The sequence below is a fragment of the Peromyscus maniculatus genome, chromosome 3 (genome assembly GCF_049852395.1).
Source record: "Peromyscus maniculatus bairdii isolate BWxNUB_F1_BW_parent chromosome 3, HU_Pman_BW_mat_3.1, whole genome shotgun sequence".
In the NCBI taxonomy this organism is placed as follows: Eukaryota; Metazoa; Chordata; class Mammalia; order Rodentia; family Cricetidae; genus Peromyscus; species Peromyscus maniculatus.
In genome coordinates, this window is record NC_134854.1 from 113,527,811 (window position 1) to 113,671,989 (window position 144,179).

The 144,179-nt window shown below is 47.7% G+C and overlaps 3 protein-coding genes across 3 annotated transcripts; all 3 read right to left on the bottom strand.

The window, feature by feature from the left end:
• Window positions 1-22,005: 22,005 nt before the first annotated feature.
• On the bottom strand, window positions 22,006-70,324 carry Wnt7a (Wnt family member 7A). Its single transcript, XM_006972539.3, has 4 exons — window positions 69,776-70,324; window positions 67,378-67,604; window positions 52,366-52,637; window positions 22,006-24,342 (listed from the first exon to the last, which is right to left on the bottom strand). The coding sequence occupies exons 1-4, from the start codon at window positions 70,312-70,314 to the stop codon at window positions 23,863-23,865; spliced, it is 1,518 nt and encodes a 505-aa protein (XP_006972601.2). The 5' UTR covers window positions 70,315-70,324; the 3' UTR covers window positions 22,006-23,862.
• A 30,499-nt stretch (window positions 70,325-100,823) lies between these two features.
• LOC107399885 (vomeronasal type-1 receptor 54-like) lies at window positions 100,824-101,765 on the bottom strand. The gene has a single exon (XM_015989477.1). It carries the CDS (start codon window positions 101,763-101,765, stop codon window positions 100,824-100,826), a length of 942 nt encoding a protein of 313 aa, XP_015844963.1.
• Window positions 101,766-118,650: 16,885 nt separating this feature from the next.
• Window positions 118,651-119,620, bottom strand: LOC102913873 (vomeronasal type-1 receptor A11-like). Its single transcript, XM_006972540.1, has one exon. The coding sequence runs from the start codon at window positions 119,581-119,583 to the stop codon at window positions 118,651-118,653; it is 933 nt and encodes a 310-aa protein (XP_006972602.1). The 5' UTR covers window positions 119,584-119,620.
• Window positions 119,621-144,179: the final 24,559 nt, after the last annotated feature.

Sequence of the window (144,179 nt, forward strand, 5' to 3'; positions counted from 1 at the left end):
AGGGAGGAGGCTGGGCTTCAGCCAGGGTGCCCCATCTCTACCGCTCCCCAGCTGCAGCATCCTGGGAAACCCAAGTTTTCTTTCGTCCTACCCTGGGCCCTGCACTCTCTACTTGGCTCTGTTTTGCCCAGGAAGATGTATCCCAAGTGTTTAGAAGGTGCCAGACCGTGAAGGACACTGTAGAATCCCGTGATAGAATGGCTTGATTTGAGCCAGGCTCTTGCCTCTGTGAAACGGAAGCAGCAGCTCTTGCCAGAGTTGCTGAGGATGGGAAAGGACCGGCAGAAGCAGCCACGATCTGGCTCTGCCGTGGGGTCTCTCATGACCCTGTGCAAGGCCCTGGAGCAAGGTGGTGAGAGGCTATGGGTCTATCCCTTACAAGGAGCCTAGATGGCTGACTGCTTACTCCTTTGGTCCACAGACTGGCGGCATCTGTTCGGCAGGCATGACCCAAGCTGTCTGTACTCTCGAGGAGGCGTTAAGTTAATACAGGAGATTAAAACATGCTGTCAGGGGTGGGGGCCGAGCTACCACGTGCTGAGCACTTGCTGCATTTCAGACACTCGACAGTTAACGCAGATCGTGCTCTCAACCACCCGAGGCAATCTTTTATGACCAAGTTCAGTTGTAGGATGGGCCTGAGCATACATGTACAGCTGGCGTGATTCGGAGCTGGGTCTCTACTGGACTGACGGGCTCTGGAGCCCTCTCTCACAGCTAGTGAAGCATGCTACCCTTTAGAGAAGGTTGAGGATACCCAGGCAGTTTAGACACATCTTCTCTTCAGAAAGGAGAATGAGAGGACTCTGAAGATACCTCAGTGTCGTTCCTAGACCACACCCCACTGCTCTTACCATCAGTGGTGCCCCAGTGACTGAGGACCAGCTGAGGCCCTGGGCTCCCGGCCTTGGCCCTCTGCAGACTGCTCCTGTCTCCCCCAGTGACTGAGGACCAGCTGAGGCCCTGGGCTCCTGGCCTTGCCCTCTGCAGACTGCTCCTGTCTCCCCCAGTGACTGAGGACCAGCTGAGGCCCTGGGCTCCCGGCCTTGCCCCTTGGCAGACTGCTCCTATCTCATGTGGCTCTCTCTGCCCACAAACCCAATTCCCACCTCTGGCCACTATGCCAGCTTTAGGGCAGCCTCCACTTGCTAGGGAGTTCTGAGGGGTGCCAGATTTAAAAATGGGGGCTGCGGAATCCCTTTTTTGATTTTTCTATTTTAAAGCCTGTGTGTATGGTCTGGACAGCAAAAGGACATTATATGGTTCTCCCCTTCCCAAGACGTAGGACTCTTCATCAATGTTACATCAATCTCCCCCATCCTCTTTCCTCTCTTCCTTTTCTTAGTAACATGGAGTTTTCAAAGTACTTGTTTATATTTCTTCTGTCAACGAGAACTCTATCTTTTCTTTTTCAGTTTTAGGGTTTATCCCTCTACAAGAAATCAGAAAGTTCTCCCTGCATCTAGCATAAACCCCTCTTCTGTAATGGGCTTCATCATAGACCATGTACTCCAAAGCGGCAGACCTCCTGAGCACCTGCCATCCTGGGGCAGAGAACAGGTTCTCTTCTGGCATCTTCTCAGAAGACAGGGCTCTGGATATTCCAGAAAATGAGGGTTCTGGGTACCCCACAACATAAGGGCTCGGGGTACCCCATCGCCAAATTGGAAGGGCCTGCTGCCAAGGGAAGGTGACTTTTTCTGGTCCTTTGCTCTCTCTCCATACCGGTCATGCTGGTGCAAACAGGAGTACTGTACATGTTTGCTGAATGACTGAGTGACTGTATTAGGTGGAAGAAGAGCCGTGGACAGGGGGCGAGAAGCTCTTGTCCATGGTCCCATCCGAGAGGCTAGGCTGTGGGTAGGGTGAAGGCAGGGAGCAGGGATGAGATGGGGGCAGGGTGTCTGGGAGAGAGCTTTCTAGCAGGATCAGAAGGCCCCTCCCAGCAGCCCTGGCAGCATGGTCAAAGGAAGAGGAAGCTGCCAAGTGAGGTGCCTGAGGGCAGCCTTTCTATGGCGCTATCCATCACCTGTAGCTATCCAAGGAATGTGGAGAGCGAGACCCAAGCCAGAGGGAACATGGGTGGCAGAGGGTAGCAAGCCCTTTCCCCCAGCATAGAAACCAGGACCTGGCACTGGGCTGTGGCCTGCGAGTCCCCTCCTCCTTCCCTCTTTCCCTTCTCTGGCTGACCTGGAACTCGCTATGCAGCCTAGGCTGGCCTTGAAGCACCATAATCCTTCTGTCTTGGCTTCTTGGGTGCCACCATGCCCAATTTCCATTGGTTAAACTTTCCCTTTGAGGTGACCACCACGTGTCCTGTATGGCTGTGTGGACCACTGTTGTCCCTAAAGTCACAATCCAGGTGAATGGCAAAAATGAGGCTGCACACCCCACAGCCTAGAATAAAGGTCTACACAGTGACAACGTGCGTGCTCCTTAGAACCCAAGCCAGGCTGGAACGCTGTTGCCTGTCAGCACCCTCTCAGAGAAAGAGCCAAGTTTCTCCAAAGGCTGCAGGGCTGACTGACTGGCTGGTGCTTCTGGCCTCTTCTCAACTGCTGCTCAGGCTGGCCTCTCTATCTGGATTATTCTTCCCCCAGTTAGCTGTTTGATTCTCTTCCTTGACTTTAGGATCCTGCTCAGAAGTCACCTGCTCTGGGGGCCTTCCCTGACCCCTCTCATATAAGAAACACCTAAGCCCCATTGCTCCCAAGCCTTCCTGGTCCTATGGTGGCCACCAGTCACGTGTGCCTCCTGAACACTTGACGGTGGCCGAACAGGATCCAAACCTACTGTAAGTGGGAAACAGGCACCGCTTCAAGGATCAGGACGCCAGCCCGAGCACAACAGCTCAGGGGTAGTTTTCTCTGTGGAGTGAGGTCAACACAGAGGCATTTGGACCCGGCGAGACGCCTCATGGTTCAGCTGCTTTCACGTGTCCCATTCTGCTGGTCTCACTGAACCATCACCCTAGATGTCCTGACTGAGTCACTGTCACCTCCAGATGGCTGTGTGTATCTACTTGGTGTCTGTCCTCCCAGAGATGCCGGCTCCCCAGAGTGGGCTTGTGAGTCATCATCCCTCTGCTGCAGCCCCAGAAAACCTATTCCAGAGGGGCTTTATGAGGGCACAAAAGTGCTACCCGGTCTGCAGAAACGGTATTTGGAATTCTGAATTTGGATTATTTCCAGGCTGTCCACAGACAGCTCCGATGCTGGTCAGGGCAGTGCGTGCAGCTTGCAGGCAGAGGCTGGAGACTGGTCCTGTGGCATGCTCAGCTGCCCAACCAAGCTTGTATGTAACACTCTGCACTTAGGACAGAGTCCATCGGAGATCCCAGAGAGCCACAGCTGTAACTGAAGAGCCAACTCCATATTCAGCAGCATTCAGCAGTGTTGGGATTTTGATCTGGACTCTGGATTCTAGAGTATCTGAATGTGGGGTGGGGGTAGGGATGGGAGGGGGTTGTTGGGTTTCATCAGAGCATAGGTATGGAAGGTTCAGGTTTGGGAATCTGGGTGCAAACTTTGCCTCCTGCCACAGGAGCCTCAGTTTCTCTATCTGTCCTATGATGGTCTTACTCTCTGACAGATATTCAGATAGGTGTCCTTGTTCAGGTGTCCCAGGAACTTCAGGTAGGAGAGGCTGGGGGACCTTGTCAGACCCCCACCTGAGTTGGAAAACAAAGGAGGACTGTCCTGAAGCAGGCAGCGCCTTACACAGCCCCGGAGAAGCTGTGGGTACTTAGGTCCAAAGTGGCTTGGCCAGGAGTCCCTGTTCCTTTGGGGTGGTAGCCCTGAGGGGCTTAAGCACACCCAGGTAGACATCCAGGTCCATGTCCTTGATGGGGTTTTGGACTCCAGGGAAATGAAGGGGATGGCAAGGGAAAGGATGGGGGAGGGGAGGGCTGCTGTGGGATCCGGAGAAAGGCTGGCTGTGCACGCTCTCAAAGACTGATTTCCAGAGAAAGGGCCCAGAAGTGGCCAGTTGCCTTTAGGGCAGGGCATGTCTGTGGGAAAGAGAGTTGGCACAGGCATAGAGGAGTCCAGAGTGGTTGAGAAGGCACTAGGCTATAGCACTGATGTCCTGGGTAGTAGTGGCAGCTGGCATAAGTCTTGTTGGGGACCTGGCTGTGTCCAGAGGACTTGGTATGCTATGTCTGGGGTAGAGAAGGGGATCATTGCTCAAGATCTGTTCAGAAGGGACCAAGTATCTAGTGGATTTCGAGGGATGGAGGATCTGAGTGTCTCTGCTGACCAGGTGCAGGACAGCTAGCCACAGCTCACCTGGGTGCCCTGAGAATGGCTGGCCTGCTGCAGTTGACAAGGGGCTCAGTGTGAGGACAGCCATGCCTCCCAGCCTTCCTCCAGGGAGCCTGGGTTTGTGTGGATGCTCAAGGTGGCTTGCTCTGTCCTCGGGGACTCAGTTACAGAATCCCCCTTGCCTTGGACAAGACCCTATGAATTAAGCTGCCAGGTTGCTCCTCACAGCCCCACCACGGCCTGGTTGCCTCCTCTGCCAGTCCCTGTCTATCAGGAAATGAAGAGGATTGGGAGGACCAGAAGGAGGAGTGTCCTTGAACCATCTCTAGGCATGTGACACCCTTGTACTCAGCCTCAGTGTCCTGCTGCAGGAAGTGAGTTTGAGTCACAGTTTCCCTCTAAGGGCCATGAGGACTGCCCTGCAGATGATGCCTGAGTGCCCAGCTGGCCTTGGCTAGTTGGATGTGTGTCCTTCTGTCTGGGGAGCAAAGATTGAGTATAGGCCATCAGGGAGCAGCTACTCTGGAATGATATGCCTCCCCCACCAGCACCACCACCACCAAGAGGCGGGATTGGGGCAGCCAGTGAGCCAGGGGCCATTAGCACCTGCATGTAATTAGTGATCACTTCCTGGGAGTTATTTTTATCTTAGTCTTTTATTGGGTTCCAAATAAATTGAGCCAGACCAGGAAGTCCTGGGAAGTGGGTAGTCGGGGCTCTGGCTCTCACTGCCACCCTGTCAGGGCACCTGGCACTGGAGTTTTTCCAATCCAGCTGTTCACTGGGTCTCACCGCTCCCCTGGAAGGTTGGGAACCCTGTCTAAGGCAATGGCCACCTGGCTGACCCCAGAAGGGAAGGAGAGAGAGTGTTGCAGAGTACCTGAGGCCTTGGCCAGGCAGCCAGGTGATCTGTGAGCAGCCCATGTGTCTGTGAGTGAGAGAGTTCAGGGGGGCAGAATATATACATTGAGGGGGTCTCGGAGGGGGTTTGTTCCGCCTCTGGGCAGTCTGTTCTGGTGGGGAGTGGGTGGGTGGCTGGTCTACTGATGCAGCCTGTGAGGTGCCAAATTGTGAAGTCTGTCTACACTGGGCAGATATTGGGGAGGTGAGGAGGTTGCTACTGGAGCAAAGAGGTTGGATAAGGAGTGTATGTCCAATGGGGATTAGGGGTGCAGTAAGGTGCTGAGTCATCAGGGAGAGGAGAGGGGGCAGCTGTGTGCCTGCAGGGCCATAGGGTGTGGGCTGTCCATGCATGACTGAGTGTGAGAGCATGTGTATTTGGTGTGAGCTTGGAGTACGTGTGCATGCCTAATACATGAGTGATACGTCGATAGCTGTATAATTCTCTGGATTTTACAAGGGACTGCTCAGGTGGCCAAGCTGAGTGCCTGACAAAAGCAGGTCAGGAGCCTGATAAGCCAGAACATGAGCTCAGAACCCCTCGAATGGAGAGGACAACACCCCCTGAGAAAGGGCCGTTCTGCACACCACACACGCTTTACACACCACGCACACTATCATCCCTGACTTCTGATGTCCTGACTTCAGGATGGTGTGAAAGGCACTCAAGTTCAGTAGAAGCCTTACTGGATGTGACTCCATTCTGTGTGACCACTCACTCGTCACTTTCAGTAGCTCATGCATTTTACAAGACACTTGACCCCTGACAACATGCATCCTTTGTGTTAGGCACATCTGAGCTGGCTTGGACCATAAACCTCAAGGCCCACTCCTCCCAGAGACCCAATTTTTCAGCATGTCCCTACCTCCCTATGGCCATACAATCTCCCAGGCAGCTCCAGCAGCCTGCGAGGCATCTCCGATCTAAACCATAATATTCTTCCCTGGCCCCCCCTAGGCTCGGGTTCATCCCAATGCAAGATTCATTCCATCTAACTTCAAAAGTCCCTGTAATTTTGTACTGTTCCAGCACTACTGAAAAGCCCAAGGGCTCTTCTGAGACCCAGGGCACTCCGTTCTCTTAACTGTGAGCCCATGTAGACTTCGGTTATAAGTCAGACACTTCTGATGCACAGTGCACTGGGTAGACACTTCCATTTCAGTAGGAGGAGCGAGGACACAAACAAGATAGAGAGATCAGCCGCAGCAGGACTGAAACCCAGCAGGGAAGACATCAAATGCTGCAGTTCTGTGTCCGAAGTCTGGGGCTTGTGCTGAGATGGAGTCATCTGTGCTCTGGTGGGCTTGGATAGCTTCCCCTACAGCCATTTTGCCTGTGGCACGCATGTTTTCTCCTTCTTGGCAAATGTTCCCAGCATAGCCAGTACCCTGAGGTCCTGATTGGAGGAGCTTAGGCCTTACCTTCACAACTGCAGTCATTGCCCATGCCCAGACTCCATGTAAAGAACCCAGCCCTTCTGGGCGGCAGTGACACACGCCTTTAATCCCAGCATTTGGGAGGCAGAGGCAGGCGGATCTCTGTGAGTTCAAGGCCAGCCTGAGCTACAGAGTGAGTTCCAGGACAGGCTCCAAAGCCACACAGAGAAACCCTATCTCGAAAAACCAAAACAAATAAACAACAAACAAAAAAAAGGCTGTGGCTTGGTTACTGCTCATCTCTCTTAGCCAGTTTGAGAGTGAGAAAGAGCATCATCATCAGGTTCTGAAAAACCTGCAACCCCAGCTGGACATACAAGCCCATGGGCCATCACATATCCAAATAGCATCACATGGCTGACTGCGAAAAGGGACCGCAGGAGAGATGCTTTATTCTCTCACAGGGGAATCCTTGTGTGTAGACAGGCTCCAGCCTGATGATTAAAAATTACCATTTTCCAACTTTCCAACTGTGCAAAAATCACTATATATTCCGTAGACATTTCCCCTCTAATTTTGAGCTTTTGCTTTTCTTTCCCAGACTGGCAACGTTTGGTATGGCATTCTTCTGAACAGTGGGCAGAGCAGCAGGTGTCGATCAAGTGGTCACTTCAGGGGACTGCTGCGGAGCTGTGAGGCAGGGTGGGTTGTACGCGTTTCATTTGCCTCCACCTTAGGATATTTTCAAGTTGTGAGCAGGGAAGGGTGTTGGCTCAAAAGCTCATTCTGATTAGAGAAGCAGGTATACATTAATCTGTTACTTTTTATCCCCTCCCCTTCTGTTTCCAGCCTACCAAGTCTGGCAGCAGAGATGTAAACCTGGCTATTCATGCTGTGATACAGAGGAGAGGAGCTGACGTGGAACACATCTCATTCCCAGAGGGGGTGTGCTTGGTGCACCCTTGGTGGAGAGGAGATATCACAGTAGGTTGGGTACAACGTGGTGCCCTGCCTATTGGAAGTCAAACGTGGCTAGAGCAGATGGGTATTTTGAGACTGGGCAAAGTGTGGCTGTGCCAGGTTGTCTGCTCAGCCAGCCGTGGTACCGAGGTGGCAGCTAAGTTTTTCAGGATCTTCTTTCTCCTGTTGATCTGTTGATGGGTTTTCCAGGGAGCAGTGTTCTTGAGAGAAAGAAAGGCAAGGTGTGCATGAGAGATTGTGTGGCAGGGCCAGGTACAACAGCCTGTGCAGGCAGAGAAACCTCCACTGAGCTGCAGGATTTCTCATCTTGTGGTCTTTGTTCCTGTAGTGGGTTGGCTTGGGCAACCCCTCTGTTTCACGTTGCCAGCCGTTTCCCTGATGATCACAGCTGGAGCATGTTCCAAGATCCACATGGGTCATGACTTACTTAGCAGCATACCTTCCCACATTCCAATTTGTAGATACTTGGGCTCGTTCTGAGGCTTGCTACTGGGTGTCACAACCCTCTGTGGCAGTGACTGCCATCTAGAGCATGACCGACCCTCAATCTGGAGCCAGCCAAAGTGCTCAGAAGTGACCCTCGAGCCTCTCTGCCTGAGCGTGGCTGAGAAAGGGCACCAGAGTCGGGGGAGGAGCAGATCTGATAGCTTTGCCATTAATACCTTGGAACCCAATTCATAAAAGCATCTAATTACAGGGAGCCTGCATTTCATTGTCGTTTTGGTAATGACCTGCAACTGCATACAAATTACAGGGTAATCCCCTCAGTGGTGCTCAGTTTCCTCCAGTGAGGAACTTTCCGGCAGGCGTCTGAGGCTCAGGTGATGCCAGCGGCAGAGTATGCCCCTCTCTAAGGCACTCATGATACTACAGAAAGATAAATGTCATGAAAGCTGGGCACATGCACTGCCCACCCGCCATGAAGCAGTGTTCTCAAGTCCGCAGGCTGGAACGCAGCAAGGACTTGGGTCACACAAGCTGAGCCTGTTCAGCTGGGGTCAGGGGATCCCAGGGGCATGGATAATCTGACTGCTTCTGTCCCTGCGAGGGTGTCTTACCAGTGGTTAGAAGCCTGTCCCTTCACCAAGCTCTCGAAGGAGCCTAGAATGCCTGAGGCTCAGCCCCCACCCTCAGCTCTGCGCACAGAGATACATTCTACGTACAGCTTTGTTTTGTTTTCTTCCCAGAATGCGTGTGACTTTGCCTGATTGTAAAGACAAAAATCAAAGTGAGCCATCACAAGTTGGGGACCATCTGTACATCCAGTGGTAAAGACGCACATAGGGCACAAAGCTAAGATTTCCTCCTTGGCCCCTTGAGTGTTCCAGGAGCAGCCACCTCAGTTCCTTCTTCTTCACTGAGGCCTCTTCTGTGGGTTCACACGCAGCATTAACGACCCCCTGACACTCCCATCCACAGCTGTCCTGCTTCATTTGCTGGTAGTCTCGGACATACTGCCACTTCTGATGTCACACTAGGCCTTCATTTTGAGTTGTATGGGCTCAGAGGTGTGGATGATGTATTTAGCCCGCCTCCCCCAATCTGTGGACACGTGGGGGTGGTTCCACATTCTTGTATGTGAGCTGCCGTGTGCTTCCATGCATGCGTGCATCTCTAGGGTGGCGTGTTTGGATGCTGAGCCCCTAACAGCATGCATTCACGTCAGCACACACCCTCACCTGGCTCTCAGCTGCTTTCAGACAGCACCCCACTGCACCCCCGCTCCCCTGTGGCTTCTCCCCATAGACCAGGAGCTCCGGACACTCATCAGATGCTGCTGAACTGTGGGTGCTGACTGTCCTCCAGAGGCCCCAATGTTCATGGCTAGGTTCCCAGGGGACACCATAGTGAGATGTTTCCAGGTCCCTGGGCATGTCCTTGAAGGGCATGTGGCACCCCAGACCCTTCTTGCGGTTTTTTTTCTGCTCTCCACTGTGAGTAGAACAGCTATGTTTTGACATCTGTCACCACCATGGTACAGTGCTCAACCAGAGGCCTAAAAGCAGTGGCCACCAGTCATGGCCCCTGATCTCTGAAATGCTGACCCCAGAGAAAACATTTCCCATTTATAAGCGGCTCCTCTCAGGTATTTTGTTATTTGAAAGCTCACAAAAAGAGGTGCCCCTCCTCCCCACCCCCATCCCACCCACCTAACAGCAGCCGTGTCCTGTCCTGCTCTACAGCATTGTCCCTATAACTGTGACATGTCTTCACTTCAGAATGAAACCCAGGGCTCTCATGTCCCTAACCCCACAGTGTAGCTGGAGACACTAAAATGCAGGCAGGGGCCCTTCTCTCTCACCCAGGGCTATAGAGAACTGATGCATGGCCCAGGCCAGAGGGCAGCAGCCAACACTGGCCTTCTGGGGCCGCCCCCACCAGGGGCCTTCAGGCCGCGTCCTTGGCCTAATCCCGTTTTCTGCCCAGCTGAGCAGTGGGAAGGCTTAGTTCTCACCCATTTTAATGCAAAGGAGGCTGCCTAGCCAGCTTGTTCTGAGCATGGTGACAGTGGCCATGAATGGGGACCCCAGTAACGGCGACAAAAATGTGACAGGGCCCTCCATCATGGTATTGTGCGACAATTGGGACATTATAGTTAGTCCTGGAACCCACTCAGGAAGGGGCGGGGGCCTCCGGCTCGTATGCTAAGCAGGGCCAGGCCCGCCTCAGCCACCTTCTCTGGCCTGTCCAGTGACCCCATTGTGTGAGGTGCCTACATGGGGCTCCTTAACTGCCTTCCTCCTTCTCTCCCTCCGTCCCACTGAGGCTTGGACTCAGCCTGGGCAAAGGGGCTGGTCCTGGTGCCCTGCTGAGTGTCCCTGGAGGGTGCTGCCTTCTCAGGGCCTTAACTGGCAGTAATAAGAGGGAAGTAAGTGACCATATGAGAGCGGGGTCCTGAGTGTTTGCCTTGAACTGTACATACTCTGCCAGCCCTTTTTGCAGCCCCCGGAGAAGGGGCTTTGCTTGATCCGGATTGCAGATGAGGCCGTTAGCTCTGGAAGCTGAGAACCTATGTGGTGTGTGGGTGTGCATGCGTGCGTGCATGCGCGCAGCCACGCCAGGCAAATCTCTCGCCTCTGTCCACAGCCTGGCCATGGTCCTCAAAGCAAGGCAGGAGTTTGCACTCATGAGCTATGGAGGGTAGCTCGGGACTGGGGTGAAGAGCCAAGGCAGGGACTGGCTGAGGCTCCTTCCTCCCTTCTAGGCTGTCCTGCCCGAACCAGACCAGACTCCATTGATCAAAGCAGTCTCCTCGCCCCTGAACCATAGGCCAGCCTGCTCTGCCGGCCCCCAGTTCCTTTCCATTTGCAGCTGGACAGCTTCCAGGGCCGGAGTTGGGACAGGCAGTAATGGACCACAGACTGAGTTATGGAGTCCCGGAGGCAACCACAGCAGTGGAGCCTGGACCCCAGCACAGCTGAGCTGTGGGACACTGGTCTCCCTGGCCCCTGGACTCCCCATCCTCTCTCCTTAGCAGAACAGCTCTTTGGCCTTCCTTCTAAACTTTCCAGAGTTGGCGACTGAAGCTCGGAGGACGAAGACGGTTCACCTAAGGTCACACGATAAATGAGCTCCGGAGGCCTCTCCAGTGAGGCATGGCTTCATGGGAGTAGGGAACCATGGGCTTCCCTACCATGCCCTCCCTCTGCTGTGTAAGGAGGCTAATGTGGTTATGTGCCTGTGTGGCTTTGAACACATGACTTTTTGAATCAGAAATTCCTTCACAGCCTCTTCCTGCTGGGAGAGCCCCTGAGATGTTCAGTGGGCAGGACAGTAGAGAGGGGGTTGGAAAGCTATGAGTGGTCAACTAAGACTCAGGTCTCATTCATTAAGGTCTGTGCCTAGAGTGAGGGTGGTGGTTTTTATGCTTCCACTGCCCAGATGATTCCTGAATCTTGCCCCTGGGTCTGGAGGAGCCCGCCAGAACTGGGAGGAGTTTGCCGCTGCTCCCCGGTAGAGGGTCCTCCCCATCTGGAGAGCATGGCTCATGGCAGTTTCTGAAGGCTTCCCTGGGACAGGAGGAGGAACTGGGGTTGTGGCCAGAAGATAGGACTGCGTCCCAGGGTGCAGTGTGCAGACAGACAGGCTACAAGCTGGTGAGGGGACACTGCCTCCCAGCAGGCACCTCAGAACTGGGCAGGCTGAGAGGGGAGGCAGAGCTCATCTAGCTATAGAGGCTAGGGGCGGGACCCTAGGAAAGGGGGTGCAAAGGGCCTCAGGCTTGAGTGGGAGCTCAGTTCTGGGACCCACAGGGCCCTTCCTTCCCAGAGTGCTCTAGCAGGAGCCCCCCCCCACCCCGCCTCCTGCTGATTACAAATTGCTCTGTGATTTTCTCCCATTACCATGGTGACGGCAGGCCTAGCATCTCAGGCAGCAGTGGGATGCAGCTGGATCGTTTAAGTCTGGGGCTCTCCAGGCCCCCTCCCCTCCTTTGTCCTCTCTGCCTTCTTTCCTCTGTGTATTCTTTACCCATTCATTCCCTCCTCCATCCCTTTCATTCATTCATTTCCTCCTCACGCCTCCCCTCATTCATTCATTCATTCATTTGTTCGTTCACTAGTTCCCCCCGTTTCTCCCTCCCTCCATCGTCCCCTCACTTCACAGCTCCTGGCAGCCCTCAGGTTGGCAATGATTGCCAGTGACTAGCCAAACGTCCGGAATATCAGATACGTCCTTTGGTGTCACAGCCACATGAGCTCAAAGCTCCAGCTTCATTTCATCCTCTGGTGGCTCTAAGAAGCAGGAACCCCCCTGCTAGTCTACTGCGGTTGCATTGTGGCGACTAGGTCCCACAGCGGCCCACCTTCCTGGTAGCTCTGTGTTACACCCTGGCCTTTGATCATCCGACATCTCAGAAGCCACAGGTACCTGGAAAGGAGCAGCAAGGCCACAGCCCGCTCTAGTGTGGAGCTGCCCTCACCCAGACCTGGCATAAATGGCTTCTCAGGGCTCTTTAGTGGTGCCCTGGACCAGCTGATTTTCACAGCCCCTCCCACTCCCCAACCCCCCCACCCACCCACTCTCTCTCTACCTTGCTCTGTACCCAGGAGGCTGCCACTCATCCACACTGGGGCTTCTCTCTGGGCAGAGCAAGCAGGGAAGGAAGCCTGCTTCCTGCCTCCACCTCCCTCTTCTTTCTGTAGTCACTGATTTTACCCCGGCCCCTTCTCATGGCTCCAGATCTGAGCTCTATGACCCCCTTGCTCCGCTGTCCCTGTGGCCCAGGGTGACAATGGCTGTGTGCCACTGTGGGCCGCTGCTTCTCAGTCCTGCGGGCTCCCTGCTGTCACATCTCTGGATGTTTCCTGCTTCTGTCTGCATCTTCTGCCCACCCCAGGCCAGAGCCTGGCCTCGTTCTGGCTCGGTTAACTTTGGTCTCTGCCAGTTTTCGGTGGCTCCCAAAGGTAAGAATTCCGGAGCTAGAGAGCTGGGTTCTAATCTCAGGGCTAACAGATCCTGATCTGCCCTATCAGAGCTGTGTGACCTTGGGAAATGGTCTTGTCTCTCCGGCCCGCTTCTGGTGATTATAAGGCCCATCGCAAGAGACTACTGTAAGGACTAAGTCCCTTGACACCACCGAACACATGACCAGCATGTACTACTAGGTAATAAATGCCAAGTAAGTAGTCGGTGCTTCGAAAGCGTTCACCCTGCTGCCCTTACCAAGTTCTTGTAAGCTGTGGGGCTGGGTAGAAGCTACAGGCAACCACTGGCATTCTCACCATGGAGACTGGCAAACCTTTCCACCCAGAGCACTGGTTCCCAAGACAGAGCTGAAGGTCTCTCCATCCTCTGCTCTCACAGCCTCGTCCCCCCATATTCTTCTCATCACCCTCTTTTTGACAGTGAGACAGGGCGACCCTGGATAGCGTGCGACTTCATGCACAGGACCCTGTGACTTGCCCCCACTCTTGTGGCCTCACACCGCTCGCCTCTCCACTCCCTTTTGCCTGCCATGGTTATACTAGAGGGCTGCAGGCCTCCTCGCCTGTCCGGCCTGTAACTGGAGCTGTGGCGGTGTGGCCGAGTCCTGGTGGCCAGATCGCACAGGTATCAGTGACTACCAGTGTCCCGTTTTCCTTCACACAGGGACACAGTTAAACAATGACTGACAGTCCTCACAAGGGCCTGGCTTCCCCAGGGAGAGGCCCGGGCATGCTATCAGGCCTCACGATCTTACCCCTTAAAAGGCCTGCCCTCCCTGCTGACATATCGCACAAATGGGGCCTTCAACCATTGCCAGGGACCGTCTGCTGTCCTGGGAATGTGGGCCGGAACCTGGGGCCCCGTGCCAGCCAGTCCTGCGCAGCTCGCCCTTTCCCTCTCTGTGAACCTGCCTCTCCGAGCACCTGACCATTTTTCCTCTCTCAGCCTGGATTACACCCCGTGAAAGCCCTTTGTTCCCTGGCTGCCCAGCTTCTGCCAAAGTAGCCATCTGCCCATGCACAATCACTCAGACCCTGGGCCACTCTTAGGTACCAGCGTTGGCCTAGGAGTTAGGTGGCTTGGTGGCTGAGGGGATGGGCATGCCACTGCCATGCCAGATAATCCTGAGAGTTGCCTCTTGTCTCCAAATGCTAAGCTGTGTATTCTAGAAATTTCTCTGCAGCAGCACTGAAGAGGCTTTATTATTAGCTCATGGCTGGAGAAGTTCTCCCTCGACAATGCTCTTCCTCATCCGTAAGGAAGATGCCTTACCGCCTCCCCACATAATGGCCCCACAAGTGCTGAACTTGGTGGTGGCAGGCCTGGCAGAACTGACCCCGCGTTTGAGCCAGCCTGGGCTACATGAAGCCCTGTCTAAAAAAGTGTCCTGACTACTTTTATGTCGACTTGACACAAACTAGAGTCATCTGAAAGGAGGGAACCTCAGCTGAGAAAATGCCCCCAGAAGATCTGGCTGTAGGGCATCTTCTTAATTAGTGATTGACGACAGAGGGCCCAGCCCATTGTGGGTGTTACCGTAACTCTGGGCTGATGGATCTGAGTCTATTAAGAAAACAGGCTGAGCAAGTCATGAAGAGTAGGCCGGCTGCTCCATGGCCTCTGCATCAGTTCCTGCCTCCAGGTTCCTGCCCTGTTTGAGTTCCAGTCCTGACTTCCTTCAGTGATGAACAGTGATGTGGAAATGTAAGCCAAATAAATCCTTTTCTCCCAAGTTGATTTTGGTCATAGTATTTCATCACAGCAATGGTAATCCTGACTAGTGCAGAAAGGAAGGAAGGGAAGGAGGGAGGGAGGGAGGGAGGGAGGGAGGGAGGGAGGGAGGGAGAAAAGAAGGAAGGGAGGAAGGAAAGAAGGAAGGAAGGAAAGAAAAAAGGAAGGAAGAAAGGAAGAAAGGAAGAGGAAAGAAGAGGCTAATTGCCTTATGATTTTAGAGGCTAGACAGTCAAGATTAGGTGACTGTCAGCTTGGCCTCTGCCGGGGGGCCTCAGGTGGATGGCATCATAACAATAGGAGATCATACATCAACAAAGAAGACCAAAGGGATTAGGGCCAGCCTTGCCTTTTTGTAATACTTCCCTGGGGAACTAACTAAAGTCCCAAGAAAACTACTGTAAGTCCTTCCAAGGGCAATGCCCAAGTGATCTACCTGACTTAACCACCTCCCCCCCCCCGCCCCCCATGACCTGACCTCTTCCCTCAACATTCCATCCCTCTACCCACTACAAGAAGGACCAAGCCTCCAACATATGAATCTTGGGGATCTCACTCAACCTTCTTCCAAACCATAAAGTAGCATGGCTATGGCTGTGAGGTGTCACCTCAGAAAGTTTTGGGAGCCTGGTGGGGATTAGCTGTGAAGCATCTGCAATGTGCTCTGGCTGCAGTGTTCATGGGGGGGGGCAGTCACCCTCTGCTTCTGCCACCTGCGCTTTGCAAGCACCTGTATGAGGTGTGACTGTGAGTCAGTGCTGGAGGGAGGTGAGGCTTTTCCCTCTGCTGGAGACGGTAATGAGGCATGGTACACAGCATGTCAGTCCTGGGTCTCTGAGTGAGGCCACATGTGGGCCCAGGAAGGAGTACAAACCCCCACGGGGTCAGGGAGGCTCCTATCTCTCCACCCGGAAGTGTGCAAAGTAGGCCAAGAACCAACCCAGGTCTTCAAGGTAGGAGCTCAGAATGGTGAACACCATGTTCAGCAGGGTGTTGGGTGGCTGGACACGCGCTCACACACTGGGTTAATAGCTGGTATGTCGGTGTCCTGACCACTGCCGCCTGCGATTGTGCTTTCTAAGTGGCCAAGGGTCTTTGGCTATGTGAAGAGAGAACATACAACAGCGTCAATCAGTAAGAAAACATCAAATGCTGGTGAAGACGTGGGCAAAGGGAAGCCTATTCACTGCTGGTTGGAACGTCACCAGTTCAGTCAGTATAGCAGTCAGCATGGTCTACCCTGTGTCACAGGTACGCCCTCGTGAGTCCTCACCCAAAGGCCTCCAAGCCCTCAGAGACACTGTGCGGTCATCCTCACTGCAGCCTTGGCCATGCAGCCAACAGCAAGGGAACAGAGAAAACGTGAGCATAGACACACAGTGCAGTTCTGTAGAGGAGAACAGAATTATGTCATTTGCAGGGACATGGATGCAAATAGGGTTAATCACAGCATGCAAACTAAGCTGGTCTCAGAAAAACAGAGCATGCTTTCTCTCATTTGCAGTTCCTAGGATGTATAGACACATAAAAGCACGTATGTATACACGGAAGGAAACAAGTCGGCTGTCCTGGATTGGTCATGTGAACGAGCTCATCACAAGGGTCCTTGCTGAGGGACCCAAGAGGCCAGAGTCAGAGGTTGGAGGGATGTGCTCTGTAGCTGGAGAGAAGGACCACACGCCAAGAGGTACAGGTGGCCTCTGGGAGCCAGACAAGGCAGGAAAGGGTTGGTCCTCTCAGAGCCTCTGGAAAGAGCCAGCCCTGACCTCACCCAGCCTCTGGCATGGGGAGTCTGGTTACAGACTTCTGACCTCCAGGCAAGCAGGGTGTGCTGGGCCAAGTCACTGAGTTAGCTTGTTTCAGCAGCAAGAGGAAACTTATACATTAGCAGAGAGGCTAGAATCGCTGGTTGGGGCACTGGATGGAAACTTCCCTTGCTAACCGGATAACCTTGGGCAAGTGGCCTCAATTCTCTTTGCTTCTTTTTACTTATCTGAAAATTGGGGCTTATGGAGCTGGGGTGCAGTTTCGTGGCAGAAGGCTAACATAAGCCTAATATGTTCGTGGCCCCGGGTTTCATCTCCGGCACTAAAAGAAAAGATTCAGCCTCCCAGGGTCACCAAGAGACCCCGGGGAAACTTCTTAGGTAGTTAGATAGTCTGCAAATGGCACAGAGAATGGTGAGGGGCCTCCTGGAAACACTTTGCCAACACTGGTTATGAGTGATTTTTGTTTCTGTGGCCCTTTCCTAACACCACACACAGATCTGCCCCATGACAGCAAGGCCTATGGCCCAGTGAGGGGCATAGGCCAGGGGTGAGGGTGGGGGAGTGGTTCCCAGCAGTGCCCTGAGGAGCAGCTGGGAGGCTCGGGCACAAGACGGGGTCTCAGCAGGCATGGGCCTGGATCTGCCTCTCCCCTTTCTCCACCCACACTCTCCAACAAGCTGTCCAAACACAGGCCAGCCGCCTGAGGAGGTCTCCCAAGGATGGGCCCTGGGAAAGGTTGGCGACAGCAGCATGCAGCAGGAGGAAGCAGCCTGTTTGCTTTCCTGCAGCCCGGGAGCTTCCTGCCCTCGGTGTGTTTGCTTTGCTTTCTAGGGGCTGCCTGCCGCGGAGGGTTGGCCACCTGGTGGCCCTGAGCCCTGGAGCCCTGGGTGGCGCTGCATCCAGACCTGAAGAAGCATCTGGGACGCTTCAATCCCAAAATCTGCTCTTGGACTCACCAGTGCTGAAGCAAAGGGCAGAGCCAGCAAAACCAGCATGGGTGGTGGCTTATGGCATGTCGGGCCCCCTTTTGAGAGTCCATGCAATGCTCTTCCTTGAGTGACATACACTCAAGACCACTGTGCTAGCCCCATGTACCACTGTGGAAATGGAGGCACAGAACATGCTGACCCCAGTCCATTTTCCCCAGAGGTACAGCCTGACCCTGAAGCTGCCTCACCTGATAGCACCCCTGCTGAGCATCTCAGAGCAGAGGTGTGAGGCCAGCACCAGACGATTGAGTCTTACCTGTGTTACAGGTGCTTGCAGCAGATCCCACCTCTCGTGCTCTTATTCTCAAGCCCGTATCAGAAGAGACCCGTGTCCAGTGCCCTCCACCTGTGTGCTCATTTTCCTGTGGCTTTCAGCTCCAGGCTTACCCCAGTGTGGTGATGCAGCTGGGTCCTGGCTGGAACTATCCCCTGCAGCTGGTTCCAGTTGCCCTTCACCTTCTGATCTCTCCATGCTTCTCCGCCTTCCTGCTTGCTTGCACACATTAGCACCTCTGCCTCTGATTTCTGGTGACAAACAGTGGTGCCGCTTCTCAAAAGTGGGTTTCTGGTGTGCATTGTATGGAGGTCCCTGGGCAGGGTGGGGCCATCCATCTGCTTGCTGATTAATCGGGCACTTCAGTTAATATCTGTGAAGGCAACTCATGAAGGTTGGAGCTCAGAAGCCTTGTATGAAAACAAGATCTGCTAGTGGGGACAGGCAAAAAGGTCACATGATCAATCCAGAACTGGAAAGAGGAACCTATCTGTGGAACCTTGGTGGATGGTATCTACAACCTCCAACAGAGGCAAGCTCACTCTCCAAGGGCCCTGCAGGGTTATGTCCCCTGCTCTGGCTGGCTTCCCCAGAGTGTTGGTAGGGAATAAGCACAAAGTTCTAGCATCATTTGACTTGGAAGCCCCACTTCTAAGATCTGGTCATAGCACTGTGCCAAACTGCGTGCTTGCACAGAAAGACAATATGTGGGGCATTGCCTCTGATGGCGGATAGGCAGATAACTCTCCCCAGAGGTCACATAGAGCCTACTAAAACCAATGAGTTATCTTCACAGCATAAGCCATTGTAGACAGTTTCTCTGTGTCCTGGCAGCTGCTCCCAAATAACCACACAGAGACTTATTATTAATTATAAATGCTTGGCCAATAGCTTAGTCATGTTACTGTCTAGCTCTTACAACTTAAATTAACCCACATGGTGGTACCTTCTTTAAGCATGGCACGTTAATCTTCCTTCTCTCTATCTCTCCTTCTTCTTCCCAGCATTCTCTTAGTCTGGTTCTCCTGCCTAACCTTATCCTGCCTAGCTATAGGCCAGTTAGCTTCTTTACCAATCATGGTGACACATGTTCACAAAGTGTAAAGGAATATTCCACAAGTCACTGTATGACAGGAGAATAAGGTGCTGTGACTTGTGCTTGCCAAGGTGAGTAGAGAGCAGCCTGAGTTCATTCATGTCATCTGCAGCATGGATAGGTTTCTAGTCCCACTGTCAAGTCGCCATCTCTGGGCATCAGAGCCTCTGAGGAATTGTGTGATTGTGTGTATCGTCATCTCTTACTTTAGACACTTCTGTGCATTTTTAAACCAGGGAGCACCTGGCATTAACAAGTACAAAGAATTTCTGCTCCCCTGCACCCCTGAGAGCATAGGAAGGGGAGGCTGGTGTAGCCTCCCCTGTTGTCCCTTCCTTGCTTGAGAAGGCTCAGTACCAGCCACCTCTGCTCCTTCCTTCCTCTTGGCTAATGAAGTGGTTGTGTCTCTGTTATAGTCGGACATCAAAGTTGCTTGGGTAGCTAAAGCTTGGCCCTTTGTGGCTTGGTACCATTGGCTCCTTACATTTCAGCACTCAGTGAGGGGCAGAGTGAGGGACCCCCCAGGACCCTGCAGACCCAGGCTTCTGCCACTTGGCAGTCCTCTCCCCAAGGTGGCTGATGGGAAGAGGTAAATGCTCACTTCTTCTCATTCAGGCGTGGGTATGACAGGTGTCTGCTCCTACCCAGCATTCCTTGTGGGAGATGCTCCTGCTGAACCATCTCCCAGCTGCACAGGGAAAGGGTACTAGGGCCCGTAGGAAGTGGATCTGGTGTGGAAAAGCCCAAGCACAGTGTTCTTTGACCCTCTGCCTGTACAACTTGTATCTTTTCTCTTGCTTGTGAGCAGCCAGCAGGGCTCTGGAAAGCAGTGAGGTGAATCTCAGAAATGCCAGGAGGGACCAGAGTTAACCACCTTGGACTTTCTTCTAGGAAGGGCTGGGAAGGCAGCACATGGTCTCTGCTCTCTTCTGGGGTCCCATCTGGGTGTTTGGCATTGAGAGACTTCCTCGTCTCTAAAAGCTAGTCAACAAGCACATCTAATCTGCCTGTCAGCGTGGTAAGGGCCAGGAAGACAGATGGAACTGGGCAGAAATTGAGGTATTATGTGGGAGCGGGCAGTGAGCTGGCATGGAAGGGTACCTGTCTAGAAGAATGGAGGATGAGATGAGCATTGAGTCAAGTTGAGCCCAGCAGCTCAGGTAACCTAAGCAAGGTTCTAGAGATGCTAAGCGGGGCCACACCCTCTGAGAGCCTCTGGCCACCATTAAATCCCTTCATGTAAATAGAAGCCAGTGCAGTGGGCGCTTTACCCTCCATGTGTTCCCACCACCACACACTTCATGACACATTCCACTGTGTGTTCCCATCATGTGCTCCATCCCATGTTCCTGCCATGTGCTCCCATCCCATGTTCCCGCCATGTGCTCCATCCCATGTTCCCGCCATGTGCTCCATCCCATGTTCCCGCCATGTGTTCCCATCCCATGTTCCCACCATGTGCTCCCATCCCATGTTCCCACCATGTGCTCCCATCCCATGTTCCCACCATGTGCTCCCATCCCATGCTCCCCATGTGCTCCCATCCCATGTTCCCGCCATGTGCTCCATCCCATGTTCCCGCCATGTGCTCCATCCCATGTTCCCGCCATGTGTTCCCATCCCATGTTCCCGCCATGTGCTCCCATCCCATGTTCCCGCCATGTGCTCCATCCCATGTTCCCGCCATGTGCTCCCATCCCATGCTCCCCCATGTGCTCCACCACATACTTCACCATGTACTCCATCACCTGCTCCCATCACATGCTCCCACAGTGACACGTGGCCTCACCATAGGCCTAAAGCAGAGAGGCCAACCCCATAAGCCCAAGCGGCGCCTTCCTCCTTTCGAGTCACTCTCTTAGCTCTTCTGTCACAGCAGAGGAGGGATGGATGACTCAAACGCCAACCTTCCCAGACCAAGAAAAGGAAGGCCTGTGATTGGAGCCCAGACTCTTAGGCTGTGAGCCGGGGCTCTGCAGAGCACACTGCTCTGTGAAACAAACACCAAGCTTCAGAAGCTCTTGGCCCTTCAGCCAAGAGTCTCCTGTCTGGGTGTGGCCTCCTGAGGCAGGTAGCACTGGCTCTCTCTAACCTCACATGAGAACACTCACTCAGCCATGCACACATGCATGGGCACTGAGGGCCTGCTTCTGAGCAAGTGCCAGAGACCACAGGGGGAGAGGAAAGGCCAAGGCATGGCTCCTAAGGACAGGTTTGCAGCTTTCCCCTCCAAGCCCTGTCTGTGGTCTGTGCCTGGGGGTGTGTGCCTCTTGTACCCTTAAGAATATGACACTACCCATGCTGCTTTCAGAGAGAGGAACTCATCTTCCTGCCTTAGCCCTCAGAATGCTGGGGTTCTGGGCCTCTGCTGCCTTGGCTGACACCCAGATATGGCTGAGGTGGTCAGTGTGTGTGCGTGTGCGTGTGCGTGTGCGTGTGTGTGTGTGTGTGTTGTGGTTGCTTGTGAAGGTCTGCCTGAAGTCACATGGCTCTTGAGTGTCTGTCCTCTCCCTTGCAGTGTCTTTGTGTGACTGTATGTGCGCATGCGTTGCCGGGTCTTTCTTTGCTGTCTCGCTCAGCTGGGGTGGCTACTGAGCTCGCCTGCTGTCTTCAGTTCATTCTTCTGTGTCCAGGAGCGTTGCTGTGGTAACCAGCACTGCCTGTCAGTGGAGAAGCGGTGTCTGTGGCTGTATCCATAGGCACCAGCCAGCTTCAGTATGCTGCAACCCTCAAAACAAGCCAACCTCCTGTCTTCCAGGTCCTCACCTCTGGTGCCCTCACAAGCCCTCTAGGTCCCACCAGGCATTCATTCCTAGTTACCAAATGCTTATTATCCTAAGCAGGCACTCGGCACTGGGGACCCAGCAGCAGCCTCACAGATCCCTGCTCCATAAGCCTCCCCTTTCCAGCCTGCGCCATGTGTTAGTTAGTTCACTGGGTCACTGCCATCCTGTTGCCGCTTCTGCTTGACCAATAGAGATGGGCACAGAGAGGTTAAGTGGGCTGCTCTAGAACACACAGCCAGTTTTGAACCCAGGAAATTCTTGCTGTCTATCTGTCCATCAATCTGCCTATCCATATTCCCATCCATCTATCTATCCACCCACTCATCTCTTTATCCATTCATCAACTCCATCTTTCCAGTTATATGCCCATCCATCCAAACACCCAAATAAAAAAAAATTAAAAATACATTCAAGGAAAGAAATCAGCCATCCAGCCATGTTTATTTTCATGCTGTAACTCAGGTGGGGAACTGGACATGACCTAGGCACTGAGGGGCTCCCAGCACACGGGACACAGGGCTGTGGTCTCACAGGTGTCTGAGTTTCACCAGCAGCTTTGGAGATAGAGTTCAGAGTTGCAGTCTCTTTGTGGCTCAACACAATCAAAATAGTTCCCTGCTGTCTACCTTGCACCCCACCCACAGATATAGACACCCAGTAATACCCCCTGGGACCACAGATGCTCAGGCATACAGCTCCATACACATGATCTGATCTCCCAGGCACATGGAGATACATGCAAGCACATCCACATGTGAGCACTCTGGAGGTACTTCAAAGTGCTGGCATAGGAGTGTGTAAATGTGCATGCATGCACACAGGTGGAAATGCATGTGACACACATGAAAATACCCCCAGATTTCTTGAGGGTTTCCTGGTTGAGAGACTCAGGTGCAGCTGGGTCTGCTGCAGAGGGGCCGCACCCACCACTTTCACTGGGGCCGAGGATTCTTGGCTTCCCCCTCCTTCCTGACCCTTTCTCTGAGGATTGCACCTCACCTGTAGGCACATCGGCAGTGGCTGGGCTGTGCTGGTGAGGTATGAACACCCCTGAGCTGGCCTTTGCCTGATGATGAGTGCCAGGTCCCCACTGATGACCACAAAAATGTTCAAGACACTGACTCATTCACCACTGTAGCTCATCCTGAGGTTGCCTCCTAAGATTATCGCCCAGTGACCCCACTCCAAGAACTGAGTTTAGCAAGCTAAGGCTGGGGAATGAGTCCCTCATTTAACACAGACCATACCCCAGCCCAGGCATCTGGGAACTGCTATGGCCCCCTTGGCAAATGGAACTCCAGAACCCAGCTGTGTGAGGGTCTCCAGGGGACCTGCCCACACACCTGGCCTTGTCCTCCTGCCCCTGAGTGAGTACCAGTGTTAAGAAGAAGCACGGGCCGTGGGGCATCACAGGTAGACTCCATATAAATAAAATATCCATAGAAAAATAGTCTCTTAGAAATCCTCTTATCCAGTGGTTCACTTTCCAGAGATGGAAACTGCTGGGAGTTTATGATTCCTGTCCCCTGACATATACTGTTCCCAACGGGACTTTTCTAACCGTGAGGTTTGAACTGTGGAAGGCAATGGGATGGGGGCATGTCCTGGAGAAGAACTACTCCAGATCTGGACCAGATTAGAGTCTGGATAGGTAGCAGCAAACAGCAAAAACATAACAAAAAATACAAACGTGTGTGCATATATATCTATATGTGTATAAAGACCATCTTCTCTTTGTACTTAACATCTAGTGCTGCAGAAGGGTACTTGCAAAATCAACTAGTAGAAACATCTGCATAAAGAATAATTATGTACAGTTGTTCACAGCTCCCAGTCCTAGCGACAAAGTCATCCCACCAGGACCTCAAGCAGTCCACTTTGATTGCAGAAAACGGATCCCGACGAAGTGGAAGAATTCTCTTTAATTAAATAAATTAATATTATTTCTTATCAGAATAAATTGTTAAATATTGCTATGACGAGGCCCGAGGCTCCAGAGTGCCTGCCGCAGAAAACTTTGTTCCAGCTGTGGAGGGGCCTGGGCGGTGTCTGGGGGAGGGCGGCCGAGCGGCATCCGTGTGGAACAGAATGGGCGAGGCCTCTGAGAGATTCTTCCCACAGGAGTCTGCAGGAAACCCAGAATACCCCTCCCCCCCTCAGCAGAAAAGACAAGGTCAGTGCTTCCGTGGTTCCCTGTGAGCATCCAGGCGGCTGCCGGCCTACAGGGAGATGGCGTCCCACCTGCCTGCGATCCGACCTGTGACCTCCGTTCACTTGCACGTGTACATCTCGGTACGCTCACTGCACGTGTTGCACTTGACGTAGCAGCACCAGTGGAATTTGCAGTTGCACTGCCACACTCGGGCGTATTGGTGTGTGTTGTAGCCGCGGCCGCAGCACATGAGGTCACAGCCGCTAGCCTGAGGGGCTGTCTTATTGCAGGCGCGGCCCTGCGTACCCACGCTGCCCGTCACCGGGTCCTCTTCACAGTAATTGGGTGACTTCTCAATGTACACCAGGTCAGTGTCCATGGGCTTACGGTAGGACAGGGGCTTCTTGATCTTCAGGAAGGTGGGCCGCTTGTTCCGGCTGGCACGCACCGGTTCCACGTGGACGGCCTCGTTGTATTTGTCTTTGAGCACATAGCCCAGCTCCCGGAACTGTGGCAGCGTGGTCCAGCACGTCTTAGTGGTACAGGAGCCCGACACGCCGTGGCACTTACACTCCAGCTTCATGTTCTCCTCCAGGATCTGCAGGGCCAACAGAGAAAAGCACAGAACTTTTTGTCACTGTGGCTCATGGCCAAGGGCAGGCCCAGCCCACCCTCCAGGCCCTCTCTGCCTTTGGAACAGGCAACTTGGGTCCGGAACCCGGTCCCTCTGTCTCCACAGCCTTGATGCAGCGGTCTCCCCGGGCGGCGGGTGCCCTGTTTACTCTCAATTTCTTTATGCTCTGCTCTCCCAGTCTGGTGACACCAGCCCAGCTCAGTCCAAACGCACATTGGTTCTCCTTGGTCTGAGATCAGTTTTGAAGCGTGTTTACAACACAGGAGGATTCAGTTTAGAAGATGGGCTTTTCAGATTCCTTGCCAAACCTGCAGCATGTGTCAACACAGAGTGAGGACCAAGTTCTGCTTCAGCTGGGCTGGTCTAGGTGCTGGCCCAAAGTTGGCACAGCTGTCTATGGTGTCCTGGAGCAGCCATGGCTTAGACACTGCCTGGGACCCAGGACAGTGGGTCCATGAGCTAAAGACTGGACTCCAAAGCTCTAGGGGTATAGTGGCCACCCCTGTATCCTGCAACCTGCCTCTCCCAATAGGCCTCTCCTCCTCCTCTGCAGTCACTGCTGGCCTGGGGCTGTGGTGACCTTGAATGGGCCCTTAATCAGGTGACATCCAGCCCAGCTCTGCTAACTCTGCACTCTGCAAGTCTCAGAGATCTCACTGTATTCAGCATAGTCACAACTGCCCTGGCCAGGACTGGTTACCCATCGGGCAGCCAGCTGCCTCCCTAAGGCACCCACAGCAGCAAAGAAAACATGTGCAGGTCACTCCCTTTCATCCGAGCTCCCACCTCTGGAGGCCAGGCTGGATCCTGGCTTCTGAGCGTCCAGGATTCCTAGCTCCCTCCCGTGCTTCAGGTCAAACCACTTGAGGCTTCAAAATCCCTATAGTGACCCCTCTCCAGCACCTTCCCAGGGCTAGCCCCCAGCAGGTACTCAGAAAATGCCCAAAGGGAGTTCACCAGAAGGACATCTGAACTACTTCTTATCAGGTCATATCTGAGGGACCCAGGTTAAAGGAGGGTGGATAGGCATGCTAGAATCTGCCTTTCATATTAACATTTCACACAGCCAAAGGGAAACACAGAAGGGCATCAATACACATCTGGGTCTAGCCTCAGCTGGTTGGCCCTTGGAAGATGCTGAGGAGGTACTGCTCCTGCCAGATCCCAATGGACCCCATGGGAGCTTGTGCCCCTAGTATCAAAAGTAGGGACATCTTGTCTGGATTCCATCAGGCCTCCAGTCCCAGGCAGTGGGCACCCTTTTAGACTGATTTCATTCTATGGATTATTAAGAAACCTGTTTGAGTAGTTCCATTCTGATACAGCTCATATGCCAGAAAGAATCTACCTCCTCCAGGAAGCGTCCCCTGATTATCAAGGTAGGCTCTTCCCACCTGTCAGTCCCCGACTCTGTCTCCTGAGCAGCGTTGAGCCATCTATATATTGTGTTCTCCATTAAAGCCGAGCTCTTTGGGACACAGAGGAGCTCTGCCCTGGTGGCCCATCTCAGGGCACTTAGAGCCAGAGGGACAAGTACCTGGCCATTCCAACTTTGGCAGTGACACAGGTGGGCAGTACCCACTCCCAAAAGCTCCTCAAGGCTTAGTGTCTACCTGTCTCCTACAGAGTTCAGGTCTGAATCCTCCTCTCAGCCCCCTCTCCCAGAGAACCCCAAATGGGACAGTCAACAATCCACGACAACCGGCCTGGGATAGCCAAAGTGCTGACTTCTGCTTGCAAGGAGAATGGAGGGCCGTTTGGGCTCAGGTGCATTCTATCATTCACTTGTTCGTATTGCAAAGGGCACATGTGCCACTGGTATTGACTCTGCCACAAGCAGGGGCGGGACACACTCTGGGAGGCCTGGTGACATCGGACACTGGCCCTGCCTGCTTTGAGGTGCAGCCTCTTCTGTCTTGGAGCTTATGGTTCCAGACCCAAGGTGGCCATGGAACTCACAGAAATGTGTAGCAATGTGGACTGAAGGAGTAGCAAGGAACACTTGGAGAAGGGTTGGGGGTGGGCTTCAGGAAGGGGAGAGCGGCGCAGAACCCAGGGAATCAGAAGGACTGACAAGAACAGCTTTGCCTGTGCCTGTGTGGGTGGGATGCAGCCCCTGGGAGGAATGGGAAGGAGGCCCTGTGGTAGGAGGGTAGAGGCTCAGAGTGACAGAGCTGAGGAGCTGGCACAGTTGACTCTTCAGGGCAGCAGAGCATTTGGATCACCGTGTAGACAGCCCCGAGATCACTAGGTGGGAAGGGACAGTGGCAGGGGAGCATCTTGGAGAAACAGTGTTCTCTGTGCCCAGGCCAGAGATGATGGAGCTCTCATGGGGGCAGCAGCCACGGGAGGAGAGAAGAGGCAAAATGCACAGTGATTGTGAGCGAACCAGCCACAGGGGCTGGTGAGTGGGGAATCTGTGCACCGAGTCAGGAAGCTGGGCTTGAGGAAGAGTATGCGTACAGAATACGGGGAGCACATTCAGGCTGGGCCAGTGGTCAGGATGAAGGGCCTCTGCGGAGCAGCGGGGGTTGGTCTTTTGGTGCAACTGGACCCTGGCTCCCATCACCTGGCATGCCTAATGGGGGTCCTGTGGAGTCCCAGGAAGAATTCTGTTCCTTCTGCAGACAAACACATGATGAGTAAATGCAGCCAGAAGAGAGGCAAACACTCAAAGATCTTTATATTAAAATTGGCCGCAAAAGCACAGAATGGGAGAGACTGAGAAAGACTGAATGCTTCAATGACCGCAAGACTGCTAAAAAGGCAGCCGTCTGAGGCCATGTTGATGGATGCCTAATGCACACACAGAGAGAATGGTCATCCTTTGTGATTTCTAGCAAGGAAGAAGAGCAGCCACGCCTGGTAGTGAGTGCACACCTGGAACACCAGCACTTGGGAAGCTGGGTTAGGAGAATTGCTACAGAATGGGGTACCTCTGTCAAAAGAATGGAGAATCAGGTATAATACAGAGGGGTTCAGCGCAGCTCAGCCTAGAGAAAGCAATGTTCAGGGTCCTTGAGTGTGGCCCACAGGCTCTGCATCCCTGTCTGGGATAGGGTGAGCAGGAAGGATATGTGACTGGAGGGCAGGACTTGGACCCTGGGAGGAAGGGTCTTCCTGGGCAGCAGAGCACTGCTTCATGGGAGGCTAGCCTTCTCTCCCAAGCTCCCCACTGCTGGAAAGGGGCTCCTGTGAAGGGTAAGTTACCTGTCTTGGAGTGTGTGTAACTAGCAGTTAGCTCTACAGAGGGGCTTCCTGCACCCAGTGGGTGGAGCTGGAGCTGAGATCCTTCTCTGTCTCCCAGCAGCGCCCCAAACCTGTCTAAAGCAGCAGGAAGGTTTTTCCGCACCGCCGGAGGGAAAGACATCCATCTCTTTCTGACAAGTCCTCCAGGAAGTGCCAACAATGTACCAGGTGCTGCCCAGAGCCCAGAACTCCTCGGGGTGGGGTGCTCAGGTTTGGGAAGGCCTGGGGAGAAACTTGGCTCCAGAAAATTCCTTGACTCATACATAACGCCAAGTAGATACTATCAGAGTCTGCTTGCTGGGCCTGCCCCAGACCCTCACAGTGGCACGGAGGGCCTGGAGAACAGTAATGGTTTTGAGAGGAGAGAAGTTAGACATGACCTCTGGTTCCCGCTCAGTCCATGCTATAGGACATCCGTCACAAAAGTGTGGGACATGCTCCACAGCACCTCTATGTTGAACATCGCCGTTTCTGTCCATGACCCCCAGCTGGGAGCCACACTGAAGCTATCTGAGCTTCCCAACATGATCAGGACTTCCTGCTTGCTGGGGTGGATCACCTCTGCCGAGCCCTCCTCAGGAATGTGGCTCTGTCTAGGAATGCACCACCCTCCAGGATCTCAGGGCTATTCATCTCCTGCACAGGTCTGGCCTACCCCAGCAGGACACTCTTTTTTGGTACTTTGTTTTCTAGGGAGGCTGGTGTGACTGACCCTGGCTCCTCAGTGAGGCTTTTGCTGGCCACCAAAATGCAAGTCACCCCACTGGTCACTGTTTCCAGCTGCCAACATCCACCTCTCTAGTTCCCATCATCACCTCCCTTTTCCAGTTCCCACCTGTCAATGCTGCTAGTTCCCACAGTCACCTCTCCAATATCCACTAGTTATCTCCCCAGTTCCTACCAGTCTCTCTCCCCCCACCCCCAGTTCCCACCAGTTATCTCTCTCAGTTCCCATCAGTCACTGCTTAGTTCCCACAACCACCCCCCCTCTGGCTCTCACCAGTCTCACTTCCCCTAGTTCACACCAGTCGTTGGTAAGGATCAGCTGGTGACTTGACCCAGTCACAGCCAATCAGAGTCAGTCTTGGGAATTAGGTGTGAACTGAAAATATGTTGGCTGTTTCTCACCAGAGATGAACAAGTGGAAAAGTGAAGCCCACAACTGTGGACAGACATCTGGCCAACTTGGGAAGTTGAGTCTGGTACCGACTAAGTAAGTGGGCTGGGAAGAAGTGATGTGTGCAGCTGGTTCCTGGGAATAGTATTTGTGCCCAGGATCAAGCTGGCCCTGGATTCATTGCCACAGGACCCTTAGTTCCAGGAATTCTCCATCCTTAACCAGCTTGAGTTGTGTTAATACACTGTAAAGTGTCCTGACTGCTACAGAAATCCTTCCATCTCTGTGAGAGATAGCATCTGATTAAACTGTGGCCAATGCTCCTGCCTCAGTCTTTTCAGTGCTGGAATCATAGGTTTATTTATTTCTTTTAGATTGTGTGTGTGTGTGTGTGTGTGTGTGTGTGTGTGTGTGTGTGTGTGTGTGTGTGTAAAATAGTCTCAGGTTGATAGGTCGGGGGCCACAGACAATATGGTCTGGGCTACTAAGGACTGGTTTGCATATTAAAAAGGACTTGGGGACAGGCAGGGAGGTGCCAGTGGGTAAAGCCTTGCTGTAGGAGTGGAGGACAAGTTTGAATTCCCAGAACCCACATAGAACTGGGCACAGACACATGTACATCTGAATCTGAATGCTCCTTTAGGAAGACAGGTGGTGGAGACCGGAGATTCCCAGGAGCTAGCAGGCCAGCTGGCTTGGTGTATGTCACAATGAAGAGCAAAGAGACCCTGTCTCAAAGAAGGTGGAATGTGAGGAGTTACATCTGAGGTTGCCCTCTGACCTCCACACACACATGCCCCACAGCACATGTGGACCTGCACACTCATATACCAAGCACACCTATGCCCACACATATACATACCACCACCACCACCACCACCACCACCCTAAACTATAAATTCAAAGGACATGGGGAGGTCAGGATCTTGGGGTCTGAAGACTGAGAATCTGAGTTAGCTGACATTGTGGCTTCTTTCCCTGGTCCCCTCTGAGGCATCAGTTCTGAGCCATTTGTGCCTCAGGTGGTGAGCAGGGATCCAGGTGATCAGATCCTCTGTGATAGCATGCTGTAACAAAACATCCTGAGGCAGGGAGCACTTGCTCTTCCCCACTGCTCCCCCTCCTCCCCCTGCTCCTCCTCCCCCCACTGCCCCTCCTCCTGTTGCTGCTCCTCCCCCTGCTCCTCCTTCTCCCCCTGCGCCTCCTTTTCCCCCTGTTCCTCCCCCTACTGCTCCTCCTCCTCCCCCTGCTCCTCCTCCCCCCACTGTCCCTCCTCCTGTTGCTGCTCCTCCCCCTGCTCCTCCTCCTCCCCATACTCCTCCTCCTCCCCCTGCGCCTCCTTTTCCCCCTGTTCCTCCTCCCCTGCTCCTCCTCCCCCTACTGCTCCTCCTCCTCCCCCTGCTCCTCCTCTCCCTCTCCAGTCGTCACTGCTCCTCTTCACCTCACTCCTTCCCTTTGCTCCCCTCCCCTCTTCCTCTGGCCCATCCATCATGAGCCAAACCCTGCCTTGCACTTCACTGCAGCTGTGTTCCTCTGGGCGACTCAGATGAAAGAGAGAAGCAGCTTTTTCTGTAAATACTTGAGGTATTTTCTCTTCGGTCGCATTGCATTCTTCAAGCCACACTGAGTGCACTCACCTCCAGCCGCTGCCCCTACCTGGCTCAGGCGGATGCAAGCAAAGCTGCATTCCACAGACTGGGGCCACCACAGTCCTTATGCTGCAGCCCTGAGCATGGAGGACATGGCCAGGAAAAGGGGCTTGGGGCCTCCGCCAGAGAGGTTTTCTGGTGGAAAGCGGGGGGCCTCTGAAAATCTTGTCCATTGGGTCCCAGAGGCTCAGAGGCTGTGACTCCGTGCTGTCTTTGAGTTCCTGGACTTGTCTGGAACCTGTCCTCTAACCCTGGGGTCTTATGGAAACTTGTACTTGATAAATAGCTCAGTCTTGTCTCTTCTTGGGTTCACACTTCCTGGGTACACCTGTATGCCTGGCGCAGGTCTGCTGTGGTCAAACAGCCAGATGCAACAAGTGTTTACACACCCACACACATTCCCTTCTGTGGCTGAACCACACAGCTCCACAGGCTACACACTTTTGCACTCATTACCACAGGAGCAATGCCAGGTTTCATCTGCATATATATTCTCGTCCTCCCTAAAATAACGTGTTCACACACTATATACGAGACACATTTGTGTATTTTTACACTCCCACAATGACACACCCTCATTACACACACACACACACACACACACACACACACACACACCTTCATCTTCCCTGCACACGCATGTTCTCACAAAGCCCGTGCCTATGCACACTCTCAGACATGGCGTGAGGCCAAGCGGGAGGCCAGCAGGGAGGCTCCGGCATGGCAGTGGACCTGGGCCAGGCCTCAGTTTCTCTCACCATAAGCTGAGGTTGCTGTAATCCCTCCACAGGGCTCCCATGGACACTTAGAGCCATTTCAGAAGGGCAGTGGCTGAGCCCTGGGGACGGTAGCTGCTCACAGTACAGACCCCTGCCTGGTGTCTCTCCTGAGCTGATGAACGGGCAGGCGTGGCCTCAGGACTGTCCCATGGTCCAGGGTGAGTGGAGACTATGGGCTGTGGCTTCGGGTGAGACAGTTGGGCGGCCCTGCCTGTGAGAAGAGGGATGGAGAGTTGGCAAACCTACATGCTTCCAGCAATCTCTGAGACATGGGGAGTGGACTTTTGCCTGTCTGCTCTTTTGTTCATTCTTGTTCATCTTTGCGCCACGTGACGATTCAATTCCTGGGCCAGCCTAGAGGTGGGCAGCCGGGTGGGCAGTGAGAGACTTACGCCCTAGGGTGGAAAGTAGTCACACATCAACTGCCAACAATGGATTTCTCTTCAAATCTTCGACTGAGGGGTGAGGGCCAATGCAAAAAGGCACCCACCGGCCTGCTGCTCTGACCAGCCCCTGGAGGTCTAGGATACGGATGGCCTAGGCAGCCCACTCTAAGACCGGGCATCTGTCAGTCCCAACTCCTCCTCTTTTGGCTCTAGACTTGTGCCCTTTTGGAGACAGCTCCAAGGTGGCAGGGCCTGGGCACAAGGACAGAACAAAAGGCAGACCGGAAGCCCAAGTCCACATGTGTTCTTTGCAGCAACAACCACAGTAGTTGGGATGGAGCGGCTCCCAGGGCCCTCAGTGGACAAATTCGTTTGGATAACTTCTTGCAAATGGAGGCTGCTTGACATATTCCGCTAAAACACAGTCAAGGGGCCACGAAAAAGTGGGGGTGGGGTGGGCCCTCCACCAGAACCCATCAGTCCTTAGGATGTTTTCACTCCGGAGCTAACCACAGAATAGCCACTGTGACCTGAAGACCAGCTTTACGTACCACATGGCAGGCAGAGCTCCTGCTGGCACCCAGAGCTCCAGCAGACCTTACCTCAAAACAAGCTGTGTAGATTTCTCCCTCCTAAAGCTCCCAGCTCTCCCAAACCAGAGGCCTCTACAGTATGCACATATATGTTTCAGATTGCATTCCTATGCTTAGTTTATTTCCTTTATAAAAAGAAATCCAGAGATCTGCATTTTTGTTTGGCTTTGACACTACAGACTGTGCTCTCTCCATATAATGGAGTAGTCTTCTGCAGTGAAAAGGGAAGAAGTGCTTCTGTCACCATGGCAAAATTCCTGAGGTCACCAATTCACTGGGATAAAGGCTTATTTTACACCTGTGGTTTCCAAGGTCTCTTTGCATGCTTGCTCTGGCCCTGTTGCTTTGGGGCTGTGGTTCACAATACATCATGGTGGTAGCACTCAGTGGAAAGCTGCTCACCTCATGGCAACCAGGAAGCAGAGAGAGAGAGACAGAGAGACAGAGAGACAGAGAGACAGAGAGACAGAGAGACTGGAGACTGGATAGGTAAGGGTCTCACTCTCCACTTCAAAGACATGCTTCCAGACACCTGAGGTCCCTTCGCTAAGCTGACAACTAAGCCTTTAGCAGGTGGGCTTTGGGGGGATGTTCCAAGTCTAAGCAGCATGCTACAACATGGATGTGCCCTACACACATGTTAACAACGAACGAAGCCTGTCACAGACCTGCACATAAAATGATCCCACTTACACGAAAACATCTAGAATAGGCAAATCCACAGAAGCAGGAAAAATAGGTCAGTAGTGACCAGGAAACTGGGGGAGAGGGGAACAAGGGTAAGATGATGGCTGATTGGTTGACTTCTTGTTTTTCTGAGATGGGGTCTCACATAGCCCAAGCTAGCCTTGAACTCCCAACCCTCCTGCCTACACCTCCCCTCTACTGGGACACAGGGCTTGTTGGTTTGCTTTTTGACCTATGACTGTCAGTAGTTAACAAAAACAACTTCTTTTGGGTGTTGGAGGTTTTAAGTTCATTTGGGTGGTGGGTGTGTATCTCTATGAACCTGTTAGGAACCACTGAACCATATCCTGTGATTGTGTGACACACAGATGGCTCAATAAAGCTACTGAAAAAAAAAACCTGTAGGGCCAGCAGCCCTAAGCATAGTTGCTCCTGTGTGTGTGAAGTACAGCCTTGACCTGGTGTATGGCTGGCACCTGCTTCTCCTCCAAAACTGGGCTTCCCAGTCCTGCAGAGTCAAGGGGGATTGAATTTCCAGAAGTCTGGCTCAGGCTCTTCTAAGTTCTGACTTGGTATCAGCTGTGGACAGGTACATGAGAGCATTCAAAGCTTGTGGTGATAGACTGTGTACCCTAATAAAATTTACCTAAAGATCAGAGGACAGAACAAGCCACTAGATTAAACATAGATGCCAGGCAGTGGAGTCACACACCTTTAACCCAGCACTTGGGAGGCAGAGATCCATCTGGATCTCTGTGAGTTCAAAGCCACCCTGGACTACATGAGATTGACCCAGTCTAGGAGAGAAATAGAGCCAGGCAGTGGTGGCACACCCCTTTAATCCCAATACTTGGGAGTCACATGCCTTTAATCCCAGCACTTGAGATCTCATGCCTTTGCTTGGGAAGCACACATGCTTTTAATCCCAGGAAGTGATGGCTGGGCAGAGAAAGGTGTATAAGGCATGAAGAGACAGGAACTAGAGGCTTTTTCAGGCTGAGGAGTGGGTGAGGTGAGAAGTGGTGGCAGTGACTTGTTCCTTTATCTCTCTGATCTTTCAGCATTTACCCCAATATCTGGTACTGGGTTTTTTATTAAAAGACCACTTAACAGTTGAGCTACAAAAGCTCTTCTGGTACTTTTAATAATGAGCGGGGAGAGAATCCTGCTGTCATTCCAGGGCCATCTTGAGGGACCTGCCCTCTGCTAAGGCCTACATCAGATGCTAGTGATGTGGGGCAAGGTCTCTCTCCTCAGGAGACTCTGCATAGTTAGGAGAGACAGACCAGTGAATCTTCCTCAGATCTGGTCCAAAGAGAAGCCTCTGCATTCTCTACAGGCCAAGCAAGTGATGTGCCTGTGAGGCTTCCTAGAGGAAGGGACTTGTGAGTTTTGAGGCAAGCAGAGAAGCAAATCCAGGGCATTTCCAGTAGCAGAAGATCCTGGACAGAAGTCCAAATGATGCAAAGGCCAAAGAGTTAGTGAGATACAGGAGAGAAGTTAGATGTGTCTCAGCAATGACCAGGATAGGAAAGGAAGGAGTGTGGAGACCCCACAGAACTCAAGATGGACTTGATGAGAGACTGTGTACTGTGTACACAGTCTGGGCATAGCTGGGCTTCAATGGGATGGGGATGTGGGCAGTTATCAGAAGCCAGTGGCAACCTCTTAAGAAAACAACTTCACCCTACCCTCTGGTGCCCAGGACACCTGCTGCCTCTCAGCCCTGCCAAACACCCTCAGTGAACAATTGGTACCAGGTGTTCCTGGGAAGCCATATTTATTCTCACTCATGACCCCTAGGGCTGCTGCTGTCTTGCTTGTGGTACCCTTCCCCTGGGTCCTCAGCTTTGGCACCCTCCTCTGTCAGACTCTCATGCATGACCCTAGTATGGATCCTCCCAGCCATGAGCTTTTAGAGGACTTGCTGCTGGACTCACTGTGCAGAGCCCTCTGCTGTGTGGTCCATGAGGCATCTGGAAGAAGCCTCCTCTTAGGAGATGCTCAGCAGGCATCTGTGAGTTAGGAATGGCTGGTCTCAAGTAGCTGGGACATACACGTTGGGGCATCTCCTCTGAGATACCCTTTCCTAGCTGGGACTTATATTTGATTTCTATTGGGTGGAATTGGGGTTCTTCTGGTTGAGTGTCTGGTCTTGACCCCATGGCCATTTCCAGTTGAGTGCAACAGATCTCTCCCCCAGACACAGATGGCGGGCATGGCTGAGGGGACATGGACTCCCTGGTGCTGTTCTAAACCTTAGGATTTGCTGCAGGACCCAGGACCCAGGGCACCCAGGGACTTGGGCTGTCTCAGCCCTGCCAATCAAAGGTTCTATGCCTTCTTTGCCATTCCAGAGGCTCTCTGGCTTCAGGGTCCACTTCAGCAGATCTGCAGAAATGAATGAGTCTGGAAGTTCCCCTGAAGTCATGGCATGCTAAAAGGATTTGGAGTCTTACTGCAGAGGAAAAGGAGTTTTCACTATTTTGATTCAAGCCCCAGGTCTGTCACCTCCTGGCTGGGTCACTCTGAGGATGTTGCTTAGCATCTCTGAACCTGGTTCTTTGACCACAAAACTGCGGACTGGTAAGAGAAGCCACTTCCGGGCTATGTGAGCTAAATGAGCTGGAGAGCAGACCGGCTGGCCCACCCGGGAGGGGAAGGGGCTGCAGGGACCTAGTCCAACCTCCTCGTTTCCCATGATTGTCTTCAGCAGACATTTATAGCTGCCTTAGGGACCCAGGAAGCGAAGCTGCCTCTCCCCAGCCAGTCCTAAGTCAGAATTGGAGCTTATAGGGGTAGAGTGGGCATCCTGGAAGCAATACGATGTCCTGAACTGAAATGTGCTATCAGTACACACGCTAGATCGCACACAATTGTTATGGAAAAGAAGCACACAAGACCTCAGTATTCTTATACCGGTTACATATTGAATGGTGATAATAGATTAAATAAATTACACTATTCCCTTTAACAGCATCTTTTTTTTTTTCTCTTCAGTGCTGGGCATCAAACCCAGGACCTTGTGCATGCTAGACAAATGCTCTACCCTTGAGCCACCTCCCCAGGCCTCTTTTTGTCTTTTTGATGTAATCATTAGAACATGTTACCCATGTGGCTTAGCTTAGATTTCTATTGTATGATACAGGTCAAGATCCTCACTGCCCAGTTATGGTCCCATAGCCAATGTCCCAGGCTGTTCTCTGTGGCTATAGCTGACTATTAGAGAGTGGGTAATTTCTAAAGAATATAGAATTATTCAGCTTAATTCTAGAGGCTAAAAGCCTAAACGCATGGTGCCCACATCTAGGAGGACCTTGTGCCATGTCACAACATGGCAGAGGGTGTCACATCGGAGACAGAACAGTATGGAAGCTCAGGTCTCTCCTCCTCTGCTTATAAAGCCACTGATGTCACTCCGAGGGCTAGCCTCTAGACTTCGTCTACCCTTAATCGCCTCCCAAAGGTCTCATCTCCAGATCTCCACTTGGTTTGGGGGATTAAGTTTTCAGTACCCGAACTTTTGGGATATACATTCCAGCCACAGCACCCAGCAGCGGGAGGGGGGGGGGGGACACACGCTGCTGGAGATACAGGGCCTCAGGCCCTGCCCAGACCTGCTATCAGTCAGAGGGTGGTTCCACTCTCCAGGTGGTTTATGGGCATGTGAAGTCTGAAGAGTCCCGTAGGACCCTGGGCCTTGGGTTGGGGTGGGGTGGAGAGGGAAGCCTCAGACAGAGAGTGGGAGCCCGTGCCTGTCTTATGGTAGCCTCCCAAGCCACCACTCGGCAGAAAGCATGCATGCCATCAGAGAGAAGAGAAGCAGGGCACTGGGCAGCTGTGCCCCACATCAGTGGACACCAGTAACTTAGGGCACGCTGAGAAGGCTGATCTCAGAGGATAACCGAAAAACGGATCGATGCACTTAAAATCCCAGACTTAACCCTGCCCTCCTCACATTCCGTTTCTCTTTCTCTCTGAAACCTTGGCCAACAGCACCCAGGGGCACTGAATATAGAACGGTGAGGGAGTAAATCACCGAGGTGCCACATGTTGCCCAGGGCCTGTTTCATGGTTGGGCTGCAAACCATTGAGAACTGGGAGCTGTAATTAAAATGCTGATGGCCTCCCAACTGGGAACCCTTCCAGGAGAGCAGGGAGGGGGGCTCTCTACAGCAAACCAGCCAGATTCCGTGGTCTCCACTGGCTTCCAGGCTAGCCAGACTCCACGGCCCTTGAAAGCCTTCACACCCAAGCGGCAAGATGTCCATCTCCCAGATGTGCCTACTCCACGCAGACCCCTCCCGTGTCCTCCGGGGCACACACACACCCCACAGCACTCCTGCCTGTGACCTTGTCACCCCTGTGCTCATTGCTCACTTGGTGGGGCCACGCTGGCCTCTGGGCTACTGAATGCTCTGACTCAAGTGGTATTCCCCAGATAGCTCGGTCTCTGTTCACAGTTCACCTTCTCAGAGAGGTCTCGTCCACCTCCCCCAGTAGCGTCCATTCCTGTCGTCTCTACCCTCGCCCTCTGCCTTATTTTTCTGTCATGGCATTTATTGCTCTTTGACAATGGTTCTCTCTCCACCGGACTATTTGTTGTCTGACTTCCCCCTGGAATGTCAGCTCTATAAAGGCAAGTGCCACACCTAATCCCAGAGCCTAACACAGTACCGGACACACAAATAGGTGCTTGCTGGTATTTGTTGAGTGAATGAATGTGTGGATTTGCAGCCCTTTCTTTTAGCTGGTCTGGTGATCTCACTGGGAAAGTGTCCAACTTCCCGGCAATGAGCTCAGCTTTTTACTCGTTCATTCAATCAACTAACTATCTTTCCAAATAACTCTCCATCCATCCATCCACCCATCCATGCATCCTGCATCTTTTGACTCTTACTTGTCCATATTTCAAATATTTATATATACACGCATCCATATACCTATAATCTATTTATCCATTCGCACTCGTACCCATCCATCCACCCTCCAACTTTCCCACCCAGTCATTCACATGTTTATCCATTCATCCATCCATCCACCCACCCACCCATCCATTCACACATCCATCCTTTCCAAATCCTTTTCTATCTATATAGTAAAACATCTCTGCATCCATCCTTTCACCCTCCCTTCTATCCACCCATCCCCCACCACCCACATATCTATCCATCTTCCCATCCTTCCATGCACCTACACAACCATCTACCCACACACCTAGGCAGCCACGCTGCTACACTCAGCCATCTGTTCAGTTCAACCAGTCCCCACGCAGAAACCTCCTCTTCTGGGTTCCCACAATGTCCTATGCTTCTCTGTGTCAGATTCGATTTCTGCTGTCAGATCTCCCTAGACCGTCACAATGGACGCCGCTCAAAACCAGCAGCAATGCTTCATCTCTAATGTCCAGAATTGACACATTACAGGTGTCAGCACGTTTACTGAATGGGGACATTTTCCTCTCCCGATCTTGACTCATTCAATATTTCTTATTGGATTATGAACTCCCTGATGGAGGGCATCATTTTCTTAGTCATCCTCTATGTATATGTTCATCTCCAAAATTTGTAGTTAACATGAAGTAGACACGTATTTGACAAATAAAGGAGTGAGCAGGTACAGAGAGGAGTATAGTGAACGAAGGTTCTGACCCTGCCCTTCCCGGATACATGTCCTGGCTCTTTATTTATTGGCCATGTGATCTTGGGCAAGTGACTGAACCTGTGCCTCCATTTCCACATTTATAATGGAAGATTGTAAGAGTGGCCATCTCATGGGTTCTTGTGAGCACTGTGTGAGATAATATGTACAAAGTACTTAGAATAATGCCTGCCATATGACGAGAGCTGTGTTGAAATAAACCCTTTCCACTGGCCCAGTGGGGCAAGGCATGAGGGACAGACTCTTGATCATGGTGGGGAGGAATCTTTGGGCCTGAGCCCCCCCACAGGATGCCTTCTACAGCAATCGCTCTGACTTTTCCCAGTCACGTTGGGATCTCTGGCAAACTCCCAATATTATGTCAGGTGGTCGAAAGCGCTATGTGGGAAAACAAAACACGGGCGGGAACAGGAAGTGGTGAGACAGATGGGGGCAGTTTCCAGGGGGGTGGTCAGGAAAACCCTTCTTAGGTGATATTTGAGCAAGGACTTGAGGATGTGTGGTGGGGTGAGTGCTGGGGGGTGCAGCAGTCTAGAGACGTTGGCAAGTGCAAAGGGCCTGAGGCAGGGGAATACCCAGCATGCCTGAGACCAGTGAGGGGAGCAGAAGAGGAGGAAGAGAATAGGCTAAGAGGAGGCAGGAGGTGGCGTTGGAACAGAGGAGGACAGAGATCAGGGAGGGTCTTGACGGATATTTTGAAGATTTCAGGATCTATGCTGAGATGGAAGGGAATTAGTGTGAGGTTGTAACAGAGGATGAAGGATACAAGTCAATTTTGGAAAGACTGCAGCCCCATGCCAGGGGGCTGACATACTGCTGCCAGGAAGAGGTTGATGAACTGGAACACCAGGCAGGGGCAGATTCTGTTTGCAGGAGATCTGAACTCAGGGTCTGGTGCACAGGTGAATCCTGGGTAGCGGTAGTAGAGCAGAAATGGGGCAGTAGGTGAAGTCCCTCCCACCTGTGGGGTGTGAAAGGAAGCACACAGCCAGAGGCAAGGCCAAGGCTCTGTCCTTGGGTGGCACCGATGCTTCCGGGAACAGGGCAAGGATATGCCAGGCCACCGGACAGTCTGCAGCCAGGAGGAGGGCAGCTGCTGGGTGCGGCGGCCAGGAGTGTGGACAGAAGTTCTGGGTGTAGACAAGGCTCTGTGGAGAAGTTTGCAGGTCCTGGACTTGACAAGGGCAGCTTCTCTACTGAGGAGCAGCTCAGGTATGACTGACTGATCTAGAGACCCATCTCGGGGAATTCATAATGTCACACAGTGGCTTGGTCTCCTGTGGCCCTCCCTGTTCAGAAGTGACAAATCTCAATGGCTTCCAGACAGCTCCTTCTCCCCAGATCTTTCCAACATGCTCTTTGGGCAGGGCTTCAAAGAAGGTGGAGCACAGAGCTAGTGAGAGCCTTAGGAATAGAACAGAGGTTCTAGCCAGGTGTGGTAGTGCAGGTCTTTAATCTCACCACGCGGGAGATAGAAGCAGATGGATCTGTGTGAGTTCCAGGCCAGCCGGGGCTACATAATGAGATCCTGCCTCACCACCACCCCTGTAAACAAACAAACAAACAAACAAACCATAGCGTCTAGAACACAACTGTGGCTTTCATGTTATTTCTGCAACCCCTGCCTCTTGGGCTCGTGCCGTCTCAGTGCAGCTGTTCAGGGCTCCAAGCGTTCCACAGTCAAACACTGGCCATCCAGAACTTTGCAGGCATTGAGCTTGCACAGTGGGTCCAAGAAGTCTATTATTAGAATCCCCCGCGCACATGGAGGAGGGAAACTAAGCCTCAGAGACAGGCAACTGTTCAAGATCATACAGCAAATAAGCAGTACAGTTAAGACTGGGAGGAAGCTCTTCCCACACCCAGGCCATTTCTATTGCCAGCACAGAACAAAGGCCCAACTGGAATTCTTGAGAGTTAGAGCAGGGTGTGGCCAGCAACCCCACCTGGCCAGAGGAGAACAGCTCCCTGGTGCACAAAGGCCCCCCTGAGCCTCAGCGGCCAGGCCCGCTTACAACAGGGACCCACTGACACTGCTCACCTGCACAGAGCTGCAGGGCTTGACCAGGAAAAGGTGTAAATAGTGACGGTCTTGCAAGAATAAGGTGTGTGTAACTTGCTAGTCATTGCGACTGCAGCATACCAGCCCTGCCATCTAAACACTGCACGGGGACACACACAGTAGAGGGCTAGGAAACAGGGGGATGGACAGAGTGTGGCCTGTCAAGGTGGGCGACAGGGCTCCTTCAGGCATACCACTCATTCAGTGCCTCAGTTTCCTCCTGTGGCCGGAGTAACAGCAGGCCCTCTCTTGTGGGGTGAGAGAGGCTATGAGGCGAGGCACATGTGGAAGGGGAGGAGCACACACAAAGTGTGTCTAGCCTCGACATGGCACAGCACAGTGAGCAGCTGAGGCTGGCATTGCCCACGGCCAGGGCCCAGGTCTTGCTGGAGACCCCACCCCTCCTGCTAGTGGCCTGCTGCATTCCTCCAGCTGCTGCCTGGACCTCCCCGACCATCCATGCAGTGGGCAGGTGACGTATCATCCCGTGGGGAACAGGGAAAGCCTTCCTATGGCATGTCAGGCACCCCCGGCCTGAGCCATCTCCCTGGGATCAGACGCACACTGCCGGTGAGTCTCCTTGGCTAGGCAGAAGGCCCTCTTCAGTATATTATCACACCTGAATTTTTCTGGAAAGGATACAAGCGTCCAGGATTGGGAGAGGTGACAGCTGCCAGTCTTACCGTCCCTGCGGGACCATGCCATGCCTCTTAGCCCGCTCAAATCCCCCTCTGCTGTCCCCCCGTCACTCATTTGACAACACCCTGAGTTCTAGTCCCCCTCCTGGGGACAAAGAAAGCAATTGTGTGCCCAGTGGGCACACTTTGTCTTGGTCTCGCTGTGGCGTAACGGAGCCCCACCTTTGCCCCACCCCACTGGCCCTCCCCTCCTCTGGTTACTTTCCAGTAAGCTCTTGCCAGGTCAGCCACATGGGGGATTCTTTCTAGGGGAAATCACATGGCTGGTCCTGGAGGCCAGGATGGTGGCCGGCTATGGAGGCCTTCCTAAGTTTCTCTATTAATGCTAAGTTCTGAACACCCCCGTGCTCACCAGCGTCTAGGGGACTTCCTGTACCAGGGAAGTCATAAGCTAACCATGAGCCACACATGGACACCAAGCCCTAGAAACCTGGGCCAAAGAACTGAGTTTTCATCGTACTCATCTGCAGTTTGTTCAAAAAGTCACATGTGACTTAAGGAGACTGTTTACCAATGTGACCATAAACACCTTCAGTCCATTTGATCGTTTTGTTAGCATCACTTTATGAGATGAGCCCATGTCACAGATGGAAAGAGTAGGCACAGAGAAGCAAAGTGACAGCCTTAAGGACACCCAGGCCAGAAGCAGCAAGCCCGGGTCCAGCCAAATGCACAGCAGTATACACTGTGAACAGGAATGAAAGCAGCCTTCCCAACCACACTGTCCGCACTAGCCCTTGGATTGTGCCACCCCAAGACATCACGTGTCCGCCAGGCTGGGCTCTGGGGGACACTGAGCCAAAGCTCATGTTTGCCTAGTAGGACAGGAAGGACCCTTCAGGTGAAGGCTCAGGGCTCCAAGCTTGCCCTCTGCCGAGCACAAGCCCAGAGCTGTGAAGGCCCAGAACTCTGCTTTATCAGACATAAATGCAGCCTGGCGGCGGTGGCACACGCCCTTAATCCCAGCACTCTGGAGGCAGAGACAGGAGGATCTCTGTGAGTTCAAGGCCAGCCTGGTCTACAGAGTGAGATCCAGGACAGGCACAAAGCTACACAGAGAAACCCTGTCTTGAACCCCTCCCCCCCAAAGACATAAATGCATAAACCTCTAAATCAGCTGTTTCTCTGGCCCCCAGGTGTCCTCTTCTAGGTGGAAGACATTGTCTAGGGCCCCACAAGCAGAGCAAGACAGGACACAGTGCCTGAATGACCCTCAGTCCCCAGGGGTTAGAGAGTGGGACCTTGGGGGCTGAGGACCAAAGCTTCTGAGTTGCTTCAGAAGGTTCCAGACTTTTGGGATAATATTGAGGAATCACTCATGGGATGTCAGGATTGAGAAAGGTCAGGCCCAGACATTGTTGAGTCTGGAGCCAGCTTGAGTTCAGATGTCTAGCGTAACTTGAGTGCCATGTAGCCTTGGACCATTTTACCTCTTTTCACCTCCATTTCCCCAAGTGTGAATCGGGGAAGTCAGACTTGTGACCAGGCGGGAGGTTAGCGGTTGTGGGGGTTAAATGGGATTGTACTGTTAGCGCTGATATTAGACTTCCTGTGTCCCCCTAGCAGAGAACCTGTGTCTGCCTGTGTCAATCCCCCTGACAAGAGCCTTGGGTCTCCTTCACCTGAGCTTGAACCTGCCTTTTCCCATGCTCTCCCTGCTGGGCATCCTGGCCTGCTGAGGGTCCGAGGGACAGTGACTGCTCACTAAAAATCACCCTCTTCCTGGATGAGTGACCCACGTTCCTTTGGGGCCAGGGTGTCCAGCCATTCTCTGAGCTAAGCCTAGGTTGTCATGTCTTCACGGGATTGAGTAGAGGAGGTCTTGGCAGCCCAGAGCAAAGTGACAGCTGGGGACCCACAGGCCTTGCCAGCTTCTCTGGGAAGAGCTGCCCTGTCTGGCCACTGATTTCCACTCCTCCCTTATCTCCTCCCTCTTTCCCTGGATACTGGTCATGGTTATCACTGTGGCATCAATCACAGGAGCTGGCTGGACCCAGCCCTGGCTATGTTGGATGAAGAGGAAAAACCCTAGCCCTCATGAACACCCTCCACCCTGACCAGGGTCAGTTCCCTTCTGACCTGTTCTCCATGGCTTCTCTAGACCAGTACTCGCTCCATCAGTATCAATAGCCTAGTCCTGGACTCTCATCTCCATCATGGTCCCAGCCTCTGCCACGGCTTCTCATCCAGCCTGTTCTACCACAAGGCAGGAGAGCCTAAGCTGGGCTGGGTACCAATCCTGGCCTGCTTCTCCACCTGTGGGCCCTCAGAAGAAGTCTCTAGATCCAGAGTAGGCCTACAATTCCTTCTCCTGGTCCAATTCCTTCTTAGAGGCTATACTCCTTGTCTGGGCACCAAGACTGGGCAGAGGAACCAGATTCAACCATCATGAAAATCAAGCTAAAATAGGAATATTGTCACACAAGTCACACCTGCAACATGAGAACCTGTAGGACATGAGGCCAGTTCAGGCCAGACACAGAAGGAAAACACCCCAATCTAGCTTAATTCTGGATTCTTAACTGGTTTCTGGAATGGTCAAATTTGTGGAAGCAGAGAGGAAAAGTGTGTCATTAGGCCAGGACAGGAAGTGGGGAGTCTATGCTGTGGTTTGTAGCTCCAGTGACTGGAGGCTTTGGGTTGGGGTGTTGGGGCTGAGGCTGCAGCTTTCAAGTTGTTGAAATCCAAGAATTTGATGAAGGTTCTGGCACAGGTGTGGAGATGGAGGACAAGGTACAGGTGTGGGGATGGAGGACAAGGTACAGGTGTGGGGATGGAGGCCCTGGTACAGGTGTGGGGATGGAGGACAAGGTACAGGTGTGGGGATAGAGGACAAGGTACAGGTGTGGGGATGGAGGACAAGGTACAGGTGTGGGGATGGAGGACAAGGCACAGGTGTGGGGATGGAGGACAAGGTACAGGTGTGGGGATGGAGGACAAGGTACAGGTGTGGGGATGGAGGACAAGGCACAGGTGTGGGGATGGAGGACAAGGTACAGGTGTGAGGATGGAGGCCCTGGCACAGGTGTGGGGGATGGAGGACAAGGCACAGGTGTGGGGATGGAGGACAAGGTACAGGTGTGGGGATGGAGGACAAGGTACAGGTGTGGGGATGGAGGACAAGGTACAGGTGTGGGATGGAGGCCCTGGTACAGGTGTGGGGATGGAGGACAAGGTACAGGTGTGGGGATAGAGGACAAGGTACAGGTGTGGGGATAGAGGACAAGGTACAGGTGTGGGGATGGAGGTTCTGGCATGGGTATGGTGGTGTCTCTGGCACAAGTGTGATGTTATCTCCTACACAGGTGTGATGGGGGCTCTGGACAAGTGTGATGGAGGCTGTGCACAGATGTGGTAGTGTTTCATGATACTAATGAACCTTGAGCTGCATAATCATATACATATACATATACATATACATATACATATACATATATATATATATATATATATATATATATATATATATATATAGTTGAAGCTTTGTATCAGGCTTAAAACATCTAGTTAATCTAGTTACAAAATGAGTGGGCTTAAATGCTTAATTTTTTTTTTTTTGAGCCAGGGCTTTACTGTATAGATCAGGCTGACCTCAAACTCACAATCTACCTGCCTCAGCCCTCTGAGTCCTGGGCTTATGGACACATGCCACCACACCAGGAATTTAAATGCAAAACTTTTAGAGATAAAGCACCCTATGGACCCAGGGTAGCAAAGGTTTCTTAGCCAACTTCGAAAGCACTTTCCTCCCACAAGTTCAAGGCCAGCTGAGCCACAGTGAGACAGTGTATAAAAACAAACAACAGTAACATCAAGCCCACTTTCGCTCTGGGAAAGGCCCTGTCATGGGGATAAAAAGACAAGCTGTAGACTGGGAAAAGGCTTGCAAACCACAGACCTGACAAAAGCGCCTGAAGAGATGAATTAAGAATGTCCAAAACCAACAGCCAAAAAAGCCAGCAGTCTAAAAGTGAGCCAGAGGATGGACAGACACATTCCCACCATACCCTCTGAGGTACACAGACGGCAGAAACACACAAGGAGAGATGCTCATCTTATCAGCCACTGGAGGTGTGGCTAGAGCCCTGCTGAGATACGGCACACGCCCATCCCAGCGACAGAAATAAAAACCTGTGTTATCAGCAAGTGTGGGCACGGATGTGGAGAAGCTGGGTCACTCACAGATGGCTTCTGGGAGTGGAAAATGGCAATGCCAGTGCTGTAGTTCAACCTGGGATGTCCCCAGAAGGCCCATGTAGTAAAGGGCTGCTTCCCAATAGACAGAGGGATCTTCAAGAGGCAAGGGAGTTTTCAAGTCACTGAAGATGCCCTCAAAGGGGAAAGTGGGACATGGCCCACCCTATCCCTGTCTGTCACCTTCCAGATACGAAGTATGCAGCTTTGCTCCATCATACATCCTAATGTGACGAGCTGCTACAGACCCAAATCAACAGGATCAACCCATTTACCCCCAAAACCAGGAGCCAAGGCAGCCCTTCCCATTCACAGTTCAGTGGTCTCAGCAGTTGTCATGTAGGGATGCGAAGCTGACACCCCTCTGTAGCGATGCTTAGCTGCTTTATCATAAAGCCAAACTCTCAGCAACAGTATTCGGCTCTCTTGGCATGCAGCATAGAGAACTAGACATTCACATTCGTAGAAAAATCTGTACACACACATTCACCACAGCTTTATTTACAACGGTCCAAGCTTGCCAACAAACCAGACGTCCTTCAGCGGGGGGAATGGCTAAACCAAGTGTGCCGCCTCTGAGCCGTGGACTGTCACGTGACTGCTGAGAGGCAAGAACTATTGTTGCACACAGCAGCTTGAGTGAGTTTAGGAGATAACATCGAGCAAGAAGGGATTCTATCGGCTGCATGCTTCCACACTCCTACCCAACCTTCTAGCACAGCAAAATTATAAACATTAGTGATGTGTGGTGACTGGGAGTCCTGAGGGGGCGAAATGGCACACGGTCCTCAGGCTCTGTACTTCCGTGGTATCAATGCCAGGGTCCCGGGGTGACAGCGTCCTACAATTCTACAGGCTGTCACTGTGGGGGAGCTGAACAACAGGTCCTCAGAGTCTCTGTGTTCTTTCAATTTCATGTGAGCCCATAGTTACCACAGCATGAGCTTTACTCAGAATACACAAAACAGTTAAATTTGAATTTGACATAAACAAAGAAGACATCTAATTGTGTGTCTCATAAAACATTTGGGACACACGTAAATAAAATTTATTTCTTACTTATCTTGAATCCAAATTTAACTGGGAATCTCAAATTCCATCTGGCATCCTCCTCCCAAGACACTTCCGGGAAAGAGCAGACACTTGCCATTCATGCACGGACTCTGGAAACCTTTCTTGAACCCTACTGTGTGCCAGGCACCAGTCCAGGCACGGACGACTCAGCTGTCCTGACCCTCATGATGCTGACCTTGTAGTGGGAGGCAGTGGACAATAAAGACATGAAGGGCTGTGCAAACAGAAGAAGTTCAAATGGCAAGGGTTGCCTTTAAAAATAAAAGCAGAGGGCTGTACACGGAGAAACTCTGTTTTAAACCCCCACAAACACCAAAAAAGAAAGAGAGAAAGGGGGGGGGTTCAAGGCCAGCTTGGGTTATATAGCAAGACTATGGCTCTAAATAAATAAACGAACAAACAAACAAATAAATAAGCAGAGTGGTATTATTGAGACTAGGTGGACACTGGGAAGAGAAGACTTCTGAGAAGGGGCTGAACTTCACCCTGATGGACAGCGTGTGTAAAAACCCTGAGTGGGAGCAAGATGGTTGGCCCAGGAGGTCAGGGCTAGAGGCTAGTGAGCATGGGAGGGCAAGGGCAAGGTCCTCCAGAGCTTTGTGTTTTCTTCTGCCCCAATGTCAGACCTGGAAAAGCCTCTGAGACCTAAGGCCACCCTCATCCAGATCCACTGAGGCCAGGATGCAGGCCTTTCCTGCATTTTGAAGGTGAGACTCCCCTATCTGCCCCAAATGTGAGGCAGGACTTGTAAGCACAGTAGCCTGAGGGCTGCTAGCTGGCTTCCGGGGAGGTGGGGCCTGGCCTCTTGGGCCCTTGACATGCCACACTGTCCACTCTCTCTGGGTAAGTATGCAAGTGGCTTCTAGCGGCAGCAAAGTGGAGCAAGTCTTATCTGGGCCTCGCCCTCGCTGCCAGGGGCTGGGTCCCTGCTGTCCCCGATACACTGGCCTCCCTACAGCCATGCCCAGAGTAGAGAGCCAGCCCCCAGGAGCACCCAGACCAGACAGGGCAGGGCAGGAAGGGACAAGACCAACACCCCTTGTGAGCAAGAGGTGACTCCACACTCAGGTGGAATTCCATCCCCCTTAGCTCACCTCCCTGAAGCAAGGCACATTCCAGCAGGCCTGTCCTGTCCCAGTGGGGGGCCCTGTCCTCAGGCTGCCTGTCCTGGCCTCAACCTCCACTGCTTCAGGGGCTGCGGACAGCCCATCCTTCCCCAGGACCCTCCAGAGCTCCACAGCACACTTCACCCTGAGGGTAGGTACACCAAGGCCTCCACAGCCAGTAGGAGGATACCATGTCATTGTGGGGACTTGGAGATAACGTTGCCAGGTGAAGAAACAGCAGAAGCCACCGTAACATGCAGACTGGGGGGAGTGTTTCCTGTGCAGGCCAGGTGGTCCTTGTTCTGGTCACCTCCCTGCCAGCACCTCCCTTCCCAGAACCCTCCTGGCCTCTGTTTTTTCCTTCCCAGCACCCCTCAGAGCCTTTGGCGTTCTTAGCTGTTCCCGCCCTCCAGTGGGTCATGGGCCTGCTCCACACAGGCATTCTCCAAAGCTATAGTCAGGTGCCAGCACCCTAGGAGTCACCACCTCTATGTCTCGGGGGCACCCTTATGCTCTCTACCTGCCTCTTCTGCCTAACCCGGTGAGGGGCACGCTGCCAAACGTTGCCCAAAGGCTGCTTGTTACGCTTCCCTAACTCCTAGGTGTTGACACCTGCTACCTCTAGGGCCTTTCGCCCTCTCCATTCCATGTCAGGGAAGGACAGGAAGCCACCCAAAGCTCACCGCCATTTACATTGTTTCTGACTACTTCTGACATGTAAGGCCTGGTATTTGATTCCAGCCTCCTGGGCAACCTCACTGCCTCTTACCCAGCCTCAGACCATGGAACCCCTACTGCTCTCTGAAGATTTAACACACACACACCCCTTTTTTTAATGCTGGGGATTGAGTGCAGGGCATTATGAATGCAGACACTCCACCACCGAGTCCCATGCCTGCTTATGCTAGGTGTCCTCTTCCTGGAATCCTTCTGTTTATCCTTCAAGGCCTGGCTGGAGAGCGCTTTCTTCCCTTAGTGTTTTCTGAACCATCTTTCTCCTACAATGTTCAGCCATGAGTCAAAAGTTTGGCCCCTTTTTCTGACTCACACTAACTTGAGAACCTTGAGGACACGACCATGGAGTAATTAGCTCTTCTCCCTGCCACCCAAGGGACGGGAAAGAGATAATCCAAGGATACAGAGATCACTGTGAGGATTTCAGGCCCATTCTCCAGACGTCTGTCTCCCTCAAGTATCCTGTGATTTGAACCACTAACTGGAATGAGTGAGCCTCGTACTCCACCAGCCTATAAAGCAGAGTGGCCTGTGACATCAATCTAGAAATAATGTGGCCCTAAAAGGCTAACCGGAGAGACTTCAGCTCCCAGCCACCTTCCCCAGAGGCATCTACGATCCCTGGCCTGCCTTTTTGTGACTACCCCTGTGACTACCCCTGCCATCAGAGGCTGAGGCACAGTGGCCCGCCGTGCCCTGACCACTGGTTCCGGAGTCCACTGAGGGCAGAAGCCTCACACTGGCCCTCCTCCTTGGCAGGGCACACAGTCAGTGCTTCTGCAGCAGTGGCCCCTCAGCAGCCTGCAGACGGCATGGGCGGCCTTTCTCCTGGCTCTCCTGCCCTCCCTTTTCTCTCACACCAGCTGCTGACAAGCCCCAGAGCCTGTGGTCAGGTTGAGTCTTGTCTCCGTGAGGCAGCGGGTGATCAACAAGACCACGATCCTTCCCAAGCCCAACTGCTGTGGGCCTTTCCTCATTAGCCCTGTGGAGTCCAGCGCAGCCCGGAATATGCTGGGAAGTCCTGGGGAGGGGCGTGCTTTACAATTAGTAATATCCTCTGGGACCCAGGCCTAGGCCAGTGGCCCCCGCTAACCCTCCCACTCGGGATAGTACATGGTCTCTAGATGAGCTGCTTTTGTGGGAAAACACCCAAGGGTCCTGTGGCAGTTTGAATCAGAGTGGCCCCCAGAGGCTCACATATTTGAAGGCTTAGTCACCAGGGAGTGGCACTGTTTGAAAGGATTAGAAGTTAGGAGGAGTGGCCTTGTTGGAGGAAATATGTCACTGGGGATGGGCTTTGAGGTTTCAAAAACCTATGCCAGGCCCAGTCTCTCCATCTCTGTCTCTGTCTCTGTCTCTGTCTCTCTCTCACACTCTCTCTCTCTGCCTACACATAATGATGTAGCTTCCACCTAAGCTTCCATGGTGCTCCCTGCCGTGATGACGAGGAACTAATTTTGAAGCTGTAAGCCAGCCCCCAACTAAATGCGTTCTTTCCTGAGAGTTGCCTTAGTCATGATGTCTCTTCACAGCAATAGAATATTGACTAAGACAGGTCCTCGCCCTCCTTCTCTGCTCCTCACCCCTCAGGCAGGCCCAGCCCGTGCTCCATCCATACCCAATGTCTATCTGGGCCTTGTCGTCTCCACAGCCTGTTCCCATGACTTCTACCCCCCTCTGCTCTGGAGCCAAAGCACCTCTACCTAGTTACCACGCATGGGTCCTGATCAATGTGTCCATGTGCAGCATGTCTGTCTCCGGGGCCTGGGGTGCAGCTGTAAGGGACACCCCAAGGCTGTCCTGAGAAAGCTATGGAACAAAGCTGCATCCCAAAAGAGGTGGGGAAGGAAAGAGAAGGAAGCTCCCCTAGAGGGGATATCATGGCTGAGACGTGGACAAGGAGAAGCCACATCAGGACATCCTATCAGATTTGGGGATCCCCCAGGAGCCCACACACCAGCCAGACTCCACTCTGCCATAGGTCCCACCCTTCCGGGCCTTTACCTCTTTCCTCTGATCAGCCAAACTCAGCTATCTTTGGGGCCCGCCTCTTCCAGGAAGCCCACTGAGCTTTTCCTATGACCATGTAGTGCCACAGGCCCAGGGAAGCATAAATGAGCAGCAGCCACAGCCTTGTGCCTAGAACCAACTGTGCAGCTTACGAGGCTCTCTTACCAAAGTGGCTAGCCTGGTTTACTGTGATCCATGGGTTAGCCTCATGCTTTGCCTCAACATAGGCCATGCAGGCACCTGGGGTAAGGACATTAGAGATAAAGGAGAAGGAAGCTGTTGCCTTCTGCCTGCCCCCAAAGAGTGGGAGCTTCAGGAAGGGAGCAGCACCCGTGACCTTCAGTCTCCCCTGGGAGTTTGACTACAGCAGTGGAAAGGGAAGGGACAGCTGAGACCCCCACAGAATGACCCCTCTGGACGGATGGTCCCTGGGGCGACCCGATTTACCTGGATATCATCCTAGGGAAGACCAGGTCTCTCCCAGTTATCAAAGCTGCTCAGAGGCTGTGGCACAGAGCATGTGGTCAGGGGGACACAAGAAAGGGGGTAGGGTAGCCCCTTATCCTGTCTACGTCCTCACAGTATGCAGGCCGCCAGCCACACTCCTCACTGGGGCCCTCTGGGTGCTGCATATGTGGGCAACATGGACTCACGCCTGCCCTGGCTGAGCGCCGAGGATGGTGGGTCAGATCTTAGTGGGATGCCTGCCCTCCTCACCTCAGCCCTGGCAGCACAGCAGTGAAGGACCGAGCAAAGGTGACCCTGCCTCCGGCTCAGCCGCTGCAGCCATGGACACATCCATGCAGAGAATGTGAACACTGTGGCCAGACGTGCCTGGTGCCAGTGCTAGGGGACCTTTAGCGCATCGCTTCCTGCCTGTGCCTCAGTTTCTTCACCAGTAAAAGTATGGTACAAATGACATGACCTCCTGGGGACACTGTGAGCTGAAACATCCGGGGACCTGCTCCACCAGGACAAGACACTGCTTTGCCACGGCCACCTAGACCAAAGAGCAGACTCTCATGTCTGAGCCCTTCTGGGAACTGTCTTCAGTCTTGGCTTTTCCCATTCCAAGACCAGTTGTAAAGACGAAGGGGTGGCACAGAAAACCCAGAGACTTACACTCAGGGACTGGCTGTCCTGCTCCCAGAGCCCACCCAGCTGTGACGAGCTCGTCAGGCCTGAGGACACCCCACTCCCACCCCCACCCCACCCCCACTCCCCACCCCCGCTTCACCACAGCTCTGTCTCTGTCAGTCCTTCCACCCTGCCTCGCGGATACCTCATGGAGCAAAGCACAAACCCCCTCCCGCTTCTAATCCTTCGCAGGCCTTCGGAAACCCACCCCAGCCTCAGGCCTCCACCAGGGACACTGGCCTCTCAGGAAACGCTGACCTAGGTGTCCCTCAGTGCCTGGTCAGGTTGATGATGGGTGAATACTTCTGGGATAGGGCTCCCAGCCAGTATTGGTGCCTTCATGCTGGTTCTTACATTGGCAGGACCTGCCTCCCTCTACTACCCCCAGCTCATGGCTCCTCGCTGCTTTCTCCTCTGGTCCTTCAGTCCCATCTGCTTCTCCTCATGGACTGGGCATCCAGCTCCCTCCCCTTCCCAGCCAGTCTGCAGGAAACAGGAGAAATCTTGCCCTACTCCTCCAGGATTGGCTTAGATCTTGGTTTAGGCGACAGGAAATGGGTAGCTGCTCTGAAAGCTGGTCCATGTGGATGCCTCTGGCACCTGCCTCAGTCTTTCCCCAGAGTCGGTTTCTACAGCTGACAGTGGAGCCCTGGAGAACTCACCAGCCTCCCTCTTCCCTCCTGGCTGAGAGGCACCCATTTTTGTTTTTTTTCTACTCAGCCCATAAGCTTCACACCACACACTCATGACACCTGAGTGGAACAGAAGGAAGCGAGGTGCAGAGCTGGGCTTTCCCAGACGCCACCCCTGTCACCAAGGACCTCACTGCAGCGTCCTCCCTGCTGCCTACCTTCCGGCCTGCCTCGTTATTGTGTAAGTTCATGAGGGTACGGGCATTCTGCTTGATCTCCCGGGCATCCACGAAGACCTTGGCGAAGCCGATGCCGTAGCGGATGTCGGCAGAGCAGCCACCCCACTTCCAGCCCTCGTCCCGGTGGTACTGGCCTTGCTTCTCCTTGTCGCAGCCACAGTCGCTCAGGTTGCCCTGGGTGCAGGCGGCTGTGATGGCGTGGGCCACACCCGCAGCGATGATCGCATAGGTGAAGGCAGCCTCCCGGCTCCCTGGGGGCAGAAGAGCGGAGAGAGCTTTGTAAGAGCTGATTCAGGAGGCGCCCCGAAAAGGACACCTAGGGAGAAGGTAGGATCTGGCCCAGGAGAGAGAGAGAGCTTTGTAAGAGCTGATTCGGGAGGCGCCCCGAAAAGGACACCTAGGGAGAAGGTAGGATCTGGCCCCGGGAGAGGCTGAGCACGGTGCAGTGGCTCTCCAAAAACCAACCAGGTGCCTGATGCTGACTATGCAGAGAGCTCCTTAGGGTGGCGATAATGCCTGGGACCCCCAGTCAAGTACACACTCGCTCTGCTGCAATCCCCGACCCTCTGGAAAGCCGGATTGGGGTGCGCACAGGGTGGGGGGGTTCTTCTGTCCCATTTCTACCTACGGCCTCTCCCAGCACACTTGACGGGATCACGTCACCTGTGCATGTGTTCACATCACGGAAAAGCGACACTTATGGGACACCTGTGGCGTGCACAGGCTGAAGGTTGAAGCTGGAGCCATTAATCCCTGCCTCTGTGACTTGACCAGTGATCACCCCCGCCCCGTGCCTTGGTCTCCTCAGCTGTGACAGCGGCTAGAAGCACTAAGGGTTCGTCTTCAAAGCTCTAGCCAGTATTCAGCATGTGGCACCTATAGAAACAGTATTGCCGGCTCTCGGTCACTGATACTGCTGTGTGACACACTGTTTCACATCGCTGTCCTCTGCCCTCTCCGTGGTCCCCTTGTCCCACCGTAAGGGGCAGAGAGGTCTGAGCATCAAGATGAAGCCAACGGAAATGCTGAGTGGAGGCAGGTGTCAGGTTGCCACGCAGCCACTTAGCTTCTCTGGGCCTCAGAGAAGCTTTTGCCAAAGAGCCGTGTGTGCTCTGCAGGGTGGAGGAGAACAGGACTTGCCCATGATGACCCCTGAATGAGCCCTGGGCCCACAGTTCTTACAGCCTGGGGGACTGAGGAAGGAGCCGAAGCTGGAGCAGGGGCATGGGTGGGAGAACACAGCTCAGAAGAACGCGTCTGGGAGCTGGGTCAGAGATGGCAAAGGGCGGCCGGCCGGGGAGACTGCGGAAGCCGGTGAGAAACCTGCAGGTAACACAGACCCTTCGCTCCAGCATCTGGGCTCCCACCTGGGCTTCCCTGGAACCTGCTTCACACACCGCTTGCCCTGCCCGCTCCACACTGCTGCTTCGGCGCCCTGCTTGGCTGGACAGGGCCAGTATTGCTTTTGCGTTCATGAAACCCACCCACAGCATCCCTATCAAGATAGACTTATGTCTGATTCTTATCTGCTACTTGCTGGCTGTTGTAGGATAGTCCCTCTTCTCCAAGACCCGGGTCTCTTCATCTGTGAGCCTGGGATAATGCCAATGTCTACCCAGGAGGGGACTACGAGGGCCATGCAAAATGCTTAGCCCAAAGCCTGGCTTAACAAATGTCCAAAACTGGGGTCCTCAGAGTAGAGCCCCTGTCCTTCTTCAAAGTGGCAGCTTGACAAGACACTTGAAGCACGGGCTGAGTTCCCCAAGACCACAGAGAGATAAAGAGGAAGCCCCTCACTCAATCCGGATGCCAGCTCACTCCAGAAAACAGACACACAAGAAACTAAACTCTGGGAGAGGCAGTGACATCGATGTCAACCCCTCAAGGGCTTTGGAGAAAGGGACAGTCAGAGGCAACTGTGCTCCACTACTTCCTAGCTGTGGGACCTCAGGTGAGGGGGCTGTCTCTGTGTCCAATCCCTCCACTGTTAAAGGGGTGACAACAGCTTTCCTATGGAGGCTGTGGGGAAGAGGAAAAATGACCACTGTTAAAGCAGGGAAACGCACCCCAAACACCAGTCACTACAGCATTTGTGGAGGACAGCACTAGCTGGTCCTCACAGAACTGAAGGTGAACCGGGTGGCTCTTCATTCTCTTTTGCTTACATTTGAAGAAACCGGAGCCTGTAGAGCGGTCCGGCTCCGCGGGGCACCCGGAGTGTAGCTGCACACCCACCCTGGCTACCTCAGATGAGCTGTCCCGGGATTAAATGGCTTCAGAACACAGGGGTGGTCATTGCTGTCACACTCCAGCAGGAACTAGGTTCACCTAACCAGACCAAAAGTGCAGAACTGAGGAGAGACCAAGAGCCTCAGCCCCTCAGCCTCACCCTTCTCAGGCTTCTCCCTGCACAGGGCGGCCTGACAGACGTACGCTTCTTGAGGTAACTTTGGGTGTCTGCCTGCCACCCACTCTATTTCTCGAGTCTCCCAAGTCGCAGAGCAATGTACGTGGTGGGAGACAGTCAGCTACTGAAGACAATAGCTACCGAGATGGCCACGGCCTCTGCTCACACATTCCCTGAGGGGAGGGAAGGGCATGCTTCTTGTTCAAGGTGCGCCATCACAGAGTCTGGTCCAGACTATGCATGGCCTCGACCTCCCCGACAAGTCGGCCCTCAGCACCCACTGCTCTGAGAAGCAAGGAGGAACAACTACCCTCGAATTAACACCAGTGCTCCCAGGACCAGGTGCCATCTGTACCCATGCCCAGCTCAGTTCCCAGAACCCACAACCATCTGTAACTCCAGAGTCAAGGGATCTGATGACCTCTGCGGGCACCGAGCACACACATGGTGCACATACATACATGCAGGCAAAACACTCTTACACATAAGATAAAAAAAAAAAGTAAAATAAATAAATAAATGGCCCATCCAGTGAGCTAGTGACAGTACCCCACTTTGCAAATGAAGAGACTGAGGCTCAGGAATGTCTGACCCAGCAGGGGTGGAGCCCATGGTGAACAGGCTGCATGCCTCTCAACCCATGCTGTCTACCGCAACCAGGGAGCCAGGACAGTCATCCCCGGGCTCTGTAGACTTGCAGGAACAAGAGTCGACAATGAGTAACATTTGTTGTGCACCTACTGGATGCCAGACCCACACTTGGCTCTCTAGGGTATGTTTTGGAATAGCCCCCAATCACAAGATACCATCCAATTTTATTGATAAAGAAACGGAGGCTTTGAGGAAGAAAAGCAATTGGTTAAAGTTTCCTGTCTAGACTAGGGCCAGAACTGGGAGTCAAGGCCTTTGTTGGGTGGCATTGTTCTTCAGCCCTGCCTTGCCACCTTACCTTGTCACTGTGTCTGAAAGCCATGGTTAGAGAGGGAGGCATCAGTTCTTCCCAGAATGCATTATTTCTGTCAAGAGATGACATCTGGCCATCAGTTAATACTTGTCCATAAGTAATTGGTCAGGCCCTGGTACCCTGAGAAGGAAATGGGGTGATGGCAGATGCAAAAGGGAAGGGTTCTGGATCCATTGGTCATCCAACTGCTCTACCCACTCAAGCCTCCTTCCTTAGAGTGAGGCTGAAGGGATGAGGCTCAGAAAGGTACTGATGTCACAGGCACAGGTACAGCCAGAGGCAAATTGAGAGGTCACATAGTGTTCCCATTCATGACCTGAGCCATTCCTGGATCCTGACGGTCCACACTCTCCCCAGCACAGCCTGGAGAAGCCTTCACTGGGACGCACACTGAGTCCATCTCACGGCACTTGCAAGACACCTGCACAGAAGTTCTGAGGGGCTCCTTCAGCTCCCACAGTGAGGGCGGATGAGGCTGGATGGCACTGCATTCATACAGAGTGTGCCAACTCTTCAGAAACAGGCTTCTGGGTAGGCTGTGTCCTGAACATCTTGCTGAGATCGACAAATCGAGGCAACCAACCTGTGAGGGGCAGGCTGACCTAAGCCACCTCTTCACAGAGGCCCAGACACATGACCTGACCTGAGCTGACAGTGGGCTCCGGAATATGACCCACTCTCCTGCAGCTCATGGCTCTTATTCCAGCCCACCTCTCCACCAGAGCTGCCATGGGTTTTGTGAGTAGAAGCCCGCTCAGCTGAAGCTGGCAGCGCCCCTCTGGTGATGAGGAACTACCAGGGCAAAAGAAGGGTCTTCATCTAAATCATGGCCTCTGTCGCGTAGGCTAAGCGTGTGCCCAGTCCCTGCCCTCAGCAAACATGTCCTGAGCGCCCACTGGGTGCTAGGCATGGTGCTGCTGGCTGGATGAACTAAGATGTGGGGTTCAGGTGTAGCTCTGCTTTTGTAGGGAGACAGATGGCAAGATTGCGTCACTCTGTTAGCTGAGGACTCTGAAGAAAGAGAACAGCACAGTGATAGTTGGTGGGAGCTGGGGTGTCAAGGTTTGAAGAGTCCGTGGGGAGGGGAGTCTCCAGGACAGGGGCACCCAGATCAATGTCCCTGGCTGGTGTGGACCAGGTAAGCCAGGGATACTGATGAGGAGAAGGGGATAGGGATCTGGAGTTCAAATCTGAGTCCCAGGACCCTGTCTTGGGCAAAGCTGTCTCCTGTCCCTAGAGTCAAAGGACAGACTCCCAGAGCCACAGACAGAAGGAAGGCCTGTCTGAGGTCACCAGTGACTCCAGAGACTGGACTAGAAACAGTCCCCAGGCCCCCAGTGAGGAATCCCTTCCCTCCCCTCCACCTTACTCTCAACTCTCATCAGTCACATATCAGGGGTTTCTACACAGAAGCCCAGGGAACCAAACCCAGGTGTCTTCAGCTCAGTCTGTGTGACAGGGCACTTGCCATCCACTCCCCACTATGCCTCACTCAGCAGGGTGACTCGGAGCCCACACCCTGAGTCCCTGAGCCTCCCTAATCCCACCTATGAACTGAGAACCCAGGAGGCCACTGCCAGGCTGCCCTGAAGACAGGCGAGGCTTCTCGGGTGCTTCTAGGGGAATCTTGTAGCTCAAATGTTAAAATGTCTTATTAATAAAAACCCTGAAACCAGATATTGGGGTAAATGCTAAAAGATCAGAGAGACAAAGGAACAAGCCATGTCTTACCTCTAGGACTCCTCAGGCTGAAAAAATCCCTAGTTCCTGTCTCCTCACGCCTTATACACCTTTCTCCGCCTGGCCATCACTTCCTGGGATTAAAGGCGTGTGTGCTTCCCAAGCAAAGGCATGAGATCTCAAGTGCTGGGATTAAAGGTGTATGCCACCACTGCCTGGCTCTGTTTCTCTCCTAGACTGAGTCAATCTCTTGTAGTCCAAAGTGGCTTTGAACCCAAAGAGACTCAGAGTGCTAAGATTAAAGGTGTGTGCCACCACTGCCTGGCATCCATGTTTAATCTAGTGGCTTGTTCCGTCCTGTGATCTTGGGGCTAATTTTATTAGGGTAGACAATATATCACCACAGAATATCAACAAGGGGGAGGAGGGTAAGTGTTAGTGCTGAGGTGAAGCCAGAGCCTGGTTGACGCCCTCTGTGTTCAGCTCCATAGCAGTCCCATGGGGACAGAGGAAATGAGCCCTTGTCCAAGCTGGCCCCAAAGATTCCATCCTCCGCCCTTTGCGAACGCTGCCCGCGGTTTGCACCGGAATATTATCTGGGTGTATTTACGGTATCTGACTGGAAACCACAGAGTGCATTGTCGTTTTTTTTCTCTTTTGCTATTTAAAGCCAACGGGTCAGAGAGTGAGCAGTCAGTGACACCAGCAGAAATGTGCGACGAGTGGGAAAACAGACAGACAGACAGACGGAAAAAGGTAGCTCTCACCAGGCTAGTGTGGTAGCTGCTCACAGCCCAGCCCTCCGCCACACAGGAGTTAGGAGGCGCGTGGTGCACAACCAGGAGATTTAAGGGTTAGGAATGGGGGGGGGGTGTTGAGTCAGATGGAGAGACAGGACACAGACATGGGGACAGGCATGTGTCCATTCACCCCACTCTAACTGCTGTCCTGCCTCAGCTCTCTGTCTGTGGGTCCCTCTTCCCACAGAGCCAAACCACAGCACACTGCTAACTGTCCCCCAGTGGCCACCATCTGTTTATTCTGACTGCTCTAAGCTTAGAAACGCCTTTTCTGCTGCTCTGTGAGGCATCATGGATGTATCCAGGTGGTTTCAAAGCAGGGTCTGGAGGCCAGGGAACCTGCGTTCACAGCCTGGCTCTGTTTCCCTGCTTCCCAGCATGGCAAGATGCTGGGCAAGTTACATGCCTCTTGGGCCCCAGGGTCTTCATTTCTAAACTAGGAATCCTGAACAATCTTTCTGGAAAGGAGGCCTGAGCCACACCTGGCAGGGATCAGTAGAAGGCAGCTCCAAGCTATCAACCTGCTATTAGCCTCCTTTCAACCATGATGTGGCTACAAATGTCCCCACTTTCGAGGCCCTTCCTGATGTCCTCTCCCTCCGTTTATGGCCAGCACCTTATCCATCTGCATATTGTCCTGACTTGAGTTTTCTTCCTCTCCCCATGAGGTTGTGGGGACCTAGATTATTGACCCCTGAAGTCTCTGGGTTGAATGAATGGCTATGTGAAAGTGACTACGTGTGCACGAGTGTGTGTGTGTGTGTGTGTGTGTGTGTGTGTGTGTGTGTGTGTGTGTGTGCATTGGACTGTCTACCATGGGGAAGCTGGAAAAACCATGTAACAAAAAGCTCATCTCAAAGAATAGTGTCAGGAGAGCGAAAATCCAGGATGAACTGAGGCTTGCAAAAAAAAAAAAAATGCAAACGAGACAAAAAGCCCTTTGTTGGCTGTGTTCTAAGCGAGAATGGGGAAAGAAAAGAGCTTTTGCTTGGGCAAGATGGTGCATTGTTAAGAAAGGCAGAGGGAAAGTGGAGCTGGCCGCCCCTCGCTCTATCTCTCTCCCTGGAAAGGACTTCCCATCCATCCTGCCAAGCAGCCAAACACTGCTCCACTTTTACAGGCTGTGGGTATGAAGACAGAGCATTTGGGGGACCTGTAGGGGTTCTCAAGCAAGGGATGTAGACCCAGATAGTCCCCTAGAATAAAGGAGGGCAAGCTCAAACAACTGCCCAGGAGAGAAAGGTTACACACTGGTATCAATGCATCAGAGTTTCCCTGGCGCTAGACAGAGGCGGGTGGACCTGAGGCTGAATCCTAGGTCATGTGTGCCCATCCCTGGAAAAATTCTGCAGGAGGGTACCAAACCGGAGGCCATGAACATTTGGAAAGGAATGTGGCATCCCCTGAGCACATGATGGGAAACCACCATTTCTTTGTTGATAATGCTGGCGACAGAGCAAACTTCTGTGTGCACAAAGAATGTGGTTATCACTCAACCTCCTGGGCGAATCTCTTGGACAACTCCCTGCCTGAGCAAAACCTCTAGATGTGATGTGCAAAACCTTTCCATGGGAAGTCTGGGAATGACGGAACATGCCTGTAACCCTAGCACTTGGGAGCGGGGAGAAGTTTAACGCCATCCTCAGCTACATAGTTGTGTTTAAAGCAAGCCTGGGCTAAATGAGGCCTTGTCTCCAAAACAAACAAACAAACAAACAAATAAAAACAACCATCTGGGATTCCTCATTCTCCACTTCTTTCTGAAGCCTCTCTGCCAACCCTGTCCATCATCCCAGAGTTCTGCTAGCCCATCCTCTCTAGAATCCAGTATCCTGTACAAGTCACACTACACTGCTGAGCCATCCCTGCCACCTCTTGACATCCTGTCCTGTGGACCAGCTCCTACTTCAGGTGGCCCTGCAGGTGACTCTGAATTGTAGTCCACACAGCCCTTCCCTTAGAACACATTTCAACCCCAGCTTTATCTGTCCCCATCAGATGTTGAAAGTGCCAGGGCAGAGCCTGTGGCCGACTAGGGTGTTGCTCGCCAGCTTGTATTGCACAGTGATCCTGTCTGTGGGACTGGTGAGAGTGAGTATGGGGTGGGCAAATAGGTACGAGAGGATCTTAGCCCACAAGCATTTAACAGCCATGAATTTAACCCAACACACTCCTCAGAAGCTGTAAAATCTCATGGATGTAGGCTTTGGGTCTGAGTTCTTTGTCCTGTACCACACATTCCTGGATATATGTCAGACATGTCTGTGAGTTTCTACTGACATGTCTGTGAGTTTCTACTGCGTTTGTGTGGAGAGTCTGGCACCTGAGTTTCCTGGGTGCCTTCTGGGAATTGCTGAAGAATGCTGATTGAAACAGATCTCATCAGCCCCAATCACATCAGATGCTAACAGCCCCCTGTTCTGGACCCATAGAAAAGATGTTGGACCTGAGAATGGGTGACCTGAGAGTTGGCTCCAAATCACCCATAAAACCAACCCCCTGCAGTCTCTACAGGGCACCTGGTCAGGTTCAGGCAGGGTGAGGCAGCAAGTCTGCTAACAGAACTTGGACACAGCTGCTCCTGAATGAGCCTCTGATGATCTTTCTTGGCTAGTCAACACTCATCCCACTGGAAAATCACAAAAGAGAGAGCACACTGGGTGGCTATTCAGAAAGGCGTGCCTAATGTACACAGGCCCTGGGCCCTACACTTGACACCATAAAAACAAAACCGATGCCATGAGCAGTGCCATGGCATCAAGAGGCCCAAATGGATATGTGTGGCAACCAGTGTTCAGTCTTATTTGGGTTGGAAATGAAATGCTTTATCTTCTCAGCAAAGAAAATAAGGCACTTATAAACTATGTGAGGGACTCCTGGACATGGTGTTCAGTAAATGAAAGGGGCTAGTCTGCCTTCCAGGGCTCTAAGGGTGGAAAGAAGGGGTCTTCACGTACTCTATGAAAACCTACTATGTGCCAGGTTCTGGTCTGTACCAGGCCTGGGGGTCCTGGGAGAAGAGGACAGTTTGGCAGACCCGAGTTCCATGGAGCCTCTGGCTGGAAGAGAAGACTAACTGGAGATGCATTCTTCCACACGTAGGGATGCTCACACATGGTAAGTGCCAGAACTACAACAGCACACAGTAGGGCAGGGTCAGCTGTCTCAAAGGAGAGCTTCCTGGGGGAGGTGCCTCTTGAGGAGAACCATGTATAATACTAGGATGGCAGGCTCTTGCAGCAGCTCAGCCGTCTCCTGTGTATGCTCTAGACCCATTCCCTGCTCCAGTATTCTGGGGTATCCCTACATCTACTGAGCTCATAGTGGTCACCAGCCTTCCATGTGCTGGCCTGAGGCCTCTGCTCCCCACAGAGCTCTGGTTGGAGATATAGAGATGATCCCAGCAACAAAGGGAGATTCACAGGTCTCATCCATCCTTTAGACACCTGGGAGACAGGCATCCTTATCATTGTGGTCAAGGACCATGGCTAGGAGACAGCAGGTAGCCTCAGGGCTAAGGCCTTGAGCTGTCTTGGTCAGCAATGGCTTCAGGATGATATAGAAAAGTAAAGAGTGGATAGGGATACACTGCAGTGGTGTGATGAGACATCTCTAAGGGAGTGGGGAGCAGAAAGGTGGAGGGAAAAATAAGCAGACATCTGGGGACAGTAGACTGTGCCAAAACAGGACTTGGCCAAAGGAGTAGGGACCATGTCTGTGTTTCTCCAGAGAGAAATAGGAACATGGGGACATCCTACAGAATGGCACTGAGGGATGCATGGACTGGAGATCCAACCAGGGTGGAGGGTACAAGGAAAGTGACATTGTCCAGGTGGTGACTGTGTGAAGATTGTCATCACCAAGAGAGGCAGGCAGACTTGGGGACTCAATTTAAGTCAACGTAAAGACTTCAGATGAGTAGCCTGACTGATAGTTTCTGCCACACAAAGAATAGATCCTGGGGCATGAGGCCCCGGTTCCTGAGCTGTGTCTCTGTCAGATCAGCACACAGGTTCCATAAGAGGGAAAGGAGACCCTCTGAGAGCCAGCCCACCAGGTGCCAGGGTCTTACATCCTGCATCATATAGTTCTGCTACCACCTGGCATGGTGGACCACCACCGACGGGCAGAGTGAGAGGAGAAAGGTCACATGCCCTCCCCAAGTCTTCCGAGTGTAAGGGTGGGGCAGAATGGAAACCTGGGTGTGTGACTCCAATTCTAGAGCACATCTAGCTGCCCCACACAGCTTCCCTGAGGTTCTCAAGTCTGGCTCATGCACACAGGCAAATCCTCCAGCAATGGAGAACTCACTGCCAAGTCTCAGCACTGCCACAAAGCAGCCACGGGACACAGCTGACTCTTGCCTCTCTTCGAGACTGGAAGGGCAGGGCCATGAGAAAGGGCTGTCCTAGTTCCTGCTCTTATTTGAGCCTCAGTGAAGAGGAGCAGAGAGTGAGGCTCCCCACCTGGATACTGCTAAGGCAGCCCTGGCTCCCTGGCTCATGATATCAGTACTACCACATCATCCCAGCCCAATGGGAGAACCTGCAAGACAACAGGGTAATGGGCGAAAGGCATGAACAGGCAGCTCAGGGGTGAGTAAATACAACACCCTCCCTTCACTGGGAAATATAAATCACGATGGCAGGTGGCAGGGAGCTCCACGTGTGGCACCCACTCAACCTGGCAGGAATGTGGAGGTCTGAGAAGTCCTGTTGGGGAGGCCATGAGTGGCACTATGGAGTGACAGAGGTAGAATTTGCCACAGTCATAATTAGACTCAACTGTTATGATGAGTAAAACATAAGCCAGCAGGGACGTGGAAACATCTCCATCCCCTCCACATTCACAACGGAGAAAGATTGTCATGGGAGGGGACAGGTACAGAAGGAAGCTCCCACCACGAAGGACCATCACTCCTCCACTGGATTTGAAGAAGGAGTTCTGAAGGTCTAAGAAAGTGTTTTCAGGTGTGTAAACACACGTTGTAAAGATCTAAGAAAAAGATTTAAGTTATATAAAAAATGAAAAATGTAAAAGGAAAGAAAGGAAGGAAGGAAGAAAAGAAGAGAGAGAAGGATAATTAGGGTTGGAGACATAGTTCCACAGCAGAGCATTTGCCTAGCATGATTAAGGCTCTGGCTTCAGTCCCCAGCCCATAAGAGAGAGATGAGGATGGGTGGGGCTAAAGTCCTTCTTGGGCCCCCCAGAGCGTCTCCCTGGGCCAGGTCTCAGCTGATTAAACGTATCAAGTCATACACCACACAGAAATACCTGCACTCTCAGGAAAGACTCACTCACTAGAACCCCCCTTACCTGAGCCCTCTCCGTGTCTCCTAGGACCTTATTCACAGTTCCCTTGGCTTTTCCCACTGTCTGTGATCCCAGTGACTAGACAGCAAAGTTCCTTACCTTGCTCTTAGAGCCAAACCCCTCTTTTCATCTTGGGGGTCCCACCTCTGGGCCCCTTCCACCTCCAGCACCTCTCTTACATCATGGACCATGTCACTGCTTGTTGCTATAGGCTCAGCTCTGTCCCCTATAACTCACACTGATGCTCTGATCCCTAGCAACCCAGAATGTGAGTGCAATTGGAGAGAAGGCCTTCAAAGAGGTGATTAGGTTAAAAAACGGTCATTGGTGGGCCAAATCCCACGAGACTGTTTTTTTTTTTTTTTTTTTTTTTTAAAGAACCGTGAGAGCTTCTGTGAGGGAAAGGAATAAGCAGGTGAGGATAGAGCAACAAAACTCCTTTACAGTCAGGGGTAGAGTGATTTCCTAGTAAGTACAAGGCCCTGGGGTGGATCCCCAGCACCGGGTGGGGAAAAGCCTTGTGAAAGTTCAAGAGAGAAGCCTTAGGAGAAAGCAACCCTGCTGGGCCTTGATCTTGAACCCCCACCCTCGGGAACTGTTAGGAATAAATGCCAGCTGCTTAACCCCCAGCTTTGGCATTTTGCTTCTTTTCCTTGAGAGATGGCCAGAGTGGAGCTCTCATGCTGGCCAGCAAAGCACCTTGCCCCTGGGATGGACACACTACCCAAAGTTCAGCTGCATTAAGCTGTGGAGTCTGAGGAAGCATTGGGACTTTTACAATATGGCTGGAGACAGGCCAAGGCTCTTTCCTGAGGTCTTGAACCCGTGTGGTCCTGGGTCTACAATGGCCATCTGGCTGTCCTCATTGCATTATTGGAAAGCAATACAACCTCTGGTCCAGCTGTTCTGAAGTTAGCACCATCCCTAGTTTTCCAGTTCCTTAGGCATTTCAACAGTCCCCTTTTCACCTGGGTGTGTTGGACTTGGTTTCAATTTCTACTTCCAAGAGGCCTTGTCTAGACATGCTCACAGCCTTCTCAGATCTCTGCATGAAAATCCAGACACTCAGAAGGGAAGGCAAAGCCAGGAATCTCAGACAGAACAGAGGACCACAGTAGGGATGGGTGGGAGCAGGTGGGAGAAGGAAGTCTTCAGACCTCAGCTTGGGGAGGTAGAAGCTAGCTACACTTACTTCATAATCTACTTGCATATTCCTAACATCCTGAGCTGATAACATGGCTGTTCTGTGTGCAAGACTGCCTCTCACAGCTTCACTTGCAGCTAGGTGAAGTCATGTGACTAAATTCTAGCCAATGGGCTCTACCAAGATGCGCAGGATGGAGCTTCTGAGAAGTCCCTGCAAAGGACATGTGCCCTATAGTTTAGAGTACCAGGGGGGATCCATATGTCAGAGACCTCACCCCTACAAGGCAAGATGAGGCAATCCTAGGGGTAGGTGTGAAGTTGAGGAACCCAGAAATCCTAAATTTGAGAGATAACATAATACTTGTTAACATAAGAGAAAGGCTTGACTCATGAAGTTGCCATTTTTTGTGGATCAATAATCATTGAACAGTGACAATGTTTAAGGTGAAGCCCATACTTTGGTAGTAATGGTCATGGTCAGAATCTTCCAACAGATCTCAAGTCCTAGAAATTCAGGCTCCTTAGAGTGGGCTCCCACAGCTTCTGGGCTCCCACAGCTTCCGGCTCTAGGTCCCACTTTCACCCAGGGTACCCCAGCATCACTATGTCATGTGTTTCCTCATAGTTACCCTTACCTGTCCCAGCTAGCATGCCTCTACTGGTGGTATCCCTCCTCCTTAGACTGTGTGGGGCTAATCCCATAGAATATAGCCAGGTGTGTGGGGTGTTATGATCCAGCGGTGGCTCCATCCTGGCCCCCTCTGCCACAGCCCAATGGTTATCACAGTGTATCTATAAGTTGGCTATGCCCATTCTAAAACAGCAAGCTGTAAGAGATGAACTCTGTCCTGGGAGACCCTGTCACTCACTTTGGCCAAGGCTCTTCTGAGCCTCAGTTGACCCATCTGTAGCAAGTTTACTCATTATGGTCCAGCAAGGCTAGTAGGTTCAAAATAATGTCAGAGCCCCAGCCTGGGTATCAGGAATTGGAAGATGGATGGGACACTTGAGAAGGACAAAGCTGATAGATGTCAAGCAGAAGGCTGGGGAGACTGGGATTTCAGAGGCTCCAACCGCAGTTTTGGTGTTGACAACATCCTGTTGCCTGAGCTGAGGTGATCCATTCCACCACAAGAAAACTGATTCTGAGGTTGAGATGAGGGAGGGGACCGGTGGGCGTGGGGAGGAGGGACTCCATGTAGCCAAGATCTAGACAGGGAGTGCTGGGAAAGGGGCTCTGCCAGAGGGGACCTGCCCGACCATGTCATATAGACCACAGGGCCCAGCTCTGTAGTCAGTACAGAATCTGGTAACCAAAGCAGACTTGCAGCAAGACTGCCTGGAGGCAGGGAATGGTGCACTCATTGTGAGCCGGCTGGGAGCCTCTGTCCTCCTGAAGTGGGCAGAATGCACTGAAATCATTGTGAGGTGTTGGCTGATGCAGAGCCAAGGAGCAGGTGGTGGGAGGCTCCAAGGTACTTGAATGCATGCAGAGGATACGGACTATGGCACTGGTCTCTAGAGAGGCACTGTGGCCCTTAAGAGGAACCAGTAAGGTGGGTTTAGAGAAGAGGATAAGACTGAGTGGTCTTGAAGGGACCAAGGTCTCAACAGCAGGTGGACAATAGTTTCCTGCTGGCTGGAATGAGTGGTCCTTTAAAGGGTCTTTCACAGAGTAACACCATGCTCTGGTTTCTACCTAGCTGTTCCTTCTTTCTGGGAGCAGTGGGGAGGTGGGACAGCCTGGGAGCCCAGATGACAGCAGGGAAGCTGGGAAAGCAGCCAGGATGTGAAGGATGCTGGACTGGACCGGGGATTTCGAGCATCCCACGGGGGTTGCTGGTGCTGGGGCCGAAGAGAGCATTCAAGGAGGTCTTTGCAGCAGAGCTGTGCATGCGGGGAAGCCCAGCCCTTAGAGACTGGTATTGCTCTGTGCCTCGAGGAAGGTCACAGTGCAGAAGCGAGTCTGTGGTCATCTTGGGCCCCCAAGTCTGGACACAAAAAGTGAGAAGACATCTCCACATCCTTCCCCACCGTCCAGGGCCCCCTGAAGATTAGTGACGTTCTCTGCTCCCTTCCCGTCACAAGCTTATCGTGATTGTTCTGCAAGTTGAGTACATGTGTGCATGTGCTCAGGCACACATACACATCTGCACATGCCAACCCACCCCCCAAGCACTGCTGCAGGAATCAGGTGGATTGTGTCACAGGACTATGCATGCTGGATCACAGTAGAGCGTGGTGGAGAACTGTGGCAGAGAATGGTCACCCAGACTACCCTCAGGAGGCTGTATTGTCAGCTCTGACTAACACAACGGTGCCAGTGCACGCAGGTGACCAGTAGATCTGTCCATTTCCCAAAAGAAGCCGCAACTCCCTATGATGGGTAGAACACCCCACGTTTAAATTTGGACCTCATTTGAAAATATGTTAGCTCTGCCAGTGAGCCTTTGGGCCATCAGTTGGTCTGTAGCTTTGCCTGTAACCAACGAAGTGGCCAGGCTTCCATCTACAACCCTGGCCTTCAGTGGGAGACCCTAACCCAAACCATACACCCACAAGGTGCAATCAGCAAGGGTATTGGAGCACAGTGCTAGGAAAGGACCCCAGAGGGCTCCCAAGGGGACTGACTCTCTTCATAGACCAGCGGGCCCTGCGCAGGGTGTCTGATGATCACATACCCACTTTAAGCTCCTTCCCGAAGACGGTGCGCTCTCCCAGAGCTGAGCAGTTCCAGCGGCCATTGCGGAACTGAAATTGACACTCGTCCAGGCCCATTTGGGAGCCTTCTCCTATGACGATGATGGCGTCCGGCCGGCTCTGGCAGATTGCCCGCTGTCTGGGAGCCAGGCCTGGGATCTTGTTACAGATGATGCTCGCACCCAGAGCGACCACCGAAGAGAAGCCACTGGAGGGGACACAGAGACAGGGGTGAGACCTGGAGGAAGGCTCTGGCTGGCAGGTGCTAGAGGTGGAAATCTCATCTTGGCTACTACAGTGGACCTCCCACAGAGCCACCGTGGGTGAGAGGTCTAAGGGAGGGCAGGGCAGAAGGATGGCATCTAAAGATTTTGGCTACAAGTCCTCTGAACACCTAGCTGAAATGTCTGTCCCTGCGGAGCACAAGGACACCATGGGACCCAAATTTCAGAGAAGCAATTTACTAGTGCCCAAGGGGGCGGGCCTCTTTTCCATCAAAGCCCTTTTTTTTTTTTTAGTTTTCTAACCTGGAGCAAATTCACACCCCCTGTGTATCTCAGAGCCCACACTGTTTAAGCAGGAGCTTCTGGTAGGCAGTCTGCACCCCAGAGGGTCCCTGGGAAGCACATATTGAGGTACCATTTCCAATATTTGGGGAACTAACGGTTCCCGGGGGCTAGTGCTGGAGTCACCTGAACAACCCAGGTAAACTTAGAATATCACAGATGTGCCGCGCAGAATGGGAGGCCCAGGAGCCAGTCTTATCTATCAGACTGGGCAACCTCCGGGGATTTGGGGACCTTCACCCTCGGACCCAGGGGGCAGCGGAGCAGTTCAAAGTCACTGCAACTCTTTACTGGGACCTCCCTCCGACTGCCCCAGAGAGGAGAAGGCCACGCCCTCCTGACCTCCGCCTCCTCCCCTAGGGTAGCTGGGTCCCTAGTGAGCCAATGAGGTGTCGGATCCCGGGGAGATGAGGGAGGTTTATTCTGTTTTTCCCTTCTTCAGTCTTCGGTGTCTGTCTCCGCCCCCGTTTCTAATTAAAAAGAAGATAATACCTAAGGCGGCCAGAGCCAATAGGCCCGGCCCGCTTCCTGGATGTTGGATGAGTGGATGAGCGCAGGGCGGCAGTGTACCGGCCAAGATGAAGATTAAAGCAAGTGGGAAAAAAAGAAAAGCCATCCAGACGCGGGCGAATCAATAACACTTAAAACACGCCCGCAGGCAGGCAGCGCGCGAGCCCAGAAGCCGCCTCTCGATCCGCGGTCGGGCTGGAGGCCGCCTAGTCCACTCAGCGCGCACACTTGGTTGCGAAATCCCGTTCCAGAGAGGTGGGGTTGGGGAAGTGGGAGGCCTGAGGGTGGCGGTGGAGAAACACAAAGGGTCTGCCACACACGCCCCCTGGCCTTGGGTCCCGTCCTCCCCAAAGCGGCGGCAGGAGGTTCACACAAGAGAGTGGGGCTGTGTGGAGAGGCAGGTGTGAAACCTACCAAGGTGGCCCTTTGGCGCCAGCACCCCTGTCCGTACCTAAAGCCCCTCACGTCCCCCGAATCGTGCCGCACACAAGTCACTTCCCAAGTACAAAGGGAGACACCGTGTAATGCAGCGCAAGCCGCATCTGGAGCCACCTACTTCCACTTTCTAGAAGAGTGTCGCCTGCCCCACCTCCAGACACGCCTGGGCTCCTTGGCTCCCACCCCAGCGACCCCAGGGTCGAGCTGTCTCGCTTCCCTTTGCTGGTCTAGAGAGCATCTCTCCCTGGTGTCTCTGACCATCCATTGACCACCTCAGGACGTTAACTATCTGGTTCTGATTGCGGAGGATGCTGTCCTCCTGGCTTGGGAATGGGGTCTGAGGGTCGCTGGAAATGGGGCGGTGCCAGGGCTCTGAGAGGTGGTTTATGCTTTTGCCAAAGAACATTCCCCCGCCCCCTAGGTCCCTGTTTGCTGCCCGAAGAGCCCCTGTCTGCAAAAGGGCTGCGCCCGCACCACATGCGCGGAGTTTCTGCTGGGAACCGAGCTCTGTATGGGGTGGTTGTGGTCCTGCCAGACCTGCTGTGCTTGTGGTTTGCGGGGTCCCTGGGGAAGCTGACCTTATGGAGCCAGCTACTCTCCTCTAGAGTCCCAGAGCTATCTGTTTCTGATGATTCCCAGACTTGGATGTCCTTGGCATGGCCGATCCCCTGCCCAGGTCTACGGAACAGTATGCACCGGGGAGGTGTCCGCTCGCTGGGAGCCTTTGTGCGCTCAGGGTTCCCGCACCGCCCGCTGCCTCTTTCCTGAGTTAAGTTGGGCAGCACGCCTCCCTCCCGGGCCCAGCCAACTTTGCTTGGACCGCACGCTGGACCGCACGCGCGGAGAGGACGCGCGCGGCGCTTACCCGATCCGGAGGTAGACCATGCCCAGGCTGAGAAAGAGGTGGCCCAGGCAGCGCCGCGCTTTCCGGGTCATAGTCCCCGCTGGTGGCGGGTGCCACGGGCCGGGCTGTGCTGATCCCGCCGGCCGGGCCCGGCGGGGCAATCCACATAGCCTGCTCAGGGGGCGCGGGCCGAGGCTCTCTGGGCCGTCCGTCTGTACGTCGGTCCGCGCTAGGCGCTGGAGACTGTCCCAGAGCGCGGGAGCCGCGGAGTGGGAGGGAGGGACAAGCGCGCAACGCGGGGCGACGCTGCGCGCCAGCGATCGCGGCAAGTGTTTGAGGCGCGGGGACTGCGGGGCGCTGCTGCCGCCCGCCCCCGCCCCTCCCTCTCCGCCCTTCCCCCGCCCGCCTCCCGGAGCGCCCGCCCCGCGCCGGAGCGCCCGCGGGTCGAGGATGTCGGCCCCGAGCGCGCTCCCGCGGCGCTCCTCCGAGCTCGCGGTGGGAGGCGGGGGCGCGGAGCGGAGTTGGGGGTGGGGGGCGGTGGAATCCCGCTCGCCTAGCATCCTTCACTAACTCGCAGGTTGAGACCAGCAGGTGCCCAAGGGCCATCCTCTGGGTGGAGAGGATATAGGCTCATTCCAGAACCCTCCCGCCTTGCTAGAGTCCTTGTCACACGGGCTAGAAACAGGGAGCTGGGGTGGCGACCCCATCTGAAGAACTACCACCGCACTGGCTATACCGAGGGCTAGACGTTCCAGGATTCTCCGGAATCTCGCTACCGGTGGAGACTTGGAAATGGACTGAAGCCCAACGGCCAGAAGCAGAACCTGAGAGCTCGCGCAGGTGAAAGCTCAGGGCGCTCTCGTGGCGACACCTGCTGGGTGTTTCAGGTAGTGCATTCTGGCCTTGTGTCTTCCCGACCAGAGACCGACACTGACACTTCATTTGATAAAACACCTTAATCCAGAGAGCTATGGGATATACTACCCAAGAAGTTTCATCTGGAGAGACTGTTCTCCTGAAGGTGAAGTCAAAGTCGAACTCAAAGTCAGCAGCTTGTGAATAGCTAGATTGGAACAACTAGTGAACTCTAATGAACCCCTACTCTTCTCCCCACTTAGGGCCTGCTTAGCCTTCAAGACTGCAGTTCTCCATACACACACCCATTTACACTCATGCACAGCCTTCTTCCCTGGAAGCCGCTGTCCATGCATGCATCCACGGGCTACCGACTCCAGCCAGGCAGCATGGTGAACACGGTGGATTCAAGGAACAAGGAAGACCTTCCTCTGGGAACAGTTGGGGAGACAGCTCCAGATGGCACGGGCTGTCGGGAAGGTCACAGGACAGGGTGATAGGAGACAGGGTTCATTTTAGCTCCGAGGAGGTGGCAGGGCTGTCCCTAGCAGGTCACAGGATTTGGACACCTGTTATGGTAGAAGCTGGGAGATGGGTGAGGGTAGAGCTGGGGTGAAGAGAAAGGACGCCAATGAGGTGGAGGGGAGAGGGGGGTGCTGCAGACTCAGAAGGCTTAGAGTCTAGTGGGGGACACTGGAGAATAAGCAGGTGACTCGTTTAGTGTGTGCATTCTAAAGCGCCCTTTGGGTGTCTATGGGGACACTGATGGGGGCAGGGAAGGGAGCTAGGCACAGGGGAGCGTGATGGATGGGAGAGACTCCAGCATGGGTTCAGGGACAGATGGGATGTTTGGGCTGGAGAATGCTTGAATTGCTGTTTTGAGTGTACCCCAGACTGGCAAGGAACTGGCTGAGGCGGAGAATAGCCTTGAGCTCCTGGTCCTCCTGCCCCCCCCCCCCAAGCTCAGGAGTGCCGGATTGCAGACTTGTGTGCTACCACTGTGTTTGTGCGGTGCTGGGGATCGGACCTAGTTCTTTTCTAATGCTAAAACAGTGCTTTCCCCAACTGAGCTCTACCCTCAGCCTAGAGGGGTTTTCAGAACATGGCCACTACATCGTTCAACCATTTGCCCATTGCAAAGTGTTCCCATTCTCTGTGTCCTCCTGGCTTACCTCCTGTCCTGTGATGGCTCCCTCAATGATAGGGAAAAGGCAATGGCGCAGGAGTCGCAGGTCTTGGTGGTAAAGGGATGCATGCAGGAGCCCTGAGCCACCCTACTGGCTGCTGTGCTGTGTGGAAGCCAGGAATAGGTACAGCCCCTGCAGCCCACAGTCCCAGTTGAGTGCCTGACTGGTGTCATCCCTCCTGATAGCTACACAGGTATGTGAAGGCCCTCCAGACACCACCAGCCAGCCGCTCAGTTTTCCTGGCTTGAGTTTTGCCTAGTTGAGGCATTGTGGACAATGATCCATGTGTCACTCTGTGTGACCTCCCCACCCATAGCACATGCTCTCGTACTGCTCCTCTGTCTAGTCATCTGCAGACAAAGTATCAGAGCCTTTTCTGTCTCTTCCAGAACATCTCTCTGGTGTGTCATTTCCAATATGCACCATTGTCATCTTAGAGCAAAGAGTCATTCACGCCATGGGTGTTGGGATGTGTGTGGCAGCTGGGGTGACAGAGCAGCGAATCAGGCAAATGCTGAGGGCACCTGCTGGGAAGGGAGAGGAGGAAGAGGAGGAGCAAGAAGAAGAATACAGATTGGAGAACATTCCAAGACAGAGGAATGGATGGAAAGAACAGTCTCTGGCCTCCTCGAGCAAGCAGTCTGAAGAAGATGGAATGGTCAAGCCCAGAGGCAGCTGCCCTCGAGCTGCAGGGGGTTAAGTCAGCCCTCTGTCAGTGCTGTGAGCCCCTGTTCTTATGATCAACATCACTGTGTATAATATGAAGAATGTGCTCATGAAGGATTCAATACCCCCATATCCTCACAGCCAGTAGTAGATGGTGGAGCTGAGATTTGGACTTGAAGAGCACTGGCTCCTACAACACTACCCCTTTATTCTTCTGTGTGTGTGTGTGTGTGTGTGTGTGTGTGTGTGTGTGTGTGTGTGTGTGTGTGTGTGTGTTTCTTTTTTAAGACAGAGTCTTGTGTAGTCTAAGTCTAAGCTGGCCTAAACTCGCTGTGTAGTCAAAGACGACTTTCAACTGATCCTCCTGCTTCTGCCTCCCAAACACTAGGATGGTTCTTATGCTTTCCATTGTGGCATTAACTTAGAAAGAAGGAAGACCAAGGCCACCACAACAGAAGAGACTGTGTCGGGAACTAAGATATCTGTGTGAGCTTTCTGGTACTATGACAAAATACCTGAGATAAATAAACTTATAAGCAGGAAAGTTTTGGTTTAGTTTGTAGTTTGCAATATTTCAGCTCATGGTCACTTGGTTCGACTACCTTTGGACCTGTGGTAGCTGGGTACATCATGAGGGGCTTGGCAGCTGGGAAGTAGAGAGGCAGTGATGGGCAGGAAAAGACTGTGCACATCCCCTGATAACTTAATTTCCTCCCTTTAGATTCTATGGTGATTTGAAAAAAAATGGGCCCCAGAGGGAGTGGCGATATTGGGAGGTGTGGCCTTGGAGTGGGTGTGGCTTTGTTGGAGGAAGTGCGTCACTGTGAGGGTGGACTCTGAGGTCTCTTTTACTTAAGCCTCACTCAGTGTCACATTTCTTGTTGCCTAAATGATGTAGGACTCTCAGCTCCTTCTCCAGCACCGTGTCTGCCTGCACACCACCATGCTCCCCGCCATGATGATAATGGACTGAATCTCTGAACAGTAAGCAAGTCACCCCAATTAAATGTTTTCCTTATAAGAGTTGCCATGGTCATGGTGTCTCTTCACAGCAATAGAAACTCTAAGACAGATACCGTCTCTTAAAGGATCTACAACTTCTAAGCGGTTGAGAGGCAGAGGAAGGTGATCTCTGAGCTCTAGGCCAGCCTGATCTACATGGTAGAACTTGTCTCAAAAAACCCCAACAAACAGAAGTTTCTACAACCCCTCAGTGGCGTCACAGGCATCAGTTTTGGGGGACAACTCAGGATCCCAACTGAGGCATAGTATCTGGCCTGTCAAGAGCAACTGAGGTCTCTGTGGCCATGAGTGGACCATCAATCAAATCAGAATATGGGTGGGACATCTCAGTACTTAGGATCAGTGGGGAATATGTTGCCCAAAGCCCCAACACCTCAGCTGACAAACAGCTAAGGAAGGGAGTCAGTAAAGATGGAGCACTCCCCCTCCCCTTCCCTCCCTCTCTTCCCTTCCCTCCCTCCCTCTTTCCCTCCCTGCCCCTCATGTCTTGAGTGTAGAGTGCGCTTGTGGGGGGGGGGGGTATTAGATGCACGTTGAACGTAGTGGAAGGTGCACCCTGTCCTTCCTCTGTGTGTAGCTAGAGTGCCTTTAGCTCTCTTTCCACCTGGTAAACTTGTAGCTCACCCTCCAAAGTCCGCCATGTCTCCACACACACCTGAAAAGCCTGCCTTGATCCACCTGGCTTCTGTCCTCAGTTCTTGGCTTCTTCTTCATCTCTTTGTCAAATATTCCTCAAGGATTAAATTGTCCCAGGCTCTGTGGCAGTTATAGATACAGAGGGCCAGATATTCTCTGCAGATCTTTGAATGATTTGGATACACATAGGACCAGGTCTATATTTGAAAACAGAGTATTTTATTGTAATTCTTCCCTGGGCTTCCACTGCCCCTGAGCTGGTCTTGGCAGAGTCCTTCCCACCCTAAAGGATGTCAGGGCTCACACCATCTGCCTCCCATTCCAGTAGAATCTCCTTGTCACAAAGCTCCTTCGATTCTGATTACACAACTGCATGGGCTTAGGTCAGACCAGGACCGTGGCTTACTGAAGAGATCACACATTTGGGGGCAGCTAAGCCTGGGTCTGGTCCCACTTTGGCTTCTTATTAACATCATGATCTGAGACAGTTTTTCATTTGTTTGTTGGTTGGTTTTTGCTCTGCAGCTGGTAACTTTCAGGTCACTTACTCACTAGGGGGCTGAGAGTTCTGGAGTGGATCTGATCCATCCAAGACCCAGAGTCACAGGGAAGCAACTGTCTCGGACTGGCTGTAGACTTTCTTTGCAGATATTCCTGTTAGCCCAGGGTCTCTCCACATTTGTGTCCTCTACTTAGATCCTGGAAAGAGGTGTCTCCCATGACCCAGTGGGTTGCCTGTTAAGCCTTCAGGCAAAAACAAGCATACCTGGGCAGGAGCACACTTGCCTCTGTGCTTTGTCGCCACCTGCTGGAGACAGAAGAAATGGCCACCTCAGTCCATGTAACAGTTGCTACTAAGGGGTGCTTTGTCTCATGAGAACAAGGGGGAGAGCAACAGAATAGAACACCCCAAATCCTCCTCTAGCTTCTGTAGGCTCACACACAGGTACACACACTAATCCACATTCATGCACATACAATGCCCCCCCCCACACACACACAAAAGGAAAAAAGGAAAGAAGGAAGGGAAATAGGGAAAACACATCGTAGACTGCAGAAATCCTTTTATTGCTGATGTCTCTGCAGCTTCTGAGTCTTGTGCTATGCAGACCCCTGGTAAAGAATGAAAGAAGTCGATGGTGCTCAGAGGGAAAGTTCAGCAAATGGGACCGAGTGGCTTGTGCAGAACCACAAGTGGCAGCAAAGAAGGCCTCTGACAAGGAGATCTGTGCTAGCGTGGGGTGATGAAAAGCACCCTTGGGGCCGCCCTGAAGACCCCCACCAGGACGCTTCTCCCCATCACAGTGGCTGCTGTGCTGCCTTACCTTGGCCTGCATGCTGGCCTGTTCCCCTGACCGGACATAAGCATCACCGAGATGGATGGATGTGACACCGAGGTGATACTCTCAAGAGCCTGAGCACCCAGCCCGTAGAATGAACAGCTGGAAAGAAGCCGTCAGAAGGGAGTGGCCGGAGCCCCTCTGGGCTCTATTGTGAGAGGCTGAGGGCCTCCTTCTGCAGAGGACACCCATGAGTTGGGAGCAGAACTGTGGACCCGCCCTGTGTGGGACTGTATAGGTGAGGTGAGTCTCTGAAGTCTGTGACTGTCCTGCATTCCACTGCATTGTGACCACCTCTGTGTGGACAGCCCCATTGTGTATCTGTCGGGAGAGCATCAGACCTCTGGCCATCCTGCCTTGGAGCGGTTGCCTTCAGGTTGGGAGCTGGTGGGACAAGATGATGAAGCCTGAAGACCCCATTCCCACATCTGGAGAGCAGCAGAAACCCAGAATCCCATGACAGTCAGCTGCCACTGTGACAAATTACCCCAGGTCTTTGACTTATAGAAGGAAGGCTTTGTTTTGGTGTCAGAGGTTTCGGTCTGTGATTGCTCAGCCCTGTTGCAAGGCAGTTCACCATGGCAGGAAGCTGCTGGAGGAAAACATGCTCCCCCCATGAAATCCAGGAAGCGAGAGAGGGACATGAAGGAGATGATGTCCTTCTTATTCTCTTCTTCAAGGCCTTGACCCTGATGACTTAACATCCTTCCACTGGGTCTTAACCTCTTGAAGGTCCAGTTACCTCCCAGCAGCACCATAAGCTGGGGGCCAACCCTTCACACGGGCCTTTGGTGGCAGCTAAGGTACAAAGTAGTACCTTATGTTGTGGAATATTTAACTAGGCAAAGACGTGTTACATTTGTTTATGCTGTGGATTATTACTTTATGTGAAGGTCTGTTACATTTGTTTCTGCTGCGTTTGTTTAATTATGAAAAGATGTGTTGCTGTTTCACCTTGCCTGCCTAAGGCACCTGCTTGGTCTAATAAAGAACTGAACAGCCAATAGCTAGCCAGAGGAGGGATAGGCGGGGCTGGCGGGCAGAGAGAATAAATAGGAGGAGAAATCTAGAATGAGAGAGAAGAAAGAAGAGAACCGAGGAGGACACACCTGGGGCCAGAAACCAGGCAGCTACCAGCCAGACATAGAGACAGCAGGGAAGTAAGACATACAGAAAGAAAGTAAGACCGGAAAAAAACCCAAAGCAAGATGTAGATGAAGAGAAACAGGTTCATTTAAATTAAAGAAAAAAAGCTAGCCAGAAATGAGTGTAAGCTAAGGTCGAGCATTCATAACAAATAACAAGTCTCCGTGTCACGATTTGGGAGCTGGTTGGTTCCCCCTGCGCCCCCCCCCAAAAAGCCTGCTCCAACCTTTCATCTGGCTAAGGGAGGGCAGGGCCCCCGCCTCTGCTCTGTGAAACCATGATAGTTCTGTGAGGGAGAGCAGGTCCATGGTGAACTCCCTGCAGAGGGGACAGAGTGGCTTGGGCAGTTTCTCCTCATACAGGTGGCATCAGAGGACGAGAAGAAGGAGAGCAGGCACTCAGTGCCCTCTTGGTCCTGATCTCTCCAACTCAGAAACAGGACCTGGCATGCTAGTGGTGAGTCTGCTTCTCCCCAGAGTGCTGCGTTTTTGGAAAAGAAATGCTCAAATCCCCAAGAGTGAGACTTTCAAGCACTCTCGTTTTCAGGCGGACACAAAGCCAACGCACCCTCCCAGGGTTTCCGTGTGTGAGTCTGTGTTTGTGCACGTGGTTGTGAGCTGAACCCACTATGGAGTCTGCGGCTCTTGGGAGGAAACCTGTAAGACAGCCTGTAAGTTACACTCGGTCACCCATGCTGTGGAGGAGTCAGGCACGTGCCGAGGGCCAGGAGAACTGATTCCCAGCAGCACACGGGGCCGCCCAGGGCCAGGGTGCCATTGTCCTGAGCAGGTCAACGCGGATACCAACCACTTCAGAGCCGAGTTTTGTAGCATCGACCTTACTTCCTTCTGCTAATTTGAGAGTAGACGAATACCATAATGGCTAATTTTCATCGTCAATTTGACTGCATTTGAAATTAACAAAAATGCAAGGCACTGGGCACTTTTGTGAGGGATTTTTTTTAATCAGACGATTCAGACCAGGTGCAAGTGGCACCTTCTGGTGGCGTATCAGATAAAGGACATGGAAGAGGGAAATGGCTTTTTTGCCTGCTTGGCCTCACTCTCTCTGACAACCCCATGCCTGCTGTTGCTGCAGTAATCCTTCACCGATACTAGAGCCAAGTTCTTTGAGATTATAACAGGCTGAAGACCAGCAGTTCTTCAAGAGTCCTCCAGAATCCCAACATTAGATAGGGACTGCAGAAACATCCAGCCTTCTGGACTGAGCATCTACCAGATTCTTAGCCTTTCAGTCTTGAGACAGTCATTGGTGGACTACCAGGACCGTATCCTGTAAGCCAGTGTAATAAATCTCCTTTTAATGTGTGTGTATATATATATGTATATATATGTGTGTGTATATGTGTATGTATGTATATATTATACATATATATTATACATTATATGTGTATGTATATATATGTATATATTATACATATATATTATACATTATATGTGTGTATATATATATATATATTTTTTTTCATTCTGTCAGGTCTGTTCCCTTAGACAGCCTGACTAAAGCAGGCACATTTGCCTAAGCAGTGATTTCTTGAAAGCAAATTAAAACTGCATTGGGTGTGACAGGAGTTGGGGAAGCCACTTTCCATGCCAAGGAGCATGCTTGGTTCCCTGGTCTGAGAAACAAGTCCCTGTGTATTTCCAAGAACCACAAGCACCCATGTGGCTTGTGAATCCATTGAGGAGTCACCCACTGAATAGGATTTTCTATTGAACTTAAGGTTAAGCCCATTCTGTGGTCATCTTACACTAAATATAGTGTGGGGCTGGGGATATAGCTTAGTTTGTAGAATGCTGGCCAGCATGTATGAGGCCCTGGGTCCAGTCCCCAGTACTACATAAACCAGGGGTGATGGCACATATTGGTAATGGAGGCAGGAGGGTCAAGAGTTCAGGGTCAGCCATGGCCAACTGTGGACTTGCTATGTGACTTTGAGCAAGTGAGTCTACCTCTCTGACTTAAATACAGAGAAAGACAGCTCCATCTCTAGTAGTTATGAGGGCTAACCTATAATGCAGACACACTGATAGCTGAAACACCCTGGGAACCAGAATTCAGACAATGGATTTTATAAAGCTTTCGGGGGGGGGGGCGCATGGGATATAACCACTAGTGTAGAGTGTAGTGCACTTGTTAATGTCCAGAGTTCTAGAGTGGGTCATCATGAATATGAAGTCTCCCCTGTTACATAATGGTGGAGCTAGGAACAGATCTACAGCCTCTCAGAACCGCTATTACTCATCTGTCCAATGGGGAGGCAGGGTCTACTCCCAGGCTATTGTGGGGTTAAGAAAGTATTAGGTAATCAGTGCTTGCGCCCAGGGAATTCTCCCAAAATAAGCCAGGGAGGGTCTCCCTTTGTGTGTTCTCACCAGGGGATACCCTGCAGGAAGCTATGTTCCTGGCCCATGGTGGACTTCAAGCTGATGTCTCTAAGCAAATGAGTGTGACTATTGTCATTGTAGACAAGCCATGGTGAGCAAATATGGGTTAGTGTGAGGATAGAGCTGCTCTCTGGCGTTTGAGCATAAAAACTACATTTCCCATCATTCTTTGGATGTTAAATTAATGGTTCTTTGAGAAATCTGTGGAAGACACAGTTCTTGGGTTACCCTCCTTTCCCTGCTCTTGTGACCTTTATGAGTAGGATTATGAGATGGAAATAGGAGGATTCTGGTCCATGATGGCCTGGTGAGCACCATGACGGCCCACACTGCCCACATTGGGATTAGTTTTTCCAGGAGAAAGGAAAATCTCTAAGTTTTGGTTTTTTCTGTTTTCTGTTTCCTAGTGAAAGGACACGAAGCACTGGTGTCTGGTTCTTAGTTCTTGGGCTCCAGAAAAATCTAAACCCAGAGGACCAGCAGCCTGTCTCACTAATCTCCTCCTCAGACCCCTGAGGCTGGACAGAGGCCCCACACCTGCCCAGCCATCTCCTGAGCCCTGTCCAGGCTGCTCTAACTCCTCAGAAGGCTCACACGCAGAGAATCTCTCCTCCAGGTACCAATGCCCAACCTCAGGATCTCCAGACTCCCCAGACTCCTGTGGCTCTCCTGAGCATTGTCTCTAGATCTGGCAAATGCTTCTCAGGATCTCCAAGCTGCTCTGATTTGCCGGGGGCAGCTGGACATGGAGCAGGCATTGCACTTCCCATCTACGAAGCAGAGCTGGACAACTAAGAGAGACCCAAAGAACTCAGACAGGGAAAGTCAAGGTCGGGATGGTGACAGTGCCTTCAAATGAACTGAGACCAGATTGACATGTCCAAGGGGAGGGGCATGGCAGAGCTGGGCATTGATGCCAAGTCCATTCAAGCAGTGTGTTGGGTGCGGGCATGGAAGAAGCAGGAGGGACTGGAGTTCCAAATCCTTCTGACCAGAGAGAGTAAGTGCTAAGATCAACCAGAACATGCAACTCAAGAAAGGAGAGGACTGACGTCTCTTAGTGCCCATCGTCTTGGGGACATCTTGTGACAGGTGTGCAATTGGGTACCAAACCTGTGTAAAGTGAGTAACTGTTTCAGTCCACTCAAATTTGTTTATCTTGTACTAGATTCGAGTGAGAATAAGTTCCACACATTTAATTGTAAACCAGCACACTCAGTGTAATCTTTGTTATTTTTCTTTTCCTTCCTCCCTCCCCCCTGCCCTTCTTGCCTCCCTCCTACCCTCACCCTCATCTTTTCATTCTCATCCTCTCTTCCTTCTGTATCATGTCTATACACATGTCTAGAGCCAGGCAGTGCTGGTGCACGTCTTTAATCCCAGCACTTGGGAGGCAGAGGCAGGAGGATCTCGGTGAGTTCAAGGCCAGCCTGGTCTACAGAGCAGGTTCCAGGACAGTCAGGATTATTACACCGAGGAATCCTGTTTCGAAGCCCCCACCCACCCACAAAAAAGACCAAACCTTATCTAGAATAATGTTGCCCAATACCCATGTGGGGCTTAGGACGTGAGGTTTTATGTTGGTTTTCCTTCCCTTCTCAATTTTGAAGTACAGTTTGAAAGTTTTTTAACCTATTGGTTTTTTGTTTGTTTTTTACTTTTTCATCTTACTAGGTTTTTTTTTTTATCATATTTTATTAGTTCTTTAAGAATTGCATACTACTTATTTTGGTCATATTCAATCTTTCCCCAGCTACTCTTAGATCCAGTCCCTGCTCCACGCCTGACTTTGCACCCTTTTCTTTTGTTTTTAAGCCTATCAAGTACAATTTGTGGCACCCATACATTCTTGGATGGACGGCCTTTCACTGGAGCATGGTCAACCTACCAGCACCCACACCCTTAAAGAAAACTGACTCTCCCTCTCCCAGCAGCTACCAATAGCCAAATATCTCCTTAGTCAGAGGTTGGACTTCGTGCCACTTTCCCTCAGCATGCTGGGATTTTTGCCCGACTAGACTTGTGTAACAAATTTAAAAAAAAACCCTGCCCCGAAAATGGATGACCTCTTTAGGAGTTGTTGCTTGCGCTTGTGACTTGCATGCTGTCACAAATGCTGCGACTTCATATGTGCAATGGCCCAGCTGTGTCCAGAAAAATGTGTACTCATCATTGCCTCTGGCTTTTGCAATCTTTCTCAACCCTCTTCCACAATGATCCCTAAACCTTAGCAGAAGAGGGTGTGATATAGATGTCCGTCCCATTTAGGGCTGAGTGTCCACCAGGCTCTTGTTCTCTGTACCTTTACCAGCTGTGTGTCTCTGTGTCAACCTGTGTCTATGTCAAAAAGAATGATAGAGTTGAGAGATCCCTAATATGTAAGTATAGTGAGAAATCCTTAAGGATCTGTTGAATACTACACCCCTTTATAAGAGTAATGGTAGTGGGTTCTCCCCTGAAGCCTAGGACCTGCCTGGCCACAGGTCCTGATAATGGTACCAGGTATAGTTTTCAACTTGTGGAGTGGGTCTTAAATCCAAGCGGGAAGTGGTTGGTTACTCCCGAGACATTTGTGCCGCTACTGCACCAGCAGGCGTGTCCTGCCAGGCCTGTCCCTGTAGTAGTCACAGGGTTCCCAGCTGAGTAAGACCAGTGACTGCTTTGTCCTCCAATAATGCATGTAGCCCTTTCCAGCACGTTGAAAGCTAGCCAGCGGGAATGAGGCTTCCAGGTGAGTGCTAGACTCAAGTATGTGGTACCCTCAGCACCAGGGTCTTACCACCACGTTTGGTGGGGGTAACCACGAGCATTGGCAACAGCCTGTGATGTTTGGGAGTCTATAGGACCCCACTGGCCAACAACTCCAAAAGAGGTCATCCATTCTGGGGGCAGGGCTTTTTACATGTCTTTTTCAAAAGGTCTTTAATGTTGGTTATCCCTCCACATCTTCCCTCATCCACCCGACTCTCCTGTCTTCCAAACCACTTAACCCTTCCTGTTCCACTATCCTCCTTTAGCCTTTTATACTACTAATTTTTTCTACTTTTCCTTGAAATCCTCCCGTGTCTCCTTACTAATGTTTCAGCCTCTATGGGTATTCCAAATGGAACACACATATCTGAAGATTCAAAGCAAACATCAACATATGAGAGAAAACACATGATGTTTGTCTTTGGGGTCTGGGTCACCTCATTCAGAGTAGTTGTTTCCAGTTCCATTCATTACCTGCAAACTTCACAATTTTGTTTTTTTCAACAGATGAATATTCCATTGTGTAAATGTGCCATGTTTTCATTATTCATCCATCAGCTGATGGACATTTAGGCTATTTACATGTCCTGACTAGTATGAATAGTGGCAATAGATAAATGTGGATGAGCAAGTACCTTTACAGTGTGATATAGAGTTCTGTGTGCATATGCCAAGAGGGGTATATCTGCACCATGTGGTATATATATATTTCTAGCCTTTTTTTTTGAGTCAGGGTTTCTGGATGGACTGAAACATTATGTAAACCAAACTAGCCTCAAACTCACAGAGCTCCACCAGCCTCTGATCCAGAGTGCTAGGATTAAAAGTGCATGCCACCATGCCCAGCTGTTTCTAGCTTTTTGAGAAGCCTCCATACTGATTTTCATAGTGATTGCACCAGTTTGTACTCCCACCAGCAGTGAAGAAGTATTCCCCTTGACCCACATCCACAGTTCACCTTACCATCAATGGTAGACATCACCTTGGGCTAAAAGGATGTAAAGAGGTATTCCAAGCTACAGGTGTAGCTGTTCTAATACCTGACAGAGTAGACTTCAAGCCGACACTAGTCAGAAAAGATGGGGAAAAAACATTTCATAGTATTAAAGGGAAAAATCACCAACAGGACACTGCAATCCTAAACATCATATATGCACCAAATGCGGGGGCCAAATGTGACCAAAAGAAGCACTGGTATATCTACAACTACAGACTGATCCCAACATAGTGACAGCGATGATGTTAACCCCACACTCTGACAGACAGACAGACAGACAGACAGACAGACAGTCCATCCAGAAAATAACTAAACAGAGAAACTCTGGAGTAGATGACATCATAAACTGAAAGACCTAACAGATATTCCACAAAAACACTAAAGAACACACATTCTTCCCAGAAGCCCATGGAACTTCCTTCAAAACTGACCTCAAAGCAAATCTCTACAAATATAGAAAAATGGAAATCACATTCTGCATTCTATCTAACCACAATGAAATCAACAGCAATAAAAGCCATCAAAAGTACACAAACACATGAAAACTAAACAACTCACTACTGAATGATAATTAGGTCATGGAAGAAACCAAGAAGGAAATCCAAAAATTCCTAGAACTGAGTTAAAATGAAAGCACAGCATACCAAAATCTACTGGGAAGAAAATGAAAGCAACAGAAAGAAGAAAGTGCCTACTAAGTGCCTACATTAAAAAAAAATTGAGAGATCTCAAATTAATAATGAGAACCTGAAGACCTTGGCAAAATGAAAACAGGCAAAAACACCAACCAAAAAAAAAGTAGACAGGAAGAGATAACCAAAATCAGGGTTGAAATTAACAAAATAGAAGCAACAATGAAAATAATACAGAATCAATGAGACAAAGAGTTGATTCTTTGAAAAGATGAGCAGGATTGGCAGACCTTCAGGTTCTCTCAGCCATGACACCTTCCTGTGTCTTTCTGGAAGGAGATCCCAGGGAAACTGGTGTGTGAGGGGGTAAGGTGCACAGGTGGGCCTGTGAGGTGACTGAAGAGGAGATGGGAGCAGCCCTGGCTGAGCTGAGCTGTGCTCATTGTGAATCTAATTGGGCCCATCAACACTGTGCAGAGAACCAATAAGAGATTCCAAAAAAACTGCCGGGCGGCGGCGGCGGCGGAGCACACTTTTATTCCCAGCACTCGGGAGGCAGAGGCAGGTGGATCTCTGTGAGTTCAAGGCCAGCCTGGTCTCCAAAGTGAGATCCAGGAAAGGCGCAAAGCTACACAGAGAAACTCTGTCTCGAAAACTGAGAGAGAGAGAGAGAGAGAGAGAGAGAGAGAGAGAGAGAGAGAGAGAGAGAGAGAGAGAGAGAGAGAGAGAGAGAGAGAGAGAGAGAGAGAGAGATTGATTCCCAAATGGATACTCTGCAGGATGCAGGATGAGTTAGTGGCCAGAGCCAATGACAGGAAGCTGAGTGGAAGAGGTGAGAGGCAGAGCCCTTAGGGCTGGGCAGGACCTGAGGGTTTAAGGTGAGGGGTTAAGGAATGGGTGGGGCTGAAGTACTGATTGAAGTGATGGGAGGCACCGGAAGAAGCAATGGGTGTAGGGTAAAGGGGCCAGGGAAAGAACACCCTGACCCTGACTTGACCTCGAGACCAGGGGCAAGGACTTGAAATCCCACCAACCCCTGAGCACAAAATCCCACCAACCCCTGAGCACAAAATCCCACCTATCCCCGGGCCCAAAACTCCACCAGTCCCTAAACTTGCCCTAAAATCCGGTCACAAAAACCCATCAATCGCCGGGCGGTGGTGGCGCACGCCTTTAATCCCAGCACTCGGGAGGCAGAGCCAGGCGGATCTCTGTGAGTTCGAGGCCAGCCTGGGCTACCAAGTGAGCTCCAGGAAAGGCGCAAAGCTACGCAGAGAAACCCTGTCTCGAAAAACCAAAAAAAAAAAAAAACCCATCAATCCCAGGCCAAGAAACCCTACATAAACCCTGCATTCTGTTCAGTTCCCTGCTACTTCTCCCTCAAACAAAGACAGCTGCCCTCCTGGGGGTTTTCCCTTCCAATAAATCTCTTGTGTGAGGTTTGTTGTTTGGCGTGACTTTGTGGTATTCCTTGGCTCCTGATTGCCGGGATATCTCTTGAAAAGGTATATTTAAAAAAAAAAAGTTAAAATGGGTACCTTTCGGCAAGCCCTGCCAAGGTATGCCACTAAGCAAACATTCCATGGGCAACAGCTAGTGCAAGAGGTTTATTGGGGGAGGGGAAGAGCGAAAGAGCGGAAGGCCACGTTGTCGGAGTGGGGGCATGAGAGAGGCAGAAAGACAAAGAACAGGCAAGAGAGGCGAGAGAGGGAACGGTGACTGGCGGGCCCTTCTAAAGTCTGCCCCTGTCACGTGACATGGCTGATGGGAGAAAGGCACGTGGCGGCAGGTGATGATGTAACCACCTCCGTGGCGGATGCTGGGTGATGCCACCAGGGGAACTAACCTCTTGCCCTTCCGAGCTGTAACACACACCTCTCCCAGATCATTCCCTCTTAAAACTGCCGACCTCCCAGGTGACACTAGGTGGCGCCAGAATGTGCGTACTTAAGGTTCTGGCTAATGTTCCCTTGCATGCTGGCCTGCTGGTCCACTGGCTTGGTTACTGGAACTTTTAGAAAGCCCCTGACGTTAATTTTATAAGCAGCGTATACTTTAGTGCAGCTGTCAGTGAACTCTGTGTGGAATTAATTTTCCTGCTATGACAAGGGGAGGAATCATCAAGGCGTTCAGTCCCGGCATGCTTCAGTGCACCAGAGCCAACCACACGGTTTCTCTCAGAAGCCAGGTGAAGGTCTGAACTCGCGTCTGGCTTTCCTACGGCTGTTATTGCTGACGTGTTTGGGGGACTCTCCTGAGGTGCAAGGTGTTTGGTTTTTTCAATGGCTCTGAGTTTTATAAGCCTTGTAACAGAAAATTCAGTCAGTATTCCTCCACCAAAACTCCATTACTTTCTACCCAAGCTACTATTAGGTAAAAATCAGATACTCTGTTCTTGTTTCTCAGCAAAATTTCTTATAAATCAAATTGTGAGGTTTCATTTTCTCCCCCATGCTTAGTTATATTCTTCCTAGGTGTGTGTGTGTGTGTGTGTGTGTGTGTGTGTGTGTGTGTGTGTGTGTGTGTGTGTGTGTGATCTCCATGCTTCACAAACTGGAAAGAATGCCCATCATTACCAGCTGGGAAGGCATGGTGGCTGGAGCACCAGGCTAGCCCATCACATTGTGGCTGGAGCACCAGGCTAGCCCATCACATCGCATCGGATGTCTGGAAGCAGAGAGAGTGAATGCACGTGTGTTTGCTCTTAGCTACTCTGTCCTCTGTTCTGCAGATCGGGATCCCTTGCACAGAGGATGGTGGCAGCCACAGTGGGAGGATTCTCCTAGCTCAGTTAATGAACCAAGATAAACTCCCACAGAGAGGCCCACAGGCCATCCTGATCTAGACAGTCCCTCACTGAGACCCAGTCCTACATGATACTAGAGTGTGTCAAGTTGACAAAACTAACCATCCCAACTCTACCATTTATCACCTTAACGTAAAAACACATCACTTAAAGATATCACCATCGGGCCTTTTCCCCAAAGTCTCATATTTATCTCATAATGTAAATTATAGTCCAACTTTAAAAGTCCCCACGGTCTTTAAAAAGTCCAACACTTTAAAAGTCCAAAGTCTCTTTCATAGAATAAAAAACCAAAGTAAATATTCTAATTTCCTGACAGAATAATCAAAACACAAAATAATCACACTAAGAGAGAAACAAAATCCAGTAGGATAAACGCCAAATCTGTATAGCTCCATGTCCAGCATCTGGAGTTCATGATGCAATGTCTTTTCCAGTCAAGATGTATTACTATTTGTGTGTATGTGTGCATGTATTAATGCAGGGGCCCACGGGAGGCCAAAGAAAGTGTTGGATCCCCTGTAGCTGGAGTTACAGGCAGCTGTGAGCCACTTCATGGGGGTTCTGGGAACTGAGGGGATCCTGAGGAAGGGCAGCAGCTGCTCCTAACCACTGAGCTAACTTTCTCACCCACATGTGTCTAGGAGACTAGAGATTCCTGTGTGTGTGTGTGTGTATGTATGTATGTATGTATGTATTCATGTGCATGTGCATGTGCACATGAATATGGAGGAGGTTAGAGGACAGCCTCAGGTATCATCCTTAGGAACTCTGTTTACTTCTGTGACCCACTGTCTCTCACTGGCATGGGACTCACCAAATGTCTGGCAGCACGCCCCAGGATAGGTGGATACACTGATTGATTGGTTTCTGCAGAGTCTCATTCTGTAATCTAGGCTGTCCTGAACTCACTCCATAGCCCAGCCTGGACTTGAACTTGTTAAGTGATCCTCCTGTCTCAGTCTCCTAATTGCTGAGATTATAGGCAAGAGCCACCTTACCCTACAGCACATCAGCTTTCCTGTGAGGGGAAAGGAGCACTGGGACTTCTCTGTAGTCCATCTTTCAGGCAGGATACTCCATCTTTCAGGCAGGATACTCTGGTCTTGGTATTGAGGGATTGAGATCTGGATATTACTAACCACTCTTTCTCTAGTACATCTCAACAAATGGATCTGGATAAGGTTTATTAGGCATATTGCCCATCCCCAGTTTTGATGCATGTGTATCTAAATGATTTCCCAATTTATCCATCTATCTCTTTATTAAGATAAGCTGATTTCATATTTATTTTTATTTACTTACTTATTTATTTATTTACTTATTTATTTGTTTATAAATCTTGGGGGCGGGATTTGAGACAGATTTTCTCTGTGTGTAGCCTTGGCTGTCCTGGAACTCACTCTGTAGACCAGGCTGGCCTCAAACTCACAGGAATCCACCTGTCTCTGCCTCCCAAGTGCTGGGATTAAAGGCACCACCACTGCCCAGCTGGTTTTCTATTTATATCTCAGGTTATAGTGCATTACAACCGGGGTTTAATTTCCTTCGTTTTTTGTTCTTCCACTCTCCAACAATGAGAGTCCTCATCTTCTTTCCACCACCATCCACCTGTTGCTCAACTGTGGTGGCAACCTTGAGCATTAACTCCTACCTCTGTAAGAAACGCATTTGCTGCCGAGAATCCATGTTGGTATGGAGTTTCACAGCTTAGGTTAACTATAGATTTATAATTTTCAGGAAAAACACATCGTCAAAGATTCTTATGTCTGTTTCTTTTATTGAAGATTAAAACCTCAAGAATCACCCTTTGTAATACAAAATTGTGTATTGTGGTGGTAATCTAATTGTATTGAAATATTATTCTGATTTGTATTGAAATATTAATTTGATTGTATGTTAATAAATAAAGTTGTCTGGGGGTCAGAGCTATTAGAGCCATAGCAAGAGTGTGGCGGTGGTGGCACACGCCTTTAATCCCATAGATATCTGTGTGTTCAGGGATACAGCCAGCATTGGAGACATGCCTTTAAGACCTAGGGGGCTGTACATTCAGACAGTGACGAGGCAGTCATGTGTTTGGGTTTACAACCAATGAGAAGGCAGAACAACATACTTTAAAAATACGAACGGACAGGAAGTAGGTCTCTTTTCGCGAAGCTGGGACAGCAGGAGGAAGGGTGAGATTTTAGCTCTGAGCTCTGACTTCTCGGCTCTCTCTTTTACATTGTTTCTGTGTTTCTTATTTAATAAGACGGTTGGTTACATCTACATCTGGCGCCCAACGTGACAAGAATCCATTAAAAACTGCTTGGCTTGGCGGCAGGTCCGCTTTCCCGCAAGGGCGGCAGGCAGCCCGCGGCGGCGGCGGCGGCGGCGGCGGCGGCGGCGGCGGCGGCGGCGGCACACGGCGGCCGGCGGCGATCGGCTTCTTAGTCCGAGCTGCTGGCGTCCTAGTCCGGGTAGCAACTTCTAGCCCGGGCCTAGGTCTGTGAGCAGCTTGCCTAAAGCCGGTGCTACAAACAACTCAGACCTGCCCGTAAAGCCAACGCACGTGGTCGGAGCTTAAGGAAGCCAGACCCAAGCCTTGACTCGGCACAAGAGGGAACACGTGGCTGCATTTAAGCTTTAGCCGGCTACGCTTTCTTGTGCGTTCTCTCTTTCCTCTCTCTCTCTCTCTCTCTCTCTCTCTCTCTCTCTCTCTCTCTGGATTTACACCTGGGACACTAGGTGGCTGCTTTGAAAATCCCCTTGGATTTCTACTGTTCTACGCAGATTTGGTAAGTCATAATATATCAGATATTTTAAAGGAAACTATCTAAAAGAGAATTTTTTTCCACATTAAAAAACAAATGGGTTTTATGTGTACATTGGAAGAAAATTGGTTTTTGTTCGAAATTTTAGGCAGTCTGGCAATGGAACAACTATATAATATTAGTATTGGTGGAATTATGCACCTCATCACTATAATAATCCACATTTTAATATTTAAAAAGATAGTCAATTTAAGTGCCAGGATAACAGCGTTAGAAGAACTTGTTAAACCTGTAAAAATTCAGACAGAAGAAATTAACAGTGAAGTTGTTTCAAGTCGGGATCATAAGGTTGCAGAAAGAAAGCCTGTTTTCACACAGTCACCCTTAATTTATCCTGTAACAGTACAGCAGATGCCTGATCAAATGGCTACACAAAATACTTGGGCTCCAGTTGAAATGTTGGATTTAAAAAGGTTTAAGGAGGCAATAGTATCTTATGGCATGCATTCCCCATATGTAAAGCAAATGTTAAACACTTGGTCAACATATAATAGGATAGTACCACAGGACTGGCGGGACCTCGCACAAGGTGTTCTGGAACCCAGCCAGAGACTTCAATTTCTGACTTGGTTTAAGGAGGAGGCTAAAAACATAGAAAAACAATGGAGGGATAAAGGAGTACAAGTTTGCCAGGATCAGCTTATGGGCGAAGGCCAATATGCTTCAGCACAAGCACAATGTTTATATGATGTCCAAACCCTAATTTTATGTCGAACGGTAGCCTTGAATGCATGGGACAAAGTTGAGGAACCAGGAAAAAAATCTGAGTCATTTACAAAGGTGAAGCAAGGCCCAAAAGAGTCTTTTACAGATTTTTTACAAAGACTGGCTTCAGCAGTAAAGAGAACGGTCTCGGATTCAGAAGCTGGTAAGGCAATAATTGAATCTTTGGCCTTTGAGAATGCGAATGCAGCATGCAAAAGAATAATCAGGCCATTAAGGGCAAGATCTGCACCTATGGAAGATTGGATTAGAGAAACAATTAATGTTGAAGCTGATGAGCATGATGATACATGGGTAGGAGAAGTAATTTCAAAAGGTTTGAGGAGTGTTAGATGTTTTGGATGTGGAAAGCAAGGACATTTGAAAAGGGACTGTAGACAGGTCATTTCCAGAAACAATGTTTCTTCAAGGAACAATGGCAACAGAATGCCCCTTCCTTCTGGAGTATGCAGAAGGTGTGGTAAGGGAAAACACTGGACCAACGAATGTAGATCAACAAAGGACAGACAGGGTAATCCTTTGCCTCAGTCTTCGGGAAACTCCCAGAGGGGCCTCAGGCAGGCCCCCAGTGCAAATCCAGTTCAAACCTTTCCGGCAGCCATAGAGGAAATGCCTGCTCTGGAGAGCGATTAAATAACCAAATGCCTATTGGAATAAATCATGCTGGTCAGAATGATGAAACAGAGAGAATAGAAAATTCAGGAGAAAACATAAAGAAAATTTTTTGGCAAACTTCTATTAATGAACAAAGACCAAAATTAACAATAAAAATAAATGGTGTTTTGTTGTCTGGTCTGGTAGACACAGGTGCGGACGTTACCATAATTGCACCAGAATTTTGGCATCCAACTTGGCCTCTTCAGGAGGTAAACGTTCAACTGTTAGGAATTGGGACATTATCTCAGGTGAAACAGAGTGCAAGATGGCTCGAATGTATAGGTCCAGAAGGACAGAGAGGAAAATTAAAACCATATGTGGCTAACATAACTATGAACCTGTGGGGTCGAGACTTGTTGCAACAATGGAATACTCAGATTAACATCCCTCCAATCTCAGAAACAAATCATAAACTAGCACATGTTACTGAGAGAAATATTAGAAGATATTGTTCTAATGAGTGGTCACCAGCCATCCATATTATACAAGAACAGGGCACAATAACTGATGATCTTCCAAAGACACCAACAGCTCTACCTTTAAAATGGTTAACAGACAAGCCTGTATGGGTCCAGCAATGGCCTTTAACAACAGAGAAACTCCAGGCTTTAGAAGAGCTGGTAGAAGAACAGTTAAATGCTCAGCATATTGAAGAATCAACCAGCCCTTGGAATTCTCCTGTATTTGTTATTAAAAAGAAATCTGGTAAATGGAGAATGGTAACAGACCTTAGGGCAATTAACAAAGTAATTCAGCCAATGGGTTCTCTACAATCTGGGATGCCTTTGCCTACTCTGTTACCAAAAGGATGGCCTCTCATAGTTATTGATTTAAAAGACTGTTTCTTTTCAATACCCTTACAAGAAAAAGACAGAGAAAGATTTGCTTTTACAGTGCCTACTTATAATAATTCTCAACCGGTTAAAAGATTTCAATGGAGGGTCCTCCCACAGGGAATGTTGAATAGCCCAACTCTGTGCCAATATTTTGTACAACAGCCATTGGAAGTGATACGTAAAAAATTTCCTAAATCTATAATTTATCATTATATGGACGATATTTTACTAGCTGACTCAAATGCAGATACTTTAGAAATAATGTTTGAGGAAGTAAAGAAAATTTTGCCTCGCTGGGGATTACAAATTGCTCCTGAAAAGATACAAAGAGGAGATTCTATTAATTATTTAGGATATAAAATAGAGCTACAAAAAATTAGACCCCAAAAGGTGCAAATTCGGAGAGATAGACTACAGACTCTTAATGACTTTCAAAGATTATTTGGAGATATTTCTCATCTACGAACTATTGTTGGGGTAAAAAATGATGAACTGACTAATTTGTTCAAAACCTTAGAAGGTGACAAGGACTTAAATAGTCCAAGAGAATTATCATCTGAAGCTGAGAAAGAATTGGCCTTGGTAGAAAAGAAAGTGCATGAAGGACACGTGAATCGTATTGATCCAAAGCTGGATTGCATTTTGGTTATCTTACCTTCTAGGCGTTCTCCTACTGGAATATTAATGCAGAGGGAAGATATTATATTGGAATGGATATTTTTACCAAATAAACCAAATAAAAAATTAAAAACTTATGTGGAAAAAATCTCTGACTTGATTTACAAAGGAAAATTGAGACTTCGTCAATTAGCAGGCATAGACCCAGCAGAAATTGTCGTACCATTAACTAAGGAGGACATTGAAAAATTATGGACAGAAAGTGAACCTTGGCAAAGAGCTTGCAGTAATTTTTTGGGAGAAATTAACAGCAAATATCCCAAAAGCAATAGAATTGATCTTATAAAGAGAGCTGAATGGATCTTGCCTCGAATTGTACGGCAAAAACCCATATCTGGAGTTCGTACATTTTATACAGATGCCAACAAAGAAGGAAAGGCAGGTTACAAATCAGAAAATTTAAGTAAAGTGGTTCAAAGTCCGTATAATTCAGTTCAAAAATCAGAATTGTATGCTATTCTGTTGGTATTAATGGATTTTTCAGAACCTCTCAACATAGTAACTGACTCTCAGTATGCTGAAAGAGTGGTGTTACATATTGAGACTGCAGAATTTATCCCTGATGCTTCAGAATTAACTTCACTATTTATTCAATTACAAGATACAATCAGGAAAAGGAATCATCCTTTATATATAACTCACATTCGATCCCATACTGGTCTGCCTGGCCCTCTAGCACAAGGCAATGATGAAATTGATAAATTATTGATAGGAAATGTGCTGGAGGCCTCAGAATTTCATAAAAAACATCACGTTAATAGTAAAGGTTTAAAAAAGGATTTTTCCATAACCTGGCAACAAGCCAAAGAAATAGTAAAGAAATGTCCTACTTGTTCCTTCTACAATCAGACGCCATTACCAGCAGGATGTAACCCAAAGGGTACTCAGAGAAATGAAATCTGGCAGATGGACGTGTTTCACTTTGCAGAATTTGGAAAATTGAAATATGTACACCACACTATCGATACTTATTCAGGATTTCAATGGGCAACTGCTTTGAGTTCTGAAAAAGCTGATTCTGTAATCACTCATTTGCTAGAAGTTATGGCCATCATGGGTATACCTGCACAAATCAAAACTGACAATGCTCCATCATATGTCTCTGTTAAAATGAAACAGTTTTTTGCTTATTACAATCTAAAGCATATTACAGGCATACCACATAATCCTACAGGTCAAGCAGTTATAGAAAGATCAAACAGAACTCTAAAGGATATGTTAAATAAACAGAAATGGGTAACAAAAACCCCCAGAAATAGACTGCATAATGCTCTTCTAACTTTGAATTTTCTGAATGCCAATGAGAAAGGAACAACAGCTGCAGAGAGACATTGGATAATAGAAAAAACTACAGAATTAAATCAGCCTATATACTTTAAGGATGTGCTGACCTCAGAATGGAAACCAGGGTATGTATTACATTGGGGACGTGGTTTTGCTTTTGTTTCTACAGGAGAAGATAAGCTGTGGGTACCATCAAAATTGATAAAGGTTCGATTTGAACAAGAGAGACCTCTTAATTAGAGGAGGTGATAGTTCATCAACCAGCATGAACATCCAATTTAAACTAACTTGTATCAATAAAACATGCCTTTTCATTTCATCAGATAATAACTTGCCAAAAAGGAACATCCCCAAAATTAGTCTTGGGGAAAGGTTTTTGTTTTTGTCTTTTAGGAGAATGAAGGTTAAGGAATCTGAAGAACACTGGACAAATGAGACAACTGAAGAAAAGGGACAAATCATCTATCCCAAGAAACAGAGTGAAACGGTGTATGGGTATATATTATCTAAAAAAATTTTATGTCTTCCTAAATGTTTGTTTCTGCTTTTCTCTAAAGATTTAACACTATTGGTCTTCTAACAGTCCCAGTTCAATTAAAATTTAAAGCTGACTTTGGAGTTGGAGAATGGCTCTCTCCTTCTTTAAAACAAGCATGTTGTTAAAAGGAAAATGCAAACTCCCTGTATCATGCCAGAATAAGAGCCATCTTCTGCTATGGTACAGGACAAAAGCAAAATTAATTAAGGGACTATTCTATTACTAATCTCAACTCTTTGATTCTATTCTGATTCTTTAAACTTTTCTCAAAGTATAAATTTTATATCAAAATTTACAAGATTAATATATATATATACATTTTAAACTTTGTTAAGATATGAATGGTCACATAGAGTACTAACTAATTCTAGAAAAAAGGCTAGCTGCATATATATGTTTTTGTGTTCGAGTCTCTTATCAGTTTTCTGCAGGAAATCACGGCCAGGCCTAATATCAACTGAAGTCTCCAGAAAGAAGATGGGGCCCCACAACAACAACAATTCCACGTGGACAATAATAATATCACTAAGCTGACAAACATCATCCACAGATCAGCTTTGAACTACAAGGTGCTCAGAGCAAATTTGAGATGACTAGCTGAGATGATCCAGTCTCAAAGACTACTTGAATAAGGACTTGAGATAAACCCTCAACTTTGGCATTATACACAGACTGGATAATGAAGGATATAGTTACCTCTCCTAGAATTTGACAATTAACCTAAAATTTTTCTTTCAGGATAAAGAAAACTTCGCCCATACCCAGCAGGAAGCAATTTTAAGAATACGACGCCCACATTCCCAAAGAGGTGGTGTGGGGCGGGTGGTTTTTTGGTCTTTTTAATGGGTTTTGGGTCTGGGATAATTTTCAGTATTTAGGGGGGTTGGTTACAAGTTATTGTCAAGGGTTAGGAAAAAGGCTAAGCAAAGGAGATTAGATTTAAGGTTCTTGTTTAAAAAAAAAAAAGAGAAAGAAAGAAAAGAAAAAGACAATTACTAGTTTTAAATACTTTACATTGGATTGAATTGTTTTATATTGTACACAAATTTGAAACTGATATTGTTAGAAAATGCTATATGTATATTTCTAATTGTATTTATTCCATCCATTTAACAATGTAATGCAAATTTCTGATCCTTGAATGTTATTATTATCAACTATTAGGATATAAAGAAATGAAAGCTAGTAGTTAGACATTATCATAGAACTTGTAGTCATATTAGATATGTTTTAAAAATTGAGCAGAGATGTTTTAGACAGGTCATCTTCAAACCCTTCAGAGATCTACAGAATATGGCATTTAAAATGTTTTAATAACTTAGAAAATTTTTCTTTTTTGAGACATGTCGGCTCCTGGCAGTACCAATCTACTTTAGAGAAAATATGGGCATTGAAGAAACTGCATATGGAGTCAACTTTCATTCTGGCAAAAGTTAGCCACTGGACAACAAAGTATCCTCGAATCAACAGGACAAAATGGACAGACAGATCACGAAACAAGGGACTACTGATTCTTGCCAAAACAAGTGTGGTTATGGCTTTATCAAAAGGCATCTTCTGAGGCCAGGACAATATGGCCCCATCCCTGAAGTGGCCTTCGCATCCGGAAAAGGTACGGTGCCCTTTTCTTCGAAGGCAGCTTAACAGGCAGAGGGCCGATGGATTCTGTTGTACAATGGAACAGCAGCTGAAAGCTCATGCCTCTCAAAAGTAGACTGGCATTTAATAGAGGGATGTGGAGAAGAAGGGGATGCTGAGATGAAGCCATATATACACAGCCAAGAAGAATGGACAGCTGAATTAAAAAACTGTCAACAATTTCCAGAATTTAAAATCCTGAATCATGACAGGACACTAGTGGAATTCAGGTGTTTCTGGTACGTGGACTGCTCTCACCCAATGTGAGGTTGAACTGTTGACCTTGTGTACATCCTACTTCACAAATGAGTCTGTCAGATACACTAAGCCTATAGGCTGAAGATGGTGCCCCAACACTGCGGAGAAACCTCAGGTGACTGCCCAGGCAGCTGGCTGTTTCTGTCAACTCACAAAATTTTTTGGAAGTTGCTTGCATGCACTTCCTGTTTTTATTTTTGTTAGCTAATATTATTCCCTTCTTGGGTCTCTGAGGGAGTTGAAGATTAGTTAGTTATGGTTGAAGATTAGTTAGTTATAGTTGAAAATTAATTAGGATAGAAAGTACATTAGATACATCTTGGAATTATCAAAATAGGATAGATAATGGAATTATTTTCTCTGATTCGTCAAATACCTGTTTAGGTATTTATTACTTGTATATATTGTATATAGTTATTGTACTTTTGTATATAGTTTTTCTTTTGTTAGTTATAACCTTTTGCTTTCTTTTTCTTTTTATTAAAATAGAAAAGGGGAAATGTGGTGGTAATCTAATTGTATTGAAATATTATTCTGATTTGTATTGAAATATTAATTTGATTGTATGTTAATAAATAAAGTTGTCTGGGGGTCAGAGCTATTAGAGCCATAGCAAGAGTGTGGCGGTGGTGGCACACGCCTTTAATCCCATAGATATCTGTGTGTTCAGGGATACAGCCAGCATTGGAGACATATGCCTTTAAGACCTAGGGGGCTGTACATTCAGACAGTGACGAGGCAGTCATGTGTTTGGGTTTACAACCAATGAGAAGGCAGAACAACATACTTTAAAAATACGAACGGACAGGAAGTAGGTCTCTTTTCGCGAAGCTGGGACAGCAGGAGGAAGGGTGAGATTTTAGCTCTGAGCTCTGACTTCTCGGCTCTCTCTTTTACATTGTTTCTGTGTTTCTTATTTAATAAGACGGTTGGTTACATCTACAGTGTATGTTTTAACAGATATATAGACTTGTTCCCATATCCCCATCAAATACAGAGCAGTCTGTCACCTTGAGATATCTCAACTGCACCTCCTTTTGATTAGTCTACTTCTCTCTGCCCTGACCCTCACATCACTAATCCTTTGTCTGCCCTACAATGCTCCTCAGAAAGAAGGTTACATGAGTGAAACAATCACACCGCCGTCCTTACGGTCTGTCTCCTTTCACTTGGTGCAGGTAAGATGCATTTTGTTTTGTAGGCGTTCAGTGTCGACTCCATCTGCCTGTGTGTTCCTGTGCTGGAGGCCGTTATTCCTCACACTTGACAGCGACTTGATGAGGTGCTGCTGGCAACACTCGCATACAGGGAGAGGGGGTGTGGCACATGTTTTCAGAGTTCGAGTGTAACCTAGACCATCTGTTTGTTTATTGTTCATCCAGAGGAGCCGCTTTAGAATTATTAACTACACATAGGTAAGAAATTAATTTGCAGCAGGGTGGTGCTGGCACACGTCTTTAATCTCAGCACTCAAGAGGCAGAGGAAGCAGATCTCCAAGGTCAAGGTCAACCTGGTCTACAGAATGAGTTCCAAGACAGTCAGGGCTACACAGAGAAACCCTGTCACAAAACAAAACAAAACAAAACAAAACAAAACAAAACAAAACAAAACAAAACAAAACAAAACAAAACAAAAACAAAACAAAACAAAACAAAACAAAACAAAACAAAACAAAACAAAACAAAACAAAAAGTTAATTTGCTACCCAGGTATACTGGCACAAGCCTGTAATCTTAACACTCAGGCGGTGAAGACAGGAAGATGAGGAGTTCAAGGCCACCCTTGACTATACAGAGAGTCCAATGTCAGTCTGGGCTACTTGAGATACTCTCTAAAAACAAACAAACAAACAAACAAACAAGTAAAAAAGCCAACAGTCAAGATCTTGCTGCTGAGAGTACATTGCTTTTTTTGTTTTTGTTTTTTTTTTTTGTTTGTTTGTTTTTTTTTTTTTTTTTTTTTTTTTTTGGAGCTGAGGATCGAACCCAGGGCCTTGTGCTTGCTAGGCAAGCGATCTACCACTGAGCTAAATCCCCAACCCCGAGAGTACATTGTTTATATGGAGCTGCACAGTATCCTTCACCTTTGACCTCATTGTTTCCACAGAAAACATCACTTAGTAAAGGTTCTTTCTTTTTAGGGGTTCTAAATGCTAAGGTTCACCTTTTTTGATATGAAATTCTAAGAGTTTAGACAAATACAGAACAGACTGTCACCTTGAAGGTCTGTATGCACACTTTTTCTTCATTCACACACATCCCTTGCATCAGCCAGTGATCTGTTAGCTGCTGTTCCTTTTAAGGATTATCTTATGAAGTGACCCAGTAAGCACTGCCTTTGCCATCTCTTTCCACCTAATAAGATGCACTGGAAGTTAATTTGAGTTGATTTATCACTCGCTTACTCTTCTCTCTTGCTGCACAGGAATTTGTTGTGCGGAAGTCCACCTGTCCTTCCATTCCTGTGTTGTGAATTCCATTCCTTTAATTTACAGTGACTGTGAAGAATGCTACAGGAAAGGCTAGCATGCATCATATTCTCATATGATTTGTGCAGAACTGGGAGTGTGATTGAACAACAGCTGGCTCATATGGTGAGTGTGTGGTGGAGCAAGATCTATCACAGTTTCCTCAAAATCTTCTGTAGTTGTCCTTCCCTCTGATGGTCAGCGGCTGACTGACGCTGTTCTGATGACCCACACCAGTCTCATTGTGGCTTTGATGTTTCTCACCTAGTTCCACTGAATCCTCTCATGTGCTAATTTACTAAGGTATGTCTTAGTTGTGAAAGGCGTGCCCATGTCTTCTTCCCTCTTTCTGAGACATGAGAGTGAATGCTGGAATAGAACCGACTGTGCAGCCACAACTGGCCTTGAATGTGTGACCCTGGTACTTCAGCCTCCTGAATGCTAGGACAATAGATACGCACCCACATGTCTCAGCATCTTCTTGTCTTTCCTACATGTACCACCTGGATCATTTCCTTCATTTCCTCCAGTGTTCTTGACTACTACTTCTTCTTCTTCTTCTTCTTCTTCTTCTTCTTCTTCTTCTTCTTCTTCTTCTTCTTCTTCTTCTTCTCCTCCTCCTCCTCCTCCTCCTCCTCCTCCTCCTCCTCCTCCTCTTCCTCCTCCTCCTCCTCCTCCTCCTTCTCCTTCTCCTCCTCCTCCTCTTCCTCCTCCTCCTCCTCCTTCTTCTTTTTTGTTCTTGACTTCTTAATAGTTGCAAATATTCTGTCATGTCAACTAACGATGTAAAATTCCATTTTGTTAATATCTGGCTCAAAATGTAGAAAGTCAACCTAATTTAATGTTTTTCCAAATTGTCCACATCTGTCACCCAATTCGTTTCATTTTGTTTTTGTTTGTTTCAAGGCAGGGTTTCACTCTGTTCTCTGGCTGTCCTGGAACTCACTATATAGACCTGGTTGGCCTCAAACTCAAAGAGATCCATCTGCCTCTGCCTCTCAAGTGTTGGGATTAAAGATGTGCACCACAATAGCCAGCTCACCACCCAGTTTTAAAGTTATTTCTTTAAATAAAAATCCTAAAAGCAGAACTATGTAATCAAAATATGTGTGTGGCTGTCACGATGTCACTATAATTAAGTGGATTTAGTCTGTCACATATCCTTGAATTGTTCTTCTGAAATATCAAATGACACATAATTCTATGTCACATATGTAAGAAATACCTGCAGCAGCATTTGATGTTTTATAACTAAACATGCATGGCAAGTCTCTTGCTTCCATGGCATTGATGGCTGTCCTGCTGGGTGACTTTGCATGTCTGATTTTCAGAGTTTAATGTCACAAGAAACACTTGATCCAGAAAGTCACAGCTCTTGGAGCTAAGAGCAGGCTGAGAGCTTTTTACCATTAAATTTTGTTGCTTTTGAGGCAGGTTATCATACAGCCCAGGCTGGCCTCACCTCACTGTAGCCAAGGCTGGCAGGGCTGAAGATCTCTCAAAGGCTGAGCAGGGCCAGTGCTACCTCCTGAGGCTCTAGGAAGAACTTCTCTGCTGCTCTGAGACACTGAGGCTAAGAGTCGGACTGTTAGAAAATGTTCACCGTTTGGGAAAAGTCTTCTGTGTTTTAAAACTTGTAAAATTACATTTTGGCACTCAAGGGTCTTTTCACTTTTTTATTTCGGGGAGAATATACTTCGTAACTGAACACATTTTTTATTATGATAAAGCACATATAAGCGTTTCCCGTCTTAAGCACGCTGCTTGGAGTCATTTACGTCTTTACCCACCACCGTCTGTAACACTTCTTCCTCCTCCACCCAGCCAGTCGCCCTTGGCTGTCCTCCTGAGCTGAGAACGATACCTGCTCTGTCTCTACCTGTGGAAATCTCTCAGCTCTTCCTGCTCCAAGTGGTCCACACAGAATCCATTCTGTGTGACTCTTAATCAGTCAGCATGATGACTTCATGTTCGTCTGTGTGGTACCAGGTGCAGAATCCCCTTTGTTTTAAAGCCCTGTGTAGAGACTGTAATTTGTTTATCCATCCTTAGGACTGCTTTTTATACATAGACTCTCTCTCTCTCTCTCTCTCTCTCTCTCTCTCTCTCTCTCTCTCTCTCTCTCTCCCTCTCCCTCTCCGTGTGTGTGTGTGTGTGTGTGTGTGTGTGTGTGTGTGTTTCCATACCTTATTTGGCAAAACAGAGATAGCTGAGGAAGTTGAATGACTGAAGCCTATAACATCTGTCAGATATTTATAAGTAGTATGTGTAATCCAGGCCATGACATGTAAGATCCATTTTCTATGTCTCCCTTGAAGACATCCTGGAGAGTATAAAACACTTATGTATCTGGCATGTGGCTTTTCTTTTATGTCTGCCATCCACATATATCATAATAAATAGGTTTAACAGAAATAAAAATAATAACTCTGGGGGCTGGAGAGATGGCTCAGCAGTTAAGAGCACTGGCAGCTCTTCCAGAGGTTCCAGGTTCAAGTCCCAGCAATCACATGGTGGCTCACAGTCATCTATAATGGGATCTGATGCCCTCTTCTAGTATGCAGGCATACATGCAGATAGAACACCATATGAATAAATCTTGAAAAATTATAAAAAATAAAACTAAAAAAAGAGTAACTCTGTATTTTCATTGTAAAGGAAGCTCATATGAGCTACGCCACAATGCGCCGCTCTGGAGGCAGTACACCAGCTCATCTTAAGGGAACTCACCCATCCCTAGACAACCACGTGTTTACTGCCCTCTCACACATGGATTTGAAAATGTTAATTACACTTTTTTCAGTGCTGAGGACCAAAAAAGGGCTTGCGGTGGCGTAGCCATGGCCTATCAGAATCGACATACAGTAAAACATGGGATCGTCACTTACACTTCTTAAGTAGGCACTGACGCTGTCCAAGGTGTACATCACCACAAAGAAACTCATGAGGCACAGAATGGTCCAAGTGGCTCTTCGTTCTGCAGATGGCTTGTGGGAAAGGCTGGTGCTGTAGAGAACACGGGACTTCTTATGTCTGCATAGGAAAGTCACCATGTACCCACTGGAGAGGGCCATGAGACCCACAAAGATGACGTCCCTGGAGGTCAACAGTATATAAAATGTGTGCTGAACAGAGTAATTCATGGGCACAAGAGAGCAAGATTCAGTGAGGTACATAAGATGAGATGAGGTCAGATTAGGGGTCGCAACCACGTATGATATGAGGGGACTGCCAATGGATGTGTAGAAGACACTGAGAAAAAGAAGGCAGCCTAACATGTGGTATGGAGATTTGTGTTTGAACTTGGCTAGACAGGAGCTTCTGGGACTGAGGGTGATGGCCTGGAGGATGCTGAGCAGGCTAGAGGCACACAGAGAGAGGCTCCTAAAAAACCTGTACAAGAACATAATAAGTTTACATGTGGTGTCACCCCATCTCCTCCAGGGCATAAAAATGTCTGTGGCTACTAAACTCATGACCAGCAGCATCAGTATGTGGATTAGGGCCAAGAGACCAATGGGCAGGTCGGTGAGTCTGGGCCTCTGCCCACGAATGAGCCTGAGGATGTGGAGGAGAAGGGCACTGTTGCCTAAGATCCCAATTCCAGCTTCAGAATAAATGGTGTTTCTTGCCTTAGTGTTATGGAGCAGTTTATTGGTTTCATTCATTTTATGGCTGACAGAAGCAGGTAGGGACTGTGGGGGGAGAACAGCAAGAAGATTCCATAGCACAAATCTAGCCTCGCTCATCAACTTCAGTCAGTGACAGCATTGTGAGCTCAGGGAGACCTGTCGGGGATTCACAGTTCAGCCTTATTCCACTCACTGTCACCTCCACCTCCAACTGTCCAGAAGCCATGCCCGCTCTCCCTGTTGTTCCGACACTTGCACCCCATCAGTATAGAAGCTTTCTGCTGTATTAAAAAGTGCCCTGGGTCATAGAAGCACTTCTTTTCCTATCGCTTCACATTTGAGGTTTCCTGAGGCAAAAGCAGCTTGTCTTTCATCGGCAGCATCCTGATTGTCAGGGATATAACAGCCCTACAGTTTTCAAGGAAGTTCAGTGAGGATTGTAAGAAATCAGAAATGAGACCCTGGCATGAAACAGTGTCCTTGGGTCAAATAGGCCCAGAGTCGTTACCTTCCAGTCTCTCTGTGTTCTGCTCACTTGCTGCAGACCTAGTGCTCTCCGTGTGGCTCTGTAGGGAGCTCTGAGAAGTGGGAACTCTGAATCCAGGCTGCTCCACATTCTACCCACAGTCTGCCATTTCCTCTGAGCGTGACCCTGAGCACTCTGAGTCTGAGCCTCGCTCACCTCCTCTAGAACATATGGACAGTCATGTGCCTGTGTCAGGGAGACCCTTGGTGTGAAAGAAGATGAAGTCTATGTGCCAAGCATGGCGGTGTTTCCTGAACAGGGTGAGCTGTGGAAGTGTCTGCTGCTGGCTTTATTCTCATGAGGTTCCTTATGCTTGTGACTTGGGAGAGTGAATGCTGTTTTAAAAACAATTGATCAGCTCTGCCTTGCCTGAAACAGAGAAGATTAAATATGAAAGCAGTCAAAAGTCTGTGCAGCCCTTTTCCAGGGCACTCCGGTAGCATTTTTGCCTTTTCTGTGAATCCCATTTTGTAACTGCATCTGAGATATGTGTTCATGTCACAGCATAACAAAAGCCCCCATGAGAAGCGTCCAGTTATCAGATACTGACAGGAACATGGTCTGGGGTTCTTCTCCTCTGGCATGTGAAGATTAATAAACAGAAATAGAATTATAATTACAATAGATCCATGGCCATTCCCATTGTGGGTTTTAAGGAAAGAAAAATTATCAAACTCATCCTAAAAGATGGGCCGCACAGGCATCTAGGATTCCATGCCTCTTTGAGGAAACAGTGATATTTCTCAGACTGAGAAGACCCAAGCCCCAGATGTACACCAGAGGAAGATTTGATAAAGGATCTTCTGGAAGATTCTTCCTCATATAGTGCAAGCATTTACTTGAATTCAAGTATTATACTCCTGAATTGTGTAATAGTCATATGGTCTAGTCATATAGTAACTAGCATCTGAAATTCAAGGGTGTGTGCTGGTTTTATTTTGTTTAGACCATGGAACTTGTAAGATATGAAGAGAAAGCAGAAGTGTCCAAGGTCCTGAACACGCAGCACCAGTTATGTGCTCAGTACAAAAGGCCTGCGGGGCAGCTCAGTGCGCAGATGGGCTGCCTGTCAATCATGACGATGTGAGTTTGATTCCCGGGATTTACATTCTGGAAGGGAAGAACCAACTCCAAGGACCCCAAGAAGTGTACTGTGGCCTGCATACCTCCTCCTCTTCCTCCTCCCCCACAAAATAAATAAATGAAAGGAAAGGAAAGGAATCAGAGCGAAAGTAGACAGCTTAAACAATTAGAAACCGTATCTGGAGAGATGGCTAGATGGTTAAGAGAAATTACTGCTTTTGCAGAGGACGCAGGTTCAGTTCCCAGCACCCACGCAGCAGCCCCAAACCACCTGTAGCACCAGTTCCAAGGGATCCAAAAGCTGCTTCTGAGGTCCACAGGCACCATGCATGTATGTAGTGAAAATACATATATGCATGCAAAGTATTTGTACATGTAAGATAAAATAAATTGTTTAAAATAGAGATTTCCTAAATAAAATTCTATAGCAACTTTAGGAAAAGTTAAATTTTTATAAGATTAATAATAATAATAATAATAATAATAATAATGAGCTGGGCAGTGATGGCACAAGACTTTAATCCCAGCACTCTGGAGGCATAGGCAGGTGTATCTCTGTGAGTCTGAGGTCAGCCTGGTCTACAGAATGAGTTCCAGGACAGGCTCCAAAGCTACATAAAGAAACCCTCGAAAACAACAACAATAATAATAATGTAAGAATTATAGTAATAATGGTACTAATTGAGTTTTAAATGAGTTTCACTGAATTATTTCCCTTGAATTGTCATTTTCTTTATATAACATATGGGTTTAATGGCTTAATCTCAGTCTCAGTAAGCAGAGGTCAGAAACAAAATGAAACAAAAATCTATGAAAGAGAGAGAGAGGGAGGGAGGAAGGGAGAGAGGAGAAATTTTCAACTCTTCCACACAGCTCATTGTAAAACTCTGCGAACAGTACATTTTCTCCACTGGTAACCAGACAGTGACTCTATTATCTTCACGGGACTTTGCAAACCCTGATTTAGGAAAATGGGAAGGGTCTCATAAAACCATAACTTTAGTGGATGGGGCTTCAGAACCCTTGGAAAACCTTATTTTTCTGGAGGTGACCACCAGAGAAGCCTCCTTCATCCAGAAGACAGACCAAGAATGGGGCATGCCATGTCATCATGAGTACTACCTGACCAGGAGAGACACAGACAACATTTCTGCATTCTTCTCCCAATGTTGCACCACACTTTTATCAATCAGACATACAAATCAAATACATGTGGTGTAAAAGTCTTTAAATTATGTATGATGTAAAAATAATGTACATGATAACTTCTAGACTAATCATGGGGAGCCATTCTGGTGAAGATGCCTCAGCAAACCATAGAAAAGGAATCCCCAGGATCATCCCCTCCTAGGTGAGCCTTACCAGCTTACACCGGTCTAGCAGAGCTTAACCTTGGAAATCAGGGGACAGGACAGAAATGCTCTACCCTCAGAAGTATCATTTAAGACACCTTCTTCCATCAGACAAGGTAAGGGTGGCTGCCCTGTCAGTGTCCTAGGAAAACCTGTTGTATAGTGGACCCAAATTGCCCTTTGCACAATGAAAACACAAATTGATTCAGAGACACTTGACTTTCTGTATATAAGGAAATAAGTCACAGGGAAAGTGATGTGGGTTTGGGAAATTGTCCCACATGAAGAATATGAAAAGGAAAAGTGAACAGACCAGTAAAACAGAATACTCAAGAAAGGAGAAACGACCAAAAGAAACCTGGGGCTCCCTCTGTTAGAACCAGCTGTAGGGATGTCCCCTGAAAGATGAGAGGCTTAGCTTGCCCTGCACTGCAGAGTTCAAAAAGCCTTGACTGCAGGCACAGTGTCAATCCCGGAGCTCCTGCAATCAGGGAGAGCCTTGCAGTGCCTGACATCACCAAATGGGCCTCAGACAAGTGACCAGTGCTCAGGACAGTGACTCGAACTTGTGAACTGGTTGGAAGTAGAGAGTGGAGTGAAAGGAGAAAGTCCCTCAGCAGATGGCACTGCAGGATGGGTGCCTGTGACCCAGTAGGTGCACTGATCCAGGGAGAAGCAGGTTTGAGGGACACATCTGTTTCCTCCCCAACATGGAATCAGCCTGCCCATCTCCTGGTGTTGAGAGGACGGGTAAAGGGCATGGTCCTGTCAGGACTGAATGGTACCTGTCCACTCTTACATTCACACAACAGTGGACTTGTATCCGCCATCCTCATACAGCTCACCTTCACCATGTTGTCAACACTCTCATCCCCTCTGTGAGTTAATGTAAAATGGACAGGTGGGTTTGGAAGGGGGAACTGGCTCTTCCATCTGCAAGTGGGATTGGGTGGGGTGGAACTGAGCAGTGTGTGCTGTTTTGTTTTGTTTTTGTCTTTTTGCCTAATTCTATCTGGAAATCTAGAGAGACTCTAGGGAGATGGCTAGTACGCCAGGAAAGGAAAGCCATCATCAAGCAGATGTCAGAGAGGCCATAAAGTACAGGAACTGCAGGAATGCCATGGCAAATGCCTAGAGAATATCCGGGCTAGGAAATGACCACTGCTTCTGCAAAGTATCTTGGGAATTAATCCCTGTCATCTTTGTCACTGAAATGAGTGTGGGTACTTCTCCGGGTTCAGACTTGCAGCTAGGATGTTGACTAATATTTTTACTGCACCCTGAAACAGCAGGAGAGGAAAGTGCTCTTTTGAAATACAGAAGCAGGAGGTGACAGAGAATCCTCCGCTCTGACCCCGCTGTCAGCCTGGAGATCCACAGCCTGCAGCAGACCCCGCTGGTCTTCAGCTCAGGAGGAAACAATGGCCAAGACCAGCTGTCTGCTGCCCAGCTGTCTCTCCCTTCTCTTCTTAGTCTCTGTGCATTAGCAGTAAGAAAGATGGTGCTCATGTTTGTCTGTTCTGATGAATTATGAAAAGATCCAGACTGAGAGAATCTGAACGCTAAGCACAGAGCAGGACAGGGTGAGGCTTGGCTAACATCTTGCATTTTCTTCTAAGCAAATTGAGAATCCAGCACTCCACTGTCAGGGTGTTTGGAAGGGCACTTTCTCAGTGACTTGAACACAGGACAGATTAATGGACACAGGTGTCGTTCCTCTCAAGCTCTTGGAATTTGGATCCTGGCTCTTTAGACACCAAGAGGGGAAACTACCACTGTGTTCACGGTATAGTTAATATCGAGTGTTCCAGCCACCGAGATCCCCTCCAAGGACATGTCTTACTGTGTAGTTCACATACAGTGAGCCAAGAGCATCGGTGTGTGATTTCTGAAACTGAGTATTTTCTCCTGAAGTCATTTTATTCTGATTAAGTTTCAGAAATCACACACCGATGATCTTGACTCACTGTATGTGAACTACACAGTAAGACATGTCCTTAGAGGGGATCTCAGTGGCTGGAACACTCGATATTAAGTATACCGTGAACACAGTGGTAGTTTCTACTCTTGGTGTCTAAAGAGCCAGGATCCAAATTCCAAGTAATGTGACGTCCTCTACTAGACAATGTTGACACAAGGAAGGACATTTCCTTCCAGATGCCCTGAAATCCTTTTTAATCACTCAAAAGATAGGAGTCATATTATAAATACTTCTATAACAATATGTAAGTTTAAATCAATAAAATATACTGTATATGAGGAACATTGGATATAATGAGTCATTTAATTCAGACAAACATGTAAATATAAAACATTGATGTCTCCAGTGAAAGATTAACTGTTTTTAGGAGTTTCAGGAAATATCCTAAGAAGAAAACACCCTCGTTGTCCATTCAGCACACAGTCCCTGTGCCAAGAGCTGTCAGAGCTCAGCGTCATCTCTGCAGATGCTGAAAACCTCCCTGAGCCCCTCTGCTCCTCCTCCCACAGCCTGCCTGGGACCTGACCACCTTCTGATTCTGCACTTGGGTGCAGAGCACTTACCCAGATGGATGTGGCAGGGGAGGACTCTGAGGAGATCCTGCACAGGCTTAGATGAGGGGAGTTTTTAATGTATTTCTGTGGCATGTAATTTTAGTGTCTGTGGAAGGTGACAAGTTCCCGCTGGGGAACCTGGAAACATGACATCCCAGTGGAGCATCTTCCCAGCCTTTGATCTTACTCCCTGTGTCCTGGATAACAGCCATCGGGGAGAGTTGGGCACAAACTTTATATGAGCTCCCTTGCTGAGGGAAGGATCAAAAAGTTTATGTCATATAGACAACCCTACGTTTTCTAATTTTTCTCCTTAGACTTAATTCAAACCAATTTTATTCACTGTGATGCCTCTAATCTGGGATGAGGACTCTTGGGCCTCCCATGACTTCCCATGGTTCCAAGGGTGCTTTCCCTACACTGTGTGATAGGCAACCCTCTTCCTGGGTTGCCTACACTTCTCCCCCATGGAGCATGTATTAACATCAGGGATCGAGTTGGGAAATGGTTCACTGGATAAAATAATTGTTATACATGCATGAGGTTCAGAGGCCAGATCCCCAACACACAAGTAAAGATTGGGCATGTGTGCACGCACATGCTTGTAATCCAAGCACCCAAAGGGGTACCTCACTGCCCCCACCAAACTAGTTAAAACAATGACTCTCAGGTTCAGTGAGAGACCAGGTCTCAACAAACGAGGTGGAGAGAAATAGATGACACCTAAGAAGACCTCTGGCCTCCACACGCACACAAGAGGGAGTCCCCAGGCACATGAGCACACACAAGCCTACAGCTCTCTGTCACAGATGCACACACACACACACACACACACACACACACACACACACACACACACACACACACTTAGGGAAACGAAGACCTGGAGAAGTAGACTCTTCTGCCTGTAATCACACAGCAAGTCATAGTAGAGCTGGCATGTGTGTTCAGATCTCTCCAACTTCTCCAAAGAGCAATTCTTGGCTCCTCCAAATAGTAGTCTCACCTACAGATCCCCATCTCCAGAGTTTCCCAGGGACTGTATGGGGACAGAGTACCAGATGTAAATGGGTGATCTACATGCCACACCATGCCAGAGGGTAAGACAGAAGTCTGATCTGCTATAGGCAGAGAAGTGCGGGGTCCAGGATGAAGCTGGACTGTGGTGACCCTGTTTTCCCAGTAACAACAGGCTGTGGGCTTCCTCCTTCCTGGATGAGCTCTTCCTGATTACATGTGTTCAAAGGGCTGTTCAACAACTTACTCTCATTTCACATTCAAAAGCTTCCATTTAATCCTCTCTTCCTGACAATGGGCACTTGCCACCTTGATTAGAAGATCTCTGGCACTTTCTTCTAGAGTTTCCAAACCTCCCAGACCCATCCACAGGCAATTTTACACTGTAAATGTACAGTCTTTTGTCCTTATATTTCCTTTTAGTTCCTCCTAGGTTTGCAGTTCTCTCTGGAAGTTACTAATCATTCCATCTGTTATGTCTGTATTAATATCAAACATTGAAAATAGTTGTGTTAAAGTATTGTTTTCTGATTCTAATACCTATTTGAGAGTGTCCCTGAAATGACTGCTTTTCTCGAACAAGATCTCTGAGTAACCCAGGCTGCTCCTGAACTAAACACGCTCCTGCCTCCCTCTCCTGAGTCCTGGGTGCAGGCGGGTGCACCATGTCTGCACAGGAGACTGAAGCACAGTGCATATCAGTGTTCCACTCGGACAAAGCACGGCCTCTTCCTGTCTCATCAGGGAGAATGAGGCTGGCCATTCCTGCTCCTCAGGGAAGGGAGTCCAGCTCAGGCAAGGGTCAGCCTCAGCTGTGCTCCATCTGCCCGTGACACCATCTCTGAGCTGTGCTCCATCTGCCCGTGACACCAGCTCTGAGCTGTGCCTCTCCTTCTTTATTTTTATTTACTTCTTTTAATATTTACTCACATCTTGAATCCTGAAATAGATTTCAGAAACCAGGGAACATTGGTGGGGCAGTGAGGTCCCCTCTTGGAGCTTGGGTTACAAGCGTGTGCACACATGCCCAACCTTTACTTGTGTGTTGGGGATTTGACCTCTGAACCTCATGCATATATAATAATCATTTTATCCAGTGAGCCATCTCCCAACTCGATCCCTGATGATAATACATGAAAATCACTCCATCTCCAGTGACACCAAGGCACTGTCAAAGAGATCTGTGAGAGAGTACGGTGTGACTGTTTATAGTAGAATATTGTTTTAAGGTGTGTTACTTTTGTTTATGTTGTATTTGTTTAACTCTGTGAAGCTGTGTTACTGTGCCTGTCTAAAACACCTAATAAAGAACTGAACAGCCAATAGCAAGGCAGGAGAAAGGATAGGCAGAGCTGGCAGGCAGAGAGAATAGGTAGAAGGAGAAATCTAGGCAAAGGAGAAAAAGAGCAGTAGCCAAAGAAGGAGGAAAACTCCAGGGGCCAGCCACCCAGCTACACAGCAAGCCATGGAGTAAGAGTAAGATTTACAGAAATAAGAACAGGAAAAGCCCAGAGGCCTAAGATAGACAGGATAATTTTAAGTTAAGAAAAGTTGGCTAAAAACAAGTCAAGCTAAGGCTGGGCATTTGTAATTAAGAATGAGCCTCTGTGTGTGATATATTTGGGAGCTGGGTGGTGGGCCCCCAAAAGAGAAAAAACAACCAAAAATAGCCGTTATTGCTACAGACAAAGCTGTGGTGGGAAATATCAGTTCCTGAGACAATAGAGCTGCTCTCTGGTTTTTGACTGAGCATAAAAACTACATTTCCCAATACCCTTTGCAGGTCAGAGGAGGCATGACTGTTCGGGCCAATGCTAACTAGGCTGAGGCCAAATGGGCCTTGGGTTCTTTTCATTCCCCGGCCCCCAGGATCACTCTTAACATTTTAGTACTTTAGTGGTTAAATCCCATTTCATTGTGTTGACATGTGACCTGTTGTCAGGCAACATAACTCATTAAACATGGAGAAAGTACATGGTAACCTAATCTTCCACCAGCTTGTCTCCTCCCATCACACAATGTTTGAGTTGTTTCCTCCAGTAAAAATCCTAAAAATTGGTGATATACAAGCATAAACAGTAACTATTTCAGGTGTATAATGTGAGTTTAGCATTGCTGCATTTCTGTGAGTTGGTCTTTTAAAACATTGAGTGACACACAGTACTGACACCTATGTGAAACACACATGTGACAGAAATTGGTATTTGATTTCATGTTTAAAGTAAAAGCATATTTCAAGCCCATGGGTTTATGGCACTGGTTAATATCGAAGATTTTCATGTCTGACCTGCGCTTTACAGTTGCAATTTCGCATTCACAGGAAACTTCATCCAGGAGCTCACAACACTGGAGCTGCCTATAGGGCTGAGTGCCAGAGCTGGGCAGCACTTGACACTGGCAGGATCTCCAGCAAGGGCTTCGCTTTCCCAAGAGAGACTGAGAGCAAGATTCAGACCAGTAGAGAACTGACTCCAAATGAATGTTTGGGACACATTTGTCAAAAGGTTTTATTATTGAACAATAACATTCCGGTGTATTTATATTTATTCTGGTGGAAGCTCCACCTCAGCCCTGCCATTCATATCATATATCCAAAGAGTCTGAGATGATTAGAAGGAAGCCCCACCTCTCTCCCCAGATCCTACCCCCCCCCCAGGCCCTGCCCCCTTAAATCTGCCCCCTCAAAGGCTGCGGAAAGCCAGTCCCTCACTGGGGCCGCTCAAGACCATGCCTACAGGTTACTTAAGGCCTGGTAGCCATATTTGCCATGTGACTCTTCCCCTGCCTTTCTAAAAGGCACCCAGGATTGCTTTGCTCTGTTCATTAAACCTGAATTTATTAATTTGGCTTGATTGGCTTACATCAGAGGTGACAGATACCCAGCAACTGGGAGTTCAAAACTTATCAATATTCTTGTCACTTTTTAACTTTAAGGGGAATATTTTGGTAGGGGTGTGTGTGTGTGTGTGTGTGTGTGTGTGTGTGTTTGTGTGTGTGTGTGTGTGTGTGTGTGTGTGTGTTCATGTCTGTGAATATAGTCACCTATGTTTCATGGTTTGCAGAGATCAGAGTTCAACCTGTTTGTGGTGATATTTTGTTTGTGCTATAACAAATAAAGCTTGCCTGTGTGAAAGCAATATGAAGGCCTAGACGTGACTTTATAGACTCCATCTTAAGGAAGGGCCACCATCTTAGACTACTTGGTGACTGGGGGCTGTACTCAGTTCCAGGAAGACCCTCAGGAATGTGCCATGACAACTTGAACAGATACCCTAGGAGCAGCCAATTAGGAAACAGGGCAGTAAAGTTTAACAAGATCCAGATGCTCCTGCAGACATCCTGTTGGCGGTTTACGGCCCTTACAGATATACAGATATCCTGTCAGCAGGTTATGGTTTCATGCCAAGAGTCTAACCCAATAGTCTCAAATGTGGTTTTGCGTCAAAAATCTAGACCAATAGTTTCAAAAATCACCTTGCCCCATATCCTTTTACTCAATCCCAAAAAGCCAAGGCATATAATTCCCAGCTTATGTTTTTTTCCTTTAAAAACTCTTCTACCCCTGAGCCCACCACTGCCACTGTATTTCCCTCCATCCACCAGGTGGTGGTCCAGGTTCAAACCCGACAATAAAAAGACCTTGTGTGCTTGCATCAGAAACTGGCTCCTTGATAGTCTCTGGGGGTAAACACCTGGAGTTCAGAGTGAGGAGCTAGCCACTAGTTAACTATAGAGGCCAAGCAGTGGTGGCGCACACCTTTAATCCCAGCACTTGGGAGGAGGAAGCAGGAAGATCAGGAGTTCAAGGCCATTCTGGGCTACATGAGCTTGATCCAGTCTAAAAGAGAAACAGAGCCAGGCAATGGAGGCTCACACCTTTAATCCCAGCACTAGGGAGATGGAGACAGTAATATAAGGTGGGGGGAGACAGGAGCTCAGCCCCTTTTCAGCCTGATTCTCATGGAGATAAGAGGTAACTGTGGCTAGCTCCTTTACTTCTCTGCTCTTTCAGCATTTACCCTGATATCTGACTCTGGGTTTTTATTATTAAGACCAATTCTTAATAATAATTCATGCTACACCTGTTATGCTGGTCCAGACTTTCCACTTGGTTTAAGGTTGGGTCTCTTGTCATCTCCATGGTGTGGGCCAGGCTAGCTGCAGTGGATATTCTGGGAATCCCCTCCCTTCTACCCACAAGAACTCTGGGATGGAAGATGACCCATGCCCTGTTGTCTGGTGTTATATAAATGCTGGATATCTGAACTCAGGTCCTTGTTCTGCGGTGAATCCATTATCCACTGAACTTCACAGGGACTAGAGAGAATGCTGTGTTAGCTGCATGAAGATAATATGTCTTTTATTATGAGGAAGCACACAAAACATACAAAGATATCATTTAAACATTCTAGTCACACAATTGAGTGCTAGTGAGCACATATACATCGTTATATCCTATAACTACACATATCTGCATTTATTTACCCCAAATTGAAGTTACGTCCACCAAGCAAAAAAAATTTTCCATCTGTGCTCTCTTTTGAACCTCCAAAATGAGATTGTATTTTGTCTCTCTGAGTCTCACTACTGTGTTCCACCCTCTCAGGCAATCCACATAATACTTGTTTTTCTCTCACTGTGTTATCGTACTTTGCACAGCAACATCATGGTTTGTCTACGTTCCATTGTTGCAGAAAACAACCAAGAGCTGAGACACCCAAGCTGAAGCCAGGAAGCATTTATTCTATGGAGATGGGACAGTGGTCCAAAGCTGAACCCCAAGTTAATTTAAACAAAGCCTTTTATGCCCCCTGTGTTCCTGTGTCCCCCTGCATGGCAATCTACAGTGACACATATTTGATTGGCTTATTAAGCTTCCGTAATAGAGTTTGCTAAACTGCCTCATAAGCAGGAATGTTTGCCCAAGCAACAGGATTTACTACAAGTCATTTAAAGTGCAGACAGGAGGAAGGAGATTGGGTTTCACAGGAGATGTGGGGTGGAGTCTTGAACCTCAAGGGAGCTGACCAGTATGGTGTGGCTATTTCTTGTTTTTCAGGGACCCAAATCACAGCACCCTGTGCTGGAATGGCCTTGCACTTGAACAGTATCCCACGTTATGCAAAGGCTGTGTTTTGTCATATGTTCTAATAATTCTAGACAGTTGTTTCCATGTCTGAGAATTTGAAATCCTGTTACTGTTAGCATCGCTGGACAAGTCACTGTGTGCTGTACCAGGCCTTTTCTTTTGGGCCACCAACTGTCTTCCAAATCATGACAAGGAGACATCTTATTAGTTTTGAATGCTCAGCCTTAGCTTAGCTCTTTTCTGGCTAGCTCTTTTAACTTAGATTAACCTGTTTCTCTTCATCTACCTTTTGCCTCGGGGCTCATTACCTTTCTTACCTCTGTATATCTTACTTTCATTGCTTCTTGTGTCTGCTGCCTGGAGGCTGCCTGGCTTCTTACCTAAGCATGTCCCTCATTCTCTCCTCTCTTCTTCTCCTCTTGTTCCTCGTCTTGAGCTTAGGTTTTTCCTCCGATCTATTCCCTCTCCCTGCCAGCCCAACCCATTCTTTTCCTGCCTAGCTATTGGCCATTCAGCTTTTTATTAGATCAGTTAGGTGCCTTTGGCAGGCAAGGTGAAACAAATGCAACACATCTTTTCTTTCTTTCTTTCTTTCTTTCTTTCTTTCTTTCTTTCTTTCTTTCTTTCTTTCTTTCTTTCTTTCTTTCTTCCTTTTTGGTTTTTCGAGAAACACATCTTTTCATAATTAAACAAATGCAACATAAACAAAAGTAACATATCTTTCTCTAGTTAATGCTCCACAACATTTCCCCCTTTTGTCTAAATAAAAAGAAAGGTTTTACCTTTAACATAGTAAGACTGTACACAATAAGAATAGTTATTAAGGGGGGCTGGAGAGATGGCTCAGAGGTTAAGAGCACTGACTGCTCTTCCAGAGGTCCCGAGTTCAATTCCCAGCAACCACATGGTGGCTCACAACCACCTGTAATGAGATCTGGTGCCCTCTTCTGGCCTGCAGTCACATATGCTGTATACACAAATAAATAAATAAATCTAAAAAAAAAAAAAAAAAAAAGAGTAGTTATTAGGTAAAGATTACATTCACAATGTCCAGTCCATTTGTATTTGGCAAATTCAAAGAAAACACTCCATTATTTATCCTATCTTGATGAGTCCAGAGCTCTGTACCTAATTTATCTTATACATAACTAAGAAAAACTATATCTAGTCTTCAACTTCATTAAAGACTGGATAAGGATACAGTGTTATCTGAGTAAACAAAGTGCAGTGCAAGCCACTTCCAAAACTATAGAAATGACAGACATCTGGCTGCCTAGATGGTCACCCAAGGTTCCTCTGTAACACTGGGGAATCCAATCTTCAGCCTATAGGCCTAGGATATCTGGCAGACTCATCTACGGAGCAGGAAATTTGAAGGACTCACCTTGTTTAGGCAAAGTTCAGCAGTCACCTTCCTGTGCGTCCTGTAGAATGTCTGGTAGACTTTTCTATGAAGCAGGAATTTTGAAGGACTGGCCTGCTTTGTTTTGGTAAAGTTTGACAGTCTTTTTTATTTGTGCCCTGCATGTCCAGTTCATACAGCATACTCTCAACAGTCAAGGCAAGAGCAGTCTCTTGCCCAAATGGCTAGCTTTGCTACAATGAAAGCAAATTCAATATGGATGTTTCTCAATGCCCATCATCTTCTCTGAAGTAAATTGGTGCTACCAGGAGCAGATGTGCCTCACTGTCATAAAAAGCCTCAGTTTATTAAACATCTTAAATGTCATATTCTGTAGGTCTTTGAAGTGTTTGAAGAGCATCTATCTAAAACAGATCTGTTTAATCTTAAAAGCATACTTAATATGATTACAAGTTTGGTTATTATAGATGATTAACTACTAACCTACATTTCTTAATTATACATTACATTTTTAAATGATCTGCATAAGCACAATACCCCACACAAAAGTAGAAACATATATACAGTATAACAAAAATAACCCTAAATTTGTATCAATATACCAAAATCCATACCAATGTAAAATATTTGAGGTTAATAGTTGTCTTTTATCTTATATTCCTATATTCCCATTAAGTGATAACAAACATCCATAACCCACTGAATAATCAAAAACCACCCACCCCACCTCTTGGGAATGTGGAAATTGTGTTCTCTAGACTGTTTCCTGTTGTCTGGGGACAACGAAATCTTTAGGGAACCTGAGAAAATTGAGATAATGATCAAGTCCTGGGAAAACTAGCCATAACATTTATGGTCCAGTATTTGTGCAATGGGAAAGCATGAGGCTTATCTGTGATCATGGCTGGAATAGTCTGTGAGGCTGGACCATCTCAGCCAGTACCTTGAAGCTGTTCTGGATACAGAACTCTGAGGAAACTGTAATAGAAACACTCTGAAAGGCTGGATTACCCGGGCCACCCATTTTCATTGGTGTCTGGTTCCCTTGCTCTTGAATATTATTATAGGACCAGGCTAAATAATATCCTTCCCAGGAGCCCAGAAGAGAAACTACTAATGGTGAGAATTATTTTCGGGAAAAGAATCGAAGTACACCAAGCTCTTTGTCCATCCCCTTTATTCCTCTGGGATAAAATCCTATCTACACAGCTTGAGTTCTGTTCTCGTGCCTAGTTCCTTTCTTGCCTGATTTCTCTCCATATTTATCTGCTGACCCCTCTAAGTCCTATCTTAATTCTCTCATCTTAGTTCTGCCTCATCTAGGTTCTTCTCATCTCTTTCTTACCCATCTAGTACTTCCCCATCTGACTCTTTCTCATCTTCCATCCCATCCATCTAGTTCTCCCATTCTCTTCTCTCTTCTCTGTCTCGTCATTCTCTGAAAATAAAACTGCCCTTTTATCCCTTTGACCCTTATCTCTCTAAGCTATCTCTGCTCCCGCCATTTCTGGTGAGTGTGCTCGGTTGCTAGGCAGCTTGGCTAGGCAATGTCCATCACAGCTGGATGAACCTGTAAGTTGGAACTCTTTAGTTCTGAGTTAATTGTTAAGGGTGAATCTAAAACTAGAGATAAGACTTTGGAAAGGAGGAAGTTAAGCTTAATTAGCACATCTACCAGGCCTTCTCAAACAGGTAGTCTGGACGCTTAAGTCTGTTCTTAGAGAGTACAGAGGTAACTCTGAAAAGGTACTTTACTCCATCTGGGTATGGACCTGGCCAATGACGATAATTACAGGGAGGCTTGAACTGTGGTTCTGTGTGTGCATAGCTGTCAGTGCAGAAGGTTATCTAAATATTCCATTAGAAGAGGGGAAATGGTGCCCCAAAATGATGGAAAAGCTACAATAGCACATGAGAAATTCATAGCAAGAAACAGCTAATAATCAAAAGCCAATATTACCAAGACTCATTGAGCCTCAGCTTGACCTCTGGAAGGCCCTTGGCTTCTTCCGGGTATTAGCTTGTCATAATCAGCTGAAATCCCACTTCATATATTTTTTTGGCTTGCAGCACCTTGCTCTGAAAACACACAAGCTTTCAAAGGTAGCATACACATCTGCATTAACCCAAGGGTGGACTGTGTGTTTATGTTATACACCAGCCAGCCAAAGATGATTTGTTTTATGTTTGAGCAGGTAAAACATATGTCACCTGCCTTCCCCAGTCAAACCTGATCTCTTAACCTTGATTCAATCCACAGCCTTTTGTTTCCTGTGGAAACAAAAGCATAACCTTTTGCACAAAGCAATATATTGTTTGACTTCCATTTTAAAGTTAAGACATCCATAAAGTACCTAGGCTAGTTTAATCCAGCAGTCCCTTTCCCTATCCCATGTCTCAGCTGTCCTTCACTCATTAGCATTCAAAAAATTCAAAGTCAATACAACATATAGGATCCAGACTTCCAGTGTATTTCCCATCTCTACATGGCTTATTCTTTTTGTAATTATCTATGAACTATTTAATTTTTTCTATGATTATCTATACCCATTTTCTTTACTTTATTAAGCCTATGAACATTTTTAAACACACTGTAACCTGTTTAGAGGTTGTTTAACTCTGGATATGTCTTTACTGCGTATCTCTAGCCTTTTCTGTCTGCATGATCAAAAAACAGCTAAGCTACCACTGGGTTCTCTACCGCGGCTTTAGTGGCTGGCTCTGTCCTCTTAAGCTCAGGGGCCAGGTCTCAAGATGTGTACCAGGAACTCTATTCAATCCCCCAGCTCTAGGGAATGTGTGCCCTGCACTGTGGCAGGCATTTTTACTTCACTTTTTGTTTAGAGTACCAGTATGGCAGAGTCTCTTCAAGAAGCTGTATTCCCCCACCCCCTTTTTTTTTTCAGCTAGCTCAAGACCTGTGTAGAAATATGGGCCCTAATATTGAAACACCAAATGTACCAGGCTTTTTCTTTTGGCCACTAACTGTCTTCCAAATCATGACAAGGAGACATCGTATTAGTCTTGAATGTTCTGCCTTAGCTTAGCTCTTTTCTGGCTAGCTCTTTTAACTTAATTAACCTGTTTCTCTTTATCTACCTTTTGCCTCGGGGCTCCTTACCTTCCTTACCTCTGTACATCTTACTTTCACTGCTTCTTGTGTCTGGCTGCCTGGAGGCTGCCTGGCTTCTTACCTAAGCATGTCCCTCGTTCTCTCCTCTCTTCTTCTCCTCTTGTTCCTCGTCTTAAGCTTAACTTCTTTCCTCCTACCTGTTCCCTCTCCCTGCCAGCCCAGCCTATCCTTTTCCTGCCTAGCTATTGGCTGTTCAGCCTCTTATTAGACCAATTAGGTGCCTTAGACAGGCAAGCTGAAACAAATGCAACACATCTTTACATAATTAAACAAATGCAGCATTAACAAATGTAACATATCTTTGTCCAGTTAAAATAATATTCCACAACAGTATGGTTCATTGCACATAGTTCTGTTTTGAAAGTTATGTGTGTAATTCCTTTTCTTTTGGATCATATGATTGTTTATTTAAAAAAAGGTTTTCTTATTTAATTTGTAAAAATAAATATAACAGAGGAAGTTGAAGCATTGAAAAGTGTTAAAAAGTGGTTACATACTTAAAAGTAGTATGGGCTATCCTAGGCCATGATGTTTAAAAGCCACCTCATAGGACTCCTTAAAGATTCATTGATATGTATATCTATATATATAGATATAGATATACATATTATATACATATATATATACCTAATCATATCTCAAAGGGCATATGATTAAATTTTCTATCACATGTTTGTCACCACATGGGTTAAATAATTTTAAGGGAAAAAATACAACTTCATATTTTCATGTACACCAAAGCACATAGACACTATGCCATGTTTGACAGTTCTAATGCCAGTACATTGGCTCTTCTTAAAGGAACTTGCCCATCAATAAATATTCAAACATTTATCACCTTCTCACACATAGACCTCAACAAGTTACCTATATGTTTTTCAGTGCTCATAAATACAAAAGGACTCACCATGGCATAGATATGGACCACAAAGAAATGGATATTGTAAGGTGTTGGATCATTCCGAAACATAGTTCTTGAGCAGGAGATGATGCAGTCAAAACAGTAAATCACCACAAAGAAGCTCACAAGCAGCAGGATGATCTGGGTGGCCCTTTCCTCTGGAGATGCTTTTGGAGAAAGGCTGGTGCTGTGAAGATGCTGGGATTTCTTCTTGTGCCTGCACAGGAGGGTCATCATGTAGAAAGTCGAGAGGACCATAAGACTAATGAGAAAGGTTTCCCTGAGGGCCAGCAGTGTGGAAAATGTGCTTTGCATGAGGTAACTCATGGGTAGAATAGAGCAGGATTGAGTAACATACATAGCGTTATTCAAGGTCAAATTGGGCGTGGCAATAATCGATACTAAGAGGTGACTGCTAATGAACATATAGAAGATACTCAGGAAAAGAAGGGCACATAACATGTGATAGGGAGATATGTGCTTGAACTTTGCTAAACAGGAGCTTCTGGGACTGAGGATGATAGCCTGTAGGACACTCAACAGGCTGGTGGTACAAAGGGAAAGACCCCTAAATATTCTGTACAAGTAGATAAGGAATTTACATGTGATGTCATCCCATCCCCTCCGAGAAATAAAAATGTCTGTGGCTATGAATGCCGAGATCAGTAGCATCAGTAGGTGGATTAGGGCCAAGAGACCAATGGGCAGGTCAGTGGGTTTGGGCCTGTGCCCAGAAGTGAACTTGAGGATGTGAAAGAGAAGAAGGATGCTGTTGGCTGAGATCCCAATGCCAATTTCAAAGAAATATGTGTTCCTTAAGTGGGAATTAGTGTGGAGTTCGTGGTTCTTATTCATTTTATGTGGGAACAAACAGTGGCTGAGGAGGAAAGTAGATCAATGACTCATCATGGACACAGCCTCAGGAACCACTGCAGACAGCTCTGCTGCCTCAGGGAAACAGATGCCCACACACACTTGTTCCCCTGAAGACTCAGTTCCACCTCACACTCCACAGACCATCCTCCTGCTAGCACTTGTCCTAGTCCTCAGAGCCAAGGCTGGATCCTGTGTCCCAGGGTGGCTGCGTCAGTGTGCGAGCTCCTTCAACATTAAAAACTGCATCCATCAGAAATGATGTCTTTTCATATGTCACATGTTTGGGTTTTATTGGAGCAGAAGCAGCTTCTTACTGGGTTTTCATCCACAACATCTTGATTGACAGGTACATTATAGACAGAGTTTTACTATTTAGGGTGAGTTTGAATGAGGATGATTGTGGTACAAGAAGAAATTAGCCCTTTGCAGTGAAAGAGGTCCCATGGATTAGGCATGCACTTATCCTGTTCAGGGCTGCCTTTACTCTATTTATTGTGAAACCGAATTTCTTAATATATCATATGTTGGGAATTGTGAACTATGAATCCAAACATTTCACATTCCACCCATGATCCAATTTCTTCCAAGTGTGACCTTGAACACTGGAGGCTGAGCCCCAGTCACCTCCTCTGGAACGTATGGACAGTCACATTCCTGTGTCAGGGAGACACTAGTTGTGCAAGAACAAAGCATGACAGTGTTCCAGCGCGGAACGGTTTCTGTCCGTGTTTCAGCTGCTGGGTTTCTCATGCAGTTCCTTATGCTTGTGCTCTGGGAGAGTTAAGGTAGCTCATAGTGGCTGTTCAGCTCCATCCCTGCCTGAAACAGAAGATGAATGATAACTTACACAACAGTAGCACATTGGAGTGCCGTCCTTTCCGGAGACTCTGATGGACAATTCAGTCACTGAGCTCTGCTCTGTAACTGCGTCTTCCCTGTTTCTAATCTCATTCCGGAGTCTCCTCCAGGAGAAGAGCAAAGTGGGCAAATGTCAGCAGGAGCACATTCCATGTCCTTCTCCTTCAGCATGTGAAGTCAGGGGGTAAATGGAACTACAGTTATAACAGACTCACAGCTATCCTATCCCATTTTGTGGAATTAGTTAAAGGAAAATGGTGTGCTCCATAGGAGTCTAAGGTTCCATCTCTCCCTAACTGAGCAGTGATACTTCAGACTCTGATACACTAGCCCCAGATTTATTTTAGGAAAGGTGGTACTTTGAATGAGAATGGCCCCTTAGGCTCATATATGTGAATGCTTGGCTTCAGTCAGTGAAACTGTTTTGGAAGGATTAAGGAGTGTGGCCTTGCAGAAGAAAGTGTGCCACTAAGGGTGGGCTTTGAGATTTCAAAAGCCCACACCAGGCCCTCTCTCTCCTCTCCTCTCCCCTTCCCTCCCCTCCTCTTCCCTTCCCTCCCCTCCTCTGCCTCCTGCCTGTGGACCAGATGTAAACTCTCAGCTACTGCTCCAGCACCATGCCTGCTTGCCTGCCTCCACACTGCCTGCCATGGTGGTTATGGACTCACCCTCTGAAACTGTAAGCAGGCCTTGAATTTAATGCTTTCTTTTATACGTTGCCTTGGCAATGGTGTCTCTTTACACCAATAGAACAGTAACTAGGATAGGGAATGTAGTGTATGTATTGTTGAATTTTCACATTTTTCTTTAGTTGGACACCTTGTATACAGGACATGTAATATTGTAAAGAAATTCCATTTACATAGTAAAAAAATTATCACTGGGTGTAAGGTAAAATTGTTTGGTTTTTTTGTTTGTTTGTTTGTTTTTGTTTTGTTGTTTGTTTTTTGAGACAGGGTTTCTCTGTAGCTTTGGAACCTGTCCCGGAACTCACTCTGTAGGCCAGGCTGGTTTCAGACTCACAGAGATCCATCTGTCTCTGCCTCCCAAGTGCTGGAATTAAAGGTGTGTGCCACCACTGCCCAGCTTGGTGAAATTGTTTTATACTTATTTGGGTCGTGTGACATTATAATAGAAGGTATTGTGGAGAGACAAATGGGATAAAATTCACAAGTACAGGGTACCGTTTAAGGATTTCGACCTGAGGCAGATAGTTGGTGAAAACATTTAACAAAGCAGATTTTCTGAAATAAAAATTCTATAGCATTGTTAGAAAGGGTTAATCCTGTATAAGGTTATGGACCATGTATCCCAGATAGCAGCAGATTGTTGATTAAATAAGTGGTGCTTAACTATTCCCATTGAATTGTGAAGTTCTTTATAAAGTTTATGGGTTTTTTTTCCAAATCCCAGTCACAAGGATGAGAACACAGTAAGGGGAGAGGGGATGAAGAGGAAGAGGCAATGTTGTTTTCCAGTGATCAGGTAAAATGTCAGTTTTCTCCACTTTGAACAACTCAAGCATTTGAGTTGTGTGTTGATAACCCAGGTAAACAAAGGAGAGAGTAATAGAGCTCCATTGTCTCCAAGCTTTATGGGACAGATGTCACGAGGAGCACATGCCCTGAATGCCATTTTGTGATCTGTGTCCACTGAGTAGCAGGTATGTGTTTTATACACTCACTTCATGGAAGAAAACACACACCTGTAGCACTTAAAATGTAGTTTCCATCATATGCATATTAGCACTGGCTAACTAAGAAGTAAAAATAATTCTAAAATGTGTTCTCTCATGTCATTTCTATAAATGTGCATTTTCCCTTAATTCCACTAAACTAGCCAGAAAAGAAAAGAAAGTGAACTAGGTCTTTATGAACACAACACATTGTGAGACTGCCCAGGCTGTGTGTGTCAGCTCAGTAGAGCAGGGCATGGGCTGTTTTCAGCATCCCTTCAGAAACTGCAGCTCTGCAAACATAAAGCACTTAGGAAAGTCAGGCAGGTGCAGAGGCCATGAACTCTCAGTGATGTCCTCATCATCATGGCTTCAGAAATCCCCGCTTTGAAACCACTGGAAAAATCTGATTTTCTGAAAGTGGAATTCCATAGTCGCGAAGGAGAAAATTTACAGTGACATGACTGCTGTCATCATGAACACCAGCTTGCCAGAAGAGACAGAGACAGCATTTCTGTAGTCATCCTGCTACCCCCAAATTACATGCACTGTACAAATATATCTAAATTGAATATAAGAATTAGTAAGACACATAGAATCTAGATGGTCGTATAATTTCTATAGAAAATGTTCTGTTGAGTATGAACCCTTCTTAAGTACAAGCCACAAGGAATTCTCTAGCTTGTCCCCTCCCAACTGAACCTCAAAGCTCACACCTTCCTAGCTGAGCATGGTTAAGAGACCGGGAGACAATACTGACACTTTCAGATCTGGAGAATGGTTTAAAGGACACTCATCTAACAGAGAAGGCAGGGGAGAGTGAAAGGTGACAGCCTGGGATAGCCTGGGAAAGCCTGTTGTGATGGATTTTACACAATGTGATGGATTTTACACAATGTAACAAAACAGGCTGCTTTCCAGAGACATGAAAATCTGTCCATAGCACCAGGAAAGGTCACAGATTCTGGAATAGCTCCCACTAGAAGAGGCTATATTAAAGAAGAGGAAGGGAAGACATTTGGAAGATTAGGAAAAAAAAACATGCATGGAGCAAGAAATGACAAAGGAGTCAAAGCATTCCTCAGTTAAAGCCGATTGTGAAGGCTGTGGCTGCTCAGGACAGAGGAACTGAAACCTCTTGTCTGTCTGAATCAAGGAAGCCATGACCTTACACTTTGTGTCACCCCACACTTACCCAAACCATGGACAACCCACAACCACAGGCTCAGCAAAGAGAGGTTTGGTAGGCGACACTGGTCCTGCTCCATGCAAGTGATTGAGGATGAGGTTACTCAGTCAGGATGTTTACCTCTGGCAAAACCCTAACTTTAAAACTAGGAAGAAATGGCTGGCACACCAGTAGGGGGAAAACCATGACCAAGCATATGCCAGTACTGTTTCCAGAGATGCCAAAAATAGATGAAGGAACGTGATGGGCAAACCATAAAGAGCCTGTGGGCTAAAGAATGGCAATTGTGTCTGAAAGACTGAGAATTGTATTTTTAAATTTTCAAACCTTTGAAGCTGCATCTCTGGGCTCAGACTGGCAGCAAGAATGTCACCCAGTGTTTCCAAATCAACCTCCAGAAATGGCAGGAGCGGATGCCCCAGAGGAGCAGCATGGTACAGACTCCAGCCACCAACAGCGGACCCGGCACAGTGCTGCAGCACATCCTGTGTCCCTCATCACCTGAGAGGCTCAGAGTGTTCATCGCCTCAGGGACAGGAGAAGGGAGTCGGGTCCTGCCCGTCTCTTCACATAAGTTCATGAAAAGATGAGGTTTGGGAGAAACCGGAAAACCAAATAGAGGCTGCAGAACAGGATGGGGTTCAGGTTTTCAAAAATTTACCAAAAGAAAATGAGATTCAGGTTTTTCCATTATAAAAAATTGTATACAGTGCATGTGAAGAACATAGAGAAAAGGTAAAACATGCAACCACTCTTCCCAGAAACTCCTATTCCCAGGTCTCAATGTATCAGGAAGGGAACCTGCCACTGTGTCCACTGTAATTTAATAATGATTGTCCTGGCAACCTCATCACCATGGCCACTAGTGACAGTTCCTACCAGGCTGGCAGAGGCTAAGGGCCAACACCACAAATTCGTGATTTCTGAAATTGAATTGGAATAAATAGTGACCATGAGCAAACACTAGCAGGCACTTTGCAGTCCTGTGAGGTGGTCCTCTGTGGGATGTGGTTTAGAATCTTCAGCCTCCATTCTTTACAGAGATTTTTAAAGCTTTGATAACTCAAACTCAGAAGATCTTACACTAAAATAGTTCTGCTGCGTGTGCCAAAGTGATAGATGCAAGTTGAGGACATTTAATTAAAGTGAGAATTCCCAACTTTCAGTTCTCTGATAGTTTGTCTTAGTAATAGGTAAATCAGTAAAATGTTTGTAATTTGGCAACTTATCCAACTATTCCATTGTGAGTTATTTACTTCATAGGAATAAATGTGAATTCTAAATCAATTTTGAAAGTCTTTAAATTAAGGAACTGAATATGTTAAGAAGAAAACACCCTCTTTGCCATGCAGCACACAGTCCCTGTGCCGAGGGGCTGTCAGAGCTCAGAGTCTCCTCTGCAGATGCTGAAAACCTCCCTGAGCCCCACTGCTCCTCCTCCCACAGCCTGCCTGGGACCCGACCACCTTCTGATTCTGCACTTGGGTGCAGAGCACTTACCCTGATGGACGAGGCAGGGGAGGACTCTGAGGAGATCCTGCACAGGCTTAGATGAGGGGAGTTTTTAATGTATTTCTGTGGCATGTAATTTTAGTGTCTGTGGAAGGTGATAAGTTCCCGCTGGGGAACCTGGAAACATGACATCCCAGTGGAGCATCTTCCCAGCCTTAGATCTTACTCCCTGTGTCCTGGATAACAACCATCAGGGGAGAGCTGGGCACAAACTTTATATGAGCTCCCTTGCCACATCTGGAGGAGAGATCAGTTGGCCTTATAATGTAAACAACCTGACTGCTCATTTTGAACTCGGATGTAATCAATCCCAACCCATTTCATACTTCTTGATGAGTCTGCTCTGGGGTAGAGACTCCTGGTTCTCCCGTGACTTCCCATGGCTCTGCGGATCTCTCCCTACAGTGTTAACAGGCAGCCTCTGCCTGGGTCAGTCCTCACATGGAGCACCTGCTTTCCATGTAGTGTTGTTCCCTGTGCCTCAGTTTCCACACTCTCAGCTTCAGGATTCGAGCTGTGAGTGGCATCTACAAGTAAATTTAAAAGGAAGCAAAGTGACAAAGTAGAGGAAGAGGCCTGGAGCCTGGAGGTGATGCAGTCACAGGCAGATGAAGGCTGCTGAGGCCGAAGCAAGGCCAAGGCTAGACTTCTGTCCCTGAGAAGCCTGAGTGACAAGCCTCATCCTCCTCAATGCAGCAGGAAATCTCACTCCTGAGGTGACCGAAATTCCCTGTAAGTGCACTCCAGGGTCTCATGTCATTTATAGAGAGTTGTACAAAACACTGGGAACCTAGGGACAAAATGGAGTCCACTGGCCTCTACTTACAGCCAAGGTGGTAGTGCCTATACTCCTGGCATTCAGTGTTCAAGGCTACATAGAAATACCCTGTCAATAGAAAGAGTTATTTTAGTGGACTCATGAATAGTTCGGGTATTAGAATTGGAAAACATACTTTAAAACCACCACTGCCAGTGTTAGAGGTTAAATCAGATTGAAGGATGAAAAGATTGGTAACTTCCAGAGAGAACCTAGAAGGAACTCAGCAGAAATAGAAGAACTGAAAGCTGAAGCTTCCCTGACCTCTGTGTGAATGGGCAGTGAGGACTGAAGACCTCGAAGAGCTACAGTGACCTGTAAAGCAAGTTAACAGATGTTGATCATCATGTTCAGTTCACTTCATGCCAGATCCAGCACTCCTCTACCATCTGCCCATGTCTGGCACGACATGGCCCATTGATCACCCATTTATAGCCAGGTACGGTGTCCTCTCCCCAACAGCTCCCGAGAGGAACTGGGGGTGGTGTAGCAGAGGTGGGGCTGCTCTTTTAGGTAGCCAAGAATAATTAATACTTTGGAGAAGCCAGTGAAATCTGAACACACATCCTGGTGCCCCTGTAGATGTGTGTGGCTTTAAAAAAAATGAGATACCCCATTAGGTCTTGGCTTCATGATTTTAAAGAAAAAGGGAACTGAAAGGGCATTTTGGTTGTGATAATTAAATAAGATAATACAAACACATTATGTCTGGATCCTCCCCTCCACACACACACTGAGTGAAATCAGATTCCTGGAGCAGGTCTCAGATAAACAGTAACAACACCCACCCAAACCCTCCAAAAGGAAAAAGAAACAAGAAACAAAGGAGCAAAACAGGAAGCCTATGAGATAGCTCAGCATGCCTAAGGACGGGAGTTCTATCCCCCGAACCTATGTAAAGGTGGAAGGAGAGAAATGAATCCATACTGTTGTCCTCTGACCTCCATGTGCATGCCATGATGTGTCCACACCTGCTGTGTGACAGACTTTTACTGAAGAAATGTAACACCTACCCAGACAGGGAGACCACAACAGACCAAAGCACGGATGTCACTGAAGTCCAACTTGGTGAACCAATGAATTTTATTGGGATTGCTTACAGGAATATGGTGAGAGGTTACTTACTGGAGCAGAAATGACTCAAAGACAGCTGTATCACCAAGGCCCACCCCAGCATGGGCGACAGCTCACAAAAGCTGAGAACCTAGAGCACACTGCACAGTCTGCAGGCAGCTCAACATGTTGGAGAGAGTCCTTTCCAGGTGCCTCAGTTGGTTTGAACCTCTTCCAGGCAGATCAGATTGCCTAAGTCTTTTTTGCAGCTTAAGTTGTCTGAAAGTGACTCTTAAAAGACTTAACTCTTTACTTGGGGGAAGAAAGAGCCTAGTTAATCTGGTCAGCTTCAGGGACTTCCTGAATCTGTTTTGAGTTGTTTCTTTTTTTGTCTTTAGGAGCTCCCCTCTAGTATGAAATGTTTTAATCTTCTGGGAAACTGCTACAAAACTCCTCCCACAAACCATTTACATAATTGTCCTGGTCAGTTTTATGTCAACTTGACACAAGCTGGAGTCATCTGAAAGGAGGGACCCTCAATTGAGAAAATACCTCAATAAGATCCAACTGTAAGGCATTTTCTTAATTAGTGACTGATGGGGGAGGGCCCACGCCATGGTGAATGGTTCCTTCCTGGGCTGGTAGTCCTGGGTTTATAAGAAAGCAGGCTGAGTAAAGCCATGGAATGAAGCCAGTAAGCAACACTCCTTCATGTTTTCTGTATCAGCTCCTGCCTCCAGGTTCCTGTCCTGTTTATGTTCCTGTCCTGACTTCCTTCAGTGATGAACAGTGCTGTAAAAGTGTAAGTCAAATAAACCCATTCCTCCCAAAGTTTCTTTGGCCATGTTTCATCACAGCAATAGCAGCCCTAAGACAATAATTATCATCATCATCATCATCATCATCATCATCATCATCACTATGTTATTAAAAAGACAACAGCAATAACAACAACAAAACAGCAACAACTACTAAAGATCATACAACTTGCAAAATGCAGAGGCTTTAATCTGGGAAAACTTGATGTCCTCATGTAGAAGACCAAAACTAGATTCCTATCTCTCACCCTGTGCAAAAACCAACCCCAAATGGGCCAAAGAACTTTCTGGTAGCAGGAGAAACCTTGACCCTGATAGGGAAGAGCACTGGGGAAACTCTTTGATATTTAAGCACAAGCATGGACTTTCCAAATTGGTATCTGATAGCTCAGGAAATAATGGCAAGACTTGATGCATGAGAGCATGCTAGATTGAAAAGCCTCTGCACAGCAAAAGAACACCAAAAGCCAGGAGGTGATGGCACACACCTTTAATCCCAGCACTCAGGAGGTAAGTAGCAGGTAGATCTCTGAGTTTGAGGCCAGCCTAATCCACAGAGTGAGTTTCATGACAGCCAGGGCTACACAGAGAAACTCTGTCTGGAAAAAGACAAAAACAAAACAAAACAAAAACAAGCCAACAAACAAAAAACACCAAAGCACAGTCAGGAGAGGTCTTTCAGAATAAGAGAAAATCTTCCAGCTGTTCATCAAGAGTTAATATACAGTTGTCATCCAAAGAGAGGAGGTGAAATGAGGATGCTGTTCCTGTTCTGACTTCCTCTTTCTTCCTTCTTAGAGACGGCAGAACACAGTAACAACTATAGTGATGGTGAGTGTGTGTCTGCTTATGTCAGTGTAAGGTCTCTGAAGAGGGAATGTAGAATGGAATTCTCAGCTCTGCTGCTCTCTAGCTGATTGTGACTGTGTCTATCTTCGGTTGCTATAACAAAATACCCGAGGCTGACACTTTATAAAGGGAAGATTTATTTAGCTCACAGTTTGAAGTTCAAGAGTCTGATTCTGGCTTCTTTTTTACCTTGATGATGCCCACTTAGATGTGTCTCGTCATAGAGAATGACATCATGGGAATACATGAGAGTGGGAGAGATTACAGTGGAGCCAGAGTGATTCGGGGGCCAGAATTGTTCTTTTACATCAGCCCCTCTTTTAGGAACAACATTGATTCCTTCCAAGAATGGTGGCCTTGTTACCCTAGTCACCTTACACTAAGCTGCCACCTCAGGAAGTGCCCACCACCTCTTAATATCACTACACTGAGGACAAAGTTTCCAGCCCATGAACTCAGGGATCACACTCAAAACAACGCAAACCATGGTGGAACACATCCATGAAGCAAGCGTCTCATCTTGATTTTCTTGGGTACCCCTTCCCTCCCTTTATCTTCTCTTCTTTTACTTTTTCTAGTGTATGTTCCTGGGAATGGGACTCGGGGCCTTGGGAATGATAAGTGAGCCCTTTATCACTGAGCCTCAGCATACTCTACCACTGTGGAATAGAGGTGCTCATGGTCTTTGCCTCTAGGATGAGGAAGACAGTGGGTTTCACCAGCATATTATGTACTAGGAAGTGACCCTTTACACTACCTCTGATTGCGTGGGTCCTTATCCCACAAAAGGACTTGGAAGTCACAGAGGGTCAGAACACAGAGGATGGCCAGATAAGACAGTACCTTGCAATTTCTAACATAGCCTAAAAACCCAAGGAAAACTGTAGTTGGAATTTACCTTGGGCTGCCAACCATCTCCCAGATAAAGACGCAGAGACTTATTATTAATTATGAATGCTCAGCCTTGACTTAAGCTTGTCCCACTATCTCTTTTAACTTAATTTAACCTGTTTCTATTCATCTACATTTTGCCTCGGGGCTTTTAAACTTGCTTTCATCCTGTAGGTCCTACTTTCCTGCTTCCTCCAGGTCTGGTTGGCTGGGCACTGGCATCTCCCTGGTGTCTCTTTTTCTTTCTTCCCCTGAGCCTAAATTCCTTCTCCTACTTACTCTCCCTGCCCAGAAATCCTGCATATACCTCATCCCTCAATATTGGCTGTTCAGTTTTTTATTACACCAATCAGGTGCCTTAGGCAAGCAAGATAAAACAGCAACACATCTTTATATAGCTAAACAAATATTCTGCAGCAGAAAACCACTGGCCAGGGCCTTTCTGAGAACTCCTAAAGGACAGACAGAACCTGTGAGACTCATGCTAGTGACAGATGCAGAAGCCAAGAGCTCACTGTGTTTAGAAATGATCAGACACAGTAGAGTATCAGCAGTCTTAAGCAGCTGGCATTTCAGTTAGAACCTTTTGTTTTTGTTTTTTTCTTTTTGGTTTTTCGAGACAGGGTTTCTCTGTGTAGCTTTGCGCCTGTCCTGGAACTCACTTGGTAGCCCAGACTGGCCTCGAACTCACAGAGATCCGCCTGGCTCTGCCTCCCGAGTGCTGGGATTAAAGGCGTGCACCACACCGCCCGGCTCAGTTAGAACCTTTTAACGAAGACAAAAAGCAGCAGTTTATGGCAGTCCCCAAGGAAGAGCCTGCCTGTAAAAATTCATGGGATTCCAGCTTCTTCTACAGATAAGAATAATATTAAAATATAAATCATGGAGGAAATTAGCCAAAACAAAAAGCTATAATGATAATATGCACCAAGTGTTAGGGCAAGAGGCCATAATGGGATCTAGCATTTCTGATCATCACTTTTCTACTCATTCTTTTCTGATGTGTGTGTGTGTGTGTGTGTGTGTGTGTGTGTGTGTCCATGTAGAACTCTTAGCCCTTCCAAACATCATTAGCAATAGGTTCAGAACAGTATCTCAGGTGACCAAAAGCCTGCAAATTTGCTTTGAGTCACTATGATTATACATGCTTAACTTTTTCCATGTGCCATGGGCCTTTTGGCAACTTCTTTGGCTAGGGGTGTATTCAGGGTTTTCATCTGCTTTTTCTATTGCTGTCTTCTTATTATGTGTTAAGGGTTCTTTGTATTTTGGCTATAATTAATCATGCATATTGTTTGCAAATAGTCTTTCTCATATCATTCAGGGATTTTTAAATTTTAATACATTGAAATATGTTTTTTTTTTTCTTGCATGGATTGTAGCTTTGTAGCTGAATCTACAACCTCCTTCTGAAGCCAAGGCCATTTTGATTTTCCCTTATGTTATCATTTTAGAACTTCTGTAGTTTTTACTTTCAGTTCTGTGAATGCTAGAAGTTAGAATTTATTTTTGTGGACTTTTGCATGTCAGTGTGTCAACATTCATTTTTTTAGGTAAGAATGTTGACTCTTTCAGTACTGAAGTCTGAAAACTTTCTTTCTCCATCAGTAGCCTCTGATCCTTTGACAATGAACCCACTGTGTAGGCGGAGTTTTTCATCCAGACCATTGGCTCCCCAATAACCACACAAAGTATTATAATTAATTATAAATGCTCAGATGATAGCTTGGGCTTGATTTTAGATAGGTCTTATAACTTAAATTAACCCATTTCCATTAATCTATGTGCTGCCCCGAGGCTTCTTTACCTCATCTATGTACTTCCCATGCTGCTTATTCTGCATCTGGCTGGTGACTCTTGAGACCCCATCATTCTTCTTCCCAGTGTTTTCTCTGTCCTGAAAATCCTGCCTGGTCATCAGCCTGTCAGTTCTTTATTAACCAATGAGAGTAATACATATTTACAGTGTACAAAAAGATTATTGCACAGAATTTCTCCCTTTTGTTTAATTAAAAAGTAAAGTTTTAACATTAACATAGTAAAATTATATACAACAAAAATAGTTATCAAGTAAGAATTGCAGTTATGATATCTATCCATTTGTATTTGGCAAATTTAGAGAAAATATTCTACAATCTATCTTATCTTTGTGACTTTAAAATTTTATACCTAATTTACCTTCTATCATAACTAAGGAAAAATTTACATCTAATTATTTAGTCTTTAACTCCATCAAAAACCCCAGAAGAGTGTAATGTTACCAAATTACAGGGACATCTGGCTGTCTGAACAGTCACCCAAAGTTCCTCTGTAATTTTGAGGCATCCAACTTTGGCCTACAGGCCTAGCATATTTGACAGACATTTTTGAGAAGCAAGGAATTTTGAAGAACTGTCCTACCTTGTCTTGGCAAAGTTTGACAGTCATTTTTTGTACATCCTGTTGGTCCAGTTTGGACAGTATATGATCAGCAATTGAGGCAATGGCAGTTTCTTTACCCAAATGGCTAGCTTTTGCCATAAAGAAAGTAAACTCCAATATGGAGGTTCTTTGATGCCCATCATCTTTTGAAGTAAATTGGTGCTGTCAGGAGCAGATGTGTCTCACTGTCATGAAAAGCCTTAGGTTATTAAACATACTAAATTACTAAATGCCATATTCTGTAGGTCTTTGAATTGTTTGAAGACCATGTATCTATCTAAATATATCTATGTATGATCTTGAAAACATACCTAATACGACTACAAGTTTTATTATAATAACTACTAACCTGTATTTTTAAATCAAATATTACATTTTTAAATGAGTTGCATAAGCACAATACCCCAAATAAGAGTAGAAACATGCATATAGTATAGCAAAAATAACTTTAAATTTGTATGAATAAAACAAAATCCATACCAATCTAAAATATTTTTAGATTAATAGTTGTTTATGGATTAAAGTAGATTCAATAATCTACCCTTTTTTCTATCATTCCTATATCATATTCACCTTTTTTTTTTCTTTAGAAAGAGATCTTTGAATTTAACTCTTTTATTTAGCTTTTTTCTGACTATGGCCAATAAGAACTTGTAACCAACCCCCCTTAAATGATAACAAACATTCATAATCCATCTTTTGGGAATTTGGGTGTTGTTTTTTCTAGACTGCTTGTTTTTTCTAGACTAGTGTTACTAGATTCTTTGGGGGGAATCTTGAGAAAATCAGGATAATTGTTAAGTCCTGGCTGGAGTAGTCAGTGAGGCTGAAAAATCTCAGCCAGCAGCCTTGAAGCTGTTCTGGATGCAGAACTCTGGGGAAACTTCAACACAGGTGCTCTGAGATGTTGGATCATCTGGGCCATCTATTTTTATTGGTGTCTGGTCCCCTTGTTCTTAAAAATACATAAAGTTTTAAAGGTAACATACATATCTGTATTAATACAAGCATAGACTGTGTGTTGTACACAAGTTAGTCAAAGATGATTTTTTTGTTTAATGTTTGAGCAGGTAAAATATACATTATGTGTTTTGTAGTTTTTCTAGGTTTATTTTGTTATATCTGTAGCCAGGATTTTCATGGGTCTTCCCTGCAAATCCAGTTCATATCAACCTTGAATGAATCTATATCCTCTCATTTCCTGTGGAAATAAAATCATAACCTCTTCCCCAAAGCAACACATCTTTTGACTTCCATTTTGAAGTCAAGATATTTTAAAAATATATAAGTTGGTTTAATCAAGCAGCTTTCATAATCCAATGCCTCTTAGCAGTTATTGCTCATTCATCAGCACTCAAAAAATTCAAAGACAACACAATATCATACAGGATTCAGACTCTCTTTAAATTTCCCATCTTTATGTGGCTTATTTTTTTTATACTTTACTTCCTTTTTTAAATTTTTTATTCATTTTATATATCAACCACAGTTCCCCGTCCCACTCCCCCTCACCTCCCCACAATCCACCCCCACAATCCACTCCTCCAAAAGGGTAAGGCCTCCCATGGGGAGTCAACAAAGCCTGGTACATTCAGTCAAGGCAGGGCCAAGCCCCTCTCCCCTGCATCAAGGTTGAACAAGGCATCCCACAACAGGGAATGGAGTCCAAAAAGCCAGCTCATGCACCAGGGATAAATCCTGATCCCACTGCCGGGGCCCCTCAAAAAGACCAAGCTACACAACTGTCTCCCACATGTTGGTCTAGAGTTTGTGAGTTCCCACGAGCTTGGTTCAGTTGTCTCTGTAGATTTCCCCATCATGATCTTGATCCCCTTGCTCTTACAATCCCTCTTCCCTCTACTCAACTGGACTCCTGGAGCTTGGCCTGGTGCCTGGCCATGGATCTCTGATCTGCCTCCATCAGTCACTGCATGAAGGCTCTAGCTTCTCTGGAGCTGTGTGTTGTAGTCTGGCTATTCTTCACTTTGCATCTAGTATCCAATTATGAGTGAGTACATACTGTGTTTGTATTTCTGAGTCTGGGTTACCTCACTCAGGATGATATTTTCTAGTTCCACCCACTTGCCTGCAAATTTCATAATGTTATTTTTTTTGGGGGGGGCGGGGAGGAAAGGATTTATTTCATCTTACAATTCTCAGGCCTTAGTTCATGATGTTATTGTTTTTTACAGCTGACTAACACACCATTGTGTAAATGTACATTTTCTTTATCCATTTTTTGGTTGAGGAGCATCTAGGCTGTTTCCAGGTTCTGGCTATTACAAATAATGTTGCTATGAACATAGTTGAGCAAGTGTCCTTGTGGTATGATTGACCATCCCTTGGGTATATGCCCAAGAGTGGTATCATTGGGTCTTGAGGTAGACTGATTCCCAATTTTCTGAGAAGTCACCATACTGATTTCCAAAGTGGCTGTACATGTTTGCACTCCCACCAACAGTAGAGGAGTGTTCCCCTTACTCCACATCCTTTCCAACATAAGTTGTCCTCAGTGTTTTTGATCTTAGCCATTCTGATGGGTGTAAGATGGTATCTCAGAGTTGTTTTGATTTGCATTTCCCTGATGACTAAGGATGGTGAACAACTCTTTAAATGTCTTTCAACCATTTGAGATTCTTCTGTTGTGAATTCTCTGTTTAGATCTGTACCCTAGTTTTTAATTGGATTATTTGGTATTTTGATGTCTAATTCCTGAGTTCTTTATATATTTTGGAGATCAGCTTTCTGTCAGATGTGGGGTTGGCAAAAATCTTTTCCCATTCCATAGGCTGTCGTTTTGTCTTATTTACCATGTCCTTTGACTTACAGAAGCTTTTCAGTTTCTGGAGGTCCCATTTATTGATTGTTGCTCTTAGTGTCTGTACTGCTGGTGTTATATTAGGAAGTGATCTCTTGTGCCAATGCGTTCAAGGCTACTTCCCATCTCTCTTCTATTAGGTTCAGTGTAACTGAATTTATGTTGAGGTCCTTGATCCACTTGGACTTGAATTTTGTGCATGGTGATAGATATGGATCTATTTGCAGTTTTCTACATATTGACATACATTTATGCCAGTACCATTTATTGAAGATGCTTTCTTTTTTCCATTGTAAGTTTTGGCTTCTTTGTCAAAAATCAGGTGTTCATAGGTATGTGGATTAATGTCAAGGTCTTCAATTCACTTCCATTGGTCCATGTGTCTGTTTTTATGCCACTACCAAGCTGTTTTTATTACTATAGCTCTATAGTAGAGCTTAAAGTTAGAGATGGTGATGCCTCCAGAAGTTCCTTTATTGTACAAGGTTGTTTTAGTTATTCTGGGGTTTTTGTTTTTCCATATGAAGTTCAGTATTGTTCTTTTAAGGTCTGTGAAGAATTGTGTTGGGATTTTGATTGGAATTGCATTGAATCTATAGATTGCTTTTGGTAAGATTGCCATTTTTATTATGTTGATCCTACCTATCTATGAGCATGGGAGATCTTTTCATTTTCTGATATCTTCTTCAGTTTCTTTCTTCAAAGATTTAAAGTTTTTGTCATATAGGTCTTTCACTTGTTTGGTTAGAGTTACCCCAAAGTATTTTACATTATTGGTGACTATTGTAAAGGGTGATGTTTCTCTGATTTCTTTCTCAGCCAGTTTATTATTCGTATATAGGAGGGCTGCTGATTTTTTAAATCAATCTTGTATCCTGCCACATTACTAAAGGTGTTTATCAGCTGTAGGTGTTCCTTGGTAGAATTTTGGGGTCACTTCTGTATACTATCATATCATCTGCAAATAGCAAAAGTTTGACTTCTTCCTCTCCAATTTGTATCCCCTTGATCTCCTTTTGTTGTCTTATTGCTCTAGCTAGAACTTCGAGTACTATATTAAATAGATATGAAGAGAGTGAACAGTCTTGTTCCTGATTTTAGTGGAATCACTTTGAGTTTAATCTCCATTTAATTTGATGTTGGCTGTTGGCTTGCTATAAATTGTCTTTATTATGCTTAGGTATGTTCCCTGTATTCCTGATCGCTCCAAGACCTTTATCATGAAGGGGTGTTGGATTTTGTCGAAGGCTTTTTCAGCATCTAATGAGATGATCATGTGGGTTTTTTATTTTAGTTTGTTTGTTTATATGGTGGATTATATTGACAGATTTTCATATATTGAACCATCCCTGCATCTCTGGGATGAAGCCTATTTGATCATGGTAGATGACTTTTTGATGATCATGGTAGATGACTTTTTGATGTGTTCTTAGATTCAGTTTGTCAGTATTTTATAGAGTATTTTTGAATCAATGTTCATAAGGGAGATTGGTCTGTAATTCTCTTTCTTTGTTGTATCTTTATGTGGCTTGGGTATCAGGGTAACTGTAGCCTCATAAAAGGAGTTTGGCAATGTTCCTTCTGTTTCTATTGTGTGGAACAATTTGAGGAATATTGATACTAGCTCTTCTTTGAAATTCTGGTAGAATTCTGTGCTGAAACCATCTGGCCCTGGTCTTTTTTGGTTGGGAGGCTTTTAATGACTGTTTCTATTTCCTTAGAAGTAATAGGTCTATTTAAATAGTTTATCTGGTCTTGATTTAATTTTGGTATGTGGTACCTATCCAGAAAATTGTCCCTTTCTTTTAGATTTTCCAATTTTGTGGAGTACAGGTTTTTGAAATATGATCTGATGATTCTCTGGATTTTCTCAGTGTCTGTTGTTATGTCTCCTTTTTCATTTCTGATTTTATTAATTTGGATATTCTCTCTCTGCCTTTTGGTTAGTTTGGATTAGGGTTTGTCTATTTTGTTGATTTTCTCAAAGAACCAACTCTTTGTTTCATTGATTCTTTGTATTGTTCTCTTTGTTTCTATTTTATTGATTTAAGCCCTCAATTTGATTATTTCTTGGCATCTATTCCTCCTTGGTGAGTTTTCTTCTTTTTGTTTCTAGAGCTTACAGGTGTGCTGTTAAGTTGCTAGTGTGAAATTTCTCCAACTTCTTTATGTAGGCATTTGGTGCTATGAACTTTCTTCTTAGTACTGTTTTCATAGTGTCCCATAAGATTGAGTATGTTGTAATTCATTTTCATTGAATTCTAGGAAGTCTTTAATTTCTTTCTTTATTTCTTCCTTGACCCAGTGGTGATTCAGTTGAGTATTATTCAGTTTACATACGTTTGTATGCGTTCTGTAATTTGTGTTATTTTTGAATTCTAACTTTAAGCCATGGTAATCTGATAAGATACAGGAGGTTATTCCAATTTTTTTTTGTATCTGTTGAGATTTGCTTTGTGACCGAGTATGTGGTCAATTTTAGAAAAGTTTCCGTGAGGTGCTGAGAAGAAGGTATATTCTTTTGTGTTTGGGTGGAATATCTATAGATGTCTGTTAAGCCCATTTGAGTCACAACATCTGTTAGTCCCCCTATTTCTCTATTAAGTTTTTATCTGGCAGACCTGTCCATTGGTAAGAGTGGGGTGTTGAAGTCTCCTTTTATTAGTGTGTGGAGTTTGATGTGCAATTTAAGCTTTAGTAATGTTTCTTTTACATATATGAGTGCCCTTGTATTTGGGGCATAAATGTTCAGAATTGAGACTTCATCTTGATGTATTATTAGGATAGCTACACCAGCTTGCTTCTTAAGTTCATTTGATTGGGAAGTCTTTTCCCAACCCTTTATTCTGAGGTAGTATCTGTCTTTGAAGTTGAGGTGTATTTCTTGTATGTAGCAGAAGGATGGGCCCTGTTTTTGTATCCATTCTGCTAGCTTGTGTCGTTTTATAGGTGAATTGAGTCCATTGATATTATGGGATATTAATGGCCAGTGATTGTTAACTCCTATTATTTTTTTGGTGATAGTGTGTGTGTGTGTGTGTGTGTGTGTGTGTGTGTGTGTGTGTTTCCCTTCTTTGGGATTTGCTGGTGTGGGATTATCTATTTCCTGTGTTTTCGTGGGTGCATCTAACTTCCTTGGGTTGGAGTTTGCCTTCTAATGCTTTCTGTAGGACTGGATTTGTGGACAGGTATTGTATAAATCTGGTTTTATCATGGAATATCTTGTTTAGTCCATCTATGGTGATTGAAAGTTTTGCTGGGTATAGTAGTCTGGGCTGGCATCTGTGGTTTCTTAGTGTCTGCATAATGTCTGTCCAGGACCTTCTGGCTTTCAGTCTCCATTGAGAAGTCGAGTGCTATTCCAATGGGTCTGCCTTTATATAATACTTGGCCTTTTCCCTTTGTAGCTCTTAATAGTCTTTCTTTATTCTGTATGTTTAGTGGTTTGATTATTATGTGGTGAAGGGACTTTGGGTGGGGGGATTCAGTCTATTTGATGTTCTGTAAGCTTCTTGTATCTTCATAGGCATTTCCTCCTTTAGGGTGGGAAAGTTTTCTTGTGGTGGTAATCTAATTGTACTGAAATATTTTTTTGATTGTATGTTAATAAATAAAGTTGTCTGGGGGTCAGAGCTATTAGAGCCATAGCAAGAGTGTGGCGGTGGTGGCACACGCCTTTAATCCCATAGATATCTGTGTGTTCAGGGTCAGAGCTATTAGAGCCATAGCAAGAGTGTGGCGGTGGTGGCACACGCCTTTAATCCCATAAGATCTCTGTGTGTTCAGGGATACAGTCAGCATTGGAGACATATGCCTTTAAGACCTAGGGGGCTGTACATTCAGACAGTGACGAGGCAGTCATGTGTTTGGGTTTACAACCAATGAGAAGGCAGAACAACATACTTTTAAAAAACGAACCGACAGGAAGTAGGTCTCTTTTCGCGAAGCTGGGACAGCAGGAGGAAGGGTGAGATTTTAGCTCTGAGCTCTGACTTCTCGGCTTTCTCTTTTACATTGTTTCTGTGTTTCTTATTTAATAAGATGGTTGGTTACATCTACATCTGGCGCCCAACGTGACAAGAATCCATTAAAAACTGCTTGGCTTGGCGGCAGGTCCGCTTTCCCGCAAGGGCGGCAGGCAGCCCGCAGCAGCGGCGGCGGCGGCGGCGGCGGCGGCAGCGGCGGCACGCGGGGGCCGGTGGCGATTGGCTTCTTAGTCCGAGCAGCGGCTTCTTAGCCTGGGTCTAGTTCTGCTTGACCTCAGGCTGGACTATCGGTGAGGGGCTTGTTTAAATCCTGCTTGCTTAAAGCCGGTGCTACAAACAACTCAGAGTTGCCCTGCCGAACAGGGCCCTGCCTGTAAAGCCAACGCACGTGGTCGGAGCTTAAGGAAGCCAGACCCAAGCCTTGACTCGGCACAAGAGGGAACACGTGGCTGCATTTAAACTTTAGCCAGCTACGCTTTCTTGCTCTCTCTCTCTCTCTCTCTCTCTCTCTCTCTCTCTCTCTCTCTTTCTCTTTGGATTTACACCTGGGACACTAGGTGGCTGCTTTGAAAATCCCCTCGGATTTCTACTGTTCTACGCAGATTTGGTAAGTCATAATATATCAGATATTTTAAAGGAAACTATCTAAAAGAGAATTTTTTTCCACATTAAAAAACAAATGGGTTTTATGTGTACATTGGAAGAAAATTGGTTTTTGTTCGAAATTTTAGGCAGTCTGGCAATGGAACAACTATATAATATTAGTATTGGTGGAATTATGCACCTTATCACTATAATAATCCACATTTTAATATTTAAAAAGATAGTCAATTTAAGTGCCAGGATAACAGCTTTAGAAGAACTTGTTAAACCTGTAAAAATTCAGACAGAAGAAATTAACAGTGAAGTTGTTTCAAGTCGGGATCATAAGGTTGCAGAAAGAAAGCCTGTTTTCACACAGTCACCCTTAATTTATCCTGTAACCGTACAGCAGATGCCTGATCAAATGGCTACACAAAATACTTGGGCTCCAATTGAAATGTTGGATTTAAAAAGGTTTAAGGAGGCAATAGTATCTTATGGCATGCATTCCCCATATGTAAAGCAAATGTTAAACACTTGGTCAACATATAATAGGATAGTACCACAGGACTGGCGGGACCTTGCACAAGGTGTTCTGGAACCCAGCCAGAGACTTCAATTTCTGACTTGGTTTAAGGAGGAGGCTAAAAACATAGAAAAACAATGGAGGGATAAAGGAATACAAGTTTGCCAAGATCAGCTTATGGGCGAAGGCCAATATGCTTCAGCACAAACACAATGTTTATATGATGTCCAAACCCTAATTTTATGTCGAACGGCAGCCTTGAATGCATGGGATAGAGTTGAGGAACCAGGAAAAAAATCTGAGTCATTTACAAAGGTGATGCAAGGCCCAAAAGAGTCTTTTACAGATTTTTTACAAAGACTGGCTTCAGCAGTAAAGAGAATGGTCTCGGATTCAGAAGCTAGTAAGGCAATAATTGAATCTTTGGCCTTTGAGAATGCGAATGCAGCATGCAAAAGAATAATCAGGCCATTAAGGGCAAGATCTGCACCTATGGAAGATTGGATTAGAGAAACAATTAATGTTGAAGCTGATGAGCATGATGATACATGGGTAGGAGAAGTAATTTCAAAAGGTTTGAGGAGTGTTAGATGTTTTGGATGTGGAAAGCAAGGACATTTGAAAAGGGACTGTAGACAGGTCATTCCCAGAAACAATGTTTCTTCAAGGAACAATGGCAACAGAATGCCCCTTCCTTCTGGAGTATGCAGAAGGTGTGGTAAGGGAAAACACTGGACCAACGAATGTAGATCAACAAAGGACAGACAGGGTAATCCTTTGCCTCAGTCTTCGGGAAACTTCCAGAGGGGCCTCAGGCAGGCCCCCAGTGCAAATCCAGTACAAACCTTTCCTGCAGCCATAGAGGAAATGCCTGCTCTGGAGAGCGATTAAATAACCAAATGCCTATTGGAATAAATCATGCTGGTCAGGATGATGAAACAGAGAGAATAGAAAATTCAGGAGAAAACATAAAGAAAATTTTTTGGCAAACTTCTATTAATGAACAAAGACCAAAATTAACGATAAAAATAAATGGTGTTTTGTTGTCTGGTCTGGTAGACACAGGTGTGGACGTTACCATAATTGCACCAGAATTTTGGCATCCAACTTGGCCTCTTCAGGAGGTAAACGTTCAACTGTTAGGAATTGGGACATTATCTCAGGTGAAACAGAGTGCAAGATGGCTCGAATGTATAGGTCCAGAAGGACAGAGAGGAAAATTAAAACCATATGTGGCTAACATAACTATGAACCTGTGGGGTCGAGACTTGTTGCAACAATGGAATACTCAGATTAACATCCCTCCAATCTCAGAAACAAATCATAAACTAGCACATGTTACTGAGAGAAATATTAGAAGATATTGTTCTAATGAGTGGTCACCAGCCATCCATATTATACAAGAACAGGGCACAATAACTGATGATCTTCCAAAGACACCAACAGCTCTACCTTTAAAATGGTTAACAGACAAGCCTGTATGGGTCCAGCAATGGCCTTTAACAACAGAGAAACTCCAGGCTTTAGAAGAGCTGGTAGAAGAACAGTTAAATGCTCAGCATATTGAAGAATCAACCAGCCCTTGGAATTCTCCTGTATTTGTTATTAAAAAGAAATCTGGTAAATGGAGAATGGTAACAGACCTTAGAGCAATTAACAAAGTAATTCAGCCAATGGGCTCTCTACAATCTGGGATGCCTTTGCCTACTCTGTTACCAAAAGGATGGCCTCTCATAGTTATTGATTTAAAAGACTGTTTCTTTTCAATACCCTTACAAGAAAAAGACAAAGAAAGATTTGCTTTTACAGTACCTACTTATAATAATTCTCAACCAGTTAAAAGATTTCAATGGAGGGTCCTCCCACAGGGAATGTTGAATAGCCCAACTCTGTGCCAATATTTTGTACAACAGCCATTGGAAGTGATACGTAAAAAATTTCCTAAATCTATAATTTATCATTATATGGACGATATTTTACTAGCTGACTCAAATGCAGATACTTTAGAAATAATGTTTGAAGAAGTAAAGAAAATTTTGCCTTGCTGGGGATTACAAATTGCTCCTGAAAAGATACAAAGAGGAGATTCTATTAATTATTTAGGATATAAAATAGAGCTACAAAAAATTAGACCCCAAAAGGTGCAAATTCGGAGAGATAGACTACAGACTCTTAATGACTTTCAAAGATTATTTGGAGATATTTCTCATCTACGAACTATTGTTGGGGTAAAAAATGATGAACTGACTAATTTGTTCAGAACCTTAGAAGGTGACAAGGACTTAAATAGTCCAAGAGAATTATCACCTGAAGCTGAGAAAGAATTGGCCTTGGTAGAAAAGAAAGTGCATGAAGGACACGTGAATCGTATTGATCCAAAGCTGGATTGCATTTTGGTTATTTTACCTTCTAGGCGTTCTCCTACTGGAATATTAATGCAGAGGGAAGATATTATATTGGAATGGATATTTTTACCAAATAAACCAAATAAAAAATTAAAAACTTATGTGGAAAAAATCTCTGACTTGATTTACAAAGGAAAATTGAGACTTCGTCAATTAGCAGGCATAGACCCAGCAGAAATTGTCGTACCATTAACTAAGGAGGACATTGAAAAATTATGGACAGAAAGTGAACCTTGGCAAAGAGCTTGCAGTAATTTTTTGGGAGAAATTAACAGCAAATATCCCAAAAGCAATAGAATTGATCTTATAAAGAGAGCTGATTGGATCTTGCCTCGAATTGTACGGCAAAAACCCATATCTGGAGTTCGTACATTTTATACAGATGCCAACAAAGAAGAAAAGGCAGGTTACAAATCAGAAAATTTAAGTAAAGTGGTTCAAAGTCCGTATAATTCAGTTCAAAAATCAGAATTGTATGCTATTCTGTTGGTATTAATGGATTTTTCAGAACCTCTCAACATAGTAACTGACTCTCAGTATGCTGAAAGAGTGGTGTTACATATTGAGACTGCAGAATTTATCCCTGATGCTTCAGAATTAACTTCACTATTTATTCAATTACAAGATACAATCAGGAAAAGGAATCATCCTTTATATATAACTCACATTCGATCCCATACTGGTCTGCCAGGCCCTCTAGCACAAGGCAATGATGAGATTGATAAATTATTGATAGGAAATGTGCTGGAGGCCTCAGAATTTCATAAAAAACATCACGTTAATAGTAAAGGTTTAAAAAAGGATTTTCCCATAACCTGGCAACAAGCCAAAGAAATAGTAAAGAAATGTCCTACTTGTTCCTTCTACAATCAAACGCCATTACCAGCAGGATGTAACCCAAAGGGTACTCAGAGAAATGAAATCTGGCAGATGGACGTGTTTCACTTTGCAGAATTTGGAAAATTGAAATATGTACACCACACTATCGATACTTATTCAGGATTTCAATGGGCAACTGCTTTGAGTTCTGAAAAAGCTGATTCTGTAATCACTCATTTGCTAGAAGTTATGGCCATCATGGGTATACCTGCACAAATCAAAACTGACAATGCTCCATCATATGTCTCTGTTAAAATGAAACAGTTTTTTGCTTATTACAATATAAAGCATATTACAGGCATACCACATAATCCTACAGGTCAAGCAGTTATAGAAAGATCAAACAGAACTCTAAAGGATATGCTAAATAAACAGAAATGGGTAACAAAAACCCCCAGAAATAGACTGCATAATGCTCTTCTAACTTTGAATTTTCTGAATGCCAATGAGAAAGGAACAACAGCTGCAGAGAGACATTGGATAATAGAAAAAACTACAGAATTAAATCAGCCTATATACTTTAAGGATGTGCTGACCTCAGAATGGAAACCAGGGTATGTATTACATTGGGGACGAGGTTTTGCTTTTGTTTCTACAGGAGAAGATAAGCTGTGGGTACCATCAAAATTGATAAAGGTTCGATTTGAACAAGAGAGACCTCTTAATTAGAGGAGGTGATAGTTCATCAACCAGCATGAACATCCAATTTAAACTAACTTGTATCAATAACACATGCCTTTTCATTTAATCAGATAATAACTTGTCAAAAGGAAACATCCCCAAAATTAGTCTTGGGGAAAGGTTTTTGTTTTTGTCTTTTAGGAGAATGAAGGTTAAGGAATCTGAAGAACACTGGACAAATGAGACAACTGAAGAAAAGGGACAAATCATCTATCCCAAGAAACAGAGTGAAATGGTGTATGGGTATATATTATCTAAAAAATTTTATGTCTTCCTAAATGTTTGTTTCTGCTTTTCTCTAAAGATTTAACACTATTGGTCTTCTAACAGTCCCAGTTCAATCAAAATTTAAAGCTGACTTTGGAGTTGGAGAATGGCTCTCTCCTTCTTTAAACTCAAGCATGTTGTTAAAAGGAAAATGCAAACTCCCTGTATCATGCCAGAATAAGAGCCATCTTCTGCTATGGTACAGGACAAAAGCAAAATTAATTAAGGGACTATTCTATTACTAATCTCAACTCTTTGATTCTATTCTGATTCTTTAAACTTTTCTCAAAGTATAAATTTTATATCAAAATTTACAAGATTAATATATATATATACATTTTAAACTTT

Bases quoted from the DNA above. Each gene is read 5' to 3' on its own strand.
- Wnt7a (XM_006972539.3), bottom strand. From the start codon at position 70,314: ATGCTAGGCGAGCGGGATTCCACCGCCCCCCACCCCCAACTCCGCTCC. The intron at 67,605-69,775 runs GTAAGCGCCGCG...TGTCCCCTCCAG, and splicing joins ATGGTCTACCTCCGGATCGG to TGGCTTCTCTTCGGTGGTCG. The intron at 52,638-67,377 runs GTATGTGATCAT...TTCTGCCCCCAG, and splicing joins CGGGAAGGAGCTTAAAGTGG to GGAGCCGGGAGGCTGCCTTC.
- LOC107399885 (XM_015989477.1), bottom strand. From the start codon at position 101,765: ATGAATGAAACCAATAAACTGCTCCATAACACTAAGGCAAGAAACACC.
- LOC102913873 (XM_006972540.1), bottom strand. From the start codon at position 119,583: ATGAATAAGAACCACGAACTCCACACTAATTCCCACTTAAGGAACACA.